The following is a 144,179-nucleotide window of genomic DNA, read 5'->3' as shown; positions in this document are numbered from 1 at the left end:
GAAGACACTTTCAGCCAAAAGGGAGCAGGGGATCCTAGTCACATTTGCTAGGGGTAAGAGAGTGCTTGGGGCTACCTGCAGGGCAGAGAACAGACCAGGAGAGATTAAGCGCACCTCTCCTTACATTATACCACCTTGGAAGAACTGAAAGCAGAGAGATCCCCAGTGCCAGCTCTGAAGGCAGCTGCACAAAGAACCTGAGGCTTGGAACAGTGCTCTCTTCACCACAGTTACAGAGACCAACTTTAATAGTGAACAGAAGGAGCTCAGAAAAACCTGGAAAGACTTACACAAACTAAAGCAGAGTGAAGTAAGCAGAACCAGGAGAACTTTGTACACAATGACAGCAATACTATATCATAAAAAAACTGTGAATAACAGCTATTTTCATCAATTAATGATCTAAATTTAACCCAAAAGACTCATGAATTTGTTAAAATACTCTCTAAAGAGGGGAAAAACTGAATCTAAATTTAGACCAAATGAATTTTTTTCACTTTCTCAATTTTTTTTCAATTTAATTTTCCTTCCACAAAAGAATTAATATGGAAAAATGTTTCATATAATTGCACATATAAAGTCTATGAGATTGCTTACCATCCTAAGGGGGTGGAGGAATGGTGGGAGGGAGGGACAGAGGAAGAAAATTAAAGATTCGATATTCTTTGGAAAATGTTGGAAACTTTTTACATGTAACTGGGGGAGGAAATTAATTTTTTTAAAAGCAAATCACTTATGAGGAGTAACAAACTGAAAGGAGAAAGAAAGAACAGAATCAAAAAAGGGGGAAATAAGATGGAAGGCAATACACAGTTAATAATCATAACTGTGAATGAGAATGAAATGAACCTAACCACAAAATGAAAGCAAATAACAGAGTGAATTAAAAACCAGAATTCTACCATATTTTGTTTACAAGAAACATATCTAAAGCAGGGAGGCACACATAGAGTAAAGGTAAAGAAATAGAGCAGAATTTATTATACTTTAGCAGAATAAAATAAAGCAGTGGAAGCAATCATGATCTCAGACAAAACTAAAGCAAAAATAGACAGTATGCAAATGACTGTGTAGAAAACATTATATAGAGTAGGAGGAAGATAATCTCAGAAGGGAGGTATTAGGAAAGGGGGAGAAGGGTGCAAGAAAGACATTCTGCAGAAGATTCAGTGTGAGATAAGTGAAGAAGACAGAAGAAGAAGGCTCTATAGCAATCCTATTAATGATGTGCACACCAAATTAGCAGATGACATAAATCTGAGAAAAATGGCTATCACACTGGATGACAGTCAGGATCCAAAAAGATCTTGAAAGACCAGAGGTCTATTGTTATTGACAGGATCTAATACTCTAGGAATAAATCACCTTAATAAGTATTAATAATTATAGGTAACATTCATTTGGCACTTTAAGATTTGAAAAGCACTTCACAAATATTATCTTCTTTAATCTTCACAACCACACTGAAAGGTAAATGCAGTCATTGTCTCCATTTTACATAAGAAGAAATGGAGGCAGCTAGTGATTTGTCTGGGTTCACACAGCTAGTAAGTGTCTGAAGTGGGATTTAAACTCAGGTCTGACTTCAATGAAGATTCTGCCAAGAAAACTCCAAAAGTGTCACAAAGAATCGGGCATGACTGAAAAATAACTAAACAACTTCCTGACTCCAGGCACCACACAGTATCCATTTCACCAAAATATAGGAGAGGGGAAGCTTGATTATATGCAGGATGTCTAAAAAGGAAATCTGGAAGTTTCAGTGGACTGCAAGTTCAATATGATAGGACAATGTGACATGGAACCAAAAAAAAAAAAACTTCTGTTGTATGAAAATAAGTATAACTTCCAAGGAGAAGATGAGTAACTTGGTTCTCTTCCTTAGTCGGAGAGTATCTGGAGAATGGGTTCAGCTCCACACCTTGAAGACATTGATAAGATGGAGAGATCCCAGAAGCAAGTAATCTTGATGGTGAGGGTCGGAGTTCCCTCTTTTATCCTTCTTTCATCAATTTTTTGACCCTGTGGGAGTCTAGAGAAGAATTCTCCTTTCAGATGCTCCAAATCTGCTTATTGGGAAAACCTTATTAATCAACAGTAATTGTTGAAAGTGATTTGCACCTGGGAAAAATGTTTGCTCTTCCTCAGAGAAGTCAATGATGCCCCATGCACACAGTGTCACTTCTCCTGCACCTGACTTTATAATTACTCTTCTGTGGGGACATGATTTCAGAGTAGACCATAGCTATAACTAAAGCTTGGTTCTCCCTAAACGCCCCTAACTCACACACACACAAATACACACAGATGCTGGTTCCTAAAACTCTGCTCATCTCTACCAAGGAGGCAAAAACAAAGCTGGTAAGTGACTTTTTATATCTCAGAGTCAAAGACAAGAGAGGGGAGAGAGAAGTCCTTCTAGGAGATGGAGGGAGAATCAAAAAAAGCTAGATCCTTTTTTTATGCAAGGAATACCAATAGGACCCTGGTGAGGGAAAAAAAATCTATAAATAAATCTATAAATAGAATAAAGATCTATAAATCTATAAATATAAATAGCTGGATGGTTCCATGGAAAAATCTATAAATAAAAATATAAATAGAGAGCAGAGAATGAAGAAGGAAAGAGTTCCTCTAATTCTGATCATTACTGGGAAATGTCATATTAGATAAAAGCCACATTTGGGGGGAAATGTGGAAAATCTAATAGGTCCAGAATTAGATGACCAGAATGGTGAATAAATTCAGATCACATGGTGACCATGCCACAGTGGAGCAGGAAAAACAAATGGGTGTGTTTAGACTGGAGAAGACACCCATGGATGAGAATTAGGGCGGGGAGAGAAGAATTAATATCTCTCTTTGAGTATTTATATGGTTTGGGGAGAATATGCTCATGGACATGATTCCTTCACATACACTCCAAGAGTCTTCATGAAATTAAAATCTTATCTCTTTGATAATAGTGCATTTTGGCAGTTTATATCCAATGACTCCATCTCTCACAGGTCTCATTAAAATCAGGACTATAACTTTATTATGAGAATAGAACTAAATTGCACATTAATCACATTGGGGAAATTTTAGCACCGGATCACAGAAAATGATTGTTCATCAAAGGAGAACTATCTCAATCATATAAATATGCATTAAAAATGCCATGTAAATTTGGGGTAATATGCAGGTGAATGATACGTTATAACACTGGCATGTGATGGATAATTTATGATACTCATAGCCAAGCAAGTCATAGGAGTATATGGACAGAAAAACAGCAGTTCTAGGGGCAGCTGGATGGTTCCATGGATTGAAAAATCAGGCTCTGGGCCAGGAGGCCCTAGGTTCAAATCAGACCTCAGACACTTCCTAGCTGGGTGACCCTGGGCAAGTCACTTAACCCCCATTGCCTAACCCTTACCACTCTTCTGCCTTGAAAAAGAAAGGAAAGGAAGAGAGAGAGAGAGAGAGAGAGAGAGAGAGAGAGAGAGAGAGAGAGAATGAAAGACAGCAGTTCCATCAGGGATAGAATCCGAAACAGCCTTCCTCATCCTCACAATCTCACAGAGAAGCATATTCAGAGACCGAGCTGTGGGACAGCCCTCTGCTCAAAGGCACAGGAGCCATCATGGACCTGGTTTTCTATAGGGTTTTCAGATGGAGAGCCAGCTGTGGAAACTGTTGTATAGCCCAGCAAAGCGATGAGGTCAGACAACATAAACTAGAAGCAAGTAGGTATAGAGAGCCAGCTCTATATTTTGGGGGTCCTGAGTGGCGTTTAGTGGCATCGGATTGAAAAGACCAGAAATAGAAAACTGAGAACAGCCAGAAATAGAAAACTGAGAACAGCCAGACTAGTGGTTAGCCCATAGCAGCTCCAACTGCTATGGAGTTTTTGAGTTTATTATATACTGGTTTCAAACAAAGAACACAAAGAAAGAATCACAGCTGTGAAGGGGTCACAAATCATACAAAAACCCATTAAAGTCTAAAAAGTAGAGAGATAGATCCAGGGTCAAAGGCCAAATTCCAACCATCAATTAGTAGGGGGTTAATTCTGGGAGCAGGAATATATTTCATAGAGATTTTTACTAATTGAGTCTGTACTCTTAATTTACAGGATTGTACCTGGTCAGATAAAGTGTTGCCTAGCTTTGTCTGTCTCTAGCCTTATCTAAGTAATATATCTTTTTGGAGTTCAGGCTTCTTAATTATCAGGGAGAGAAATGGTTAACTCAGTCGCTGCTGGTCTGCTAAGGACTCAAAGCTTTCCAATAAGAATATTAAGAAAAGGTGGGGATCTGAAAATGAGTCAAAAGAGGAGTCTCAGATTTTTACCTTAGATGGCCCATTCTGTCTGAATCCTGACATGCAGTGCAGAAAAAATCATACACACAGTTTTACTTGCTGATGATTTTGTAATAGGATCCAGATAAAATATCCTTTACAGACTCTGTTTCTCTAAATGACTTCCAATAGCCTCCTGGAGGGGTCAAGTTGATTAACCAACCTGCTGGTACCAGAGCTTTTCAGGGTTCAGGTGACCAGGACCAAACACAAAGACTGCCTCAGCCTGGATTGGTCATGTAGGGAATCCAGGCCTATTTTGACCCTATTTCTCCAATCGGCCTTCTACAAGTAGGCATCTCTAAGTAATAAATCCAAAGTCCTACTCAGGATGAGAAATGTGGAATTATACTTATTCCATATTAGTAAACTTGCTCCAGAATTTGAACAGCCAGTCCCAACTAGAATTCTGCCTAGTTTAAAGCTTAATTGTATCAGAATTTTTTTTTATCAGAAGTCAGGCCTAGGAGAGTGGGGACAAAATCCCCCCTCATGTAGACTCTGGAATTTAGCTTTATCAGTTTTTAATAATGGAAATACATCCACCAATATCAGTAAGAGAAAATTCATATATAGAAGGGAAACAAATAGGTCTAAAATTAACTAGAAAGCATCTACTTTCACAATGCTAGGACATAAAATTCTAGGACAAGAATGAAGGCATACAAGTACTTCCAAGAAGATAGCACAGAGGCATAAAACTGTCCTTAGCAAGCTGCTTACTAATTTATAAAATATATGCTGACCCACTAATGGTGCTAGAATAACTACGTGGCACAGTGGATAGAATTCTGGACCTGGAGGCAAGAAGACTCATCTTCTTGAATTCAAATCCAGCCTCAAAAACTTATTATTTGGATAAGAATTCACTATTCAACAAAAATTGTTGGGAAATTTGGAAAATGGCAGAGACTGGGATTAAACCAGCATCTCACAACGTCTATCAAGATAAAGTCCATATAGTTATATGGTCTAAATACAAAGAATGATACCATAAGCAAATTAGAGAAGCATAGAATGTCAGATGTGTAGATAATGGAAGAATTCAGGACCAAACAAGAGAGAGAGAGAGCATATAAAATGTAAAATGGATGATTTTGACTATATTAAATTTTAAAGGTAATATATTACCTTTTAATATAATATAAACAAAAAAATATAAGAGATTAGAGGAAAGCAGAAAGATGGGAAAATTTTTGGAGCAAGTATCTCTGATAAAGGACTAATTTCCCAAATATATAGAGAATTAAGTCAAATTTATAAAAATAAGTCATATTCCAGGGGGCAGCTAGGTAGCTCAGTGGATTGAGAGCCAGGCCTAGAGATGGGAGGTCCTAGGTTCAAATCCGGCCTCAGACACTTCCCAGCTGTGTGACCCTGGGCAAGTCACTTGACCCCCATTGCCCACCCTTACCACTCTTCTGCCTTGGAACCAATACATAGTATTGACTCCAAGATGGAAGGTAAGGGTCTAAAAAAAAAATAAGTCATATTCCAATTGACAAATGGCCAAAGGATATGAACAAGCCATGTCCAGATGAAGAAATCAAAGCCATCTATAGTCATATGAAAAATGCTCTAAATCATTCTTGATTAGAAAAATGAACATTAAGACGACTCTGAGGAACAACTTCACACCTATCCAAAAGGCTAATATGACAGAAAAGGAAAATGATACATGTTGGAGGGGATGCAGGAAAATCAGGACACTAATGCATTAGTGGTGGAGTTGTGATCTGATCCAACCATTCTAGAGGAAAATTTGGAACTATGCTCAAAAGATTCTAAAACTGTACCCTCTGGTCCATCAATATAATTTCTAAGTCTGTATCCCAAAGAGATGAAAAAAACGGGGGGAAAGGACCTATTTGTACAAAAATATTTATTGCAACTCTTTTTGTGCTAGCAAAAAATGTAAAATTGAGTTGTCCATCAACTGGGGAATGGCTAAATGAGTTGTGGTATGGTAGTGATGGAATACTATTGGGCTATAAGAAATAACAAGAAGAATGATTTCAGAAAAATCTGAAAAGACTCACATGAACTGATGCAAACTGAAGTAAGTAGAACCAGAAGAATATTGTACACAGTGGCAGCAATATTTCTAGATGAACAACTGTGAACAACATAGTTATTCTCAGCAATGCAGTAATCCAAGGCAATCCCAGAGACTCAGGATGGAAAATGCCATCTGCCCTCCAAAAAAAGAGTCTGAACACAAACTAAAACATACTATATTTCATTTTCCTTCTTCTTTCCCACAAAATGACTAATATTTTACTTGATTAAGCATATAGAATCTATATCAGATTGCTTATCATCTCAAAGGAGGAGGACAGGGATGGGGTAAGAGAGGGAGGGTCAGAAGAAAGGAGAGAATTAAAACTCAAAGTTTTTTTCATGAATATTTTTAAATTGTTTTTACATATAATAAGAGGGAAATAAAATATTATTTTTTAAGTTAGGAGAATATTGCAATATGGAAATAGGAAGTTTGGCCAAAGGACAAACTGAAGATGACATTAAAGTTAGGAACCTGAGTCACTAGAAGGATGGTGATGCCCTTGCAAAATAAGGGAAGATTCAGTGAAAGAAGAAAGATAATTTATTTTATTTTAGACATCAAATTTGAAGTGGTTTTGGCAATATGATAGATATAGTCATAGAAGTTAGATCTCAAAATAATGAAATCCTAGAAATTTTCCCAATAAATATAAAAGTAAAATATGGGTACCCCCTTTTCTTGTTCTTATTTGACATAGCCCTAGAAATGTAAGAATAATGAAATAAAGCAAAAATGCATAGTCATAGGCAGAGGAGACAAAACTTCCTAATATACTGATGACACAATGGTTTATTTAGATTATCCTAGGCAAGTGTTTGGGCAAGTAAAGGATGCACAGAAGCAGGTAGGTGGTTCAGTGGCTAGAAAGTCAAGCCTAAAGATGGAAGTCCTGTGCAAAAAAATAGCAAAGAAATTAATTGAGGCAATGGTTTCAGTGAAATTTCAGGCTACAATATAAATCCACAAAAATGAACATTTCCAAATAATAATAATTGGCAAGAGGCAATAATAGAAAGAGAAATCCCATTCAAAATACCAACAAAACAGAAAAATATTTGAGTTAGCCCATCAAAATTAATTCAACACTCTATAGGTTTAATTTTACAAAATATTCCTTAAAGAATAATTTAAATTGCACTAAGGGAATAGTCAATGCTCATTGGCATGCCATATAAAAATTTAAAAAAGGACCATACTACCAGTGTTAATTTATAGACAATGCTATACCAATCAAAGTACTAAAGAAATACTTTACAGAACTTGATGAAATAAATTTGGAGATGTAAAATATGATGGAAAAAATTATATCTTACAGACCTTAAATTACGTTATAAAATAGCAATCATCCAAACTATGTGGTACTGGTTAAGAAACAGAAAAACTTCTTCAATGGAGGAGCCTAGACAAGGAAGAATCAGAATTATCTGATAAACCTGAAAATGCAAATTACCTGAGAAAAAATTCCTTGTTTGAAAAGAATTGCTGGAAAAACTAGAAAGCAAGCTGATAAAAATTGGGTTTAAATCAACATCTTACATCCTATTCCACAACAAATTCAAAATGGCCAGAATGTTAAAAATCACACCACAAGAAAATTACAAGCAGATGTTATATTTACAGCTATGGGTTGGTGATGAATTCTGAGGCAAAAAAAGATTTATAAGAATTTACAGATGATAGCCTAGATAATTTGGATTCATGAAATTGAAAATCTTTTTGCCAAAATAAAATTAACCCATCTAGAAAAAGAAGTGAAGTAGTTGACTAGGAAAAATTCTTTGTATAAAATATATCTGATAAGAGTTTATTCTACAAATATGTCTAGATAACAAAGAGAACTCTAAAAGGAAAAACCATTACCCAATAGAAAAGTAGTTAAAACAAACAGAAACTCAAAAAAAAATGTTATTGTTGTTGTTTATTCATTTCAGCTGTGTCCAATTCTTTGTGATCCCATTTGGGATTTTCTTGGTATAGATACTGGATTGGTTTGCCATTTCCTTGTCCAGCTCGTTTTACAAATGAGGAAACTGAGGCAAACAAGTTAAGCAACTTGCCCATCATCACATAGTAAGTTTCTGAAGCCAGACCAGACCTGGCATTCTTTCTACTCAATGGCAATGTGATGTATAGTTAGAAATACCTTGAACCCATAAAACTACATTACCCAAAATTCCTTTCTATATTACCCAGAATTCTTTCCCTTTGTGTATATTTGCATCTTCACATAATTGTATAAGTTCTGAGGCTCCACCTCTCTCTTTCTCTCTTCTCTCCCGATGGGGCTGGGTTAGCATCTTTTTAGTTAGCTTTTTTACTTTAGTTATTATTAATAAACTTTTAAAAATATGATGCTTAGTTCTTGTATATTTATTTTAATCTTCACAGTGACTTACTATGACTAGGCATTTACAACCAGATGTTTACTATAACCAGAACATTGTTCTTGTTCCTGGAGATGCCAAGGTTTGTAGAGGGGTGTCATATTTAAGGCTGCAATGATTTTCCTACTCTTAACATTGTGTGACTTTAAAATATGGAAGACATGATCAACTGCTAAACTAAGTTAAACTCTGCAGCCAACTTATGAAACTGGTTCATTGTTCTTTACCTTTTTTTTTTGGATACCCCTTATCTTTTTTTTCTGGATACCCCTTATCTCCACAAGTGATCACTGGTCTAAGTGGAAGGCTAGATAGTAGGAAGGGAATTGGTAGCTAATTCGATTTTCCGCCAATGAGATCACCAGGAATTGATGAAGGGGACTCTATGACCAACGTTGGAGGAAGGCTTTTTGTGGCTAACTTGAGTAAAAGCAAATCCTAGAATTGAATGGGCTCTTGTTCCTATCTAGACTCCTATAACCATCTTAGATTACCTACTCCTGTTACCCCAAATGAGCTGATGAATGGACTGATGGGACTGATAAATGAGTGTTTGGGCAAGTAAAGGATGCATAGAAGCAGGTACGTGGTTCAGTGGCTAGAAAGCCAAGCCTAAAGATGGGAGTCCTGTGCAAAAAAAAATCTGGCCTCAAACACTTGCTAGCTTCATGATCCTGGGCAAGTCACTCAACCCCAGTTGCCTAGCCCTTACTCCTCTTCTTCCTTGGAACCAATACTTAGTATCAATTGTAAGAAAAGAGGTAAAAGTTGTTTAAAAAAAAGAAAAGGGAAAAAAGGATGGGTATCTCCCCTCAATAGTAATATCCATCAACACAGCAATAGAAAGGAAATGGTAAAAGGAATAAAAAATGGTAAAAGGAAAAGGGAAAGGTTGGTTGGAATCCTTCCCATGAACAAGATTCCAGCATTGTTACAGTCCTACTGTCTTTCTCTTTCTCTCCAGATGACTCTGGCTCAAATCTTCTCTTCAAGACTCAGAAAATGTTTCCAAGTAATATATGTCTTGGGATTATTTTCCTCTCTGAGACTGGAATTGGGATCTTGGCAAATATCTTCCTCTTGTCTCTTCATATTTTAAAAGTTCTTGCTAATCACAAGATGAAGCCCATAAATCTGATTTTTACCCAGTTGATCTTGGCCAATGTCACCATGCTTGCTAGTAAGGGTATCCCACAAACATTGTTGGTTTGGGGGTGGAACAATTTCCTAGATGAAGTTGGGTGTAAAATTGTGTTTTCCCTTTGCAAAGTGAGTCAAGGGCTTTCTATTTCTTTTACCTGCCTCCTTTGTACCTTCCAAGCAATCACCATTAGTCCCAATGACTGTAGGTGGGCAGAGTACAAAGTCCGAGCCTCAGAGTATATTGCTCCCATTTGTCTCTTATTTTGGAGCCTCAATCTTTTGATAGAAATTCCTGTTCCAGTAACTGTGAGAAGCCAAAGGATCAGCACCAACATTACACATAGGGTGAATATAATGTCTTGTTCTTTTGGAAGGTTTCTGAAGATTTATTTGATCATGACCACTCTCAGAAATGTGCTCTTTGTAGGACTCATGGTCTGGACCAGTGGCTACATGGTACTTCTTCTGTATAGACACCACCAGCTGGTTCAGGACATCCGTAGCACCAGCCTCTCTCCCAGAGCCTCCCCAGAGGTCAGAGCAACCAAAAACATCCTGGTGCTTGTAATCTTCTTTGTCTGCTGTTATTTGTTTAACTCCATGTTTGTGCTTTGTTTCAGTTATGGAGGTCAAAGAAGTGTCTGGCTGCTGCCCACTTCTGCTTTTCTGTCTCTCTCTTTTCCAGCTCTTAGCCCCTTTGTGTTGATTCCCCAAGACCATAAGCCTTGCTGTGTTTTCTGGACAAGGAAACAAAACAATCATCCCTACTGACTTCAGGTGGAACCATTCAATCATTCATTTCTCTGTGACTTCCTACAGCAAATTTCTCCCTTTATCTACCTGTTCCTGTGGAGGCTTTATTTTATTTTTTGGTTGGTTGGTTGGCTGGTTGTTTGGTTGGGAAAAGGGGATTAGAACATTTAGTTATTATTTCAGTTTTTATTTTTAATAATATTTTAATTTTTCTCCAATTATATGTAAAAACAATTTTAACATTTTTTTTTAATTTTGTGTTCCAAATTCTCTTCCTCCTCCTCACCTTCACTCCCTTCCCCACTCCCTGAGATGGTAAGCAATCTGATGTAGATTTGACATGTGCAATCATGGAAAACATTTTTCCATATTAGTCACTTTGTGGAAGAGATCTTGAACCAGAAAAAAAAAAAGAAAGTGAAATACAGTATGTTTCAATAAGCATTCAAAATCCATCAGTTCTTTCTCTAAAAGTGGACAGCACTTTTCATCAAGGATTTTTGGGTTTCTTTTGGATTACCGTATTACTGAGAATAACTAAGTAATTCACAGTTGTCCATCAAACAATATTGTTGTTAACATGTAAAATGTTTTTCTGATTCTGCTCACTTTAGTTTTCATCAGTTCATGTGAGTCCATATTTTTCTGAAGTTATCCGCTCATTATTTCTTATAACACAATAATATTCCATTATAATCATATACCACAACTTGTTCAGCCATTCCCCAAATTGATGGGCATCCCTTTAGTTCCCGATTCATATCTTCAACAAAAAGAACTGCTACAAATATTTTTGTACAAAAATGTTCTTTTCCCCTTTTTTAACTCTTTAGATAAAGACCTAGTAGTAATATTGCTGGATCAAAGGGTAAACATAGTTTTAGAACCCTTTAGGAAGGAACAGTTCTGAACTCCCCTTCAAAAGAGTTGGATCAAATCATAACTCTAGTGCATTAGTGTCCCATTTTTCCCACATCCTTTCTAACATTTTATCATTTTCCTTTTCTGTCATATTGGCCAATTTGATAGCTGTGAGGTGGTGCTTCAGAGTTGTTTTAATTTGTATTCCTCTAATTGAGAGTGATATAAAGTATTTTTTCATATAGCTCTACATAGTTTTCATTTCTTCATCTGAGAACTACCTGTTCAGATCCTTTGATCATTATCAATTGGAGAATGACTTATATTTTTATAAATTTGACTAAGTTTTCTATATATTTGAAAAATTAGACCTTTATCAGTGACACTCATAAAAAATTTCCCAGCTTACTGCTTTCCTTCTAAAATTGATTGCATTAGTTTTGTTTGTACAAAAATTTTTTAATTTAATATAATCAAAATTATCCATTTTATATCCTTCAATGCTGTCTGTCTCTTATTTGGTCATGACTTTATTGTATATAGGAAGCCTTTTCAACTTTTTACTCTGGCTCTAAATTAGTAATCTGGAGCCCTAAAGAGAGCTATGTATTATTATACATTCAACATTCTGGGAGTAACCCTGGGATGGGGGAAGAGGGAGAATGGTCACTAGAGTTTCTAGTACTTTTCCTCACCAGTTCCCACTAGTATGGTCTCTGTTGATAATCAGCCAGTGGCTTAAATTACCTTATAAAAAAGGCATTTACTAAGCTGGTATAACAAGAGCAGTTTTTATAGAAACAATCCTCATAAATGAAATCATACTTCTCTTCCCCTTTAAAAAAAAACAATGTCCCTGAGTGGAAAAGTGTGCATATAGGAATATGATAGTGAGAAACACATATAGAGAATCCATATGGCCAAAGAAGTAACTCAAGGATCTTCACTATAGAAATCTTTTTTCTCCATGAAATCCTTAGAAATTTCCCCTTTGGTATAGCTCTGATGCAAATCCTGCCATCAACCAGTGCTTCTCCAAAGTCATGATTATCTCTATGATGTTTTTAGATTAAAGATTTGTTCATTTTATTTTGGTTGATTCATTCATTTAATTGAGATATCTGAGTCCTCTGTCATTAGTCAAGGTTGGGGTGGATATCCATTCTCTCTCTCTCTCTCTCTCTCTCTCTCTCACACACACACACACACACACACACACACACACACACACACACACACACANTCTCTCTCTCACACACACACACACACACACACACACACACACACACACACACACACAAAACCACTAACAACCACAAAGATTATTGTAAGCCTCACCAAAGGGGCAGCACTTTAGTTGAGCCTTGAAGAATGAAAAGGATTGTAAAAGTATTCGATAATGAAATAGGTCATTCCAAATATAGCAGCATTTGGTGCTAAGACAAAGAAGAGAGAAACAGAATATCTTTTTTCTGAGTTTTTCTTTATAATTTTTCTCATTTAACAAACATTTATCATCTTTCCCTGAAACCTTCCACTCCCACCACTGGAAAAAAAGAAAAAAGAAAAGAAAAAAATGCATTGTCAAGCAAAATAAATTCTTACAATGGTCACATGCAAAAACATTTGTCTATTACCAGCTTTTTATAAGTTGGGTAGCATTCTCCATCATTTGTCCTCTGGAGTCATGGTTGATTATTGAGTTCTTCAGAGTCTTTAAGTCTAAGTTGTTTGTCTTTACAGTATTGTTCTTATAGTATAAATCATTCTCCTGTTCTCCTTACTGCACTCTGTGATACTTCACACAAGTCTTCCCAGGTTTCTCTGAAAACATTCTCTTTGACATATCTAAAGGCACTATAGTTTTCCATTATAGTAATATAGTATCATTTGTTTAGTCACTCTTCAATTTATGGGCACCCCATAATTTCCAGTTCTTTTCAATATCAAAAAGTTGCTATGAATATTTTTGTGCATAAAGGACCTTTTCCTCTTTCTTTTATCTCTTTAGGGTACATATAGTTCTAGTAGAGGTGTCTCTGGGTAAAAGAACATACACATAGTAGTAAATTTGTAATTTGTTGATATAGTCCAAATTGCTTTCCAGAATGGCTGGACCAAATCACAGCTCTACCAAAATATACCTCTTTTCCCATAGTCTATCCAACATTTGTTGTTGGGTTTTTTTTTTGTCAAATTTGCCAACCTGATGTATGTGGGATGAAACCTCAGAATTTCTTTAATTTTTAGTTATCTAATGAATCAGTGATTTGGAGTATTATCCCCATCTAATAATTACCTATTTATATATTTTGACTATCAACTTGGGAGAAATGGAATGTATTCAGTGAACAGCTAGTTTTACAATTGCCCTGGAGAGTAAATTTGATGAAGAGGATGTCACTGAATGTTATGGAGCAGGAATATTATTTAGGAATGATATTTTTGAAATTGTGTGGAGAATGAATTGGTTAAGGAAGAGGATATGAGCAGGAAAATCCTGCTCATAAAAAAAAAAAAAAAAAAAAAAAAAAGCTGTGGGTCTGATTCACAAAAAGAGCTGAATAGTCCAAAGCTCTGACTGAAGGAGTTAGGTCCCCACCCTGATAGCATGAGTTTCTATATCCTTACAATTCATGGCAGATGGCAGTAGAGAGCTGAAGTAGACCTGAGGGTTGAGTCCAGTGAATACAGCAACAAGGACCACAACATAGCAACACACAGCTTGAAGATATCATCAATCCATGACATCAGCAGCTCTAGGTGGAGAATAAGAAGTAGCTGTGACAGAAGACAGAGTTTAGTTCAACAGAAACACAAACCTAGGAGCATGAGTTGGCCTAACTTCATAGATTCCTGAGTAATAAAAAGTTTTCTATGTGTTTCGCTTTCCAATACATGTATCTGACCACAAGCATTTTTTTATTCTCATGCAAAATGCACTTTCATATTGGTCATTGTTGTGAGAGCACACTCATACATTGCCAAAACTCCAAAATAAAATCACAAATAGACTAATGTGAAAGAAAGTATGCATCCATCTGACTCCAATAGATCTTTCTCCAGAGAAGTATTTCCTATGTGCATGCATTCTACATGACTCTTCACTAGCCACAAATGCATGAAGGGAGTATTAAGAAATTATCTTATAACTCCACAACAAGATGGGGAGTTTTGTGGAAGCCACAGATGACATGTAAAGACCAGCAGACAACACGAAAGAAGGTTTAGAAATTCAGAAATGCATAAAATATATGTATAGTATTGTATAATATCAACACATTTTATCTTTTAATACCATAAATGTACACAATTTCTTTTTTAAACTTAAGTAAAAAGTTTGCAAAAAAAAAAAATGAAAGCCAGCAGATGACACATAAAGGCTAGAAATGGAGAAGCATCTTAAAAAGTTTAGTAACTCATAAATACATATAAGATACTATAAATACTCCATAAATAAAAAAGAAAAATTCAGACTTCTCTGATACAAAGGAAGGGCCAAAAATATCATGTAGATATTCCAGATTGAAGGAGTCATGTTCCTAACTCCCATGATGTAGAAGGGATACCTATAATTAAATAATATGTAAAAATTAATATAATGTATAAAAGTATAATAATTAGGTCAGCCAGGTGGTGACGGTGCCTTGGAATCAGGAAGATTCATCTTCTTGAGTTCAAATCCAGCCTCAGCCATTTACTAGCTGTATGATGCTGGGCAAATCACATAATCCTATTTGCCTCAGTTTCCTCATCTTTAGAAATGAGCTAGAGAAGGAAATGGCAAGCCACTATAGTATCTATGCCAAGAAAACCCAAAACTGGGGTCATGAATAGTTGGACATGACTGAAACAATATAATAATTATATGAAATTATGTGAAATATTACATATATATGTAAAGGCAAGCCATTTAGCAACTCAAAAATAGGAGCAGGCAAGACTCCAAGCAACTATGTAGTGAGACTATTCTCTCCCATCCCCACCGTGAACCACGTAATAAAACAACAAAAGAGAATCAGGCGAGAACAGTATCATGGAAACCTAAAGAGTAAAGAGGATCAAGAAGAGGATAATTGACAGTGTCAAAGGCTGCAAAGGGGTCAAGAATGCACATTGAGAAAAGGCTATTAGATTTGGCAATTAAGAGATCACTGGTAACTTTAGAAAGAGCAATTTCAGTTAAATAATGAAATTGAAAGCCAGACAGTAGAATTAAGAAGAGAATGAGAGGAAAGGAAGTGAAAGCGTCCTATTTAAGTAGTTTAGCCACAAAAGGAAGGAGACATAGGGAGCAATAGCTAGTATGAGAACATGGTCCAGGCCAGTAGGTACAAAGTGTTTCTCCTACACAGACACCACCACTAAGTCCCAAACATTCATAACACTAGTTTCTTGCCAGGAGCCCAGGCTGAGATCAGAACCATGTTAACCAACTTGGTGATTTCTAAGCATCTTGGAGCCTCCTTCTCTTAACCCCATCCTTACTCTTTATGGTCTTTATTTAGAACAAAAGGCCCACTAGGTACTGCTAACCTATGCTGTTCTGACTCTATTCTCCAACTCTCAGTCTTTAGTGTTGAATATCCAAGGACCCAAGCCCACCAGTTCTATTCTCTGGGCAAAGAGACATTCCCAACCTGACTTCCACTGTTACATCTCCTCTTCTCAGCATCTATCCCTGCAACTAAAGGGATTTTAGAAGGCAAATTCCTTGAAAACAGTTTGTTTCACTTTTGTATTTTAATCCCCAGGACCTAACACAGAACCTGACAGAAAGTAGGAATTTATTAAATGATACCTAATTGATTAATTGCTGCAGAGAGAATAAAATAAATTACTTCTTTAAAATATCACATAGACTATACTAAAAAATAAATTTCAAATGATGTTAGTATAAACAAAAAAAGTTAATGCAATGTTGTATCTATTTTCATTATAAAGAGGTAGAAAGCATATTCAATGAACAGAAGAAATTGTTGGAAAAAAATTAAAATAAAATATCACATAGACCTGAAATCCCCCTAATGTACAACCATACTTTACCTCTGGGTTTTTTTCTCTTTTCTTTCTGTCTTTCTTATCCCATTAAATTTAATAGAAAAAAAAATGTAATGCTTACACTTGGATGCAAAATCAAATTCACAGATAAGAACTAGGGGAGGCAAGGTTAGGCAATAATTGTTTTTTAAATTATTTAAAGATTTTTATGGACTATTAGCTCACGGAGTCACAAGTTTAGGGCAGCTAGGGGATCAGTGATTAGAAAGCCAAACCTGGAGACAGGAGGTCTTGGGTTCAAATTTGGCGTCAGATCCTTCCTAGATGTATGACTTTGGGTAAGTTACTTGACCCCTATTCCCTACCCCTTACCACTCTTCTATCTTAGAACAAATACCCTTGGTTCTAAAATAGAAGGTAAGAAATTGTAGAGATTAAAATTAATGTACAATATACTCCAAGTATTATATTTAATGAGATTTATTAATAAAAACTAACATTAAAAAGCTAAAGCAAAAAGCCAAATAATTCAGCCGTGCTCAGGAAGAAGAGAAGGAAAAGAGAGGCGGAGCTTCAGGACTTATACAAATGTGACCACACAAACGTGGACAAAGGGAAAAGCACTCTAGGCAATGCAGAAAGGAATTTTGGGTAATTAGTTTTAGGGGTTCAAGATACTTCTAACTATACATCCCCACCCTGTGATCCTTTAGAAGACCAGTCTCCCCAAAGGGATCATTTAAACATAATCAACTTAAAACTTTAAAGATTTTTAACTAAAAATTTAACAAAAACAATATTGAAGTTTCTAAAGGGAAATTACAATAATTTGGGGGTAAAGGGAAATAAAAGAGAAAAAAGAACAAAACCTACATTGCTACATTGACAAAAAGTCAATTTGGGGACGATCCCCTTTGGCATAAGAGTTTACAGTCAAAACAAATGCATTCAACCCCCCACAGTTCAATTCACACATCCCAAAATTCACTGTGGATCTTCTGGTGCAGCATGTGGTCTCTGCAGGCATCTTTATGGCACTTTCTCTAAACAGGTTTGTCTTCTGGATTATGGGAGGTAGCAAGTTTCTTATCCTAAAATTGCCTAAATTAAAATCAAAGTTCACAACAATAACATAACCCCCCTGAGGTGGATAATAAAAAACACAGGAATCACTCAGGGATGCATGGCTGAGTTAAAAAGTATATGAATCAATTTGACAAAAGAAAATCAAAAACATCAAAAAGTCCAAAAAAAGAGAAAAAATAACTCATGGATGATATATAAAATATCAAAATCTTATGTCTAAAAAAATCTAGTAAAGGAAAAATAAAACTATAACAGGTCCTTGAATTAGGGCCCAATTAAAGTGATTTATATAATTATGTACTTACCCAATCAGTAGCCAGGACTACAGAAAGTTTGCCACTCTATGAAAGGCAGAAAAGGGCCTAGATTATAGGAGCCATGATGACAGCCAAAGTCAGGTACTTATTAGGGCTCAGAGGAAGTCCTACCTCTAACATATGTCAAAATAGCTGCAACTTCAAACCCCAAACAAATTCAAATCCTCTTGTCTTGGCTCAAAATTTCATCAATCCCATTGAATTGGTTGGTCTCTTTGACCTTGTGCTCGATAGTGTTATAGGCAAATTTATAAACCAAGATTTCAGACATTTAGTGTAGATAGCAGCCAGGCTTGTCAGGCAAGGCTGGAGTGTTCCAATGATGGAATGGTGAAAAGGAAGGAAGTCTTTCCTGAGTGACTCTGGTATGGCTGAGGCAGTTAGATGCTGGTTTTAACTGTCTTTAGTGAAGAGCCTAGGAAAGTGGATTTGTCTCTTACAAGAAATCATCTATCCTGTGAGGAAGTTTAGGTTTGAGCATTGATCTCAGCTCTGAAAGGTGGACTTCAGGCTGGTTCAGCTCCCGGTCTTCATCTATTTGTGGATTAATTTGCTGTGGACTTGTGTTTCTGGAAAACCTTAGAATATCGCCAGTTGAGAAGGACCCAGTTGTGAGACATCCATATCCCCTTCTAGCCAGCCACACTGGACCTGACAGCCTGTGTTAGTACAGAGTAGATTTTGACTCACCTTTCCAGTCCCTGGAGTCTGTCCTTAGATACCTAGTTTTAGTGTGACCTCTGCCTACATCTCTTAACTTTAAACTCATTATTAAACTGTGTTTTATAACTTCCTTTTGTTCCTTCTCCACAATCCAGAGAGCCCACTATAGTTTAATAGGGATCCCTGGCAGAGTTGGTTTGGAGGACAATTGGTCTCAACTGTCACCACTCATTCCCCAAGTCCTGTGTTTGTGGCAATGGGTGAGATTTCCCAGTGTGTTATTGTGGGTCAGGCAGTTAACCCACAGCCATCGAGGCTGTGAGGTTAGCACGGCTACTCACAAGCTCTGACAATCCGGCACAGCAGGTTGTCAGGAGGATGGAAATTCCACACTCAGTTTACCCTATCTGACTCTTTTTACAGTGACATTCACTTGCATTGAAATTATTGCAATCAATATCCTTATCCAGCTCCAAGGAGACACAGAAAAACAATACAGGTTCATGGCAAGAATAATCACAGCCATAGACTACCCACTATCCAAAAATAAACCCCTGTACAACCCCCTAGAGTATAGAAATTTCCACTAGAATCAGCCCAGCAGAAAACCAGCAGATAGTGAGTTAATACAAGTTTCTAAAGTTCCCAGCAAGAAAATACCTCGCCTGGGTTTGCTTCCAAAGTCCTACAGACCAAAGAAACAGTGAAACACAAAGAAATTAAGGTAATGACAAATTATCACAGAATCGCCCTACCAGAACTGTATTCTTAGAGATCCTATAATAGAAAGAATACCATGGGAACAAAACTTGGACCAGACTGATATTATTGTATCTTATTGGATGTAATTAACTACCATAACTATCTCCTTGATTGATGATGGGAATGAATATTATAACATAACTATATACATAATATAATCAGTTAAAATATAATTAACTATTATGCTTAGCTAGGAACTGATGTACTTGTACCTTACAGATGGCTGAAAATAATAAGTTCCAACAAGCCAGGCCATAATGAATAATTCTTGACAAGTTTGCTTCTTTGTTTAGCCACAGTAAGATAATTAGTAAATGTCAATCTTGTGATGTTTCAAAAGTTAATATGTGATTTTGAATGTATGGGAAGAAAAAAACCTGTATGAGATCATAAAGAAAAGAGAGTATAAAAATTAAAATCAGCAGATGGCACTAGAAGGAACAGCCTCTGCAATTTGACTTGCACTCTGGCTTGTTTTCATTTCATTCTTCCCCATGCCATCCTACCTCCAGAGACCCAACCAAACAAAGAGCAGGCTCTTCGCAACCCTTCATTCCTCCTTCATTATCTTCTCCCTCTACTAATCCCCAGTCTTTATTTACCTACTATAATAGGCACTATGCAGGTTAGCTCTGTGCTTCTAGGGCACTATGCAGTGGCTCACTTTGTCTTCCATTCTCCTAGGATCAGACAGAATCATTCAGCAAAGTCCCTTAAATTTTAAACAATCAATGGCATTATTTCTATTTAAGTTTAAAGCTTTTTGGGTATGCATTAGTATAAGAACAAATATATTTTAAACACATATTACTGCAAAATTAAAAAAAGATTAATATTGATTATATGTACTTCAAATACAAAAATGAGAAAAAAATAAAACTCAAATACTATATTGCAAATATAAGGAAAAAACAATAATAAAAATGTTTTAAAAATCAAAAATATATAGCTTACAATCAGTGACACACTGTGTCAGTCAAGGAGAGGTAGAATACAAAGGTTCCTCACCAAAAATGAGATCCATCTCCTTTTTTAAACTTGGCCATGATCCACTGTGTGAATGCAAATGATTTTCACAAAGTAAGAGTTTTGTAAAAAGAACAGTAGTATAGTAGATAATGTATATTCAAAGAAAGTACCAAAATCCCCAAAATTCACAATAGCCCAGTTAATGACAATAGCAAACAAACCACTATAATATAGGATTCATATGAGTTGCTGTGTGACATTTAAAAACCTGTGAACTGATGGATACTTGTCACAAATTCCACAGGGGTGTAGCAAATCTTTCAATCTTAGCAAAGATATTTTTAACAAAGTCTACTACTGTCATTTCAAAATTTGGCAGAAGAGCCTAGAAAAAATACAAATCTCTGTCCTGTTGATAAAATCCTTTTTGGGGTCTAAAACATCACCAAGAAACCTAGATTGTTCTGGCGGAAGAGTAGAATAAGCTGAAGAATTAAAACTCTCAAAGTTATCCAGAAGCTACTTGCTACCTAGAGAATGCTCCCTCTTGGGAGCCTTCTAGGGGTACCATGTCCTAGGAACACTTTCCCAGCTCCTCTAGTAGGAAACTGTTATATGTCTCATCCATTACATTTTTGTAAATGCAGAGGTGGGGAATACAACAGTGCCATTGCACTTCACTTCAGTTACAAAATGGACCCCTTAAAAACAATTGAGATATTTAGCTCATTACATTCTCCAAAGGTTATATACAGGTTGTAACCAGTTTTGATGTAATCTATCCATCATCATGTATGTGACAATTAACAAAGGCAAAAAAGAATAAAAGGCTGTATAAGCAACATGTGACCTCGATAGATCAGGTGGACTTATGGGCTTTTACAACTTAAAAAAAATTTTGTGTAAGATGTTCATGGGCTTTCACAATGATATGTTCTTCAATATAATCATAGGGCAAAGGTACAGATAAAAAAATCATGTAACAGAAAGATATTGATTAGATTAATACAGATAAACTTTAAAAAAATTTTTAAACCTTAAAGCAATCGGCAATATACAATAAGCATGACAGGGACATAGGTAGTGAGTTCAAAATCCTTTTTTCCAATCGCAATAGACTTGTTCACTATTAAGGAGGGGAGAAGCTGAAAATGGTCCCCTCCCCCATATAAGTCAATCATTCAGGTTTCTTTTGTCACCCATCTGAACTTTCTCATATACCCACTGGTCAGAATCTCCATTCTGCATATTGAGAGTATTTAAGTCTTTCAAAACTTTGTCAAAATATTTCAGTTTTCTCTCTATTTTAAGCAGTCTAACACTGCATACTCTTGAGGAGAAGTAAGCAGAATGGGAAATAGTCAATTAAAATACAAGCTGCCAGTAAAAAAATCAAACAGAGCCAATATATACTAGTTAGCTCTATAAACTACAGGGTTTCAAGCATGTTTCACAATAGCATTTTTCCTGAAAAAGACACTAAATGTAGTTTGTTTACAGAGTAAACAGAAAAAGAAAACAAAATTTTGTGGGAGAACAATAGGATATTTGCATATGAAGGACTGGCTTCTGTTGGTCAGGAAAAGGAAGAGACAAAAAAATCCCCAAAATTTCTACGTCAAACCCACTGATTTTTGGCTTTCTGCCCTCCCTGTGAAAAAAATTCTTCCAGTCAGGAGTCTTCATTAGGAGCCCAAAGTCAGCTTTAAAAAAAAAAAATCTGATTGCAAAGTAGAAGGGGGTGGGGCTAAATAGTGTGGGTTTGCTTTTTCCACACCACACTGTTTTCCCCTTGCTGAAAATTGCTAGGATAGGCTGGAAAATCCATGTGGGGTGGGGGAAGGGATTGAAAGGATTGGGGGTCTCACCCTCTGCAGCAGAGCAGCTCTTAGACTTCCCAGAACACCTCAGTGATAGGCAGAGCAGGAAAGGATCAATGACGTGAACAGCAGGTGGGTGGGGCAGCAGTGAGGCTGAAAACAGGCAGCTGGGCTGGCATGGCCAGTGGAAAAAAACAACAGGAGCACAGGGCGTGGGGAGGGAAGAGGCAACCCCAGCTCTCTGACTCTCGTGCTAGGTGGGCAGAGTCCACAGACTCCTGCCAAACTTACTGTCTTTTTGATAGACTATTTTAAAAATAGTTGAGAGTTCTGTCCCTTCGTGATCACCATAAATGTAGAGATTAAAATTAATGTACAATATACTCCAAGTATTATATTTAATAAGATTTATTAATAATAACTAACATAAAAAAGCTAAAGCAAAAAGCCAACTAACTCAGCCACACTTGTGAAGAAGAAAAGGAAGACAGAGGCAGAGCTTCAGAACTTATACCACACATATGTGGACAAAGGGAAAAGCATTCTAGGTAATACAGAAAGGAATTTTGGGTAATGTAGTTTTAGGGGTTCTAAATATTACTAACTATAAAGGATTTTTTTAAGTCACAAGGTTAATATATAAGCCACAAGAAATTAATGCAACTGTAGTGAAAGTATATTTGAGCACAATCCATAGACACTTCTGTAGAAATGACACAACAATAAGAGCCTCGCACTTTGAGATGAAAAAAAAAATCCTTTATTGGTTACTGAGCAGAAAGAGTCTTAGATTCAGTAGATAATAATAATACCAACTATTATATAAAACACATTAAGGTTTGCAAGGCACTTTATAAATATCTCATTTTATCATCAATAATCCTGGGGAATAGATGTTATTATTATTATTATCCTCATTTTTATAGATGAGGAAACAGAGGCTGAGTGAGGTTAGGTTAATTGCCCAGTGTCACACAACTAATAAATGTCTCAGGTAAATTTGAACTCAGATCTTCTCAACTTCAAATTCAGGGCTCTAGCCTATAAGAAACTTATTTGAGGCAGATAGACAAACACAGAGTAAAAGTAAGGGGATGGAGCAGAATCTATTGGGTTTCAACTGAATTTTTTTTTTAAAAGAAAGCATAGCAATTATGATCTCAGAAAAGGTTAAAGCAAAAATAGATCTTATTGGAAAATGAGGGGATGCCCTTTGATTGGAAAATGTCTGAACAAATTATGATAACTGTTGGTGATGAAATACTATTGTGCTATAAAGAATAATGAACTGGAGGAATTCCATGTGAACTGGAATGATCTCCAAGAATTGATGCAGAGTGAAAGGAGCAGAGCCAGGAACTTATACACAGAGATGGATACATTGTGGCATAATCGAATGTAATGGTCTTCTCTACTAGCAGTAATGCAATAATCCAGGACAATTCTGAGGGACTTCTGAGAAAGAACTATTCATATCCAGAGAAAGAACTGTCAAAGTAGAAACACAGAAGAAAAACAACTGCTTGATCACATGGGTCAATGGGAACATGACTGGGGATATAGACTCTAAGCAATCACCCTAATGCAAATATTAATAATATAGAAATAGGTCTTGATCAATGACATATGTACAACCCAGTGGAATTACTAATTGGCTTTTGGGGGGGAGGAAGGGAAAGAACATCAATCGTGTAGCCATGGTAAAATAGCCTTAATTAATTAACTAATTTAAAATGTTCAAATTTAAAAAATAGATCTGATTAAAAGAGAAAAGGAAGGTAATAACATCTTGATAATAGACAATGAAGAAACATCAGTACTCAACATATATACACCAAATGGTATAGCCTCCAAATTTTTAAAGGAGAAACTAACAGAGTTTAAGGATGAAATAGATAGTAAAACTATACTAGTGGGAGACGTCAACCTTCCTTTATAAGAACTAGCTACATTTACAAAAAAAAAAAAGGAAGTAAAGGAAATAAATGAAATTTTAGAAAAGTTAGATTTAATAGATATCTGGAGAAAAATGAATAAGGATAAAAAGGAATATACCTTCTTTTCAACAGCACATGGTACATATACAAAAAATATACTTAGGCATAAAAACTTCACAACCAAATGCAGGAAAGCAGAAATAATAAATGAAAGCTTTTCAGATCATAATGCAATAAAAATTATAATCAGTAAGGGTTCATGAAAAGACAAATTAAAATTAATTGGAAACCAAATAATCTAATTCTTCAAAAGGGGTGGATTAAAAAACAAATCATAGAAAAAACTGATTTCAGTCAAGAGAATGATGATAAGGAGGCAGCATATCAAAATGTATGGGATACAGCCAAAGCAGTACTTTGGCAGAAATTCAGCACTCTATACCTGGCTGCCTCTAGGTATCAATCACCAAGTATGTATTAAGCACCCACTAGGGGGTGTATGAGGTGTTCAGGGAAGACTAGCACCACTGTGTGAGGGTGTGAAAAGCTCTTTTTCAGGCTACTTTTATCTTCCTTCATTGGCCACGTGCCATCTAGCTCTTACCTGTGATTCCAAGAAGCTGTAGCATGCTCAGCAGCCACACCCTGGTAAACCATCTCAGTAGATGGGTTAAACTAGATTGAGGGTAGCCAAGAGGTCCCAAATCCATCAGTGTGTTGGGGGTAGTCTACTCCAGGCATTGTAAAGTGTAAGGATTACAATTTCATGGTTTGGCTAAAATATATGAAGTTTATAATTAATAGTGGTGGTTGCCAATTCAAAGTATTATTGCTCAAAGTCGAAATGACTTTAATAGCTTTTATTTACAAAAGAGGTGGAAAGAGTGAACACAGAGAAATACAAAAGGGTAGAGAAGACATTAACCTATATGACTAAATATTACTCTAGTGCTTCGACTTGTTGACCTTCAACAGGAATTAAACTCTCTCCAGAAGACAGGAAGGGAAAGTCTGCTATCCACTCATCCAAGTTCCCTCCAAGAGGCAGGTCAAGACAATGACTTGAGGTGAAGGTGATTCTTGAGGTCAACTTTCTTCCTTGAGCCAACCTTCTTCCTGAAGCTGACTTCCCTCTTGAAGTCCAACTCTTTCTTGAAGCCAACTTCCTTCTTGGAGTCAACTTTCTTCACTAGCCCTAGAAATTCAGGGCCTTTTATAAAGGGTTCTTGTCTCTTCCCCTTTTCCACAATCACAGCTTCCAAATTGCCTAGCACTGCCAAGGGGGCAGTGTTTGTGGGAACCAGTTCTCACCTTCTAGAGGGTAGAATACTCATCAAAAAGGTTCACAGATTCATGTCTGATTGAGTTTCTGAGGGTGTGAATTCTCTAAATGTAGCTCCTCCACCTAGTTCAAGCTTTTGTTGATTCATTCAAAAGGCAGACAAAGGAGAGTTAATCCTGTCTTCACAATCTAGTGAAGTACTAAGTAGGCGTACTTAAGTTATTATTAATCAAAGTGTTAGCTCCAACTAGGCAAAGAAAATAAAGGATTCCCTTTCACAAAAGTAAACTCAAAGGGAAAAAAGAATTCCCTTTTACAGAAGACTTCTCCCAGCAGAAGGGGCAAATGAGAACAATTTGTTCCAGTGGCCATGAAGGTAGTAGAAGCTTGCTCTGTGGAGTACTTAGAGTTTTATTGGATATCAAAGAAGCTAAGATCATCCACTGCATCCCAAACCCGAAGCTGTCTTGACTTTTGTCTTGCTGCTAGACTTTGATGGTTCTAGAAGAGAAGAGAGAATAAGGTCACCAACTTTGTGCAACTCTGCCTCACTTAAATCCAATCTATGAAAATGTAAAAAGACTGATCCCTTAGTCTTCCAGACTTGCCATATTTCTCTCCAATTCATTGTTGTATCACCTCTATTTAGGAGAGAAATGAAAGAGAAATGAAACAGGCTGATGTCAAGTACTCTTTGAGTACAAAGTACAACAACCATCCATGTCCTAGGCACTGTGCTTAGTGCTGGGTCCCTTGGTCAGAGCTGACTGTCAGAAGTATTTACTTGCATTGAAGAAGATAATCAAAAACTGACAGATGGATTCAACCCCTAACTAGGCTTTCCAGAAACCATAAACAGGGAAGGAATTTTTTAAGCCCTTACCTTCTATCTCAGTACTAAAAAGAATGAATGCTACCTACCCACAAGGAGCTTTCATTCTAAGAGGAGAGACAGCAAGTGTCTATATAAATAAATCAATATTTATATAAAATGAATAAGCAAAAATAGGTCCAAAGTAATTCAATACAAGGCAGTACTGGAGTTAGATCACTAGTAAATGGCCAGGGGTAGGAGAAAGGCTTTATACAGAAGATGGTATATGAGATATATCTTATAGGAAAAGATAGCTTCTCTAAGGTAGAAATAAGGAAGGAGTACATTCCAACATATGGAAATGCCAGTGCATTGAAGAAGATAATCACCAACTGAGAGATTAATTCAACATCTAACTAGGATTGCCGGAAAATATAGACATGGAGGGATTTTTTTTTTAACTTTACCCTCTGTCTTTGTATCAACTCTATGACAGGATGGCAGCAAGAGCTAGGCTAGGCAATCAAGGTTAAATGACTTGCCTGGGGTCACACAGGAGAGGAAGTGTCTGAGGACAGCTTTGAAACCAGGTCCTCCCTACTCCAAGTCTGGAGCTCTATCCACTCTATCTACCTACTCTTCATAGAGGAATTTATTTGGACAGTTTGAATTGAGTGGGGGAGGGGGAATAGAGAGAGAGAGAGAGATTGGGACAGAGGGAAGGAGAGAGGGGGGAGGAAGAAAGAGACAGAGAGAGACAGGGAGGGAGAGAGAAAGAGAAAGATAGGAAAGAAGAGGGAGAGATTGGGAGGGAGGGAGAGAAGGAGGAAGAAAGAGAGAGACAGGCAAGGAGAGAAAAAGAGAAAGAGAGAGGGAGGGAGAGGGAGAGATTGGGAGGGAAGGAGAGAGGGGAGAAGAAAGAGAGACAGAGAGAGAAGGAAGGAGAAAGAGAGAGGGAGAGTGGGGAGGAAGAGAAGAAGGGAGGGAGAGACTGGGAGGGATGGAGAGAGAAACTCTCCTTTGAATCTAGGAGTTATTAAAGTTGATAGATAATCATGGCTTCATTGGGGCAGCTAGGTGGTGCAGCGGATAGAACATCAGTCTTGGAATAAGAAAGATTTATCTTTATGAGTTCAAATCCAGTCTTAGACACTTACTAGCTATGTGACTCTGGGCAAGTCACTCAACCCTGTTTGTCTCAATTTCCTCATCTGTGAAATGAGCTGAAGAAGAAAATGGCAAATAACTCCTGTACTTTGCCAAGAAAACCCCAAGTTGGGGTCACAAGGAGTCACTGAAAAACAACATGGTTGAATTTAGAGATGCAAAAGTTCCAGAAATGGGAGTGTGAGACTTTCTGCCGTCATCATTCCTCACATGGAAAATTGTATTTAATTCCAGGCACTAGGTTTGAGAAGGACATTGATAAACTGGAGGGTGGGGGGTGAGCCTAAAGTAGGATAATCTGGGAGAAGGGGAGGCCTAGAGTACCGAAAGCAGGAAAGTGAAGGGGCATGAGTCCATGTCATATGCTTATCAATTAAATATTGGACTATTCACATTAAGCCTGAAGAAAAGAAGATTCAAGGAGGGCATATTAGCTGTCTTGAATTACTTGAAGGGCTGTTATATGGAAGAAGAGTTAGACTTGTTCTATTTGACCCCAGAAATCAGAACCAGGAAATTTTAGTTTTGATGTCAGGAAAATCTCCTAATGATTAGAGCTGCCAAAATATGAATGGAGTGCTTCAAGAAAGAATGAGTTTCCACCTCCTTAAAAGCTCCAAACACTCCAAACAGAAGGCAGGCTACTATTTATTAGGTATGTTATACTGGTGAATCCTTTCACTTATGACTTGAACAATATGGTTCTTGAGAAAACATTTAACAACTCAATTCTATGATTATATGAAGACTAAGAGTACCCTATCTATGTTATGAATCTTCCACTCCTTTAGAAACATTCTCAGCATGGGCTTGATATATGACCATTTAATTTAAAATACAGAGAGAGGGCAATAGCACCAATGTATCTATTCAATATTAGTAATATTTAATTTCTTCTTTCTTAGATGAAAAATAATTCTAATATATTTTCTTCTCACACCCTACTTTTCTTGCACAATCCTACTTTAGTAACTACAGGTCTAGCCCAATCCCCTCATTGTGAACTTACTTAATTACCTTACTTAACACTTACCAAGGTCCTTTTCCTATATACTACACCTCCCTTTTAGACTTAATCTCTTCCAATGGGAATGAAAAGATAAGCTTGACATGCACTTCAAGTCAAATCCAAATTTTATTCCCTTTAGAATCATTTAGCTACTCTGGATATTGGTTTCCCTCTTCATAAATGACAAAATTGGAATAGATGACCTCTAGGACACTGTCCACTTATACCTGATGACTAGATTATCTCCCTGTCCCACTTAAAACCCTGCCATTTGGGAACCAAGCCTAGAGATGGGAGGTCGTAGGTTCAGATCTGGCCTCAGACACTTCCTAGTTGAGTGACCCTGGGCAAGTCACTTAACCTCTATTGTCTAGCCCTTATCACACAGTATTGATTCTAAAGCAAAAGATAAGGTTTTTTTTTTTTAATTTGCCAGAATTCTTGATCAAGTAATGAAGAACAGGATTGGGTCTCCTGGCCTGGGTCTTTCTGCCTAGATGGCATGGAAACTGAATTTTCTCTCAAAGGGATTTTCCCTATGAACAGGATTCTTCATCTGCCTTTCTCCTTGAGAATGAGGATTTTAGCTGTTTGCCTACAACCTCTTCTCCACAAGAAGGAGTATTTCTCAGGGCTTGAAGGGTCAGAGGCAGCCCCATCACAGAGCACCAGTGAGGGAACCCAGAGCCCAGAGCAATTCCATGGACCTAGGATCTAGTACCAACACCAGCCTGGCCTCAGATTTCCCTTTTTCATCTTCCTTGTATGACCTCATCTGAGCCTCTGAGGGATTACCAAAGTTTTCCTTCCAGCTGCTCCTCTCTGTTTATCTGGAAATTCTTATTCATCGCTGATAATTGCTAAGTATACCTGTAAAAGAGTTGGCTTGACAGTAAGTAACTCCCCATACAAAAAGTGTCACTATACAAGACATAATCACCCACCTCGAGGGGCCATGAGTTCTGGGAATCCCATCCCTGTAATTATAGTTAGGCGTCTTCTCCCCACCTCTGCCAACCTGCTATATGCAATTTATTCTGATTACTGGTGGCCCAGCCCCAACCAGGCACCCAGAGACCAGTCTGGGTAATGGCTCTGTGTTGCACCTAGGAGAGTGCTTTGATATAAAGTTTGTAACCAATGTTCATTCAACTCAATTCACTTGAATTTCCTCTAGCTGGGTGGTTCTTCCATCCCTCTCATTTTCTTCCTGCCTCTAGTTTTACCCCACATCCAATCCAGCCTCAGCACATCTCCAAAAATACTCCTCTTGAGGCTCAAGTCTCATCTGGTGACTGCCTTTCTGCTCTGTGCTGTCCCTATTACATATGCTCCATAGATTACATCCTCCATCACCATTAGACTGTAAACTCCTTGAGAGGTGATTGTTTTAATTTTCATCCTTGTCCCCAAAGTGCTTAGCCACATAGTATCTTGCACATAAAAAAAAAAGTTTTTGAATTGACTTGAGGTAATTGGACTCGGCTATCTCTGATGAGTCTTTACAAATCTTATTGACAGCAAAAGTCTCAGGCAGGGGTGTTATAAGGCTCAAATGAGATAATGAATATAAAGCATTTTGCAAACTTAAAGCGCTATATAAATTCCTGATGTTTTTGTTCTCATTATTCTATACACCAAGCCATTAGTCTGATGTTGACTTCATTTCCTGAGTCTTCTACTGCACTGCTGCTAAATTCAAGAAATGTTTTTATTTACTATATATACTTACCAGCTATGATGACCTTGGGTTAGTCATTTAACTTGTGTTCCTCAGTTTTATCATCTGTAAAATGGAGATAATAATAGCACCTGTTTCGCATGGTGGTTTGAGGAATTAAATTGAGATAATATTTGTAAAGTACTTTAGCATAGTGTCTAGCACAGAATAAGCACTATATAAATGGTTAGCTATTATCATTATTAACAACAATAATAGAATAATATAAGAATAAGTCAGTAAACAATCTTCTAGCGAGGAGGAAGAATGTATAGCATACATACTTTTAATTTTAATCTACATTATTAACACTTTATCATTTTCTTAAGTCTAGGCAATCAACAAACAATAAATCAAGCCCTGACTTACAGGAAATGATAACTTCTGTGGTGTAAATGTTCACACTAAAAATTCAGTCCTCTGATTCATGATCTTTTGTGAGCTGGAAGCCATTGGTTCTCATACACCCCTGGTTTTAAACCACAGTTGCCCCCTTAGATTATCCTTTCCCATGAATTGTTCTTCAAACAGGAAGAGAATGGAAGGTCTCAACTTTACATCAATTAAAATATATTAAATACATATTATGTGTGCCTAAGCATTGCACTATGATCTGAAAAAGATATAAAAATGATTATAAAATGTATATAATAACAACACACCAAGACACTGGTATACCCTGTATTGTTATAAGCTGTGACCTTTTCTTCTTCCTATCCCCCTTCCTCTCCCTCTCCTCCTCCTCTTCTTTCTCCTCCCCTTCTTCCCTTCCTCTTCCTCCCCCTTCTTCTTCTCCTTTTTCTCCTCTTCCTCTTCCTCCCATTCTCCTCTTCCTCCTCTTCCTTCTCCTCTTCCTGCTCCTCCTCCTTCTCTTCTTCTTCCTCCCCTTCTTTTCCTCTTCCTCTTTCTCCCCCTCCTCTCCATCTTTCTTCCCCTTCTCCTCCTCCTTCTTTTCCTTCTCCTTCTTCTTCTCAATAAAGCTGATCTATCTCATCATGCTTATTGGTAAAGGAGTCTTACAAATATGCCAGGTTTTGAGGTTAATTAACTTTCTGGATGATATTGTATTTATATTTGTTTTCTTCCTTCACAGAAGGAGTTCTTCTCCCTTCAAGTGAGGAGAATTCAAAGCCAAAGACAGAGTGCAAAATTTCTTCTCTTATCTCTTCTGCTTGGACCTCAATCTGCTATTGGAAAATGCTATACTAATATCTGTGAGAAATGCTGGGTTTTGTACTGCAGGAAGTATTATAGTGGTCCATGTGATCACTACCACTCATAGAAATGTGTTCTGTACAAGTCTAATGTTCAGGTCTAGTGACTACACAGTCCTTCTGTAGAAACTCCACCAGAAAGTGTAGAATATCCTCAGCACAAGCCTCTCAGCCAACCCCTCTTCTAAGGTCAGTTACTCAAACCATCCTATTGCTAATGAGCACCTTTTTCTCTTTTCCCTCAACCAAATTGTCATTTTTTGTATCATATGTCTTTATAAAAAAGGCTCTTCCAATAATGTCTTTCTCCACCCTTTTGTCTCCACAATATCCAATCCTCAGACATTTGTGTTAATTCTCAGCTGGTCCAGGCCCAACTGTATACTGCATGCAAGGAAACATTCCCATTCCCACACATGCTTCAAAAGGAACTTTTGGGATATCAGTTCAGCATTTCTCTCTCCTCCATAACTTTTCTTGTCACAGAGAGGAAGAACTATAAACCATTAAAGATTTACTGTTCCCAAAAACAAAACCCAGTCTTTCATTGCCTTTTTTAACCCTTACCTTATGCCTTAGTATCAGTTCTAAGAGAAAAGGGCAAGGTCTAGCCAAACATGGTTAAATGACTTGTCCAGAGTCACACAGCTAGGAAGGGTCAAAGGCCAGATTTGAACCCAGGTCATCCATCTAACTTCCCCTTTCATTGTCTTTTGAAAGCTAAGAAATGGGTTCTATTTGGCATAGAAAGAAGTAGCTATGTGGTAAAATAGAAACCAACCTCTCATCACAAAGGATTCTGTTTCCAAAGTGACTTAATACTCTGCATCATCCTCTAGGGATGCTCTGTTTAGAAAGCCTCTTATCTGAAAAAAAAAAAAAAAAAAAAAAAAAGCATGTATCAATTAACCAGTTATTTCGGCTAGCTCAACTATCTGCTAGGGATAGATTGGAGCCCATAGAGAGTAATAGTTAAAATAAAACTCTCACTTGCATAGAGCCATTCAGGTCTTTCAGCCTCCTACAGTCCTCAGCTGAGATGATATCTTCAAGGCAACATGCCATTCTGTCCTCATCTACTGGAGGTGCTATGATTAGTAAGCCTCTCCTAGAGAAGGACTCCAGTCATCCAACAGGGGCTATAAAGCCCTCTATCCCCCACCTAGGCTGCTCCCAGAAGGTAGAAGAGGCCTAAGATAAGATATGCTCTAAAGTGTGCAAATCATGGAAGTTCAAATAGAAACTCAACTTATTTCCTCTCTCCTTGAGTCCCTTAGTTCTAACAATTTAAGTATTTAATTGAAAGAAATTTTTATGAAATGTCTGGCTAAGTAAGATGTCTAAATCAAGATAGGTAGCCCAGATCCCATAAACTTACTCCAGGGGGGGAGGGGGAGAACTAAAAATAATGCCAGGGCAAATGAATTTCAAGAAATTTAACATGAAACTCCATTAAGTGACATCACCCACCCCAGAACTTCACACACACACACACACACACACACACACACACACACACACACACACACCAGCCAGAATAAGCAGCAGAAAAGAGAAATCACCAGAAAACCAGATCTACAAAGAAAAACAAAATGGAAGTCTCCCAGTGCAAAAAAAGACATAATCCAGAGCCTACAAAGCTCTGTATTTGGAGGCAAAAAGAATGGAAGACTCCGAGATGGTCATAAATCCACATAGTGGACTTCAGAAGGAAACAAAGGTGATTAGTTAGTCTGGAACAACCTAGGTCAAAATACTTTGGAGTCAATTGCTCTCTGTAAAGAGATGCTACAGAGGACCCTAAAAATCCATTATTTTGAATCTCAAATATGGGTAGAGGCATAAAATTTACCAGCATTCTAAGCCTAGATATAAACAAGAAGATGAAAGTAAGCACTAAAAACTAGGCAACCTAGGCTGAATTTGTTCTTTCTCAGATATAAATGTTCCACTAAGGATTACTTTGGCTGCATCCCAAAATGTGTCATGTTGTCTTATTGTTATCATTATCTTTAATGAAATTATCTATTGTTTCTATGGTTTGATCTTTGACTCATCCTTTCTTCAAGCTTAAGTTATTTAGTCTCCAATTAGTCTTTAATTGTTTCTTTAGTAGCTCTTTATTGAATATAATTTTATTGCCTTAAAGTCCATAAAAATCTTTAATATTTATGTATTTTCGCATTTGTTTGTGAGCTTTATATGACTTAACATATGTTTAATTTCCATAAAAACACAGAGCTTAGAAATTTATATACTCTTTTCTATTCCTATTTGTTAAATACCAAGTCTTTGCTATGTAACTTTTCTAAAATTCTCAAGTCTTTAACTTTTTTCCTTGTTTATATTTTGGTTAGACTGAGAAGTCTGAGAAAAGATACATTGAAGTCCCCTACTATGTTTCCCCTGAAATTTGTTTAACTTTTCCCTCAAATGTTTTTACATGCTTGTTATTAAGCATATGTTTAGTATTGATATTATTTCTTATTCCTTTCAATGAAATGTAATTTCTCTGTTTATCTCTTTTAATCAAGTCTGGTTTGCTATTGTCTTGTCTAAAATAATGTTTGCTACTCCTACTGATTTTAATTTTTCATGTTCTTCAATCATTTTTCAGTAGTGTCTGATTCTTCATGGCCCCATTTGAGACTTTCTCAGCAAGGATATTGAAGTGGTTTCCCATTTTCTTCTCCAGCTTATTTTATAGATTAGGAAACTGAGGCAAACAGGGGTAAATGGCTTGCCCGGGTTCATAGCACCTAGCATTTGAAGCCAGATTTGAACTCAGGAAGGTGAATCTTCCTGGCTTTAGGCCTGATATTCTATCCATTGTGATACCTACCTGCTTCATTTTTTTTAATTTAGCTGAAGCATAATACAATTTACTGCAACCTCTTATTTAATTTAGTTTAAGTTTTTGTTTTTTTTTTTAATAGGCAATGGGGGTCAAGTGACTTGCCCAAGGTCACACAGCTGGGAAGTGTCTGAGGCCAGATTTGAACCTAGGACCTCCCATCTCTAGGCCTGGCTCTCAATCCACTGAGCTACCCAGCTGCCCCCTAGTTTAAGTTTTTATGTGAAAATGTTTCTTATAAAGAATATGTTTTTGGATTCTGCTTTCTAATTCATTCTATCTTCTTCCATTTTGTGGTGAGTAAATTTATCTCCTTTATCATTTCGGTTATGATTGTTAATTGTGTATATTTCCTTCCATCCTATTCTCTTGACCCTTTGCTTCTTTTTTAACCCTGTCCCTTCTCTCTTTACAAAAAAAAAAAAAAAAAAAAAAAAAAAAAAGTGGTACAAAACTGAGGAGTCATTAGGAACATAAAATGGTAAATGTGACCAAACAATCATAAAGAACTACATAAGGAAAAACTGTATATTCTAATATGGGGAGATGATATATGGGTCCTTACAAAAGCCTATCATTATCAGGGATCATAGAGAAAGTTTAATAAAACAATGGTCCTGTATGGTTTTGATCTTAAAAAAAGGAAGGAAAGGAAGGGGAAAAGAATACACTAGAAGGATGAGAAAGAGAGAGGAAAGGTGGAAGATTATACTCCATTTTTCTGGATAAATTATTCTTGCTTGTAAACCTTTTTGCCTTTTGAAATATCACATTTCATGCTGTTGAACCACTATCCTTTTAGTGTTGGCTACTAAATCATGCATTATCCTAACTATGGCCCTTTGGTACTCAAATTATTTCTTTCTGGATACTTGGCAGTATTTTTCATTGACCTGGAAGCTCTGTATTTTGGCTCTAATGTTCCCATGAGTTTTCATTCTGAGGTTTCTTTTAGGAGGCGACCAATGGATTCTTTCTATTTCAATCAATTAACCATTAAATGTTTATTTGCCTCCTACATATGCCAAGCATATGCTAAGTGTTGGGGAGATAAAATGAAACAAAAAACAGTACTTGCACATAAAGAGTTTGTAATCTAATAAGGGATACAATAAACAAGCAAATAAGTATAAATAATCCATATATAGGATAAACAGGAAATAATTAATAGAGGGAAGGCACAAGAATTTGGGCATCTAAGTGGTGCAGTGGATCGAGCCCAGATCTGGGATCAGGAAGACATGAGCTCAAATACAGCCTCAGACATTTACTAGCTGTGACCCTGGGCAAATCATTTAACCCTGTTTGCCTCAGTTTCCTCAACTGTAAAACAAGCTGGAGAAGGAAATGCCAAATCATTCCATTATAATTATATAATGGCATTATAATGCCAAGAAAACTCCATTGGAATCATGAAGCATAGACCTGATTGAAAACAATTGAACAACAACAATAATGAGAAAAGCTTCCTGTATCTGGCAGGATTTTAGCTAGGACATGAAAGAAGTCAGGGAATTCATGAAGTAGAGGTAATGAGAGAAAGAATTTTAGGTATGGAAGATAGAAAAAATTCCCAGAGCTAAGAGATGGAGTATCTTATTAATGGATGAGCAAACAGGCCAGTGTCACTGAATCAAGGAACAGGAAGGAAAGGGAATGAGGTATAAAAAGATTTGATTATAGTCCTTCATACTTGAAGAAAACCAAAATGACAACATGATGTCGGGAACAATTTTCAGTGTGACCAACTTTAGCTGATCAGACTAATATGAGCCTAGAAGGCTCTACCACAGGTCAGGCAAAAATAGCCAGGATGAACATTTGAGATGGAGGTGTCTAAATTTGCAACTTCTCATGCTTATTATGAGCTACCACAATCCTGCTTTGCTCATAGAGCACAGATTCTTCTTTGATGCAGGCGTACCATGGCACAATTGACACCAGAGTTCTTCAGAGAGACCTTGAGAATGTCCTTGTAGCATTTCTTCTGATCTCCATGTGAGTGTTTGCCTTGAGTGAGTTCTCTGTAAGAGTCTTTTAGGCAAATGTAGGTTTGGCATTTGAGCAACATGGCCAGCCCGTTGGAATTGTGTTCTCTGTGGTAGAGTCTGAATGCTTAGCAGTTCAGCTCAAGAAAGGACCTTGGTGTCTAATACCTTACCCTGCCAAGTGATCTTTAGAATCTTTCTAAGACAATTCAAATGGAAGCATTTCAATTTCCTGCCTTCAGGCTGGTATACTGTCTAGGTCCTACAGGCATAGAACAATGAGGTCAGCACAAGGGCCTCTGTAGACCTTCAGTTTGGAAGGAAACCTAATACTTCCCTCCCACACTTTCCTTCAGAAGCTCCCAAACACTGAGCTAGTTCTTGCAATGCGTGCATCAGCCTCATCATCCATGTAGGCATCCCCAGAAAGTATACTGCCAACGTAAATGAACTTATCCACACCATTCAAAATTTCTCCATTTGCTGTAACCACTGGATCCATATTTGGAAGAAGCAGTGATGGCTGGTGGAGAACCTCTATTTTCTTGGTGTTAATTATAAGGCCAAAATCAGCACATCAGCAGAAAATCGATCCATATTCCACTGCGTCTCAGTCTCAGAGGCTACAGTGAATGCACGATCATCTGCAAGCAGAAAGTCATATACCAATTCTCCCTCCCCTTTAGTCTTGGTTTGTAGCCTTTTCAAGTAAAATAATTTACCTCCAGTAAAGTAGCCTCCCTGCACACCATTTTCTTCCTATTGAAGGCATCTGACAATATCACTGAAAAGATTAACACACAGCCAGATTTCACTCCATTAGTGACTGGGAAAGCTCAAGAGCATAATCCGTTATCCAGAAGTTGTACAGGGATGCCATCAAATAAATGGTATAACAGCGATGGGCAAACTACAACCTGAGGGCCACATACAGCCCCCTGAAATGTTCTATCCAGCCAGGTGACATTATTCCTAATCTGACAAATACAATGAGTAGGATACAATACAATGAAACTTCGAAAGAGTTGCCTTAGCAGACTGACAGATGAGATTTCCTTTCCTTTGGCCCCCTCTTTAAAAAGTTTGCCCATCACTGGACTATAACAGTATTGATGAACTTCTCTGAACATCCAAATTTTGCCATGATCTCCTACAAGCCCTCACAACTGCCAGTATCAAAGGCTTGATCATCATATTGACAGAATGTCATGTACAGACCCTTCTGTTCTATTCTTGGCATTTCTCCTAGGCAGCAAAGACCCTATCAACCAATCCTCAGGTCTATCTGAAGCTGCACTGGTTCTTGGGTGAATCACTATCTCATAAGTGAAAGATGAGCCTTCTCTGGCTTCTCTGGCAAAAATCTTGCCAGCAATGACTAAGAGAGAAGAATGTTTATCCTAGAAACAATAGGGAGCTATAAAAATGCTTTGAGCCAGGGAGTTTCATAATCAGACCTTTAGGAATATCATTTTAACAGCTACATTGGATGATTAATTGGAAAGGAGAGAGCCCCGAGGCAGGAAATCTATTGGAACTCAGTAATCAGAGTCTGAACTAAGGTGATGACTAAGTGAGTAGAGATAAGGACAGGAATGTGATCAAACTACTTTCCTATCTTTTTTTAACCCCTTATCTCCTATCTGATATTAAGTATCAATTCTAAGGCAGAAGAGTGGGAATTGGGGTTAAGTGACTTGCCCAACACACAGCTAGGAAGTGTCTGAGGCCATGTTTGAACCCAGGACTTCCCATTTCTAGGCCTGGATCTCCATCCACTGAGCCACCTAGCTGCTTCTTTTCTCATGATTTTTTTTACAGATTTTATGTTAATTTTATCCTTTAGAATAATAACATGTTTCTACCCTCAAAGAAATAAAATATTCTATTTTATCCCAAACCTACCAACACAACTGAGTTGGTTTGATTTTTATTTTGTCTTTGTACTAAAATTGAGTTGTAAGATATATCTGGCAATTAGAATTAACGATGCTGAAATATAAGTGGATTTTTTCTTTTCAATAATTAATTGATCTTTGAACTACTGTGATATAACATGCATACACACACCCTAGATAGATAGATAGATAGATAGATAGATAGATAATATATATTCCAAATCAACTTACTTTATGCAATAAAATTAAACTTTTTGGCTTCTTGAAAAATAATAAAAATCTGGGTGTAGGAAAAGAATATGCAAACATGGAGGAATAGGTGAGGAAGGTGAGCTTCATATAAACCTCTCTCTGAACTAGATAAAGGATGGTTAAAGAAAAAGTAGAAAATGGCAGAGAAAGGGAATAGTCATAAAAATAACAAACTTCAACTTTGGGAAATGAATCTGAAGAATTAATAAGAGGGGGAAAGAAAAACAAAGACCTGGAAATTAATTGGATGGCCAATAATTGGGTGAATGACAGAACAAGTTATGGTGTATCCATACAATGGAAAATTATTGTATCAGAAGAAACAGTCAAACATGATTTCAGAGAATACTAAAAATATCTGTGTAATGGTTATGGAATAAAGTGTACAGAAACAGAACAATAAGAATAATGTTGTAATGAAAAATGATATTGAAAGACTTAAACTTGATCACTGAGAGATGACTTCAATGACTGCAGAGGACCTGTGATGAAGCATGTTATCCATCTCCTGAAAGAGGAATGATGGACTCAAGGTACAGAGACAAACATTTTCAGTCATGTCTAATACATGAATTTTTTTGCTTACCTATACTTATTTGTTGCAATGTTTTATTTTTCTTTTTTAATTAGGAGAGATGTTGGAGGAATACTAATGATTGTGATGATAAAAAAATTTTAAAAGGAAAAAGGAAAATTGAAACATTTTAATTCACAAAAGAGAACACAAGGAAATTCAAGAAGACAAATTTGAATTTAATATGTCAAATTTATTACTTTTTTAAAGCATTCTGCATGAAACTGAGATTAATCATTTTATATACAATCCTCTTTCTATTTTCTACTATGTCCTTGGAAATGTTCTTTTTATGTATATATTAGATTTATTATAGTTATAATTATGCTGTTATAATCATCATATAATATATTGTATTGTTATATTAAATGTCATATAGATATAATACATAATTTATTATTATAATAAAATAATTTCATTACATAATTTACATCATGATAAATTTTTAAATATTAATATATATGACAAAAAAGAAAAGGAAACATTTTCTCACTCCAAGTAAAAAGCAGCCTGGGATTAGGGAGTAGAAAATGAGGTTGAGAAGCAAAAAGAGCTCAGAGTCTAACCCAAGGTCTTTTACTGGCTTCAGTTATCTGGTGGTTGTGTGACCCAACTTGGAGAAGAAGAAAAAAGAGCTGAAATATAGTCAAAAGTTGTTGCTACAAATTGATCATCTTTGCCCACTATATAATAGCTGCAATTCAATAAAATTTCATTAGATGGCAGCAGAGAGCAACAGAAAAAACTGACCAACCACAGACCAACAAGGAAGATAAGACTGGACCACTTACTGAAAAGCTGCATTTACTCCAAGAACTTCACCACGTCATCTGATGACATCAACAGGCAGAGAAGATTAGGGTCCGGGAAAGAGTAGGACTGACCTAGACAGGAACGAAATTTTAAAAAAGGAAGCAGGGAAAAGATACCTCAGCAAAAACCCATTTATTTGGTTGTGGTGATGATGATGATGATGATGATGATGATGATGATGATGATGATGATGATGATGATGATGATGATGATGATGATGATAGTAGCATCTATATAGTAGTTTAAGGCTTACAAAGCACTTTATAGTCATTATTCCATTTGGTTCTCAGAATGGCCTTTGAGGAAGATGTCATTATTGTTCTAAATTTACAGATGAGGAAACAGAAGGCTAGGGAGGAGGTGAAATGACTTGCCCAGGGTCACATAGCTAGTGATTGCCTGATGCAGATTCTGAATTTATACCTTCCTCACTCCAAGCTCAGCACTATCCATCACACCACTTACCTGACCCAAGTTCAGATGATGGCCTTAAGGAATAGTCAAGAATGAATCAAATCCATTTTCCTAGTAGACAATGTGAAACAGTGACAAGATGACCAGGTAAGGAGGCAGAAATTTGTTGATCAGTCATCTTCCAGTCATATCTGACTTTTCATGACTCCATTCGGTGTTTTCTTGGCAAAAAGATACTGGAATGGTTTGCCGTTTCCTTCTCCAGCTCACTTGATGGAAGAGCTGAGGCCAACAGGATTAAGTGACTTGCCCAGGATCCCACAGCTAATAAGTGTCTAGACTAGATGTGAATTAAGGAAAAAAGAGTCTTTCTGACTCTAAGCCTCTCCTCCTCTCTCCATTACACCACCTAAGGCCCAAAGTCAAAGAACATGTGCTCAGATTCAAGTCCTGCCATATTCCAGGTAACCTTTGACAAGTCACTTCTCTAGACCTTCTAGCACCTCTGTTGTGAGTGTACCCAGCCCTTTTCAAGGCTGTTCATCCACCTTTCACCCAATTCCCTTGTGGCTCCATGAAGAGGTCAAGAAAAGTGAAGCACAGAGAGTAATGCTAAAGGAGTAAGCAGAAAAGTCAAGATTTATTTTAAACCCTTACCCTCTATCTTAGTAACTACTCTAAAACAAAAAAGCAAGAGCTAGGCAAATGGGGTTAAGTGACTTGCTCAGAGTTACAGTCAGGAAGTATCAGAGACCAAATTTGAACCCAGGTCCTCTCATCTAAAGACCTGATGCTCTATCCACTAGGCCACCCAGCTGCCATTTCAAATTGATCTTTGATGTACCTAACTTGCAGACCCACCATGTCACAACCCTCCTCCAATAGCTCTTTATTTCTTTTCTTTTTTTTTTTTTAACCCTTGTACTTCGGTGTATTGTCTCATAGGTGGAAGATTGGTAAGGGTGGGCAATGGGGGTCAAGTGACTTGCCCAGGGTCACACAGCTGGGAAGTGGCTGAGGCCGGGTTTGAACCTAGGGCTTCCTGTCTCTAGGCCTGACTCTAACTCCACTGAGCTACCCAGCTGCCCAATAGCTCTTTATTTCTGCAGGATCAATAATAGAGCTTTTAAAGCTCTTTACAACCTAGACCCTTTCTACCTTTCCAGTTTGCTTTCCTCTTCTTCACCTAATCTGCAGTCCATCTATACTGGCTTTATTGCTGTTCCTTCCAAAGGACACTCCATCTTCCAATTTCATGCCTTTTCCCCTGCTGTCCCCCATCCCTAGAATGCTCTCCTTCCTCACCTCTTATGTCCTGGTTTCTCTGACTCCCTTCAAGTCTCAGCTTAAGCCCATATCCTTTAAGAGGCCTTTCCCATTCTACCCTCAGTGCTTAGTGCCTTCTCTTTGAGACTACTTCCAATTTATCCAATGTATATCTTGTTTGTACATAGTTGATTACTTGTCTCCTCCATTAAAATATAAGCTCCTTGGGGGCAAAGACTGACTTTCTTTGTACAGTGCCTCACACTGCACATGTTTAATAAATGCTTGGAATTGTATTAATAGCAGTTACAATAAACACTAGTATATTATTGCAAAAACCCCTAATTGAGATTCATAATCCTACCATATCTTCAATATAAGAAAAATCAAATAAATGAAGAATATCTGTTGTCTAAACAATCTAGAATCTAAATTATGATCTATTGTCTATAATACCTTGTCTAACAAATTGTATGGACAATAATAACAAATAATAATAAAAAGTTAGAGAGAGATAGGGTTCATCCTCAGTATCTGGAATATCTGAAATAAATAGATAGATTAACTAGTGCTAAACCCTTAGGATACAAATACAAGCAAGCTAGACAGTTCCTACCCCAAGGAGCAAATTTGCCTACCCAAGAAGAAAGATTAATAGCTATACAAGAAAAACAAAAACAAACAGAAATAATGTATGGAAGCATTTACAATAAAGCCTCTTTTTCTTAAAGTATATGTTTTTAAATTATGTTATAACAGTCAATAGCCTATAAACATTTATTTAAGCTATGTCCCTACAGTTTCCAGGAAGCCTTTGGTCTCTACTAAATCTTCTCTATCTCCCTCTGAATAGAAGGCTTAATCAATACCCAGGAGTCAATATCCTTATCTAACTAATGTCATTCCTTTCATTCTTATCAAAGACCTAAAGTTTAGGAAAGAATCCTAATTCCCTGCACTTGGAGTGGTAACTAAAATAAGAATGGGAACATCTTTGGGCTAATCCAATTTAAAAATTCCCCTCTGCCTGGATTGAAAGGGAAATCCAGCCAGGGATTAGTTAAAGAGTAATTGGATTTTTGGAAAGTATTTTTCTCCAAGGGTGTAGCAATAGTAACAGTTCTATAATTGTTATTTAGTAAATCAAAAGCCTTAACCTAGGCTTTGTACATTTCTCTTGCAGTGAAATTTTTATCTTTTGAATGGTTACTATTAAATGAAGGACATTTTTTAGATGAGAGACAATTCCAATTAGTAGAGGAAACTTTGTTAATTAGGCTAGCCCTCAAAGCAATAATGTTTATACAAAGATAAACTGTCTCTGAAAGACTTTGGCTAAAAATGCAGAGTAGAGAGTTTTCCAAAGGTGGTAACAAAAAGAGACTTCAAAAACTACCCTATCGGAATGTGATAAATAAAATAAAAAGATAAGCATCAAAGAAATCACTTAATAATAATTTGAAATAACTAAACAAATAAGAAAACTAAATAGGAAATATATATTCTTTTCAAATATGCATAAAAATAGATCACATATTTTCTTATAGAGAAGCCTTATATACATTCAAGAAGGCAGAAATTATACATAATGTATTTTCAGCCCACAGTGCAAGAAAATTAGAAAAACTAACCTAACAAAAAAGTAGAAAATTAAAAGAAAACTGAAAAACAATCTACTACACACAATTGGGATGCAGTAGCATGGCAGTGGAAGATGAAATAAATTTGGAGTCATAGGCTGTAGGTTCAAATCCCAGTTCTGCCACTAAATGACCTGGATTATTTGGGACAAAGAGTTTCACTTTTCAGGGCCTGGTTTCATCTGTAAAGTAAAAAGATTAGATTGGATAATTTCTAAGATCCCTTCCACTTTTCTCTAGTTTTGGGACACCAATATTTGCTACATGAATCAGTGGAAGAGAATGACTTGGTGACTATGGTTCCTAGGAAAAAATAGGGATTTAGTCACTGTTTATATCCCTCAAAACTACACAAACTGATTTTTAGATCCTTTTTTTTTTTTTCATTTTTTCCAGGTTGTACATGGATACAATTTTTAATATTCATTTTCTGACATTTTACAATCCATGCTTTCTCCCTTCCTCCAACCCCTCCCCAAGAAGGTAGATAACATGATATAGGTTGCACATATATTATTATAAAATACGTATTTCCCTGTTCATCATGTTGTAAAACAAGATACATCTTGTTTACATTAAAGAAAAACTCACGGAGGAAATAAAATGAAGAATGGTTGTGTTTCAATTGGCATTCAAACTCCATTGAATCTTAAAGAAGAACCTTGGAAGTTTAGAGAAGAATAAGCTACTATAGTACAGCATTAACACTACCTGGGCAGATATTAACCAGCCCTCAGCTGCTGTGTGTGCTACCTAATGAAGTCAAACAATGGATTGTGGAAGAAACATAGTGACCCAATGTTGATCCTGGACATCAGAACCTTGTTCTGACTTGTTAGGAATTGCTCAGTGCAATGCTGGGATTCTGAAACATGAAAACAGATTGGAGGTATAATAACAAGCAGGATAAGGATATGTGACCAGTAGATTACTTCATTGTCTAAAAGAAGTTTTCGAAAGGCACTCCTGCACTGATGATCCAGTCAGAAATGCCAGGGAAGCAAGGGCAGTTCTGTATGCTCCAGGTCCCAAGATTTCAGGAATTGTTACACACCATCAGCATTGGATGGTAGCCCAAGGATCATCTAATCAGAGAGGGAAAGGGAAAGGGGAGAGAGTATACCTCTGAAGTTAAATTACTGGACTTTAGTTCTAAAGTCCTTCAGTTCAATCAAGTTAAGGACCAGAGAAGGAAAATTATGCAAATGGAATCAGAAACAGGAACACATGCCACATTGGGGCACAATAGACAGGTCACTCACCTACCTTAGAATCAAATACCACCTCTGATGTTTGCTACCTATGTGACTTTGGACAAAACACTTACCCTCCTTGGACCTCAGTTTTCTCGTATGTAAAATGAAGGAGTTGGACAAGATAGTATTTTAAGTCCCTTCCAGTTCTAGGGCTATGATAATTCTATGATCCCCATTTTTCAGAGGCAGTAGGATGTGGTGAGTAGAGAGCACACCACCTGAGAGTCAGAAAGACTTGAGTTCAAACTCTATCTCAGACGGGGCAGCTAGGTGGAAGGGGCTTGAGTGTCAGGTCTAGAATCAGGAAGACTTCTCTTCTAGAGTTCAAATCTGACCTCAAACACTTAATAGTAGTGTGACCTTGGCTAAGTCATTTAACCCTGTTTGTCAAAAAACAAACAAACTCTATCTCAAAAACTTATTAGCTGTGTGGCCAATGAATAGGTCATTTAATATCTCTGTGCCTTCTCCGTAAAATGAAGATGGAAGATACAGTGACCTCAAAGGTCCTTTCTAGGTTTAAAACTATGATCCTGTGCTTGCTTTGTTCCCTCAAACACACTGTGTGCTGCATTTCAACCAACTTGGTCATTGGAAAAAGGAATCTCCTAACCACCCAGAAAGAGCAAATACCTCCACCCCATCCTCAAAACTTTCCCCATTAAAATAGCCTCGGGATTTGCACTCCATCATCCCCAATTCTTGCCAATTGATGAAGGTGGCCCATGTCAAATACATAGTAAATGACAGTACAGTTTCTTGTCTAGTGGACCCCGGAGATGACAGCAAACTGCTCAGTATCCAAGACTTCCTAGACCTTTAGTTCTCAGACAACACGAGTCAGTGTTTTAGGTATTAATAAGCAAATATTCCCCACTCAGTTACTGAATCTCATTCTGTTACTATGATATCTTTTTTCCAACCAGCATGCCATTTGGCTCAATCCCTTCTCCACTGCCAATTTATTTGGAATAGACCCTGTTATAAACTGAAATGTACCATCTCTTTTCTTCTAACTTTCCAGGCAGAGTTTTTCTTCATTCTGCAGCAGAAAATAAATACATCATCTTGGCAACTCTGTTAGGATGACCATCTTTACTTTCAGCAGCTACAGAAGTTGATTCCTAAACAAAAGGCACCCTATCTGTAGCCCTAGCAGGAAAAAGAATATGTTCATAGGAAAAACAAGTTCAGTTTCATTGAATTCTGAAAAGCCTTTACCTCAAGTCCCTTAGCACTTTCTATACCCAGAGGGGGAGAAAGGCAGTAGATGAATTATTTCTGCCCTTCTAAAACAAGATCTTACAATTCCAATGACCAGGACCTAAAAAGTCCCTATATTACTTGTTGCAAAGCCTGTGTTGTATTTGGGAAGCTGCAAGAAACAGGGGTCTGAAGCTATCAAATCTCTCTGACCTTTTGGTCTATGGAGGGACACACACACACACACACACACAGCCTTGACTGAAGGGAGGGGCAGGATCTTGTCAAAGTACTCCTTCACTTCCCCCCTCCCAGTAGGCAGTTAGAAAGTCAGTTACAATATGGATATGGTGGGCAATCTGATTAGCTATCTTCTGGGACCAGACAGTAGGTTAGGAAAAACCAAAACTCCTAAAGATGATAACTTTCTCTAAATTATTTCCCCACAGGATTGAATAGGAGAGAATAGGAGAAGCTTGATGTCTTTGAAGCTCACAGGCACAGAAGAAAGGTCTTACTTCTGCACTACAAGCAGGAGGAACTCAGCTTGAGGAGGTTGTGAGTATATCCCAAATATGTAACTAGGCACTGCTCCCAATTGATAAACGGTTTAATAATAGGAGGGAATGGGAAGGAAAGGACATGGAATAAGGATTGATAAGGTCTGGGAAACCCTCAAACTGATATGTCCAAGCAGCCCCTCTCCCAAAGGGGAAAGGTAACTTGAATAGCTGATCTGCTCTCTAAGCCTATAAATAATCTTCTCCTATATCTAAATAACTAAACAGAGGTAAACTGTGATGCTGTTGAAAGTCAAACCAAGGGAAAGCAGTTGGCAGTTAGGAACTAAAATGGCTTTGCTCAGATTCAAGCCTCAAGCTCCAAGAGCAACCCAGGACCCAAGACCCAGCAAGCAGAGTGACCTGCTTACTCTAATCCCAGGGCACCAACTGCCTTTAACTGCCCCCTCTCTCATAGTTCTCCAAGGGCCCTATGGAATTCTGAGCTGTAACCTGAACCCCTCTCTGCAGGTTGAATCCCTCTCTGCAATATGAATCTCACACCGATTGGTTTGTCCAAGATCTGAGGGTTATAAATTCTTTGTTTTCTCCTGTTTTCTCAGTTGTACCAAACTTGCTACCATCTTATCATGTAAACACACTTTCATCTTAAGCTTTTTCCTTCTTCACCTTCTCCAACGATCCTTTCCAGGACAGAGGAACTAGTCCTCGTAGGGAGTTAGAATACTCCTTGCTCCCCATTGCCATTTCCGGGTTCTCCCCCTACTATCATTTCTTAGTGACTTCCCCTACTTTAAGGTTCATTCAATCCATATTTATCATTCAGTCAGGATTCTGGAAGTTTTCATCTACTAAACTTCAGGACATTTCCTGCTTCCTCAATGATTTCAATGCCTGGCTCACAGACTTTTCTCCCCAATACCTACACTCATGCTAGGGAACTTCAACATATTGATACTCCCTCAGATAGATAGATGGTACGGTAGATAAAGTATCAAACCTGCAGTCAAGACTCATCTTCCTGAGTTCAAATCTGGCCTTAGACACTTACTAGCTGTGTGCCCTGGCTAAGTCACTTAACCCTGTTTGCCACAATTTCCTCATCTGTAAAACAAGCTAGAAAAAGGAAATGGCAAACTACTCTGGTATCTTTGCCAAGAAAACCTCAAATGGGGTTGTGAAGAGTCAGACACTACTGAAAATAACTGAATAGCAACAACAAACATTCAAACTTCAATTTAATCATTTCCTATTACCTACTCCTCTACTCCACCTCAGCTATAAATACATAGGAATAAGCATACCTTGGATTTTGATATCAGCAGCAATTATCAATCCACTTCCCTGTATATGAACTCTAAAACTGCTGTATCTGATCATTATCTATTGTCATACCATCCTTCCTTCTACCTTATAGCCCTCCTAAGCCTGTTCTTCATTCTCACCATAATCTCCAATGCCTCCACTTCTCAAATCTTTCACAGGCCATCAACCCTGCATTTAATTACACTCTCATCCCTCCCCTATCTTGACTCCTTAGTGAAGCAATATAAACTCTTACATTTCCCCCTTCTCTTGAGTCCCCTGTTCCCTAATTTTATCACCCATCTTACTCTGTCAAGCCCCAGTCTTGGATGACTCCCACTATCCACTACCTTCCCTCCAACTCATATGCAGCTATATAAAGCCATAGAAAATCACAAAAGTTTGTGACATAATCTTAACTGGGCCCTCACTGCAGCAAGGCAATCCTTTTATACTCTGCTTATTAACTCATTATACCCAAAGAGTTATAAAACTGTGTCTACCTTTCGACACAGTTTTATAACTCTTTGGGCAAAATTCCTGATTGTTTTCCAAAATGGTTTATCCAAAATAGTGTATTAGTGTCCCTATTTTTTTATATCCTTTCCAATATTTGTCATTTTATCTTTTTATCAAATTATCCAAGTTGATAGTTGTGAAATTGATATCTCAGAATTGTTTTGATTCTTTACATTTCTCTAATAAACAATGATTTAGAGCATTTTTTCATATAGCTATATATATATAGCTTTGGATTCTTTATCTAAAAACTCTCTGTTCATGCATTTTGGCCATTTATCTATTGGGGAATAGCTCATGATCTTATAAATTTGATATATATTTTAGATATAAAGAGAAACTTTATGTTTTAAAAATTAATTTACTGCTTTCCTTCTAATCTTGGCTACATTCGTTTTATTTGTACAAAGCCTTTTTAACTTAATGTATTCAAATTTATCAATTTCATATCCAGATCATGCCTACCAACTACAGGTGTCCCTCAGACACAGACATGTGCCCTCTAATTTGTTTTTCTTGGTGATCTCACCAGTTCCTATGGTCTCAATTATTATCTCAATGCAAATGACTCAGATTTACTTGTCCAGCCTTAACCTCTCTCTCAATTTCTAGTCTTATTTTTCCAACTGCTTCTCAGATATCTGGAACTGGAGGTCCCACGGGTATCTTAAATAATTCCTTATGTCCAAAACTGAATTCATTTTCACCACTTTCCCAGTCACCCACACTTATAACCTCAGTGTCATTTTTTACTCCTCACTCATTCACCACCACCCCCCCATATTCTTACACTACGGGCTATTAAATTTGCCCTTTCCTTCGCAACCTTTCATACTGTTTCCCGGTGCCCTCTTTGCTTCAATAACTATGTGATTAGTGCAGTTTCAAACTTTACTAGCACCTCTGCATTCTTATTGCCTGAGAAACATAAGTAAGTTTAACTGGTCATTTTTGTGGATCAAGTCAACATTGTATTCTTAGTTCAGAATATATTTAAAGACCTAGAAAGTGATATCTATTTGGGAAAATTAGAACGAGACATTGACCTTAGACTGATTCAGGTCCAAGTGAATCTAGATGAATTACACATATCATTTTCTGTACTAGGCAACCATCCAAGTTCACTCCTCTCCATATTAAGGAGTAATATTGTGTATAAGCCAAGGTATTCAAATGAAACAACTCCTTCTCTGAGATCCAGACTTTCTTGAATGATTAGCTATAGGCCATATGTGATGACTTCATTCATCAATATTGGTCTGGCAGTTTAAACAGTGATTGAGAAGTCTCTTTCATCCTGTCATAGAGTTATGCTTAGCAGCTTTCAGGTTGAGAGTGCCACCACTCAAAATGGACCTTCCATCCCTATAGTCTCATTAAGGGAATCTGGGCTTCAATTTAAAGACTCCCACTCAGGTCCTGGGACTGGGAATGTATGTGGGATTAGGTAATTCACTGTGATTCATAGGAAAACAAGTCCTCAAGAGCCTGACCAATTAAGTTCTTTGCCTCTGGAAAAACATCAGATAATCTGTATGGAACGAGAAATAAGCAAACTTTCTAGCATTCGCAACCATTCCATTTGAAGTGTGTCAAAAATAAATAAGGTCTGCAAGGAATTACAAGAACCCTATCTGGACAGAATATATTTTGGGCCAATGATAGTCATACTAGAGAAATCAGTAGTAGAACTCTAAATGTCTTTTTCATAAAAGCTGTGATCAAGGAAAGTCAGATTACCTACTGGTCTGTTAACTCTTCTGTTTAGGTTTTAAAGCTTTTCACAACCTGGCCCTCATCTTTCTTTCCAGCTTTATTGGACAGTGTTCTCCCATACTCCACTATCCATCTAAACTGCCTCTTCTCGATCACCTATGACTGTCCACCTCCCAATTCGGTGCCTTTGCCCATGTATGTACTTTCTCCTCCCCTCAGCCTCATAGAATCCCTCTCTTTCTTTAAGATACAAGCCATGCATCAACTTTTACACTAAGCTTTTCTGGATACCCACAAAGGCTGGATATCCTATCTCCAGCTACCTTGTTTAATCCACTTGTTACTCATTTTCTTTATATTTGAGAGCAGGGAGGGGGAGTTGTATGTATGTGTATCCTAGTCATCTCAACCTTTAGGAAGCAAGTTTCTTACAATTGAGGACTGTTGTTTGTTTTTTTTCCCTATGTGTACAGGGGAAAGAAACATTTAATAAAATGATGTTGTTATTGATTGTTGTGCCATATCCAGTGTAGGAAAGTAAAATGCAAAAAAATTCATATTTAAATTAAACAAACTAAAGCAATGTATCTTGCTGGCTATTACATACAGTCCAAACAATGAAAATAACTAGTATAAAATAAGAATCTAGTATAACAGAGTTACCTTTTTGTTTGTTTGTTTGTTTAAATACTTTCCTTCTGTCTTAGAATGAATATTGTGTATTGGTTCCAAGGCAGAAGAGTGGTAAGGGCTAGGCAATTGGGGTTAAGTGACTTGCCCAGGGTCACACAGGTAGGAAGTGTCTGAGGCCAGATTTGAAGCTAGGACCTCCTGTCTCTAGACCTGGCTCTCCATCCACTGAGCCACCCAGCTGCCCCCAAAAGGTTATCTTTTAAGCAAACCTCTCCTTGTGGAAAAGACTGGCCTGCTGTGGGAAAGTCATGATGACATGTCATAAGTGCCTTGGAGCCTTGGAAAAGGCACTTTGATTGGCTGCAATTGCAAAACCATTTTACTTTTTTTTTACAGGATACTTTTTAAAAGCCTTAGTTGGTCTCAGTCATTCGTTTTCTTTGGTTGCTTTCTCTCTCTCTCAGTGGATCTCTGCTCTTGGTTTGACTCCTTCACCTGCAACATCTAGTGAGAGACAATGTTATAAAGAAAGAGGCCTTGAACCCTTTTTCCTGCAAGGCTAACATGTAACCTCATGAAATTGGGTCTAAGTCTTTAGCTTACCTCAGTGTTTACTTTTTTCTTTTTTTTTTTTTTTCCAGAAGATTCATCTGGAGACTCAACCTCATGAGTTCTGAAAGGTCAGGAGAAGAAGGCTCTAGGAAGCTGAGAGTCTGGAAATCAGACTTTGTAAAAGGTTCTGTGGTCAACTATGGCCCAAGAAATGACTTTCAAGGTTGACTTTTGGGTTATTCAACCTTTCCAAAACTGATGCCACCTTTGGAGATGAATTTGGTGGGACTGTACCAAGTCTGAGCCCTGCTCTGCAGAGACCTAAAGGAATTAGAGAGAGATGTTTATACTTTTGTTGTTGTTATGTCTGCAAAGTAAATATGCCTTTGTAAAACTAATTGATTTTAAATTGGTTAAATGGATCCGTGGTGCTAGTCACTGCTGACAGTGGGGAAAACAAAATCTTATGGGACTGGAGTTGATAGCTACTAGAAGAAAGACACCTCAATCCCAGGGTGCCCCAAGAACCCTTGGGGGGAGATGTAGTTGACTTCATTCTAGGAGAGTGAGCCAAGAGTTTTTACTCTTTATACTAGAATTAATGATCATAGAAGGATTGTAGAACAAAAAAAGAGAGAGAGAAATGTGGAAGCTAATTGTTTAAGACATCTGTTGTGTTTTTTTAACAGTATTGGAAAAATCATGTTACATAGCAATTTGAACTTTATAATATACTTTCAAATGAAGATATAATATTAATCTGTGTCCTTTATTAAGAGAAAAGGTAAAATAAAATAATTTTTAAAGTAGACAACTCATTCTAAAATGTTTCTCCTATTACTCTATTAATATGTTCCTTAGGAAAACAGAATTCATTTTTTGTTATAAATTATAATAAATATGCCATCTAAGAGAAACTAATTCTCACATTAGCTATGTCCAAAAATCTGTATCTCATTCAGGTTTTTTTCCCTTACTCTCATCCCTCCCCTCATCCCCAAGAAAGTAGGTAATATTATATAGGGTGTAGGTGTATTATCATATGATGATATTTCCCTATTCATCATGTTGTGAAACGAGAAACATATTACTTACACCAGAGAAAAATTCATGGAGGAAATCAAATGAAGAATGGTGTGTTTCAATTCTCACTTGAACTCCATCTATTCCTTCTATGGCAGTGAATAACCTTTTCTGTCATGAGTCTCTTGAAGTTGTCTGCATCCTTGCCTTGTTGAAAATAGTTGAGTTATTCACAGTTGATCATCATGCATTATTGTTGTTACTGTTTACAATGTTCTCCTGGTTCTACTCACTTCACTTTGTATCACTTCATTTAAGTCTTTCTGGGGTTTTTTGCGATTACCTTGTTTGTCATTTCTTATGGCACGATAGTATTCCATTGCAATCATAGACACAATATGTTTTTAAAACTCAGGATTAATATTGCAACAACTCCTTTGTTCCACTATCACTGGGTTTTCTTTATTTATTACGTACCAAATTAAAAGATCTGTTGGTTAACTCCAAATTATCTCGTATATATCGTGCTCATTTATAGTTATTTGCATGTTTTCTCCCCCACTGTACTGTAAATTCCTTCAGAACAAGATATTTTTACCTTTCTTTGCATCCTTAAAACTTAGCAATGTATCTGGCATGTAGCAGGTGCTTAATAAATGATTGCTGACTAACTAATTGACTAAAAAGAGAAATTGAGTTTTCTGAGAAGACAGATTTTTTTCCCCAAGACTGTGTCCATCTCACTATTTTTCCTTTTGATAAATAATTCAGAAATTCTATCTGAAAATTGTTTTTGTTTTTCATTTCTGGGGACCTCATTCATCTTCTTTTCCCCACAATTACTTTAAAATGTGAGTTGACTATTGCTTTATTGTGGGCAGCTAGTGGCGCAGTGGCACGCCTGGAGTCAGAAAGACTCATCTTCCCGAGTTCAAATCTATACTAGCTATGTGATCCTGGGCAAATCACTTAATCCTGTTTGCCTCAGTTTCCTCATATATCAAATGAGATGGAGAAGGAAATGGCAAACTATTGAAATATCTTTGCCAAGAAAAACCCAAATGGGGTCACAAAGAGCTGAACTCAATTAAAAAACAACTGACAACAACAATAATTGCTTGATCAAAGCATTTTTCTGATTAGCAGGAAGAATTCTGTTCATCAGAATCTCTATCCAAGGAAACAACTCAAAGATAAGATAAAAATATGTCTCTGAATTACTTAAGTTAAAATGAAGAGTATAATTTTTTCTCCTATAAGCCCTAGAAAAAGAACAAAATAGTCTGAAGGAAAGTGAAAATGGAAGATTTTAAAAGTACAGAATAAATAGAGTAAGAAAGAGCAATTCCCTCTCAAATATTTATCTGGTAATCAACATACCTGGAAATACAAAGTACCTAGTTAAGAACTATAAAACCAGGGGGCAGCTGGGTAGATCAGTGGATGGAGAGCCAGACCTAGAGATGGGGGGGGCGAGGGGGGGAGTCCTAGGTTCAAATTTGACCTCAGACACTTCCCAGCTGTGTGACCCTGGGCAAGTCACTTGACCCCCATTGCCTACCCTTACCACTCTTCTGCCTCGGAGCCAATACACAGTAGACAGAAGGTAGGGGTTTAAAAAAAATAAGAACTATAAAACCATAAAGATAAAATAAAGACCTAATGGGTGGAGGGGTATTCAATGTTGATTCAATGTTGAATTAATATGGTAAAAATGACAGTACAAACACCAAATTAGTTTATATATTCAATTTGATACCAGCCAAAATACCAAGGAACTTCTTTCTAGAACTAAACAAAATCACGATGAAACTCATGTATAATAACTATTTCTAATGTCCCTCTGAAAGTGCTAGTGTGGAAAGAAATTAGTGAGACAGGTGGAAGAAAGGGTGATCTGACTGACTGAAGGCATACAGACTCCCCCCCCCCCCCCCCCGTATCCTTGAGGTTCCATAGCCTTTCCCACTGACAACTTTCCAACAGTGAATTTTGGGACACAGAAAAGAGAAGGAAAGAGAAATCCTCACACTGTACAGTATGGCTATACCATTGAGGCCACTGTGGTTTGGACTGATATTTTGAGGCATGGCAACCATAGCAACACTGACTGAACCTCTACCTATTTCTAACAGTACAGGGAAGGACCTAAAATGAATTCTAGGGTGGGACAGGCAGCTGGAAGACTATATCAGCTAATGAAACAAAGAAAGGAAAAATTCCTTCCAGATACTTCCTTTTTACGTTGAGGTTCCACACTTCTGAAAAGAGGTTCAAATTTATCATTCAGGTTCTCAATTCTTTTGTCAACCAGGAAAATCAAGCTGTCTGTGGGAGATTTTTCCTCTTAAAGAAATGGTCAAGGGACAACTAAGCTCAATACTCCATAGAACAACTCTTAAAAATGAATAATATGGAAATGGGTTAGAATGATAATGTGTATATATATGTGTGTGTGTGTGTCTGTGTGTGTGTGTGTGTGTAATCCAGTGGGATTGCTTGTCAATTCCAAGAGGGGGGAGGAATGATGGGAGGGAGAAAATATGAATCATGGAACCATAGAAAAAGATTTTTTAAATAAAAAATAAAAGAACAACTCTTAATGCACATCACTCATTTTCTTTGCACAAAAAAGTACAAGGACAGGAGCAGCAAAGTGGCTCTGTGGATTGAGAGCCAGGCCTAGACATGGGAGGTCCTAGATTTAAATCTGACCTCAGATACTTCCTACTTGTGTGACCCTGGGCAAGTCACTTGATTCCCATTGTCCAGCCCTTACTGCTCTTCTGTCTTAGAACCAATGCACAGTATTGTATCTAAGATGGAAGGTAATGGTTAAAAAAAAAAAGGTATGGAGCTAAAGGGTGAATTCACTGTGAAATGATATGAAACATAGATTTTCATTTGGTTGAAGGGAATTTCAGAGCAGAGGCAATAGATTTCTTATTTAAATAATTTGGGAGCATTTTCTAGGACAGCATTGGTGAAGATGTGACACCTGTGCAGAGCCAGCACCCAAGGAGCTGCTCCATTCCCCCTCTTCCCAGCACCTGAGGTCATTTTTTTGCATGTCCTGCCCCTCTGTCCAGCCACCCAAAGCAAGCACTTCCTCCCTCAGTTCTCTCCCATAATGTTGGGGCTTACAGACTGCTTGAATTTGCCTTCTGGGCACTCAAACTCAGAAAAGGCTCACCAAGACTGTTAAGTCATCTTCCTAGATCTATTTAAAACATGGAGCCAGCCACACTGCCCCACATGCCCAGGAGCATTCTTGGTGTTGGGAGAAGGAGCAGCCTAAGAACAAGTAGACTGAGAACCTTTCGATGAGCAGTAGGAGATACTGTGTCCTTTGGGGAAATCAAGACATGCACTTCAAATACGGAGTGTCTTTGGTCATTGCCACTAGCCACGTAGACTAGGTGAGTACTATCTAGTGGCCAAAATGTAGGCTACATTCCTCTATGGTTTAATTAGGTGACAGTGTACTTCCCTGTAAATTGCAGAAAGCTGGGGAATGAAGCCAATGAGGTCTACGTCACCTATTCTATGAAGAAAAACAAGCAAGCAAGGATATCAAAGGGAGCATTGATAAGAAAAGCTAAGGAAGTGGTCTTTTAATCCTAGATTTTCCAACACACTAGGGGACAGCTAGGTAGCACAAGGGATAGAGAGCCAGGCATGGAGACTAGAGGTCCAAATCTGGGTTCAAATCTGATCTTAGATTTATCCTAGCTAAATGGCCCTAAACCAGTCATTTAATCCCAATTGCCTAAACCTTGTTGTCCTTCTGTCTTAGAATTGATACTAAAGGATTAAAAAAAGTAAACCATCCTAGGAAACTGTTATCACTCAAATCACCTGGTGATAGGGAAATGGGTAAGTGGAATAGAATTGATATGAGAGAGGTCCAAACAATTATATAGAAAATATTAGTGCTTAAAAAATCTGTAGAAAATAAAAAATAGTGGAAAGGATTCATTATTTAAGAAATATATCAAATCAGTTGGAAATACAATGGCAAAAATATTCAAGCTCATACTTCTGAATACCTCCCAGTGACCATGCCACCTCCCCCTACTCTGGTGATGGCAAACCTATGGCATACGTGTTAGCACTGACAGATGTAGCCATTTTCAATGACACACGGCTGCATGCGGTCAGTCACATACAGAGAAGTCTGGGGCCACATGCTGAGGATGAAACATTTGCTGTGGTGTAGTGTAGATACTCTGTGCTCTATAGATGACAATATGAAACATACTGGCTCAATTACCTGGACCAAGTCTCTAGAACCCAGGCAGGCAACATCCTCAGGCTCCATATTGAAAAAGAGTAAGTGATCTGTATTGGTAGCTAAAGTTTCTTCACAGGAAGTTCTCTATGCCCAGGCCCAGCCCTTTCCTTCTACCCTGCCACAACTACCTCCAATAACACTATTGTTGAAAATCTTGGAACATATAGAGAGCTCCATCCCCCCCCTCCACACATATTTCTCATTTGATTCCTTGCTTTTCATCCTCCTTCAGGCTCATTGTGTATTTTCCCCATTTATGAGGCTGATTTTGTGAAATGACGTGCCTCAATGTGCCTCGGGGGCAGCAAAGTGGTTCCGTGGTAAAGAACCTTTAGAAAGAAGGTCCTGGGATAAAAGTTGGCCTCAAAAACTTCCTAATTGTGTGACCCTAGGCAAGTCACTTAACCCCCACTACCTAGCTCTTACTGCTCTTCTGCCTGGGAATCACTATACAAGTATTGATTCTAAGATGCAAGTAAGGGTTTAAAAAAAAATAGGAAGAAAGAAAGAATGTGCCATAAGTTTATGAGGAGAGTGAGGCTTATTGCAAATCTTGTTACCAATATGGAAGCTGACTCAAAGCCCCTCTTTTTGAAATATGGATAAAGTATTTTTAAATTATGCTAGTCAGCCTTTGAACTTATCTGAAAGAGAAAAATCTGTTCAGTGTTGATTTAACTATCAATTAGGAAAACAATGTCTTGTTTCACTCTCTTCAGAAAGACCAAGGAGGACTCCTCCCAGAAGTAATTAGGGTAGTGACCAGACTAGGGCGGGAGACCCTGGGTTAGTGACCTTTTGAGCTTGGTGTGTCATACTTCGCCAAAAAAAGAGCATAACTCCAGTAGTATGTCTCTTTGAGAAAAAAAAATAGCATAACTCGGCACGCGGCCCCATATTTCTCTATGCGGCCACATGAGGTCTCATGTCATTGAAAATGGCTATGTGTGTCAGTGTTGACACACATTTCATAGGGTTGCCATCAGGGCAGTGGGCTGATCCACTTGAACCAGATTATAGCAAAAGAGCAGCCTAAGAGAAGAAAGAAGTCTCCGATTACTGCAGTTAATAGAAATATATCTTGGGTTCACCTTTGACCAGCTATAAAGGCAAATCCTTAAAAGGAGTGGTTAAAGAGGGTGTTGAAAGAGGAAAAAGACACCTAGGGGGGTGCTAGTTAATTGACTATTGTTCAATTTGCTAAGCAAAAAATTAACTGAGCTTTATGTACTCGAGAGTTATGTGTTTTATCTCATTGTGGAATTGTGTGTATTGTCTGTTTTGAAATGCTACTAGTATAGCTACAAAAGGGCTTGATTTATAGGGATTTTCAGAGATGGGATGGCTCTGTTTCTGCTCTCTCTCCTCTCTCTTTCTCTGAATTGTTTAAATTCAAAAAAATCTAAATCAATAAAACTTGTTTCCAGAAGGCTTGTGCTTAAAACATAAAATACAGACTTTTCTACCACAATCTGCTATTCTGAACTAAGTGTGTCTTCTGGCCAGCTAGAGAAAAATTAAACACATGAATCTGGGCTTGTAAACTGTTGTTTGGAGTGGATGAGGACCCACAGAGTACCTCCAACCTGAGGTAGCTCTTCTTTGAGTGGTATGTATGAGGGGATATGAGGCCCTAAAGTAACAAAGAGAGCCAATCTCCTAATTGTACTCTAAAGCCTCAGAGGTCTCAATACTCCATTTCCAACACACCTTCCTTCTCCCAGTAAGGTCAATTGTCTCTCCTTTCCCATGACTTCCCTCCTGGTCTGGGGGTGGGTGAGCAGGATATAAGAAAGACCACTCAGTCAAGGTATCTTCACCCTCATAGTCCTTACCAGTAAACTAAAGAGGTCACAGATCACTTAGCTCTGAATTCTACAGTCAATCCTATCATATTATGAAGTGATAATCCTGAAGGAAGAAGCAATGCTGAATTCTCATTTTATCAAACACAAATAAACAAACAAAACCCTTCCCTTCGGTCTTAGAATCAATTGTATTGGTTCCAAGGCAGAAGAGCATTTAGGGCTAGGCAATAGGGGTTAAGAATTAATAATAGGTGGTTTATAAGCATCAAATAAGGCTTTAAAACTGTAAAACCATTTTTTCCTCTCATTTTTTCTTTTGGGGATAAAGCTAGGAAAATTTCTCTTAAAAATCTCTTTGGACTCAGTAGACACCTGCTTTAGTTTTGTTTAAGAAGTGTCTGAGGTCACATTTGAATCCAGGACCTCCCATCTCTAAACCTGTCTCTCAATCCACTGAGCCACCCAGCTGCCCCCAGAATTCTCATTTTAAAATGAAAAGGGGAGGCCTCAGAACGGGGGAATTAGAAGGGATTTTAGAGACCTTAAAGGTTCCAATCCCTTATGCAGATGGGGAAACAGTTTCAAAGAGTCCCAGTGACTCAACCTAGATCACTCAGGAGACTAAAAGTTCCTGAAGACCATTCCAGGGCTCTTTCCAGTGCACTATGTGGCCTTTGATTGGTTCATCTAGATGACGCGAAATTTTATGCAAACAGAGAAATGGCTCACCTAATAACAGTTATTCACCATGACGAATTTGCCTCCCACCGCACCCTCTACCGCCCAAAGTAAACAAACAAATAAATAAAAGCCCCCGGGAGAATTGGCGCGTTTCTGGTTCAGACCTCGTTCTGGAGCTTGGAAAAAGGAGTTGAGAAAAGTGGGGAGGAAAGATGGGAAAGGAAGGGAGTGGATAAAGCGGGCTGGCCTGGGTCTTCGGGGTTCTGTCCTCAAGGACAGAAGCAGAGATTTACAAGCCACCTGCCCGACCAGCTGCTTTTCTTAGCGGGCAGAAAGAAACTTTACCTGGGCTAAACTCTGGGCAGGGAGGAGTTAAAATCAGGTGCTCCAAAGTGAAAGCAGTTGTGCAAAAGCAGCCCCTCCCTCCCTAGCTAACTCACACGCCCCCACTGCCACTCCTCGGGAGCCGATTCTGCCTAGACCTGACCCATCTTAGTGAAGGAGACGCGGCAGGGAAGGGCAGCTGCTAGGAACCTCCTAGTTTCCCACTCTCTCCCCGCCGCTGATGCCCATTCTCCTCCCACCTGCCCGGACGTCGTCTCCCCAAACAGGTAAGAACTTTTTTTTCCGGCACCCACACTCCAAACACATACTGAGGCGCACGCACCGCCCCCCTCCCCACACCCGCAACAAGCCTTTCCTTCCATCCCTTTCTTGCAGCCCAGCCCCCCTCCCCTAGTCCCACCCAAAGATCTTGGGAGATGGGCCCTACCTGAGCCCGAAGCTCCCCACCGTGCCCTCCTCACACGGGCACACAGTGACTCAGGAGCCCCTCGTACTTCCATTTCTCCAACCCCCTCTCCCAAAGAGGAAACAGAGACTCCTGGTCTGCATCTGACTTGGTTTCATAAGGGATCAGTTTGCCAGCCCTTCCCTGGTCTGGCAGCATGCCGGGAGCTACGGCCTGAGGAACAAGAGGCTTCACCCCCTCCATGCTGCTGCTAGTTGACACCTTGGAAGGGTTCCAGGTGGACAGAGGGCAATGGCTACTGGATCTATGGAGGGACGAAGGGAGGCTGACCTTATCTCCTCCAAGGAGTCTCCTGGAATCTTCCAAGTGACTCGGGCTCCAAACAGCTACTTGATTCTAAGGGAAGAGGAAGGACAAGACTAAGGTAACAAGGAGGGCAGGAGTGAAGGACAGGCAGGACCTGTCGTCTTCCCCGCCCTGAAGTGTCCCAGTTTAGGAATATGATAGTTGGAGAGACTAGAGCTAGCATGGGAGATAGAGATTGATAGGAGGTCATTGCTGTGGTGACCTTTTTCTGTCTCAATATCTGTACAGAAAATGTCTTATTTGGCTTGAAGGCAAAATGAGGGATAGATACTCTGCCATTCCCCAAAGAGAGCCAGGACTAATGGGGAATCCTAGCCCCCAAGGGGGAACACACTACGTCCTCAGGGGCTAAGTCTCAAAACTAGTGCTGTTGTGTGACCCTGGGCAAGTCACTTAACCCCCACTGCCTAGCCCTTACCACTCTTCTGCCTTGGAACCAGTACACAATATTGATTCTAAGACGGAAAGTAAAGGTCTAAAACAAACAAATAAATAACTAAAACTTATGCTGAAAAGGAGCAAGGGGTTCTGGATTGATTTTTCATCTGGCCTCTGCCTCAACTGTTAGGAGAATAGTTAAGACAAAGTGGTTCTTGGGGCAGCTCCCTTGGGGAAAAGCAGCTGATCACAATCACAAGCTGGCTTTGTGAGGTGCAACCTGACCACAGTCAAAACCAAAACCATGGTCAACAGAGACTGAACCGGCTGTCGGAGAGGCAGGGCCATGGAGGCTCAGGAAAGCACCTCCTTTCTGTTCTAAGGTGACTGGATTCCAGAATCCAGGGGCCAGTGATGGGGACACAAGGCTAAGGATAGAGACATAGTCAAGACCTAACTCTACCCAGCACCAAGGATGGAGATTCAGGCATTCCTCTGGGCAGAGGTGTGCCCAGGCTAGTCTCTATCTCTGTATCACCTCCAAGATCCCACATTCCATCAGTTACTTTGATCTACCCAGAAGGGAGGAAGAAAACAACCATTTAATCTCTTCTGATCCTCTCAACAATCCTTGAGACATAGATGTTATTATTATCCTCATTTTTTAATTGAGGAAATTGAGGCAGAAGAGATTAAGTGACTTGCCCAGGGTCACTCATCTAATCAGTGTCTGAGATTACACTTTAGCTCAGGTCTTAAGACCGAAGGCCCAGCATTCTTCTCATACTGTGTCACCTAGTTGTCAGAAACCATCTATTCTAAGATTCCTATGACCCTCTAGAGACCTAGCTTGAGCCACCTGTGAAAGAATGAGGTCTCCTTGGCCTCTTGTTCTAAGATAAAGCCTTAACCTCCCTTTTCTAGCCCTGGCATCTGAATTCCAATTTGAGGGACACTTTCCTCGTTCTTCTTCCCTTTTTTTCCCCCTAAACCCTTACCTTCTGTGTTAATATCAATTCTAAGACAGAAGAGCAACAAGGGCTAGGCAATTGGAGTTAAATGACTATCACAGAGTCACACAATTATGAAAGGTCTGAGACTAGATTTGAAGCCGAGTCCTCCCTATTCCATGCCTAGCGCTCTATCCACTTGACTACCTAGCTGTCTCCGCTTTTCTTCTCTTTCCTCTTTCTGTTTCTGAACACCATACCTCAGGGTCCCCTGAACCCCTGTCTCAGTGGATTTCCCCCTCTTGGCCCAGTCCCAAAGAGTCTCCTTTTCCCTTCTTGGGCTCAATACCAAAAGTCCCTCTCATCTTCATAGGGCTTCCTGATTTCGAAAGCACTTTCCCATCCCTCCTAAAATAATCCTAGGAGGTAGCCAGAACAAGGACTAACAGCCACATTTTATGTTGGAAAAAACTGAGACCCAAAGATGCAATCACAGGAACATAGGATGTAAGAGCTGAAAGAGACCTTGAAGAGATCATCTAATCCAACACTTTCATTTTATAGATATGGAACATAATAAAATAAATTGCCCGTGGTTATATGTCAATGGCAGATCTAAGGCCAGAGCCCAAGTCTCTTGACTCCAAGGCCAGACCCATTAGTTGCTTTGGATGGCTCTTGAGGTCTTTTCCAACTCCCCAATTTTGATAGTATCAGATCCCAGAGAAACACAGGATTTCAGAGTAGAAAGGACTGATTGTAGAGATCAACTATTCCAGCCTGAGCAGGAATCTACTCATTGATTCACCTGGGCTCAGCTCCAACCCTAGAAGGTATTCCCCTCACCCACCCACCCACCCCCCAAAAAAGAGGCAGGGTCCTCAGTGAGAAGACTTGAAAGGGAAGCGATCTTGGTGGGGGAGGGATGAAGGAGAAGAGAGCTTTGTTCTGCTAGACATTAAACATGACTCTAGCAAAGTATTTAAGCAAACAGCAAGACTAGCATATTCAAAACACGAAGCTATTAGTGACTCCATGGAGGAAGAGGTTTGTGGGCTATTTTCAGGGGCCTGATCCCCCAACCTTCTCCCCATCCTCCATCTCCCAACCTATTCCCATAGCTTATAGAATCCCCGCCAGCTCAGATCCAGCAGACCAGTATGGGTGGCCTTCGGAGGGAAGTAGTGGCCTTGCATACTTCCTGGTGGCAGAGGTGTGGAGGAAAGTCCATGGGGAGGGCTTTGGTTCCAGCAGTGTGTTTGGTTAAGGAGGAGCCAGACTTTGGAATGGGCCTGGGCTGGCCTAGCAGCCCCTATGCTACAGGATAGGGCCTTCTTCTTGCTCCCAGGGAAGAAGGCTATTGTTGCCTGTGACCACAGCAACATGACGTCTGAGAAAGTAATCCTAGGTACAAACAACTCAAAGGCCATCTGGGGCCATAGTGTTCCTGCAGGGACCACTACAGGCCCTGGCCGGATCAGACCCTCCTGGACTATAATGCTCAGTTAATTTAGTTTAGAGATGAAAAAGGCCTCTGAGTGTTAGTGTAATCCTCCTCCTTGGGACCAATCGGTGGAAGGGAAGGGGAAAAAAACAACCATTTATTAAGCACCTACTATGTGCTAGGCACTGTGCTAAGCACCTTACCAATATTAACTCATTTGATCATCACAACCCTAAGAGGTAGATGATATTATTATCACCATTTTACAGGTGGGGAAACTGAAGCAAACAGAGGTTAAGTGACCTGCCCAAAGTCATACATACATATATACATACAGCCAGCAAATTTTTGAGGCTGATTTTGAACTCAGGTCTTCCCAACTATAGACTTAGAACTCTATTACTGGCACCATTTAGCTACCAATGCATCATAGATAGAGAAACATATTTCCATTCAATAAAAGAAAGAATGCAAAACAGTGTCTCGGGGTGGTTGGAAAGTTGCTCACAGACAGAACCTGAGTTCATGTTCTATATGTGATCCAGACTGATCTTGTGACCCTGAGCAAGTCATGTAAACTCTCAATATCCCCAGGCAACTTTCTAAAGACCTTAAGTTGCAGACAAGGAGCTGGCTTGAATTGATAGAGGGTTTTCCTCATCTGGGAGTTTTCTATACCTGTGGAATCAGTCTAGTCCCTAACCTGACAGAGAATGAGAAAGACAGACAGACAGAGACAGAGAGAGAAAGACAGAGACAGAGAGAAAGGGAGAGAGTCAGAGAGACAAAGGGAGAGAGACAGAGACAGAGACAAAGGGAGAGAGACAGAGACAGAGAGAGGTCATTTATCATTTATTAAGTTCTTGCTATGTGCCAGGCACTGTGCCAAGTGTTGGAGATATATATCTGCATATACATTTTTTTAAAAGTCAGTACTTGATGGATTTTTGTTTTCTTAGCTATAGGCACTCCCTCCTCAAGTACAGATGGCAGCCCCTTCATATCACTCTGAGATTAAAACAGAGAACTCAAAGAGAATGATCCTCAGGTCCATGGGCACAGCCAATCTCCAGGCCAATACTACAAGCTGTTTCACCTTCCAATTAGAGCTGTCCAATAACTCAGGGGGTAGTGAATTCCCCATCACTAGAATTCAAGCAAAGACTTAATACTGACAAAGAAATTCTTTGGGGAGAGGGGCCCTATTTGATTTTTTTTTTAACCCTTACCTTCCATCTTAGAATCAATATTATGTGTTGGTTCCAAGGCAGAAGAGTGGCAAGGACTAGGCGATAGGAGTTAAGTGACTTGCCCAGGGTCACACAGCTAGGAAATGTCTGAGACCAGATTTGAACCCAGGACCTCTAGGTCTGGCTCTCCATCCACTGAGCCACCGAGCTGCCCCTGCCTTTTTGACTTTAGATGTTCCTTCCAACCTTAGAGTTTTCTGATTCTAGCCTCTGAAGAAAGTGGATGGGCAGGAGAATTTTGGGGCCAGGCTCACTGGGCATTTTTCCTTACTTACTAGGACTGTAAAGAGTGGAGTTTAACGAAAGGTATTGTGTGGTGAAAACAACAATGGCTTTGCAGTCACAAGACCCAGGTTCACATCTTGAGCTTTGCTACTAACTTGGTGTCCTTAAGCAAATCATTTTCCTTCATTGGCCCTGTTTCTCCATCTCCAAAGTAAAGAGGTTAGATTGGTTGATCTCTACAATCCTTTCCAGCTGGAAATCCAGTGATCCTATGGCCAACCCCAGGACTCTGGAGCCCTGCTGGCCCTAAAGGCCCAGCCTCTCAGATTCCTTCTTGGGTTCCTGGATTCCTGTCAAACCCGTTTGGCTGTGAGATAAGAGCTGGGGAGCCCGCCCTGAGGAGGCAGTCTCTGGCCTGGCTGTTCCTGGGCTAGCTGGGTCAGCTAGGGGTGAATAAACCTTCTTTTTCCCAACTTCCTCCTGGGCTCCTGCCTCCCATTGCCCTCTGTACCAATAACCCTGGGGGCAGGAAGCCTTTTGGATTCTAGCCCCTGGTTCTTCCTGATGCTCACCATCCCCCAAAAGGCCCTGATCCTATGGGCAAGCCAGCCTTGCCCTCTGCTGGCCATCTGGTCTCATCCATGGAGACAACTCACTAACCCTAATTCCATCCTCCTCTGACCAGGAAGTGCCCAGTCAGACTCAGGAGTGATGCCATATCATGGGAAAGAGGTAAAAAAGAGAAGGGATAGAGCTCCAGCCCTCGGAGAAAGGAGCTGTTTGGGCAAGTCACATCCCTTCTCTGAGCCTCCATTTCTTCTCTTAAATGAGAGGACCAGCTAGCCTAGATGGTCTTCTGGGCTAGGATCACACCGTAATTAAAAATGGTACACGTTATCATTGTTTATAATTCCTCAAGCTTCTAGAACACCCAAAGGTTTACAGAATACTTTCCCCACAAAAGTCAGTCAACAAACATTTATTATTTACCCATTGTGAGCTTGGTGGTGCTACAATAAGACCAAGGATGCAAAGATGGGTCAAAGACCCAATCCCGCTCTCTAGGAGCTCCCAATCCTGTGAGAAGAGAAGTGCGTGTCTTTTCTTTGGACTGGAATGAGTGATGTCATTGGCAGAGGGGAAATCCCCAATAAGAAAGTCCCTCTGCCATTGTGGAGTCACAGCTGCTGACTCGGTAGCTTCTTGTCTGAGAAAGTTGCCTAGGATGCTGAGATGTTATTAAATGATAACGCCCAGAGTCATACAACTGGTATGTGTCAGGGAAGAGATTTAAATCTAGGTCTTCCTGACTTAAGCTCCTCCTAGTGCAAATCCCTACTTTACAAATGAGGAAATTGAGGCTGAAAGAGGGAGAATGGCCTGATTCTATGGCTTAGTAGCAGAAGCATTCTATGGCAGTCATTTCAGTTGTAAGATCAAAACTAGTATCCAATAACTCCAAGTATTATATTTTTTAAGATTTATTAATAATCACCTGAAGTAAAAGAAATAAAAGACAAAAAGTAAAAGCAGTAAAGAGGAGTTTTCCCAGCTGTGTTCGAGTGAAAAGAGAGAGAGAGAAGCACGGGGTCACACACAAACTTTATCTCCAAAACATAAGGACGTAACATGAGAACAAAAGTGGGATGCTGGGAATTGGAGTCCTGGGGAGCAGATTCTAATTACACAGAGGTTGTCTTTCCCATTAGACTGGGAGATTAGTTCTTGAGGGCAAAGACTGTCTTTTGCTTTTCTTTGTATCTTTGTTGCTTAGCAAAGTGCTTGATACCCAATGGAACTGGAAAGCAGAGGGGTGGAAGGGGCAAGGGGGAAGATTCTAAGACAGAACAAGGTTCTGACATTGGAATGGACCTGGAAGAGGACTAAGGAGCCCATCTTGGCAGAAACCATTGGGGTATTCCTAGGGGAGTGGGGAAGGAGACTGTATATTGGGGACCGGATATGGACGGCTTTGGAATTCCTCTTGAAGATAATGGGAACAATGAAAACTCTGAGAGTTCACAGAGGCTGTGACCAAAGTTGAGTTTTCAGAAGATGACTGAAGGAAAACAAAATGGAGGCTATTGAGGAGAAACTTGGTACAAGCAAGATTACATGAGGCCTAGACAGTTTTGGGGAGGTAGAGAGGAGAGGGTAGAAGTGGGGGACATTGTAGAGGAAGAATCATGGAATGGCATAGGTGGAAAGCACCTTAAAACAGCAAATGGAATATCATTGCTAGAAGAATTCTTAGATGACATCTTAGTCAGGGATTCTTAATCTCATTTGTGTCACAGACCCCCTTCTCAGGATCATTTTTTTTTCTCTATACTAATTTTTTTATTAATTCCCACAGAATATTAAAAAGCCACCCAGATGAGATCATTGTTTACTGAAATTACTCAAATTGTTTTGAGTAATTTACTCATTTACTCAAAAAATTTACTTAAAAATTTTTTTCAAATTATTTTCATTAATCATGCACACAGGAAAACCAAATGGATAAAAAATGAATGTTGCTGGAACAGCTAGGTGGTTCTGATAGAGAGACAGGCTCAGAGCTGGGAGGTCCTGGACAGAATCACTTTTTTTTTAATTGGAGGGGCAGCTAGGTAGCTCAGTGGAGGCAGTAGAATGAGAGGCAGGTCTGGAGACAGGAAGTTCTAGGTTCAAATCTGACCTCAGACACTTCCAAGTTGTGTGACCCTGGGCTAGTCACTTAACCCTCATGGCCTAGCCCTTACTACTCTTTTGCCCTGGAACCAATACACAGTAGCGATCCTAAGATGGAAGGTAAGGATTTAAAAAATAATTAAAGGAAATGTTAAATTTCAGTTCGATATTAGTGAAAATGAAAATGTAATTTTTTCTCTAGCCAAGTTCATGAATTCTCTGAAACTTTCCATGGACCCCAGGTTAAAAACATCTGAGTTGATCAAATCCTCTTATTTGATAGAGGAATAGCTAGAAAAGTAACCAGATGGAACATTTACTAAGTTCCAGGTACTGTGCTAAGTGCTAAAGGGACAAATATAAGCCCCCCCAAAAAACCCCCAGTTTCACCTTCAAAGAGCTTACATTTTAAGGAAGTAAAGATGACATATGCAGGGATGCTGGAAAGTTGAGGGATGTGGATAAAGCAACTGACGATGAGTCAGAGAACTCTGAAGAATGAGTCAAGGATGGAAATGAGAGTGACTGGGATTTCTCAAGAAATGGTGGATGAGGGCAGGGAATCACCAGTCTGGAGAGTAGGCCCCAGGGTGGAGGTTTCAGGATGAAAATGTAACTGGTAAAGTAGAGAAACTGAGGCCCAGAGAAGCCAAAGAACATTCCCAAGGTTGAGTCAGTGGCAGAGCTGTTATTGGATGTTGGAAGTATTAAAAGAAAACATTTGGTCCCTTCTAGATACCCTTTCTCTTGCCATGTTGATCCATTGTGCCCATTCCTGCCCCATCCCAGGCCCTCTAAGAAAAAGGGGGAAGCTTATACGGATTGGGAGACTGGAAAAGGTTCTCATTTGGTTTGGTCTGATCCGGAATCAAGAGTTTATTATCTCTACTGCTGGCCATCTTTCAGAGAATTAGAGCTATAGCAGGCAAGAGTTAAGTTAAACACTTGGCATAACTTTCTTGACCAGGAGAGCCTTGGAACAGGAGATTGAGGCAGAAGGGACCTTTCTTTCTGTAGAGATTAAAATTAATATTCAAAAACTAAGGTATTATGTTTAATAAAGTTTTATTAATAATAAACAAACATAAAAAAAAAATAGAGTGAAAAAGTACTAAACTCACTTGACCTGCGCTGGTGGAGAAGAGAGGAAGAGGGGAGGAACTGCAAAACTTATAAAACAATGATGTGACCCTGCAAACATGGAGGTGCAGGAGAGATTAAAGGGAATTTTGGGAAATACTAAGGGACTTGTGGGGGATGAAGTCCAAGGTTCAAAATCTCCATTTATACATTTCCTAGACTGAGGCTAGAAAATATTTTTTAATTATATTTTTATTTTTATTTTGAATATTTTCCTATAGTTACATGTTTCATGTTCTTTCCCTCTCCCCCAAACTCCCCTAGCCCCCCTTAGCCGACACACAATTCCACTGGGTTTTACATGTATCATTGATTAAGACCTAATACCATATTATTGATAGTTGGACTAGAGTTATCGTTTAGTGTCTTCATCCCCAATAATATCCCCATCAGCCCATTGAGGCTAGAAAATATGCAGTGGGCCATAGAAAGTTCCACAGTGGGCCATAGAAAGTTCCACTGAGATGCTGCAGAAGAGGCATAAAGACCTCAGGAGACAACACTCACACCTTCTATCCCACCATCGCTCTAGGTCTGGTTCCAGAACCGTCGGGCTAAATGGCGGCGTCAGGAAAAGCTAGAGGCCAGCTCAGCAGCAGCAGTAGCAGCCGCCGCCACCAAGCTTCCAGAGGCCCCCGTGTTGGCCTTTGCTCGGCCTCCCCCGACTGCCTCTCTTCCCCTGGACCCTTGGCTGACCTCCGGCCCCCCAGCCATGCATGCCCTCCCGGGCTTCCTGGGACCAAGGCCTGGCCTACAACCTACCTATGGGCCTCATGCCTTCCTCCACACTTCCTCGGGACCCCCTCCCTTTGGAGAGGCCTTTGGTCCCCTGGCAGAAGCCGGGGACGCCCATGCTCGGAGTTCCAGCATTGTCTCTCTTTGTTTTCGGGCCAAGGAGCACGTGCAGACACTCGACAGGACCTGGCAACCTCTCTGACCCTATTCCAGCTGCCCCTTCCTTGCCTCAGACAAGGACAGGGGGGCTCTTCCAGGATCTTTTCTGCGCTACTCGCTCCTCCTCCAGCTCCAATTTGGAGCCTTTCAGGGCTCCCTGGTGAACAAATGTTTGACGAGGGCTTTGACGGTGTGAAAGATGGATTAACTGAGGACCAGAAAGCTCAAGCAACTTGACAAAGGGGACTCAGCGAGAGAGTGGTGGGGCCAGAGTCTAAGAATCCAGGCTCATCCAAGGGACAGGCTTGTAAATGTTTAATAATCGCCTCATAAAGAAAAAAAAAAGGATGCCCCTCATGCTGTTAAATTTAATCTGCATTATTGATATTTTCTCCATTACTTTCTAAGACTAGACAATCAACAAAACAAGACATCAAGACTTGACTTGTAGGGTCGGCCTGTTGACAAGGTGTAAGAACTCACGCCAAAAATCTAGCAACTGGCTGTAGCTAGAGAAGAGCCAGCGCCGGTGGAACGTCTCTGGTTCCTGGGAGGTGAATGAGAAGGGAGGATGGAGGTGTTGGCCATTTGTTGGTTCTTCCCCATCTCTGCTTGCTGAATGGGAGGGGAATGGGGTGCCCTGTGGCTGGTGATGCTGCCTCCCCAGGAGAGTACGTATGTCAGAGTGATGACACGGCTTCCTGTTGGGGAACTCACTTTGGGGGGAGGAGGCCCCAGAATGTCAAAACTGGGCTGATCTTCCCCTAGCAGGAGAGGGATTTGAATTTTGGTCCTGATTCTAACTTTAGTGTTCTTCCCATTATTCCACCCTTCCTTGCCACACAGAATGTCAAAGCTGGAAAGGATTTCAGAGTCCAATTCGCCCCTTCTTCCCCATCAGTTTCTATCGGTTTGTTGTTGATGTTTAATTATTCCGGTTGTGTCCGACTCTTTGTGATCCCATTTGGGGTTTTTCTTGGCAAATATCTTGGAGTGGTTTGCATTTCCTTCTCCAGCTCATTTTACAGATGAGGAAACTGAGGCAAACAGGGTTCAGTGACTCGTCCAGGGTCTGAGCCAGATTTGAACTCAGAAAAAGGTGTCTTCCTGACTTCAGGGCTGGTATTCTATCCATTGTGCTTCCTAGCTGGCTCCCTTCTCCCCAAATCGATTTACAGCTGTGGGAAAACAGAGTCAAGTAGGGAAGGGACTCATCCAGGGTCAGAGGCATCGCCAGGGCTCAAGTCTTCTAGCTCTAGACTAGGTCTCCTTTCATTTCTGGGAACAGCACTAAGGAGAAAAGATTGTTTTTTTTTTCCCTCCTCCCCACAAACCATGGCCCTCTGTAACCCTGAACTTCCCATCCTAGAAGCTCTAGGGGTGCATGGGAGAATGAGGAATCCTAGACCAGGGACCAAAAGGAAAATGGAAAGGTTGCAGATGGCAGAGTGTTGGGAAGGGGAGCTGGGGCAGAACAAGGTACTTGGTGCCTCGTAGCCACCAATGACACTTAGGTGATGTAGGCTCAAAGGGAGTGAGTGATTTGCCTTAATGCTGTGTATCGATTAGGAACAAGCATAGAAAGGCAGTCTGGGACAATGGAATGTGTGCCAGATTTGTCTAGCAGAGATCTGGATGAGAATCCCACTTCCTATTCTGGCCATGGGATCCTGGGCAAAATATTTAACCTCTTGGAGCATTAATTCTTCATCTAGAAAATGGGCACAATGGTAATCCTTGTAGGACCTACCAAAAAGTGAGGCTGTGAGGTTCAAACTAGGTAACACATATCAAGGGACCTGCAAACCTTAGAGTGCTATATTAGCAATACAAATGGAATCTAGGCATTCTGGCTTCTAGTCCAAAACCCATCACTCCTGCTGCCACACCAACTGTCCAAGTTGAAAGATCTGAGGTGGCCCCAATTAGGTCCTTAATGGCTAATTAGGTAAAACACAGATGTCATGCTTCCCTGGGATGGCTCCGGGGACAATGAAGTCAACGAGGTGGAAGGAACTTGGCTTGATCTGTGTCCTGGTGTTGCCATGTTGCCTGCCCCTTCGGCTGGCACTACAGGGTTACCCTTGGCTGTTGCAGACTCTGAGATTCTCTGATCAGAGGACATTACAGTATCCACTCATCCTTTTTTTTTTTTTTTTTTTTAACCCTTACCATCTGTCTTAGAATCAATTCTAAGACAGAAGAGTGGCAAGGGCTAGGCAACTGGAGTTAAGTGGTTTGCCAAGGGTCACACAGCTAGGAAGTATGTGAAGCCAGATTTGAACCCAGGACCTCCTGACTTTAGGCCTGGCACTCAATCCATTGGGCTCCCTAGCTGCCCCTGGTCCGCTTGCTCTCCACTACCAGAAAGACCAGGGATCCTACCCTTTGTATCGGGATTGAGTTGGAGTTCAATGCAGGGACTAATTATGATTAGAGTCTTTTACATTTTGAACCACTCATTCCGAAGTCCCAACTTAGAGTCTTGCTTGGGTGCCCTCATATCCATGTCCACAGAGGAACCCCAACTTGTAGTCACTCTTCACTCCCACCGTGTACTTATATTTCAAGAGCTGGGCCATTGCTTTTGCCATTGCTCACATCCAGACGTTCATACCCTAGTTGTTCTGCACATGGGGATGGGGGTATATGTAGAGATGGTACTTTATGGGCATTCGGATCGGAAGAAAGGAAGAGGAAGGAGGGGCAATGACGTGAATATGACTTAAATTGTGCCATCTCTCTGGCTAGTTACCAGATAGTTAATCAAATTGCTTGTTTCATTTTTACTTTTGGTGGAATTCATACATCTATCCATAGTGTTGTCCCGCCCCCCCCACTTCTTCCTCACATCCCTTCTTCTCCCCATCTCACTGAGAGATGCAGTGGCTCAAAAAATCTCTAGCCCCGGGTGCTCAATAGTTGGGGAGGTAAGCCTAGGAGTAGGGGAGCTTCTGCAGTTTATTACGATTAATTCATGAGTGGCCCAGGAGCTCCACTGATCTCAAAGCTCCTTACTGGAAGTCAGCACACAGTACGTGGACCTGGGGCTGAAGAGGCATCTAGAATGGTTTCACACAAGGCTGGAGTGGAAGCCACCATCTTTGTCCTCAGTGACTGTCGTGCTCCTGGGCAAGGCAGGAGCTCGAACCTTGGCGTCGGAGGGCCTGAGCTCTAGCTCTGGTTTTCCCTGGTTCAGTATGACCTAGGAGCCATCACACTTCCCAGGCTGGTGTGGGCGCCTCAGCTTGTCCTTGGGTGTCCGTGTTTGATGTGGTTTCCTAGTCTCTTAGGATTTACAGCCAGAAAGGCCGAGCTCCTCGGGTCAAGTTCTAGCTTTGCCACATTCATTTTTCCTATCGTATGTGTATGAGTGTGTGAGTGTGTCGTGTGTAGGGTGAACGGCAAGAAGTACTCTTTAATTATGTGCCAGGCATTGGGGATATAGAGACAAAAACGCCCCCCTTCTAGGAGCTTACATCCTATTGGGGGAAACAACACATAAAATTATTGTTCTGCAAATACAAATACATGCGAAGTAATTTTAGGGGACACAGTTCTCTCCAGGCTCCTCCTTGCCAACTACATTGCCCCCACCAGGATTTCTTTCTCTCTCAGCCTTTCTTTCTAATTCCTCTTTATATATTGGCATTACACATTAGACTGTAAGCTCCTCGAGAGCAGGGACTGTCTTGCTTACTTATATTTGTTTCCAGAGTACCTAATAAATACTTAATAATCTCTAGTTCTCTCTCTTTCTCCATCTCTATCTGTGTCTGTCTGTCTATCTCTCTTTCTCCTATCGATATGCTGTGTTCCAAAGTCCCTCCACGCTTTAACATTCCGTGACTCATCCTCTCCAATAGAGTGGGGATAGATCTTGGGTAAGAGAAGCTTCTGACGCTGCTACCAGTCATGGGTCAAAGATCCTTTTCCAGCTGCAGTCGCCCACAGGGGAGGGTGTGTGCTCCTTGGTGAACTGGAGCTACAGGATCCTTTGTGTGAAAAAGGCAGAATACTCTGACGAGTGAGAAAGGTCCTGAGCAAAAATCCTCTCCTGGGATGGATGCAGAGTGAAAGGAGCAGAACCAGGAGAAGCTTATACACAGAGACAGATATGCTGAGACACAAATGAATGTAATGGACTTCTCTACTAGCAGCAATGCAATGACCCAGGACAATTCTGAGGGACTTATGAGAAAGAAGCTGTCCACATCCAGAGGAAGAACTGTGGGAGCGGAAGCGCAGAAGAAAAACAACTGCTTGATCACATGGTTCAATGGGGATATGATTGGGGATGTAGACTCCAAGATCACCCTAGTGCAAATATCAATAATATGGAAATAGATCTTGAACAACGACACATGTAAAACCTAGTGGAATTGCTCATTGGCTATGGGAGTGGGGAGGGAGAAGGGGAAGGAAAGAATATGAATCATGTAACCATGGAAACATCTTCTAAATTAATTAATTAAATGAAAAATTAATTTAATTTCTAATTTAAAATAATTTAATTAATAATGAAATTAAAAATTAATTAAATTTTTAAAATCCTCTCCTGGGTAGCAGTGGGCAGCTTGTCTAGTTGATATCCAGGGAACATCTATTGTATCCCCTGTGGCAGCTGGATATCCTCCTGGGCAGGGTTGTTTGTGTTTAGCCCATGGTCTTCTTCACTACATAACCAAGGTTCAAATCTGGGGCCCATATTGGATCGGGATATAAAATGCTCCAAATCTCCTCTTTCATCTGGTTCCCTCCAGACAAGCTCCCTAACTCATTTGGGTGGGTGCCCAGAGCCCTACGAAGGCTTCCAGGGGACCCCCCCCCCCCGTCATGCTTCTGGAGGTGAAGAACTCGGGTCTAGGAGCTTTGGCTCAGATTTGTCCTGCTGCTGTCACTATTTTGCTGTGTTAATTTGGTTAATTCTCATCTCTCTAGGAGCATTTCTTCAAATCTATCATGAGGTTGGGATAGATTAGCTTTCAGATTTGTTTTGTTTTGCTTACCTGCCTATTTGTAACAATGATCTTGTGTTTCTTTCTTTCTTTTTTCCAGTGGAGGAGGGAGGGGAAAATTTAAATGCTTGATGATTGAAACAAATAAAATTTCATTTTAAAAAATTGGGGGGGGGGGCAGCTGGGTGGCTCAGTGGATTGAGAGCCAGGCCTAGAGACGGGAGGTCCTAGGTTCAAATCTGGCCTCAGACATTTCCCAGCTGTGTGACCCTGGGCAAGTCACTTAACCCCCATTGCCGACCCTTACCGCTCTTCTGCATTGGAGCCAATACACAGTATTGACTCTAAGATGGAAGTTAAGGGTTAAAAAAAAAACCCTTAAAAAAACAAAACAAAAAAACCCCCTTACTTTCTGTCTTAGAATCAATACTGGTTGTATCGGTTCCAAGGCAGAAGAGCAGTAAGAACTTGCTCAGGGTCACACAGCCAGGAAGTATCTGGGGCCAGATTTGAACTTGGGACTTCCTGTAATGCATACTCTTGTAGAAAGTTCTTACCCAATAGTCTCCTCCTGTAAGAGTCCTTTCCCCGAATCCTTCCCTGGTAACAAGTTTATTCTGCAAGATTGTGCAATAGTAGTTAAAACACAAAGCAAGCTCTGGAGTCTGTAAAATAATTCAATCTATAAAATAAAAAAAGGAGGAATGTCTATTCCTCAACTTGCAGGCCTGAGGTAAAGAAAACATTTTATAAACCCTTAAGTGCGATAGCAGTTTTGACCAGCTATTCTCAGAGGTCCCTTCTTTTTAAAATTGTCTCCGTGTTATTAAGGAGGCAATGTGGAGTAGTGGAAAGCATGAAAGATTTCGAGTCAGAGGATGTGAACTGCTTCTGTTCTTCTTATCCCCAGTCGTCTTATTATTCCCATCAGTTCTCTGCCTCTGCCATTTTGTTTATTTTTTTTTCATAGTCAAGAAAAAAAAATTCCTGCATTTTCTATGTACAATATATATCGCCTTTCTGTCTAGGGGTGGGTATCTGGCTCCATCGAGGGTCCTCCGGTATCCCGGGGGGGTTATTGTGTTGGTCAGAGTCCTTAAGGCCTTCAAAGGTTTTGGGATTTATAATGTTGCAGAAATTGTTCTTCTGGTTCTGCTCTCTTCAGTTCATGTCTTCCAAGGTTTTTAAGAAAGCATCTCCAGGGGACAGCTGGGTAGCTCAGTGGATTGAGAGCCAGGCCTAGAGACAGGAGGTCCTAGGTTCAAACCCGGTCTCAGCCACTTCCCAGCTGTGTGACCCTGGGCAAGTCACTTGACCCCCATTGCCCACCCTTACCAATCTTCCACCTATGAGACAATACACCGAAGTACAAGGGTTTAAAAAAAAAAAAAAAGAAAGCATCTCCTTCCTATTTCTTACAGCACAATAGTATTCCATGATACTAATATAACCATTTGTTTAGCCATTTCCCATTTGATGGGTGCTCCCTGAGTTTTCAGTTCTGTCACCCCAAAAAGAGCTGCTATAAATGTTTTTGTTTATGAGTCCTTTTCCTTTTTCTTTGCTGTCTTTGGGGTTTGGGCCTAGAAGTGGTATTAGTGGGTCAAAAGGTAAATCTGCTCTATGGAATCAGTGGATCTCTAGTGAGCTAGAAGGGACTTTTGAGGCCGTCTAGTTCATTCCAGCCCTGAGAAAAAAGTCCCATATTTACCATCCTGTGGAAGCAAGGCCTTCTCTCTTCTCTTTTAGAAATATTAAATTATATATTAAGAAATATGGATGTATTAAATATTACAAATATTTAGAAATAATTTTAAAATTATCTTATACAGTGGAGTCAGGAAGACTTGAGCTCAAATTGAACCACTGGCAGAATGACCCTGGGCACATGATCGCTTCATCTGTCTGTCTCAGTTTTCTCAATTATAGCATTTAGCCAAGTACCTGGCACATGGAACACACTTAATAAATGCTTGTTCTCTTCCCTTTTGGACAAATCTGAAAGAGAAACTCACGTCAATCTTTCTATCTTTAACTCCCAGTTTCAAAAGTTTCTCTCTGCTCCACGCAGGACTCTTCCTGAACTAATGAGGGCAGTGACAAGGGAAGAGTTCCCTTGACTGATCAAACTGAAAATCATAACTTTCTTGAGAGATGGAATTGCCTTTTAGCTTCTTAGTATCTCTAGCAATTAACAGTCTGCAGCACACAGTAGGTGCTTGAGATGCTTGCTGGGAGTAGCTAGTTAGCACAGTGGAAAAAGTGCTAGTTGGGACTTGGGAGGACTTGGGTTCCATCTGTATGATCCTGGGCAAGTCACTTAACCCCAGTTGCCTAGTATCTTTGAACCTCTTGCCATAGAACTGAAGGTTTTTTTTTTTTTTATCCATTATTTCCATCTTAGAATCAATACCAAGTATTAGATCTAAGGCAGAAGAGTGGTAAAGGTTAGGCAATGGAGGAAAGTGAGAAAGTGAGAAAAAAAATTTTTTTTGTCGAATTCTTAAAAATTAAATGAAAAAAAAAATCCTAAATCAGGACTTCAAAATGATTTGTGTTAGACGTCCACAACACTGGGATGTTTTCCCATTTGGACAATTCTCTAAGCAGAAAAATGCTTAATCATAATTTAATAAAATTTATTTCTGGTAAGCTTGTGCCTAAAATGTGGAGCATAGTCTGATTTCTCTTCCATAAAACTTAAAAAGAGGCATCCTCCCACTGTTGTTAAAAAATTTCCAGTGATATGGGGAAAACATACATGATGCAGGTCAGTCCACTTTTAGAGTGCTGTTATTCAGTCATGTCCAACTCTTTGTGATCCCGTGGCCCATAGCTATCCATGGGGTCTTCTTGGCAGGGATTCCAGAATAGCTTGCCACTTCTTTCTCCAGGGGATCCTTTTTTTCAGGCAATCAGAGGTTAAGTGTCCTGCCCAGGGTCACACAGCAAGGAAGTGTCTGAAACAGGATTTGAACTCCAGTCTTCCTAACTCCAGGTTCAGCACTCTATCCACTGAGCCACTTAGCTGCCTCTTGTATCTACTTTTGGATTCTTTTAATTATTAGGAAGTTTTTCCTTTAAAAAAACCTCTATCTGCTTCTCTGCAATTTCCTCCAATTATCCTTGTCTTTGCTCTCTGGAGCAAAGCAAAACAAAAATTATCTCAAATCCAAATCCTTTAAATACTAGAAGATGGTGATTATGTCTCACCAAATCTTGTCAGCAGGCTAAAGCATCCCCAGTGCCTTCAACCAGCTGGTTGCCATCCTGCTCACAACTGTTTATCATTGCCCTTCCTGAACGTGGTGTCCAGATTTGCAGACATGAGTGCTCCAAATGGGATCTGATCCATGCGGTTCAATGATCACTTCCTGTGGTTTGGACATAACATCTCGCTTACGAAACATAAGATCATGCTAGCTAGCTAACAGCAATGCAATGATCCAGGACAATCCTGAGGGACTTATGAGAAAGAACTGTGGGAGCAGAAATGCAGAAGAAAACATACAATTTACCACTTGTTTATATGGGTATAGGATTTGGGGTTTGGGTTTTAAAGGATGACTCTATTACAAAAATGAATACTATGGAAACAGACTCTGAGTGATAATACATGTATAACACACTGGAATTGCTTGTCAACTCCAGGAGGGGGGAGGGAAGAAGGGGAGGAGACAATATGAATTATGGAAAAAATTTAAAAGTAAAAAATTTAATTAAAAAAAAAAAGATCGGGTTATCTAGCCTTTTATAGGAAAAAAAAAAACACAAACAAAAACCCAAAGGAGTGAGTGGGAGGAAAGTACCTTGAATGGTCTTAAGTCTCCCCTGAGAAAGTTGTCTCTTTGAGTACCATTAGGGATGATGACTGGCTTAACAAATACTTGGTTGATTAATGGAGTGGGCCTTGGGAGTGGGGACAGAGGTGTATAAAACTGGCTAAGGTTGGAAGGGGTTGGTTCATTGTGTGGCATGGGGAGGTAGGGAGCACTAGCACTTCTGGTGGGAGGTCCTGCGGAGCTCTTTTCAGAGCTGCGTATCCACCTTTGGGGTCCACCCTTTACTCCAACTCTCACTGGTGGCTCCAAGAAGCAGTACATGCTCATTGGCCACGCCCTAGCTGAAAACACCTCAGTAAGACGGGCCATACCAAATTGAGGGTCAGTGTAACGGGCGGATGAGAACAACTTGTTCCAGTGGCCATGAAGTCGGTGCGTAGTTTGGTCAGGCATCGGAGGCCAAGGCCATCCACTGCCTCCTGGGCCATTCCCACTCATCCCGACTCGTCTTGCCACTGGACTTCAATAACTGGACGAGAGTGGGATCAATGACTCTGGGAAACTCTGCCTCGCTTAAACCCAATTCACAGATTGGACACCTCTTGCTGTTATTGGTCTTCTTTAAAAAACGAAGGACAAACTATGACGCGCTACGCACTGTGCTAAGTTTTTCATCTAGTTTATCACGACAGGCTTCTTTCAAGCTTCACCTCACAGCCTGTCTTCTACAAGAGACCTTTCCAAGGCCCTCCCCTCCCCTGCAGTGATGCCCTCTGAGATGACTTCAGAGTACATGCAGATTTACAGTGTATGTACCTTGTAGGTACACAGTTACTTATATGTTGTCTTCCCCATTACAATGTGAGTTCCTGGAGAACAGGAACTATTTTTTTCTTTTAATGCCCAGCATTTATCAGTGTCTACTACCAGAGTGTAAGCGCTTAATAAATACTTATTGACCCAGCACTAGGGACATAAAGGCAAAAGGGGCAGCTAGTGGCTAAGTGGATAGAGAGCAAGGCCTAAAGATGGAAGGAAGGTCCTGGGTTCAAATCCGACCTCAGACACTTCCTAGCTGTGTAATCTTGGGGCAGTCACTTAACCCAGATTGCCTAGCCCTTACCGCTCTTCAGCAGCGGAATCAATACCTGGTATCTATTCTAAGACAGAAGACAAGGGTTTAAAAAACAAAAACACGGGAAGACAAAAACTTGGTTCCAACCTGATGAGTCAATTAGGGAAGCTTGGGCACAGGAGACACGCTTGTCCTTATCTCCTGGCGGGGACAAAAGGAAGCTGGAGGCAGCAACAGCCTTTCTTCCATCTCTGGCACTGTCCTTAAAGGCATGGCTCATGAATGCTGGCCTGGCCCGGACACCCATTCCCGTGGGTTCTCTAGGAACCAGAACAAGCATCTCCAGCAGGACAGTCTTAGGAATGCTGGTCCCTCTACCTCACCTGCCACCCTTCATGGATTCAACTGCATCCACTTAGCCTAGCGAGGAGGGCAGGAGGAAGAAAGGAGAGCTGGGAAGTTCAGACAGACTGTCTTCCCTTGCACTAGCTCAGGCCAAAGACTGTCCCAGGCCAGCATCACCCGAGCCGGTGAAAGGGGCTGAGAGGGACTTCAGAGCTAGACCCCCCCGGTCCGGGATGCCTGGGAGCCTGGCACAAAGTGTCATCACATGCTAGGAAATCCTGCACCTGGAGAGACATAATGTAATGGACAGAGACCTCAGTAGACCTGGCCCTGGTACAGCCCTCAGAAGCCACTGTGTGACTGCCAAACCACTGAACTTGTTTCCTTTGGTGTAGAATGGGGATAATAATCCCTGCTCTGCTAACTCACAGGACTGTTGGGAAGATTAATTACAGTAAGGTGACAGGTCTTTGAGAGGTTTAAACCTCGCCACATGTCAGTTAAGTTTTAGCATCACTAAAGCCCAGCCACGTGCTTTCCCCAGGAAAATGCCACGCACCCCAGGAGCAGAAGATTTTTTTAAAAAACCTCTTATCTTCTGTTTTAGTATCAATTTTAAGGCAGAACTGCTACAAGAGCTAGGCAGTTGGGGTTAAGTGACTTGCCCAGGGTCACACAGCTAGGAAGTGTAGGAAGTATTTGATTTGAATTCAGGTCCTCTAGAATCCTGGCCTGGTGTTCAGTCCACTGTGCTACCTAGTTGCCCCTGTAAGACTCTTAAAGTAATTACAGGAGACTCCAGGGAAATCTAAGTGGGTTGGTTCATTGAGAGGGTAGGAGAATGGGGTCTTTGGGGAAGCAGAGGCAGAGGGAAGGGTGGGGGGAGCTGTTTTACTGTTTGACTAGTGACTATCCCTGTGGGTTCTCTAGGAATTATAACAAAGACCTGCAGGAGGGATTATCTCTACACTCCCAAACACCAAGGTCAGAAGAGAGTACACGGTGTGAGCAGGTGTCATTCTGCTCCCAAAGAAACTCCTGGGAGTGCTTTATTCACCTGCCTTGCTCCTGCCAGCTAGCCTCATAATAGTAGAGGCTGCTGGATATGTCAGAACGTAAGAGAGGTGGGCTTGAAGAATCATGGTCCAAGGAAAAAAGGGACGGAATTATTCCCTCTACTTCTTGCTTCTTTTCCAGAAAAATGCAAAGTTCTTGAGAGAAAAACCTTTCTCTGTGGCTTCCTCCTCCCATGCTGTCTTGGGAAGAGGTCCTGGTCAGTGAGGACCCGAGATGATTACCCAGGGGACTTCCCATCACAGCATGTCTAGAGAAACAGGGATGACGCCGCCTTCGCAGTCCTTTGTCACAGTTTCTTGTTCTTGTGCAACCTGTTGTGCCTCCACATGTTCTGTTTGCGAAGGAGCCGCCAGTACTCATGGCTTTCAGGGTCCAGCTCCTCCAGTGTCTTGGGTGGTCCCAGGTTCATCTCGAAGAGCCTGAAGAAGAGAGGGGAGTCATTACCCCGATCAACCACCTTTCATGGCTCCTTTTGATCTAGAGCAGAAAAGGTTGAAGCCCCAATCTAAGAATGGATTTAAAAATACAATAAAGCTTTATCTAAAAATATAAAAAACACCCTTAGCTTATGCCCTTACAAGAAAGAGGTGGGGACTATATTTGGCCTTAGGACTATCATTTGCTATATCCCTGGTTTATAGAATAAAGACCAAATTCCCGAGTCAAGTATTTGAGGCCTTTCAGTCTCTATTCCTGAAGCCCTACACTATCCCAATCAGGCCAGCATCCTTTCTATTCCTTATATTGGCCAGGACAATATCTGCTTTTCCCCCCATCTAATTCCTTTGAGATCCAATTCAAGTCCTACCTACTACAGGAAGCTTTAAATCCAATTTTTCACAAGCAATCATTAAGCACCTTACAAAACACTCTACCATATGTTAGGAGTGCTGCCCCCCTCCCCTCCAGTCCCTGCCCTTAAGTGTGGTTTCTATTAGGAGATACAACATATAAACAAATGAGGGGCCCCCAGGTAATTGGAGAAGGGAGAAAACATAAATGAGTGGAATGAGGCAAAGCCTGATAGACCACACTTCCCTTTTCCCTTAGGAAATACCTCCATTCTTCCAGTCATCCAGGTTTGTAATCACAGAATCATACTTTGTTTCCTCTCCTCTACCTTCTATATGCAACTGGTTGCTAAGTCTGGCCCATTCTGCCTCCACATCTCTCACTCACATAGCCCTCATCCTGGTTCAGGGCTTCATCACCTCTTGGCCAGACTATTTCAAAAGCTGTCTTTTGAAACAGACAACTGTTTTTCTCTTCCCTAATCCACCTTCCACAGTTACCAAAATAATCTCTCTAAAGAAGTATGACTATGTCAGGCCCCTCCTCAACAAATATGAATGGCTTCCAATTGCTTCTACAGTAAAATACAAACTCTTCAGTTTGCCATTTAAAGCCTTTTCCAAACTAGCCTAGTTCTAGCCTACCTTTTCTAGGCTTATTGGACATCACTACACTTGACTCACTTTATATTCTAGCCAAATTTGTTTTATGATGTGACTTGAATTTGGCATTCTATTTCTCATCTCTATATCTGCCTAGGCCCGTGATGGTGAACCTTCTAGGGGGGAGGGTGATGTGAGAAATGTCCTCAGGTGCCTATCAAGAGGGAAAGGAGAGCAGCCCAGCTCCGCATCCCTCTGGCTTTCTGGTAACCAACTTGGTCAAACTCTGCTGGGGTGATGGCATGTGTCCCCTCTGGCAGAGTGCCATAGGTTTACCACCACAGGCCTAGGCTATCTGTGCCCTGAGGCTGCAATGTATCTATCTTCATCTTTTAGAATTCCTAGCTTTCTTCAAGGCTTAGCTCTGGAACTACCTCTTACATAAATCCTTTCCTTTTTGAACTGGATTGGAAATAAGCCTTGACAGAAATAATTTCTTTTTCAATTCAATAAGCATTTATTCAGCATCTACTACATGATTCGAAGAGGTAAGGAAAGTACAAATATCCTTTCTACATTGCTATTTCAATATGTTGAGAGTTGGCATAAGAGATCAAATGGGAATTTTTGGGGAGTTTTGTAGGAGAAGATGACACATGAGGGCTAGCAGATGACCCGACACAGAAAAAGTAAGAAACTCAGAAATACATAAAATATATGTATAGTATTATGCAATATAAACATATTTTAATCTCTGAATACCATAAACATACACAATTCTTTTAAAAAGTTAAGATAAGTAAAAAAGTTAAAGTTTGGGAAAAGAATGCAAAAGCCAAAAAATTTTTTATGTACATTTTCCACATCTTGGTCTAGCCCCACAAACTAGAGGGGATGCTGGGGGTACATTGCGAGAACAGGGAAAGAGACTATAGAAACTTCGGAGATAGAAGACTGAATTTAGGGAATAGCACTCCATGTAAAGTGACCTTCTCTCCTTGGAGATCCTATAGCTTCCAGGTACCAAGCAATATACATATGTCTGAGGCTTTTAATTGGAGAAGGAGGTGAGGAAGGAGGAACCTAAGGGGTTCACTTCAACTCACCAGTCAGGATATTCTGAGTCAGGCTTCAGGGCCACTTCAGGCCCCTGTTTGTAGATGTTGACCCCCATGGCATGTGTGGTAAGCAGGACTGGGTCCTTACATACATCTGGGTCCTTCAGGGCTTCTGCAGATACAGCTTTGCCTTTGCCTCCTTTTATAACTGTGAAGAGAACAACTCAGCTGAGCACTGTGCCAGGGCATCTCAAGGGAGAAGGTAATAAGCATTTATTAATTGATGATGACACTGTACTAAGGCTGGAAAGATTAGTTCCCTCCTATATTCATTTAGCAAGTATGAGGTATATGATAATGATAGCTAACAATTAGATAGCTCTTACAATGTACTAGGTAAAATGCTAAGGGCTTTATGATTATTATTCTATTTGACCCTCATGACCATCCCTGGAGGTAGGAGCTATTATTATCCCCATTTTACAGTTGAGAGAACAGAGGCAAACAAGGGTTAAATGATTTGCCCAGGGTCACACAGCTACTAAATGTCTGAGGCTATAAAGAACTCAGGTCTTCCTGACTCCAAGCCTGGGGCTCTATATACACCACCTACCTGTACGTAGGTAACTCATTAACCTTCTCCAGGCTTCTGAAAATTGGACCATATGATCTGTAAAACCAATTCAGGTTCTGACAATTTATGTGTCCTAAGGTTCCTTCCTGCTCAAATATTCTATATTTTAAGGTTCCTTGTAGCTCTAACACAATGATTCACTGAAGTCTGGCCTAAGATTAGTTTTCAGTGGTAGAAAGAGCAATGGATTTGGGAAGTAGAACATCTGAGTTTAAATCCTTGTTCCCTTACTTAACTTAAAGGTTAAATGACCCTGGGTGAGTCATTTCACTGTTTATGAAATCAACTTCCTTTGTAAAATGAGATAATTGGTCTGTCTATAAGTCCCTTTTGACTGAAAATCCTTTGAAAACCAGATGCTTAGGGGAGGAAACTTCTTTTTTTCTTTCTCATCTTCTGTTTTGCATATTCAGGGCCTAGCACCCAGCAGGTGCTTAACAAATGCTTTCTGACTGAAGGGAGGGGACAAGCATTTATTAAGGTTCTATTGTATGTTAGGCACTGCTAAACGTAGTACAAAATTTATTTCAAATGATCCATTTGCCTTCCTTAGGCAGGTTGACCCCAAATGTTCTTTTCCGAACAGTCAAAGCCCCTATCCTGGGGAAGGGAGGTAGAAGAGGGAAGAATGGGCGTGGCTGAATACTGCCCAGCCCGGCCTGCTCCGAGCTTAGTCCCTCCTAACTCGGCTCCTCATTAATAGATAGGCAGGCAGGCACACAGCATCCAGGGCAGTGGCCAAGACCGACAACAAGCGCCTGCGCACTGAGCTGAGAACCGGCATCCTCCGCGTGTCCCGGCTCGACTCGGTCCCACGACCCACGTCGGTGCAAAGTCGACGCTGATCCTCGATCCTGTTATTGCCCTGTTCGGGCCAACTTACCCGGCTTCTTAGCGTATCCTCGAAAAGAAAGGCCACAAGAGGTGGTAGGACCTCGTAGCGAAAAGCCCCACAAGCCGCCCCATCTCCGGAAAGCTCCGAAGACGAGCCTGGCGGCCATGTCTTGCTCAGGTCGCTGACACTATTTCGTCATAAGGAAATGCCCATAACTAAGGCGGCCGCACAGCATTTTGGGAACTGTAGTCCTCGTGAAGAAATTTGAGTAGTTTCTAGTTTACAGAGTTGGAAGGGGCTTCAGGGAAGTGTAATCCTTACCTCTACATTAAAAAAATTTTTTTAGCTCTAAGTGCGACAAACATTTTCATCGGCTCCTGAGTAAAGTTCACACTTCTGTTTGGCGTTCAAAGCCTTCCAGAGTCTTACTCCCACCTTTATTTTTCTTTCCTTTCGCCCCTGTCCAAGGAAACTGTCTTATTCCAAATCTTCCTCCTTATTTTAATTCATGCAATGCCTTCTGCCTAGAATGCATTTCCCTCTCTCTTTGCCTCTTGATCACAAGATTTAGAAACAGAAAGGGCTTTAGAAATTTAGCCTTAGATCTTTTATTTTTGCAGATGAGCAAAATGAGACCTGGGGAGCTTAAGTGATTGCTGAAGTCTTTCCTATCCTTTAAACCCGATTTAAGTGGCACTTCCTCCAGGAAGTCTTACCTAGTTAAATACCTTATTACATACCTCCAGTGACACAAATAAAAAACCTTTATTAAGCTCTCATTTCAAGTATTATCTTTGTACTCCAAAACGTAAATAGTTTTGTATTATAGCTATCCACCAGAGGGCGGTCCTCTGAAAATCAGGAACACTTGGGATTAAGTCCTATCTGACACATAGGGCTAAGGAGACGTCACTTGGATACTCAGTGCCAGGAAAAGCCTATAAATTTATAATTTGAAGAGATGGTGGCCTGATGGATCGTTTCCACCCCTAGAGCTCTCTACGTTAATAAAGTCAACATCAGTCTGCCCTTGCCCTTCCTCCCCAAGATATCTGTATATGGAGATGTATGATTAAGCAGGTGGTGGGCACAGTGCATAGAGGACTGGACCTCAGTTCAAATGAAGCTTCAGACACTTTATGAGCTGTATAACCCTGGGCAAATCACTTATCTCTCTTCCTCACCTTCTTCCTCTACAAAAACCGGATAACCATAGCACCTGCCTACGAGGATTGTTCTGAGGATCAAATGAGGATAAATGCTAATTATTAGTTATTGAAGAATAAAAAGATAAAAATATGACATGGATTTAGGGCAATTCAAATATGACATTTGAACAAGCAGTTAACACTAGAAAAATACAAGTTTTTGTCTTTTGTTCCAAGTTTTAAAAGCCATCTTTCTGGTCGATTGCTATAATATAAAATAATATTTAAGTATTGCCGGAAAGCATAGCATTTTTCGTATAACTGCTTAATAAAGGCTTTTCATTCATGTGACTTCAGAGGTATTTAACAGAGTACTTAACAGTACTTAAAAGGCTGGTACTTAACAAGTACCAAAACTTCTGTATGGTCTGCTGAATTAGGAGGCAAAGTATCTGGGTTCCAGCTTCATCTCTGTAGTTAATTGTAGTTATTCCTGTGTGTGGTGGAAAGAACCCTGGATGAAGTGGAAAGAATCGCTATATAAAGAAGGTCGGCTTATTCCACCCGGACTTTCTCCCATTCCCGAAGGAGAGCTCCACCTCGCCACGCCACCTAACTTCTCAGGAACTACATTTCCCAAGATGCTCTTGAGAAGGCGCAGACGCAGTGTGGTGGTGGGGAACCTGGCCCGGCCGGGATTGATCTGGGAGCGGCTGCGGTGGCGGTATCGGTGACCCTGAGGAGGGGCCCAGCGCGCTGGAGTCGGAACGAAGCCGGGGTCGCCCGGGAACCCCGGCCTTATGAGAACGCGAGGCTGCTTAAAAGTAGTTGTTGGGGCAGAATGCGGTGCGGTCAGGCCCGGGACCCCAATCAGGTTTGGGAATTAGGGCAAGGGTGGCAGGGAAAGGGGTGGGGGCAACAGGGATCTGGGCTTGTGGCGAAAGAGGGGAGCCTGTGGGGGCAGGACCCGGGAGAATTGAAGAGGAAAGTGGAGGGGAAGAGCGGTAAAAACTGATTTCAGTTCTCTTCTCCGATACTAACAGTTTGACCCCGCTTTGAACTACTACTGAGCCTCAGTTTCTTCATATGTAAAATGAGGGCAGGTAGGGGGTGCAAATGGTTAGATCGATGGACCTGGAGGCAGGAAGACCTGAGTTCAGATTCGACCTCAGACACGGAACAGCTGTGTGACCCTGGGCAAGTCACTTAACCCTATTTACCTTAGTCTCCTCATCTGTAAAATGAGCTGGAGAAGGAAATGGTAAACCACTTCAAAATCTCTGCTAAGGAAGCCCCAGATGGGTCATGAAGCATCAGGCCCGACACAACAACAAAGTGGGAACAATAATTCTACTACTTGTAACACCTGCTTCTTGGGATAGTTAGGAGACTCAAATGAGATGAGGTGGGCAAGGTGCTTTGCAATCCTAAAGAACTATATAAATACCAGTTACTACTAGTGGGCCAGGCTTTTTTTTTTTTTTTTCTTCTTCTTCTTCTTCTTAATAGCAGTTTGAAGTCTGCAAGGCACTTTACAAATGTTATTTCACCAGATCTTCACAACACTGGGAGGTAGGTGCTACTGTTATCCTCATTTTCCAGGTGAGGAAACAGAGGTGATTTGCCCAGGTTCTTATAGCTTAATTTCTGAAGCTGGATTTGAACTCCTGACTCCCAGGTCCAGAACTCCATCCACCTAACCGCCTTATTATTTCTTTTGTCACTCACTGTTACTTCTATTATTAATCCATCCTTCCTGTTTTACAGAGGGGTCAGCTGAAGCCTGGAGACTTAACGTTTGTGAGGTCACCTAGTGACAGAACCCAGGACTCAACTTGCCCTGCTTCTTGGACATGCTAGTGTGGAAGCATGGATTTTGCTCTGTCTTCCTCAGAGCCTCCAGTCATGGACCTGGAGGAGTCAGAGGCCTCTGTTCCTCTCTCCTCTTCGAGTTCCCCACCCTCAGTTGCTGCTCCTTTAGGACCTCCTTGCCGTTGGGATCCAGCAGTCCCTGAGGCAGCTTCAGCTAATGACTTGGAGAGGCCTGAACTTAAGGGTTTGGGGGGTCTGAACCAGATGGACCTAGATGAAGACCCCAGTGGACAGGAAATTCAGGACCTGGTGAACCAGTTCCAGGCCCTGCCTTCAGACTTGCCAGAAGCACCTTCCCAGGATGGGCACCCCTGCCCCCTTCACATTGCCACTGGCCACGGTTTGGCCACTCCTGAAGCCCCAGAAAATCATGGACTTTTGTCATCGGAAGTCAGACATGAGGACCTGCTGAGTCTCCTTTGTGGTGAGGGAGAAGCACCTCTGACCCACACTCTTCCCGCAGGTCTTAAAGACCCTGAAGACCCTGTCCCCTGCCTTCTTCAGCCGCCAAAGGACTGTGCTGAGAAGGCAGAAGAGGGATCTGTGGATGGAGAATGTAGTTCTAGTAGCTCCCCAGAGCCCTGGCTGGGACCTGCCCCTCTGCCCCATTCTGAGGAGCCATCTACTGGTGCTAGCACTACCCAGGTAAATAGGACTTCCTTATCTCCCTCAGCATGACCTCAAAATCACACCAAGAGATCTAGTTGTTAAGCTCCCTTCTCTTTCATGTCTCCTTCCAGACCCCAGAAGCCTTAGCATCCTACCCTACCTTCCAAGAAGGTGAGTGTCGTCCTCTTGCTTCTCCATTTTACCAATCTGGAATCTGGGGAGTGGGGGAAGAGTATCAGAGGGGAAGGACAAATACCTATCCTTGCTTCTGAGATGGCCAGGCCAGAAGGTACTCTGCACACCTGGAAGGGAATGGAGAGTTCTAGACTGGGAGTTCTAGACCAGTGATGGGCAAACTATGGCCCTCGGGCCAGATACAGCCCCCTGAAATGTTCTATCCGGCCCTGGAATGTTATTCCTAATCTGATGAATACCATGAGTAGGATACAATACAATGAAACTTTGAAAGAGTTGCCTTAGAAATAGACTGACAGATGAGCATTTCCTTCCCCCCATCACTGGTCTAGAGTGTAGAGCAGTGGTTCCCAAACTTTTTTGGCCTACCGCCCCCTTTCCAGAAAAAATATTACTTAGTGCCCTGGAAATTAATTTTAAAAAATTTTTAATAGCAATTAATAGGAAAGGTAAATGCACCTGTGGCCATCACCACCTCTCCTGGATTGCTGCAGCACCCACCAGGGGGCGGTGGCACCCACTTTGGGAATCACTGGTCTAGACCATTCAAAGTAGGCTTTTGTGAGGCTATTTGTACTCCCAGAGCCCATCACATTTCTTTTCTAATTGAGTATTGCAAACTCCTTTGAACTTCTTGAGTAATGTGGAGGGCAAACTACTTGCTGGCATCTGGAATCACAGGTGGTATCGGTTGTAGTTTTAGACTTTGGAGGGGTAGGGTGACTGATTTGGGATCTCATAAGTTTCATGGCTCTGTGGCATCCCAGAGCCTCCTGAAGAGAGAGCTGGGAGCCAAAAGAGGGGGCCTCAAGTACTCACCCACCTGATGCTTGTCCCTCCCTTTCCTGTGTCTCAGTGGCAGGGCCCTGTGACCCAGAAGACCTGCTGGATGGTGTCATTTTTGGAGCCAAGTATCTGGGCTCCACCCAGCTTGTTTCAGAGCGGAACCCATCTCCTAGTTCCCGAATGGCCCAGGCTCAAGAGGCTGTGGACCAGATCAAGGTAAGGCCAGCAGCAGGAAGGATGGGAAAGGAGAACAGGAGTGGTGTGATCCGTGAGTTTGTCACCATTACCTTTTACCCTTTGGAGCAAAGGTATGGAGATAAGGGACTGAGGGCTGGAAGAACCTGGAGCTTAGCCTTTGACCCTCTCTTCAGTCTGAATCTACTTCCATGCCTTAAGATTGTACACATCTTTGGGGAAGATTATGGAGCAAATCTGGGGCCTATTAGAGCTCTGCCCCTAAAATGAATCCATAGGTCAAGTATCACACAGTGAATTACCTGGTTTCATCTCCCCCCATTACTGCCTGATGAGAGTGGAGTTACCTGTCCCAGTCACCCTTCCTTCTCCCCTCCCATTTTATAGATAAAGGCCCTGAGACTTGGGGAGGTTACATGGCTTACCTAAACTCAAACATGTAGTAAGTGGGATAACTGGGATTCCATTAATGCAAATCCAATGCTCTTTCTCTCTGCCTCTAACTTGGTTTATGCCAGAGGCCAGGGACATTGGTCTCATTGAGAGAATAGAGAGTTTGGCCGTAGCTGTAGCCAGGGCTGCCTGGCTCCCGTAGAAAGGAGAGAAGCTGGGATGAAGGAGGGCTCCGAGTTCTCTTTGGGCCTGTGGCCCCCACTGTTGTCCTTACCTGCAGGCTCCTGAGGGAGAGACCCAGCCCATGACCGAAGTTGACCTCTTCATCTCTACAAAGAGGATCAAAGTCTTGACAGCTGACTCCCAGGTACTGGCCCAGACCCAATCAGGAAGGGAGAAATGGATGTGACAAGACACACAATATATTTGAGAGCTGATGAGGAGCTTTTGGCCAAACGGTAGCAGGGGAGGGTGAGCCTAGACAGGGAGAGTGGGGCCAGGTCATGGAGGGCTTTTGAATACTGGGTGGAAAGGCTTGGCCTTGAGCCTGGCAAGTCACTTCAACGCTCTGGGGTGCTTTCCTTTTCTGTAAAAGCAAGAGATGAGACTAGAAGGACCCCTAAGGTCTCCTCCACTTCCAGCTCTTTGAACCTGTGGTTCTGTAGGCAATGGGGAGCCATTGTAGTTTCTTGAACAGTGAGTGATTGAAAATGATGGGTTGGGTTGGGCCGGGCTGGCTATCAAAGGAAGAAATGGAAAAAGAGGTCATAACTTGCTTCCATAGCACTTTAAAGTCTACAAAGTCCTTTCTTTACAACAGCCTTGTATAGTACATGTGTCATCTTGTTGTTTAGATTGAGGCAGCTAGCAGTGGATAGTGCTTTGGGCTTGAAATTAGGAAGAAAACCTGAGTTCAAATCTGGTCTCAGACATTAACTTAACTGTGTGACTCTGATCAAGTCATTTAACCATGCTGTGTGCCTCAGTTTACCCACCTATAAAATGAGATAATAGCACCTCTCTCCCAGGCTTGTTGGGAGGTCCCCAAAACATAATGAAGTGATATAGAACTGCTAGCTGTGATTGTTATTAATGGAGGAGGATGCTATGACTTGGTGGTTAAGGGACTTGACCCATGGTCATATAGCTATTTGGTGTCCTAATCAGGGATCTTTCCTGCTGCCCTCGAGACATCTTGAGAAAGCAGTGAGGTGCCCTCACCCTGCTCTGAGTCTCTTCTTTCTGGTCTTGGCCCATACCAGGAGGCTATGATGGATCACTCTCTGCAGACCATCTCTTACATTGCTGACATTGGCAATGTAGTGGTGCTGATGGCCCGAAGGCGTCTGACCCGGCAGCCTGGCTCCCAGGAACGGCGTCTCTACAAGATGATCTGCCATGTTTTTCATTCAGCAGATGTGAGCTGCCTGGTGGAGGGGGGCAGGGATAGACACCAGACTCTCTGAGGGTTTCACAGGTTTGGTGTGGGGCTAGACCTACCCCATTTACTTTTCTCAAAGCCCCAGGCCAGGCCCTTGGCCTTAGGGGTCTGGGTCAGGATCTCCAGGAAGTATGTGGAGAAATGATTCTGAGGATCCAATGGCTGGGAAATGCCATGAGATAGAAGCTTAAAAAGAGGGGTAGGTTGTTAGTACTCTTTGTGCCCCACAGGCCCAGCTGATTGCCCAGGCCATTGGACAGGCCTTTGGTGTGGCGTATGGTCAGTTCCTTCGGGCCAGTGGCATTGATCCTAGCCAGTTGAGTGCCCAAGAAGACTGTAGGAGGCTGAATGAAGGGGACCTGCACAATGGGGACCTGGCCCACTTCTCAAATCAGGAGAACTGCAGAGATGTGAGTGAAAGTGAAGCTTTCTCTTCCCCAGCCAAGCCTCCCCCAGCCCTTTTCTTCCACTACCTGCTCTCCCAAGATTTCCTTTTTTTGGTTCTTAGATCTTCCACTCCTAGGTCTTTGGACCCCCTAAGTCTCCTCTGACCTATTGTTGCTCTTGATTTCATCTTCCTTCGATGACCTTTAAACTCCCCAATATATCATGCTGCTCTCGGGCCATCTTGAGAAAACAGCGAGATGCCCCCACCCTCCGTGAACTTCACATTGCTTCATCTGTGGAATAGGAGGAAAGAGGAGGCCTTGGTCAGTTCAAATGGTTTATGTTCTAGAATCTAAGGTTATTTTTATCTTAAATATCTGAGTTTTAAAATAGCAATGTTGTTCAGCTGTTGCAGTTGTGTCCAACTCTCTGTGATCTCATTTGGAGTTTTCTTGGCAGAGATACTGGAGTGGTTTACCATTTCCTTCTCCAGCTCATTTAACAAATGAGAAAATTGAGGCAAACAATTAAGTGACTTTCCCAGGGTCACACAGCAAGGAAGTGCCATGGCAGGATTAGAATTCAAGAAGATGACTCTTCTTGACTCCAGGCCAGGAACTCTGCCCACAGTACTGCCTAGCTGCCTGGCCAAAGTAACAGTAGCTGGCATTTATATAGAACTTACTCCACCCATTATCCCATTCCATCACCTACTGTCCAAGTATTGCCATCTCCATTTTAAAGATAAAGTAACTGAAGAGACTTACCCAAGGTTAGATAGCCCAATTCAAAATGGGCAAAATTGGAATTCACAATAGGAGTTTTTGAGACTAAATCCAATGATCTGATCTGTCCATAGTACCATAGTGGCTTCTAGAAAACTATTTCATTTTCTTCTCCCCCTCTAACTTCCTCCCTTTCCCCAGTTAAGGCAGGATGGCATGTTGGCAGGAGTCCTGGATTTGAAGTCGGGAGACATATGTTCCTATCTCTACTTGACTGCCTTTGTAATCTAGAGCATGCCCATTAATTTCTTGGAGCTTTAATTTTTGCTGCTATAAAATTTGGGGTGGGGGTGGACTAGATATGGCAATCCCTTCTGGCTCTAAATGTGTGCTCTGTGGCATTATTGTAGGAATAGAAATATGTGATAAAGTGATTATTTAGGCCTATGTTGGCAAACCTATGGCATGTGTGCTGGACAGGGCTGCTCTCCTCCCCTCTCCACATGTGTCTGAGTACATTTCTCCCATCCCCCATCCCTCTGCCCAGCAGCCCAGTGGGAGCACTTCCTCCCTCCCCTGTCTGGAGTAAGGTGGGTGGCTCACATGTGGTGTGAGGGTTGCAGTTTTGGCACTCAGTCTCTAAAAGGTTTGCCATCACTAACCTAGGTTATAAAGGTTGAAATGCAGAAGGAAAGGCTTTCTCCTCTCTTAAACTCATTCAGTCTCTTTTTCCTCCTCTCTGCTCCTGGGTCAGGGATCATGGGGAGGGAAAGAGGGAGGCACAGCTCTGTGCCTGACATCTTCTCTCCCCAACATCCCTTTCCTGACAGGTGTGTATTGAGAAACAGCGGGGAGAGGGTCTGGGAGTGGCTCTGGTAGAGTCTGGCTGGGGTTCCCTGCTGCCCACGGCTGTCATCGCCAACCTGCTGCACGGAGGTCCAGCTGAGCGCTCTGGGCTGTTGAGCATTGGAGACCGGCTCACCGCAGTCAATGGCACCAGCCTGGTGGGGCTGCCCCTGGCCTCATGCCAGGCCATTGTCCGAGTAAGAGTCCCTGGGAGCTTGAGTTGAGGGGTGGGTCTACCCTAGATTTTAAGTATAGAGGATAGAAGTTAAGTTCACGTCCCACTGGGAACCTCAGGTGGAGGGCTGGAAGGGATCTTAGAAATTTAGTCCAACTCCCCCAGTTTTCAGCTGGGTAAAGCCCAGAGAGAGCAGGTGACTAGCCCCATCACGTGGTAAAGCCAGGTTAGAAACCAGATCTCTGGAGGATTTAGTGCTCTTCCGCTTCTAGCTCACTGCTCTCAGGGTCTGACCCTGGTCCCTGCTCTCTCCTCAACAGGAACTAAAGTCTCAGACTTCAGTGACTCTGAGTATCGTTCACTGTCCACCTGTCACCACGGCCATCATCCGCCGACCTCATGCTCGAGAGCAGCTGGGCTTCTGTGTGGAGAATGGCATTGTGAGTTTGGGGCTCGGGTCTCGGATTGCTTGTGATGTGGGGGTGTCTGAGAAAGGTCCTGAGAGGACCAAGACAGGTTGCAGGCTCACACCAGGTGTACTGGCAGGTGCAGTTTGCAAGTGTCTTGGGGCCAGGGGTTCAGTAGCTTGCTGGCTGGGAAAGGCAGGCTCTTGGCCAGTGGTTAGGGCCCCATAACAGCTGTGCCACGGTCTCATCCCTCAGATCTGCAGCCTGATGCGTGGAGGCATCGCAGAGCGTGGGGGCGTCAGAGTTGGACACCGAATCATTGAGATCAATGGGCAGAGTGTGGTGGCTACACCCCATGAAAAGATTATCCAGCTGCTCACCCAGGCCCACCATGAGGTAGGTACCCTTCTCTTACTGCTCCCCATTTCTCCCTCAGGCTGGCTAATTGGGGTGGGGGAGGTTGGGTGAAGTTTTCTTTTGTTTTACACATCCTAGCCTTGAGTCCTCTCTCCTACCAGGTCCATATTAAGATGATGCCAGCCTCTACCTACCGCCTCCTCACTGGCCAGGAGCAGCCCATCTATCTGTGACCTGGGAGGGGGGCCCAGTATGGCCCCCCAGAATTTTCCCCCCAGTATCTCTACCCTCTGGACTTGGGAAGAAATGTTCCCCAAACTCTGCTTCTATTGGAGATCCTCGTGGCCAAGACTTCTCTTCTCCTGGGCTCTGCCCACTGTGCTAAGGCCAGTGTCTGTGCCTTACACTCTCGCAGGCCATCTTGGGCCTCATATGGTCAGGGCTGGAGCTGCTACAATCCTGGGCACCAGGGACCTCTTCCCCTCCCTGGCCTGGCACGGGTTCTGTTCATCTACCTCCTTCCTTCGCCCACCAAAGAGAGATGCCACTTTTCTGAAGGCAGTGGGGACAGGGGGGAGGCCACCAAAACAGCCATCATCCGCAGGATTTTTATTTTTAACCTATCATTTTGGCTGGTAAAATTAAACTCTAGTGAAAAGAGACCAAGTGCAGTGGTGGACAAAGCATTGGGTTTGGAGTGAGGCCATGAGTTCCAATCCTGACTCTGCTACCTTTCCCTGGGAACATCACCGATCTCCTTTTTAGAGCTGATGCCATTGCAGCCCAGATGAGCTCGGATACTCCCGTGTTGGCTTTTCTTTGACTCATCATGTTGGGGCTGGGGCTGGGGCTGGGGAAGGCACAGAGAAGCTGAATGGTTTGATCTAGTCCAGGCCTAACTGGGTTTGAAGCTAGGAGGTCCCTGAACAATGCCTCAGCATGACCAGGCTAAAGGTTACTCTTTTATAAACTGCGAGGAGCTTAAGAGCCTTTCATCCAACCTCTTCATTTTACAGATATGGAAACTGAGGACTAAGGATTTTAAATCACTTGCTCATGGCCATGAGGAACCCCATCAGACCAGGGCTGTGTTATCTAGATTTCTCTTGTGACTCTTCCTTCACCATTCCCACACTTTGACAGTCTGGTGAAGCCTGCCTGAGGGCTCCTCAGAAGGGTATTTTTAAATGAACAAAATAAAAGACAGAATTACAAAGGAAACCAATTCTTTTGAAATACAGTTACCAAATACATTCATAGACACCCAGGTTTCTGTAAAAACCCTTGCTCTAAGCTCAAGACCTGGGTTAAATCCAGACCCTGACACAAGCCGAATGACCCTTCCCCTCCATCTTGGAGTCTTAGTTTCCCCACTCATAGGACTAATAGTTTCATTAGGTGATCTCTGTGGTCCGGTTCGGGTCCTGGGATAGTGGGAACTGAGACACCCTGTTCTGCTGGGACAGTCGGGGGCAGGACTGCGCTGGAGGGGCTCATTTGACAACTCTGTCCAGAGATGGGCAATGGACAGGATGAGCTAGTATTCTTCCCAAACCTGCAGCACCAAAGGAGGGAGGGGAGTTGTAATAAAAATTCAACTTGCTTTATTATAAAAAGGCAGGTCCAGGAATGGGGAAGTAGAAGCCAGAGTGAGTTTCCCTCCTTGAAGCTGATAGAGTAAGACAGGTGAGGCAGATTCCCTGAGGTGACCTTGAGGTTGGGCTGGCCATCCAGCTGCAGGGTCACAGGTCAGTGGCAGGACCCCAGTCGTAGCCGTCATCATCGTCTGACTCGTAGTTCCGGGCTCGGGTGAACTTTTTTCTCAAGGCTTCCCGCTCATAGGTTCTGGGGAGGGCAGGAAATAGGAGATCTATGTGACCATAGGCAAGCCCCCTAAAGTCTGGGTCTAAAATTTCTAAGCTATAGGATTCTAAGAATGAAGAGAAGTCTGGAAAATCCAATTTCACCTGGAGGGGTTTCTATATTAGTGGGGAGACCAGTATGATGGAGTAGAAAGAGCACTGGGTTTTGAAGTACAAGTGCTACCCATGACTCGTGACTCTGGGCAAGTCAATTCCCTTTTTTAGACTTATTTCCTCACCTGTAGAAAAAGAAGTCCCATTTTGGCCTTAAATTCATCCTGCCCCTGTAATGAGATACTGCCCAGGGGCCCCTTAACATTGACTTCCCCTCCCTTCTGCCCATGTGCAAGAAATGTTCTTACCTCATACTGTCTTGTCTCCATTGGCCCTGAGCAGGTGGGTCTCTGGCCTGTAGGGAATCACTTGAGGTTAATAGGTTTACAGAGAGGAGGTTGTGTTGGCCATGTGGGAGCACATGAGCAGGGAAGCAGGAGAACATTCCCGCCCCCCCCTTGTCTGCGTTTTATGTTTAGACTAAACACTGTCAAAACTGATGAAAAATAACAATGCTTTCTGACTAAAGAAGGAAAGGGCCAAGAAGAGGTCAGAAAGGGACAGAGGTAGACACAGTTGAAAGGACTAGAATGTTAGGACAGGGAGGGATCTTGGAAACATCCTGTAAAGGAAAAGTAGCTTGGTTAAGGATACATGTATGAAGAGAACAGAGAAAGAGATGAGATAGATGTGGAAGGAGGGGCAGTGAGAGGGGAAAACTTGACCTTTTTGGAAGGAGGGAGAATGATGGGGAATCACGACTTGTGGAGAACATCACCATTACCTCTGGACCTTTACAGCTCAAGATAAAATTTTATCGCCCTTGTATCTGTTAGGTGTAAATGGAAATATTCTGCTCAAGGGCTGCCCCCACACTGAAGGGGTTCTGGCAAAGACTTGGTATAGAGGGAGCTTTGGCTTACCTTGGCTCTTGGGTACGTTGAAGCTGCCATTGCCTCTTCCCTCAGATTCTCTGCCTCATCGGCTTCTACCGGTTCTGATGAACGAGCTAATGCTGGCTCTGTGGGCTCTTCATCCATGTCATTATCTGTGTAAAAGCCACCTTCTCCATCTGTTTCCTCGTAGTCACTGTTAACACGACTATCACAGCTGAGATAGGCATTGCTGCCCCCAAAATCCTGACGGGGCAGGTCCAGGTTCTCCTCCGAGGAGTTGTCCAGCTGGAGGAGGAAATGATGTAGGAGACAGACACAGATGGGCTAATAACCCTGGCGACCCCACATTTAGCAGAAACTGGCACAGTCCAGGAAACAAGTCCCTGGTGATTCTTAATATTGGGCTTAGGAAAGGAATCATCAAATCTCCAGCTCTTTCCAACTGATTCATCATGTTAGATTACTAATGTGAAGATGGGATTGACTCTCCTCTTGCTTACTTTTAAATTTAATCAACCAAAAACTTTATTTAAATTTAAATTTAAAAATAAAATTTAAAAGCAAGGAAGATTATACCCTGCTTTTTGGCTGCTGACCAGTCTTCTCATATATGCATACCATGAGAGAGTGGTGACAAGGAAGGTGGGCACCAACCACTGTCAAAGGGCTTTGATGCCTGCCTGGCTTTTAGGGGCACATAGTAGCTTAACTTTATTAAATAAAATCAATAGGAGTAGTAAAGAAAGGGAAAGGTAGGTAAGAGATAGAGAGATACTTAGCTTTCTAATCTATTGGTTGCCATGATGGGCTTATGGCTAAACTCCAACAAGAGTTCCTTCAGTTCTCTATGCTCCAGCCAGAAAGACCCCAAAGACCACTTGATCTCCATTTATAAGCTCTTTTCTCCACCCACTAGTTCTCACACATCACATTTCAGGAACCAATCATAGTTTCTTAATTTGCCTGGGCCACCCAGGAGGGCAGTGCCTGTGGAATCAGTTTCCTGTCTTGTTCGTTGGTTCCTTGGTTCTTTAACTCACTTTCTCTGAAGGCTTATCTATACCCGAATTTACTCAATGGTCTTTGACCTTGAGATTACTGAGAGATGATGTTAAAAAAAGCAACCTAATGGAGAGAGAAATTTGCTTCCAACAGCACTATGGGGCAGTACCACACATAGCTGAGGCGTTTCAAGGTGTATGGTATCCCAGTGGGCTTGGATTATTATTGCTATCATCAAAGTAATTTTCCCTCCCTTCCCTGACTCTTAGGACATGTAAAGAGGGAAGGCTCTTGCTGAGTAAGTTTACCTGGTCTTCGGCGGTCCAGATGGGCCGGGATTGCTGGGCTTTGATGATATCTTTTAACTCCTGGTACCAGGCATTGTTGGTCCCATTAAGATGAATGATAGCTAAAGAGAAGGCGAGTATTAGAGGTAAATGAGAATTAGAACTCTCTTCAGGATAAATCTGTGGAATCGATCATTTAGGTCTTATACTGACGGGGTCAGTATGAGAATGGTAGCTAAAGCGATAGTAAACGATTGGCCCTAAGTACACCTATTATCTCATTTAATCTTCCTGAGCCCCTATAAGAGCTGGGCCTGGATCCCTTGGTATTCCTAAATCAGGGCTTCATAATGGAGAAAGATTTGGAGGCAGCAGAGGCTTCGCCCTCATCATGCGTCAGGAAAAAATAGCTAAGTCACTTAATCTCCCCAGGCCTCCGTTTTCTTATCTGTATAAGGGGAACACTACCATACTCATTTTACAGGTTGAGAAACAGACCCAGAGAGAAATGTCAAACAGCTAATCAGTGGCAGAGTCAGAAAGAGACCTGTAGAGATTAAAATTAATATACAACATCTCCAAGTATAATATTTATAAAGTTTATTAATACTAACTTGAAGCAAAGGAAGAAAAAAAAAACTAAGAGAGAGCTCACCCAGCCCGCATGTGGGAAAAAGGAGAGCAAGAGGGAGGAGATTACAGAGCTATATAACAAAAACATAAAGACACACTTAAATGAAAAGGGGAAAGGAATTTTGGGAGATGGAGTCTAAAGGTACAAAATTTCTAATTAATACAGACGTCAAGGTCTCCTGGTTTCTAGGCCAGGGCGCTTTGCACTATCTCACCCTTGCTCTACTATACCTACCCCCACCCACTTTGAACTTCTCCCAAAGCACTAAATGAAAGATGAAGAAGTCCTCTTGCATCCTCATTTTGTTTTTTCTGTTATATCCTATTCCTCCCGCTATCTAATAATAGCCATTTGCTATCTTATGGGATCATCACAACTCTGCAGTGGGTGCTATTATCAGAATCATTTTTGTAGGTGAGGAAACAGAGACAGACAAGAGGTTGAGTGACTTGCCCAGGGTCACAAAGCTAATAAGAAAATCCTGGGGATTTGAACTCAGTTCTTTCTAAGTCCACTACTATCTACAGAGCCACTTCGTTTGGTCTAACCTGTAAACAGATGGCTGTGGTACTTCCTCAGCTTGGTGGCCTGGGCATAGAGGCGGCGAGAACTCTTCCTGGAGGTGGGCACCAACCACTGTCGAAGGGCTTTGACCCCTGCCCGGCTTTCAGGGGCACAGAACACCACTATGGGGTAGTACTGCACGTAGTTGAGGCGTTCCACGGCGGAGGGTGTCACATCCAGGAGAGTGTGTTTGTCCTGGGCCAGGGAAAGAGATAGAGGCAGTAGAGGCTTAAGGTTAGACCCTGGCCATGACCCGAGAGCCCGACTTCAATGTTCTCCTCTGGAAAATGGGGACGCTGGACCAGATGTTCCTCATTGTACCTTCTAAATTCTCTCTTCTGTCTTCAGATTCATCCTGGCACTAACATTCTATGCTCTAATGTCCCTCTTAATTGATAAGTGCCACCCTGGATCCTAAGGTTTATCTTCTTCTCTTTGTCCCCCTTCCTGCCTCCACTCTGCTCTTCATCCTTCAGCTCTTGGCCTGGACTCACCTTCTCAGCAATCACTCGCACAGTGTCCAGCTTGACCACCTTTGAGGGGCCCTCGCTTCTTGTGACACTCTCTAGAAATGAAGGAAACTCCTTCAGTAAGAGTCAGGCAGGATGGCAATCCTTTCCTCCCCCTCCCTCTGTGTACCAGCCAAGATGGAATAGTCCCTTTGAGGGGTTCTCCTGGGGCTGTGAGAAACTTGGTTGGGACATTCCTGAAAACACAGGATCATTGAGATTTCTTATCCGAACTGTCAATGGCTCCCTATTGCTCTCGAGATTAAATCCTAGGTCTTCAGATACATGATCCGTCTTCAGTTCTTATCTCCAGTTTCATTTCAATCTTGCTTCTGAAATGCCAGATAGATCAGGATCCTCCCTGACCCCAGCACACGCTCTCTGGTCCCTCCAGTCCTACCATCTCCCTAGCCAGCCTCACCCCTGGATCTTTCTGGGAATAGGTGGCAACCACATGCAGTGTGTGGGATCAGAGGGGTCCCAGGACTCTCACCTGCGACTTCAAACTGGTCAGGCAGCTCAGAGCACAGCTTCTGCATGGCCACGTCGGCCACAGGGCCCATGATGACCACAGGGCGTTTGAAGCTGGCTGGGACAGAACAGGTAGGGAATCAGTAGGTATAACTCATTTTTCCTCCATCCGCCTCTTTTGCTCCTATCTCTGATCCAAGATTCCCCAGCTGCTCCTCCACACAGCACGTGTTTGAAGTGCCCCACGCCTTGATCCCGAGAGATAATGAAATGTTCCTGATGATTTTTCTCTCTCCCTCCATTCCCTTTCCTTGTCCATTCTGGCACTAACCTTCCCTCAGCACAACCCGCTCATAGGGTGGATAGTTGCCCTGCTTCGTTAGGGTTGAGAGGTCCTCACGGCTTTGGCGCATATGCTTCTTGGCACCTCTCCGCAGGCCACGAAGCTTCCAGAACTCAGCTCGGGCCCCTGTGTTGGCTGAGGAAGAGAGAGGCCCTAAGCCCATAGCCCGCTGGGCAGCCTCTAGCGATGCCAACTGCTCGGCCCTGGAAAATAAAAGAGGTGGTTAGCCAGGTCACCAAAGGCTCCAGGATTCCTGGAGGCTGAGTCTGGGATCCTCGTTGGCCATTGGTCCTCTTCCTAGCCCTGACCTCAATGGGTGCAGGAGGCAGGGAATTTCCTTCCTCCTTCCCTCCCCACTCCCAAATCCAAGGGAAACACACACTCAGATCTTATAGGGAAAAGGACAGGGTCTCCCTGCTCACATCCTTCTCCCCCTTCCATTTTAGACCCTTGTCCTCTCTATGTGACTGTTTGCCTGGCTCTTTGCTTTTTCCCTTTCCTAAATTTGTGGTTTTCTCCATTTGACCCTTGGTTTAACACAGTGCCCACCTAAAAAGAGCCTTTCAAAAAGACTTGTACAAAAATATTTATAGTCGCACTCTTTGTGGTGGCAAAAAAATTGGAAAATGAGGGGATGCCTTTCGGTTGGGGAATGGCTGAACAAATTGTGATATCTGCTGGTGATGGAATACTATTGTGCTCAAAGGAATAATGAACTGGAGGAGTTCCAGGCGAACTGGAAAGACCTCCAGGAATTGATGCAGAGTGAAAGGAGCAGAACCAGAACATTGTACACAGAGACTGATACACTGTGTTACAATAGAATGTAATGGACTTCTCTGCTAGCAGCAATGCGAGGATCCAGAGCAAGGCTGAGGGACTTAACAGAAAGAAGACTAGCCACGTTCAGAGGAAGAACTGTGGGAGGAGAAACGCAGAAGAAAAAACAACTGCTTGATCACATGGTTTGATGTGGATATGATTGGGGATGCTGACTAAATGATCGCCCTAATGCAAATATTAATAATATGGAAATAGATCTTGATCAAGGACACATGTAAAACCCAGTGGAATTGCTCATTGACTACAGGAGGGGGGGTGTGAGGAGAAGGAAAGAACATGAATCATGTAACCATGGAAAAATATTCTAAATTAATTAAATACATTTTTTTCAAATTAAAAAAAAAAAAGAGCCTTACCTGCTTTGGTTGGGAATAATGCCTCGATCCTGCTCCCTCAGGTCCCGGCCCATGCGGACCGCCAGCCAGCTGCCACCCCTTCCCTTCTCAGGGTAGAGGGTGTCCAGAACATGGAAGACGTCCCCTCGGGTGAAGCCCAGGCCCAAGGGTGGACTTGGCTCCAGTTCAAAATGGGTGCGGATATAGAAGGAGTCACCCACGCTTGACTTGACCATCTTCCTAAAGACTAAGGTTCAAAGGAATTAGGTTAGATAGTATTTGGAGAGTCCTTTAAGTCCTTTGCAGAGCATTGTTACTTCAGTGGAGGGGAGACTGTGTCTAGAGAAAGGAGTGACCCAGCATCCTTTAATGCAGTGACTCAAACTATGTGGGCTCCCTTACCTTCCTTTCCTCACGTGGCCCTTTTTCTAGACTTGAGTGGACCTTTCTCCCCTCCCTCAGGAACTGACTTATCTAGATCAAAAGGTCTTGCCTGATGGGGCAGCTGGGTGGCTCAGCAGATAGAAGGCCAGGTCTGGAAATGGGAGGTCCTGGGTTCAAATCTAACTTCAGACACTTCCTAGCTGTGTGACCCTGGGCAAGTCACTTAATGCTGAGTACCTGGCCTTTACCACTCTTCAGTCTTTGAATCCATACTTGGTATTGGTTCTAAAATAGAAGGTAAAGGTTTTAAAAAAAAGAAAAGTTGAGGAAGGACTGGGAGAGGCATAGGGGAACCAAGTCCCTCTTCTTAGAGACTCAACAGAGGCCGAGTTCAGAGCTTCTGGCCCTCTCATGATGGAAGGATAGTGTCAAACTTCCTTCCTTCCCTTCCTGATCATGGTGGAAGATTAAGGGTAAGACGGCTATGGCACGTCCTCTCTCGATCTGCTGCTGTGTTTAGCCTAGCTTATGGGCATTTTGGCTAACAGGGTGCCCTGCCTTCTGCCCCACCCCCAGCCAGATGTCCCTAAGCTTCCAGCAGGCATGATGGCCCCAACCCCACTTACTATCTTGCTTTCGCTGAGTGACCAGCTCTATTTCCTCTCCTCGTGGCAGCCCCAGCAGGTACTGAACAGCCTCCTCCCTGGTCAGGCTCTGAAATAACTGCTCATTCACCTATGGGGAGCAAATAGGGTGGGAAAGAGGGGAAGATGGGGTTACAATGATTTGGGGGGTGGCAGAGGGATGGGGACAATCCTCACCTGCAGGCAGGGTCATGGTAGGCTTGGTAAGTAGGTAACAAAGTAGATAGATAGATTTGGAGTCAGGAAGACCAGGGTTCAAATCTTATCTCAGATATTCACTAGTTATGCGATCCTGGACAAAATCACTTAAATTCTCAATCTAAGTTTTCTCCTCTATAAAATGGGGGGTCGTAATTGCACCTACCTCCCAGGGTTTTTAAAAAATTCATTTAATTTTAATTTTTTTTATTCTTAAACACTCTCATTTAATTAATTTAGAATATTTTTCCATGGTTATGATTCATGATCTTTCTTTCCCCTCCTCCCACCCCACTCCCATAGCCAACGCGCTATTCCACTGGGTTTTAAGTATTTTAATTAATTTTAAATCAACTCTTAAGACAGAAGAATGGCAAGGGCTAAGCAAATGGAATTAAGTGACTTGCTCAGGGTCACACAGCTAGGCTCTCAGGGGTTTTGTGAGGCTCAAATGAGATGCCACAGGAAGATAGTAAGAGAGTGCCCAGCTGCCCTGGTGACCGGGGCAGGTCACTAGGTCAGGTGAACTGTGGTTCATCCCAAGGTGCTGGAAGACCTGCTGGATGAGATCTGAGACTTTACCTTTTAGAATCAACCAACCGGAGGCCAGTGGACTTGACTTCATTCTTTTGGCAAAATCATTGAATATATTATTAAAAGGAAGGAAACAAGCATTTATTGAGCACCTAGTATGTCTCTGGCACTGTGCTAAGCATTTAACACATATTATCTCATTTGATCCTCATAATAGCCCTGGGAGCTATTATTATCCCCATTTTATAGATGAGCAAACTGGGGCAGATAGAGGGTAAAAGTGACTTGCCTAGGGTCAGACCACTAGGAAGTATCTGAAGTCAAGTTTGAACCCAGTTTTTCTTGACCCCAGGCCCAGTGCTCTATTCACTGAGCCACCTAGCTAATTAGTCCTGAATGCCAAGAATAGAAAAGGGATAATGACAGAACCAATGTGGCTCCAACAACACCAAGTTATGTCAGACCAACCTCCGTTCTCTGGTCAGGACTAATTAACCAATCAAAAAACATTTATTGGGGCAGCTAAACATCTCAGTAGATGGGGAGCTAGGCCTAGAAATGGGAGGTCCTGGGTTCAAATCTGAACTCAGATTCTACGCTAGATGTAGGGCAAGTCATTTAACTCCCATCACCAAACCCTTACCGCTCTTCTGTCTTGGAACCAATACTCAGTACCAATTCTAAGATAGAACGAAAGGCTTTTAAAAATGAATAATTAAAACAAAAATAAACACTTATTAAGCATTTACTATATTCCAGGCACTGTATTAAGTTCTGGGGATACAAAAAGAGGCAAAAGACAGTCCCTACCCTCAAGAAGTTTACAATCTAATGGAATAGACAATGAGCAAACTAATATATGCAAACAAGCTACATACAAGATAAATAGGAAATTATTAAGGGGGAAAGCACTAGAATTAAGGGAAGTTAGGAAAGGCTTCCTGTAGAAGATGGAATTTTAGGTAGGTTTCTAGAACAGTTAACCAGGAAAATACTAAAATGTTTAGATTGTTTTTTTTAACCCCTACCTTCTGTCTTAGCATCTATATAAGTGTCAGTTCCAAGGAAGAAGACCAGTAAGGGCTAGGCAATGGGGGTTAAGTGACTTGGCCAGGGTCACACAGCTAGGAAGAATGTGGAGTCACATTTGAACCCAGGACTTCCCATCTCTAGCCCTGGCTCTCAATTCACCAAGCAACCTAGCTGCCCCCTGGATGTTTAGATTTTTGGTAAAGCATTTGGAAAAGTCCCTCATTTTATTCCTGAAGAAAAGATGGAGATCTATGGGCTGGATAATAATAAAGCTTGATTAGGAACTAGCTGAGTGACTGGACCCAAAGAACAGGCCTTACTGGTTCCATGCCAACTTGGAAGTGGGTTTTCAGGAGATCATCATGGATCTGATAACATTTTTATCAATGATTTGCTCGAAGGTATGAATGGAAAAGTTTATCAGCTTTGCAGATGACACAAACTAGATAGGTTACTTAACACTTTTTCATGATAGAGTCAGGGTCCCTAAAAGATCTTGACAGGTCAAATCTTATAAAAAGAAAAAAAGTAAGGATTTTTCTGAACATTTGGGCAAAACAAAACAATTTCACAATTACCAGAGGGAGAAAGATATGGCTAGAAAGAAATTCATATGTAAAAGATCTTGAGGATCTTAGTGGATTGCAAGTTCAATGTGAATCAATGGCATGCTATGGAAGCCAAGAAAGTTTTTTCCCCAAAACATAATTCTAGGGCAATATCACAGGTGCCCTGCAGGAGTTCCTGTAATGTTGTGTCCAGTTTGGGACATATCACATTTGAGGTGGAATATGGATAGGCTGGAGAGTTAAGGGGAGGGGTAATAACAGGATAATAAGAGGCATCTACTTCATGCCAAATGAGGATAAGCTGAAGATATGAGCATTTGGACAACCTAGAGAAAACTGGGAATTGGGGGGAAGAGGTGAAAACATGAGTTTTCTTTAAATATTGGGTGGGGGGGCAGCTGGGTAGCTCAGTGGATTGAGAATCAAGCCTGGAGATGGGAGGTCCTGGGTTCAGGTCTGGCCTCAGACACTTCCCAGCTGTGTGACCCTGGGCAAGTCACTTGACCCCTATTGCCCACCCTTACCACTCTTCCACCTATGAGCCAATACACAGAAGTTAAGGGTTTAAAAAAAAAAAAGAAAAGAAAAAAATATTAGGTCAGATATCTCATAGAAAATGGATTAGTTTTTTTTTTTTTCTGGTTGGTCCTAAAGAGCAGAAATACTTGCAACAGGTAGAAGTTAGAACTAGATACTGGCTTGATGTTCTTGGGGACAGCTAAGTGACTCTGGGGATTGAGAGCCAAGCCTAAAGACAAGAGGTCCCAGGTTCAAATCTGGCCTCAGACACTTCCTAGCTGTGTGATCCTGGGTAAATAAATCACTTAACCTCCACTGCCTAGCCTTTACTGCTCTCCTGCTAATACACAGTAAATGATTCTAAGATGAAAGGTAAGGGTTTAAAAAAAAAGAGGAGAATGACTTCTTAATTATAAGAATCCCTAAGTGGAATGAATGGCTTCTGCCTCCAGATAATTCTAGCAGGGGAACAGAGTCTACTGGGCTGCAACAGAGGCAAAGAAGGCAGGAGTGGCAATTGTGATCATAAAGCTAAAATAAAAATAGAGTTGATTAAAAGAAATAAGGAAGGGAATTACATCTTGATTAAAGGCAGCATAAATAATGAAGAAATATCACTATTTAACATATATGCACCAAATGGTATAGCATCCAGATTTTTAAAGGAGAAATTAAAGGAGCTTAAGGGGAAAACAGATAGTAAAACCATATTAGTGAGGGACCTCAACCTTCCCTTATCAGAACTAGATAAATCAAACCAAAAAATAAATTAGAAAGAAGTGAGGGAAGTGAATGAAATATTGGAAAAATTAAAGCTAATAGATATCTGGAGAAAACTGAATAGGGATAAAAAGGAATATAACTTCTTTTCAATAGCACATGGGACATATACAAAGACTGACCATGTACTGGGGCATAAAAACATTGCAAACAAGTATAGAAAAGCAGAAATAATAAATGCTATTTTTCAGATCATAATGCGATAAAAACTAATAATAAAATGGGATAAATTAATAAGGGCTCATCGAGAGGTAAATTAAAAATTTGGAAACATAATAATCTAATTCTTCAGAACTGATGGGTCAAAGAACGGATAATTCTAGCAGAGAATGGGTTTCCTTCTTAATGAAGGGCTTTAAACAAAGGCATGATGGGTGTGCTATAGAGTGGATTCTTATTCAAGGATGGGTTATAATAGATGGCCTCTGATATGCCTTTCAAGTTTGAAATTTTAATTTCTGTATGGTTACCTCTGGGGGGAAAAGGGGATGGAGCATTGCTTTCCCTCCAAACCAAAATAACTGAATTAGTACAGGCCAAGCTATTAGACAACCTTTGATCCAACCATACCACTGCTGGGTTTATACCCCAAAGAGATAATAAGGAAAAAGACTTGTGCAAAAATATTTATAACCACACTCTTTGTGGTGGCAAAAAATTGGAAAATGAGGGAATGCCCTTTGCTTGGGGAATGGCTGAACAAATTGTGGTATCTGTTGGTGATAGAATACTATTGTGCTCAAAGGAATAATGAACTGGAGGAATTCCATGTGAACTGGAAAGACTGATGCAGAGTAAAAGGAGCAGAACCAGGAGAACCTTATACACAGAGACTGATACATGATGGTACAATTGAATGTAATGGACTTCTCTACTAGCAACAATGCAATGACCCAGGACAATTCTGAGGGACTCATGAGAAAGAAGCTATCCACATCCAGAGAAAGAACTGTGGGAGTAGAAACACGGAAGAAAAACACCTGCTTGATCACATGGGTTGATGGAATATGACTGGGGATGTAGACTCTAAATGACCACCCTAGTGCAAATATCAACAATATGGAAATAGGTCTTGATCAATGACACATGTAAAACCCAGTGGAATTGTGTGCTGGCTATGGGAGGGGGGTGGGAAGAGGGGAAGGAAAGAACATAAATCATGTAACCATGGGAAAATATTCTAAATTAATTCATTAAAAAAAAACCATTAGTCAAAAATGCTCAATAATCCAGCACCATACTTTGGTCTGGTCCAACACAGGGTTTCTACCAAGCCATCACCAGGTTCTGAATGGACCGATCTTCTCTCATGGACCAGGGTTTTTTCTCATCTCCCATCACCCCATCCTTCCTTAGGCCCATACTAGCCCAACTACCTGTAGGATCTGGTCTCCTTCCTGAATTCCTTGTCCATCTGCTGGGCTCCCTTCCTGTACGCCTGATACGAAGATGCCGACGTCATTGCCTCCAGCTAGTCGGAGCCCGATGCTGGCACCCTTGGTGAAGCGGACCACCCGAGTGTCTGGGCTATACCTGGCACCATGTGGGGGGGTGAGGGTGGGGAGGTGAGGGATTTGAGATAAAGGCTTGCCAGGCTCTCAAAAAGAGGCTTGTGCTGTGAGTTAAGAGAGTTGGGCTCTAGTTCTGACTCCAACAGTGAATCCATGAGTGATCCTTGAGTAAATCCTTTCCCTTCATGGGGCCCCAATTTCTTCATCTGTAAATTGAGAGGGGGCTGAGAGTTTGGACACTATCTTCTAAAATTATTTTTGACTCTCATATTCTATATCCTACAGGCCCTTTTGGCTCGGATAAGGAATGAAATGTTAGAACTTGTGATACTTTTAACAATTTATGCTCTCCTTTCTGAGCCTGTTCCCTCATTTATGAAATGAGGGGATTGGGGGATAGGATGGTCTCTAAAGGCCTTCGCAGGTCATACATGGATTCCCTGGTCCCCAAGAATAGGTGGCCCAGAGTGCTTTTCAGCTAGAGCAATAGTGGCAAAGTAGGGGTGTGAATATTTATGTGTGAAGGAGGTATAGCAAGGACCTGAGGCCTGGATACTTACCCATCATCCTCTCTTTGGCCAGTGGGGACACGATAGATGTCATAGCTGCTTTTTCTCAGATCCTCCTGAGTACCTGAAGGGGAAGAACCAGGCCCTCCACTCTATTCTGCCACCAGTTCCCTAATTCCCTCCTTCTTTCATAGAATGCTATCCTTTTCCTTTCTCCTCCTCCTATCCAAGTTCTCTGCATCCCCCCAGGCCCAGCTCAGGCCCTACTACCTCCAGACATGCTCTGAGCAATGCAATTCCTAGGGCTTTCTCTAATTTCTTCTGAGCTCTTTATGGATATTAAGGTCTGTGCCACACAATCTCTCTGGACAGGTTTAGACCAAGCTAGTTGGACTAGCTTGCCCTTGAAATCAGGTCAATGAAAGCCCAGACATCTGCTGCTCTCTTTACACAGACAAGGACCACCAGGGCCTTATGAAAACCATACAGCTGCCCTCTCACTCACCTGATTCCCAAAGGGGTTCTGGTTCCACTGATTCCTCCCTGAGGCAAACAGAAGATAAGAGTAAGATGGTTTAGGGCCAGCTTCAAGGAATCCCCCAGGTATGTGAGAAGAGGGGTGGGGGGACAGGAAAAGAGTTGAGGCTAGCAGTGACCCAGAGAGATAATTTCTGAACAGACCACTTTGAATGATAAGGAAATATTTTCCCCCTCACTACCTCTCTTATGGAAATCCTCCTGGAAATTGCTGGCCCCCAACCTTCTAGCAGGTTTCCCTTTTGGTTTTTTCCTTCTCAGTATCCTTCCCTAGGGACCTACTGTTTTTTAGAACCCATGGGAAGGGCACAGGAATTTGTCCCATATTGCTAGGGGGTCCAGAGTTTCTAAGCAGAGAATTTATTATATATTCATGATGATAGAGAACCCCAGATGAGAGACCCATTCACATACATATATTCTTATACTGTGGCTGCTTTACGGCCTCTTTGGCTGTCTTATAGCTGGGGACTGGGGATGGTGGTGTCTTGTGAACTCTAGGAACTAGGCTAATGTTTCCCTCAATAATAGTCACTGTTAGGGGTCACTAGAAGCAGACTATCCCTCCCAGGACAATGGACTATGTTGAGGATATTGGAAACAGACAAATGCCAAAGCATTAGAAACAGATCAAGGTGGTCTCAGATACTCCCTAGCTCTGGGAAAAGTCACTTAGCCTCAGTTGCCTAGTCCTTACCCTCTTCTACTTTAGAACTGATGATATCAATTCTAGGACAAAAAATAAGGGTTAAAAAAAGAGAAAGAAACAGATCAAAGGATGAGTGTGTGGTAGGTGTGACACTTACGGAGGAGACTCGGTCCAGCTGGCATCAGAAACTCGCCGCTTGCCACCAGGTGGTGGGGGCACATGGGATGGGGGTGCTTGAGAGGGTTCAGAGCCAATGGCAGAGATGTCTATAATTGCAAAAGTTCAGTATCACAAGTAATCTTTCCTTGTCTGGTTTCCCCAAGCTCCCTGTCTTCAAAAACGACAACTCCTGAAAGGGGTTAATTCCACTGTACCAAGAGGGTGGAGAGCCCACAAAGAGATCATCTTCTTAATAGATTTGTGACTAAATTTGATTTAATTTAATTCGCTTTAAAGATATCTACTTTGTACAACATAGCACTCCTGTGCCCAGAGCTAGAGCAAAGATACAAAGTTCACATAAAAATTGGTCCATCCCTTTATGTTTGTTTTCTAGCAGAGGGATGAGACACAAACACAGAAGAACATTGTATCATATCCTACATGATCAGGAGGGCAAACACTGCTATCTACATGAGGGATTGGACAAAGGAGATCATTGCTAGCTGTGGATATCAGAGAAAACTTCCCAAAGGAGACAGCACTTGAGTTAGGCTTCCAATAGGTTGGGGATGGAGAGGGGGCACCATCAGGATGGTTCCAAGAATCTGGTATCACATTAGTAAAGGAAGAGAAGCAGAACAAGTACAGGGAACCCACGGACCTATACAGGGTAACCTAGTTTAGATAGAATGCCGATTATAGTGTGAGATAAGGCTGGAAGAGTAGGTGGTGCCAGATGGAGGTGGGCTGAGGAAGCCAGGCAGAAGAGTCTGAACTTTATTTGGGAACAACCAGGAAGCCATTAAAGGATTTCGAGGGGGGGGAAAGTGATATCATGAGACTTCTGCAGAAGGAAGATTAATCTGACAGTGAATGACGGAGTGCTGTTATAGAGAGGGGAGAAAGAAAGGGGTGGGGAAAGGAACATGCATTTATTAAACATCTACTATATGCCAGGCACTGTGCTAAGTGCTTTACACAAATTATCCCATTTGATTCTCACAGTAACCTTAGGAGGTAGGTCCTATGATCCTCATTTTATAGTTTAGTCAGTAAGTCAATAAGTATTTAGTATCTACTATGTGCCAGGCACTATGCTAAATTCTGGGGATGGAAACTAAGGCTATCAGAGATTACACGACTTGCCTGGGGTCATACAGACAATAAATGTAAGAGGTAGAACTTGAACCCAAGAGTTCCTGGCTTTGAGGCTAGTTCTTTAACCACTAGTCCACACTGTATCTTAATCTTCAGCCCTGACTTCTTTCTAGCTGTAAGACCAATCTCCATCTGCCTACAGGACTTCTCTACCAGCATGAACCACCAGGGCCTTAAACCTAAAGGGAAAGAGAGCTGGATTTGGAGTTACTCATTCACTGCATGCTCTACATAATGTTCTAAGCAGATAAATCACAAAGAAAATGCTAATTCACATTATTAGGAGGTTCCTATAGCAATGAAATCACAGGCCCAGTCTATCTTTTGTAGATAACAGCAGTTGGAAAGTATGGAGTGATAGAGAGTGTCAGAGGAGAAAGCACATTGAGAGGAGGAATGAGGGCAGAGTTTTTGGGGAACACAGCCTTGCTAGGCTGGGGATTAGGGGGAATCACTGAAGGAGGCAAAGAAGAGGTGGTTAGAGAGGTAGGAGAATGTAGAGTGTGGTGGTGTCCTGGGATGCCAAGTGAGTAGAGACGTTGAAGAGAAGGGAAAGCTGGTTGGGACTGAGAATGTATCTGGGGATTGAAGAAAAGCTGGTCCAGAGAACATGTTCCTCCCCACTCCTTACCATCCAGGTCAGAACTCTCACTGTCACTGTTGACTGCTGGGGGTATATTCACCAGGAACTGCCGATGATCTCTGAGCACCAGTAGAGTCAGCATCCCCTCCGACCTCTCAATCAACCGTCGGGTGTCATTCAGGGACAGGTTCTGGCTTGACACTCCATTTATCTGAAAGGTACAACCAGTTTGGGGGAGGGGGGAGGATTGGGGAGAGGGAGAAGGTTAAGACCCTTCAGATATGGAGGACACTAGAAAGTGACAATCTCCTGGGAGAATTCTGGAAAGAGATCCTGGGAGATAGGGGGTGGCTTTCTTGGCCAGATGTGAAATAGATTTAAGGCGTTCTAGCCATAGGGTACAGACCCATGGGGGAGAGGAGGGTAGAGGGGAAAGGGAAGAGTGAAGGCAGGTGAAGAGGGGGCAAACCTCCCCCCCTCCAGTTCCTACCCAGGTGGTGGTTCTAATTCACCCTTTCCAGGGCTCACCTTAAGGACAAGATCACCCTCCATCAGGCCTCTGCTTTTGGAGGCTAGACCTGAGTCTGCAATGTGCTTGATGAAAATCTGACTGCCAAGCTTCACACCAAACTCTGCAAAGGTGGAGGATTAAAATGAGACAGAATCCAATTGGTGGTGAAGGATAGGGTGCAGGGTGATACTATGGGAAATAGGCTGTCCAGGAAGGGGAAAAGGACTGAAGATAACCACCCTCTGAATGGAGATGGGGATAGGGAAGAATCACATCTATGGATGTGGCTGGGAGTTTGGGTCCCAGGATCTGGGATCCCTCTAGTCTGAAGCCCCATCCCAGATATCTGAAAAACTGGAGAGGCCAGACAGGTCTTTAATGCACACTCAAGCATGAAGAGGTCTGATCCTACATACTTGCTAATAATGGGGAAGTTGACATCAGGGTGTTGTGAAGGAATTGAGGAAATTAAGACAGCAAGTGGTTAATTGTGGGAATTGAATGAATCACACTGACTCCCAGTCTTGTGGAGTGACTTGTTTTTGTGATTCAGTTCTGGAACTAGCTCAGTTCTCTTTCTATTCTGGGCCTAGTCCAAATTCTGTCTTGTAAGAAAAATGGATTCAATTGTGGGAATTGGGAGAAAATCTTATTGCTTTATTTAAACCTAGTCCTGCATGGCTTGGAAACTGGACCACTTGTATCTGCTATTTAGAGACCCTTAACCAAGGACCTAGGCTCTGCGGATCAGAAACAGTTAGATCCTAAGGTCGATATGTTTTCTCATAATTGTATATCTCAAGCAACCCATATGTCTTATCTGAAAACTGGCCTCATATTGACTGATCAGTTATTGTTTCCATGTTCCTTTGATTGGGAGAACTGGGACCTCTTTTTCTGAATTCAGGGAATTGTACCTGTTCTCCATCTTTCGAATAGAAATCAGATTTCCTAATGTATTATTTCCTTTTAATCAATCAATTCTTGGGAAAATGAAATAAATACTTCATTTGATATAAAATTAATAAAATTGTTTTTAGTGTACATATATGATAATATTGTCTTCAATATATATGCATGCCTGCCTCTCCCTGTACTGGGGTCAAGCCCTAAACTGAGGAAGGTCCTGATGGGGTAGGCAGCTGGCATGCACCGCTTAATAAAACAATAGGCTCAGATCACCTCTTTGTTTCCTGTCATTTCATTTTTTTGCTCGTTAGAATTTTGGCAGTCAGGTCCAGTCAAGTCTGACCCTGATTGACAGCCTTCCAGAAGAACTCCCAAGGGATCTCTGGTTAATTTTTAACTGAGGCAATTTTTTTTTTTTTTTTTTTGTGGAAGACTAACATCTGGAGGGTAAACTTTTGGTTTCAATTCCTACTTCTGAGCTAAGGTAAGGATTAGGGACCCCCCTCCCCATTTTTTCTCATTAAAATTTGCTAAGTTTGCTCCAGAATGAGGTGGTTTAGAGTAAGCATGCCTCCTGGAGTTTGGAGCTTTTGGCCTTTGCAAGTGGGGTGTTTTAGGTTTGGCCTTGGATTTGGGGTGCCCCCGGGTGTTTTAGGTTAAATTAATTTTTGATCCAGTTTTTAAATTTGGAGCTCTGGTTTTTTCCCCTGGAACTAGAGTGACCCCAATAAGTAGGGAATGTTGGAGTTTTTCCTTGGAGATGGTTGAACTAGGGTAGTTTAGGTTTGCCTCTGGAGTTGGGATATTTAAGGGTTTTCAGAAGCCGCAACAAAAGATGGGTTCCAACAATAGTAAGATACCTGCAGATTCCCTCTTGGATAGTTTGAGACCAGGGGATGTTCCTGATAGTTACAGGAATGAGTAAATAGCATGTTATTGAGTTGTATAACATCTGATGGTAGTTTTCCCAGGCAGCTCTAAGTAATGGGTTCTGCCCACCTCTCCCTAGAAGGGGATTCTTCTTTATATCCTGTCCAAGTTTCTGTCTTATTGTTTTGTCTGTTTTTTGTAAAATGTAGGATTTTTAAAAAAGGAAAATGCAGTCAGTCTGGAAAACTGCTAAAAGACTGCAGTGAAAGAGTTTGGTAGGCTGGGAAAGATTAATGAAGTTTCATACTTGAGGCAGCTGTCCCAATAAGGAGGACTAATTCCTATTTTAGACTTTAACTCTAAGATTAGGTTATAAGATTAAAAAAGAAAAGAAAAGAGAAAAACCTTTTAAGATATTTGCTGTCATTGCAACACTGACCAGTCACTTCAGAATTACAGGGATAGTCATAGTGAAGTTTTAGGGATACACTTTAGAATTTGTTTTAAAGAAAAATAAGAATTAAATTCTGTAAAAGTTTTAAAAGTAAATAACATTTAGATCCAAGTGAAGGGTAAAAAAAAAATGCATTTTGGAGTTTAAATTTACCTGGTACTTTACCCTTCCTTGATCGTGAAAAAAAAGAAAAAGAAAGAAAAGAATGCTACCCCTTCTGACTCCCTCAGAGCAGAGACCTTCCTTTTCTGACCCTGTTAACCCCTCGTCTCAAGATCAGGTTGCCAAATAAAGGTGTTGGGGGGAAAAAAACGCCAGAAAATGGAGGGAAACGAGTTACATTCCAGTCGTAGAAATTTATCAGCTGTGTGTTCTTAAGCAAATCATTTTATCTCTCTTTGCCTGTTTTTTGGATCTGTAAAGAGGAAAATTATACAGGTACCTACCCACCTCCCAGGATTATTATCCTGGGCCAAATGATATATGATTGTGAACTGTGAACACAGTGACTGGCATATGGTAAGCACTATATAAATGCTACTATTATTATTATTCAACTGATCATAATTGTTCTATACTTGATAACTCTAGACCAGGTTTTAGATGTGATTGGTAAAACACTAAAGGTGATAAGATTAATGATTTCTAGCTAGGGTAACTGGGAAATGCATTCGGCTGAGATGATGTCATCTGACTGGAATAAGTTTTGTTCTATGTCTTAAATACTTGGTATTGTTTATGTTATTGGATTTCTCAACTCCCTTATATTGTGAAATCAGAGAAACCACTGTATCAGAAATGCTATTACAAAGATTTTTTTAAAAATCTGGATACTGAGAGATTATGAATTAAGCTGTTAAAAGAATGTGATAAAAATGGATTGAAAACCATTAAATATGTGATAGGATCTATTTTGTTTTAAAACAGATAATAAGTGTTTACATATATATTATATGTGTGTGTGTTTGCCACAAATGTTTTCCAAGGAAAAATTTTGACTACCATTCAGAAAAATTATGAAAATGTATATGGGTGATTTAAAGATATAACTTCAATACATTAGTATGTCAGTTATTGATGTATGTCTGAAATCCCAGAATATGGTTAGTTTTAATTTACAAGTAAAGGATAAATGAAATTGAACTATTAGAGAAATACAAAGTTAATAATATTCAAGTCCCAAGTTGTGATGAGTGAAATTTTGCTATTTGAGGTAAAAACTCTTGGGACTTTAATTTTCTCTTGTTTTGAGTTGGTTTTTTTTTTTAAACCCTTACTTTCTGCCTTATTAATAACTCTAAGACAGAAGGGCAAAGGTTAGGTAAACAGGGTTAGGTGACTTGCTCTGTTTTCAGTTTTGATCAGAAGAATATTGTCTGAATTGTCATGAAGCCAATAACAGAAAAATGGCATGTGCTATAGTCTGTGAAATGTTATAGAGATGACTGCTGGAAAGTTTTGGGAATGATCTTAGCATGGCCTAAGGTAGGATCCTCCTAACTCAGTATCCTTATTGTGCTATTTCCTTTCTGAACAGAAAATTTCTTCAGCTGGTTAATCCTGAGCCTTTCTCAATAATACAGGACTGGCTGTCATGCCTGGAATCAAATAAAGGTAAAGGTGTTTTCCCTCAGTTGTGACACTGTTATAATTATGTTCCTTCTTTTGCTTTTATAGTAAATTTCAATAATCAGGGCAGGTGAACAGTGTTAGTTCTGTAAGTATAATATTATACTAATTAATTAATTAATTAATAGGGTACTATCATAGGATGCAAGTTTGGAAAATCTTATAATTTTTTCTTTCTTAAAAAATAAACCTTTCCTTCTGCTTTAGTATTCATTCTAAGACAGAAGAGCAGTAAGGGCTAGGCAATTGGGGGTTAAGTGACTTGCCCAGGGGCAAAAATCCTACAATTTTAATCTATCTTTGTGGTCAAATGATAGAGATGATTCCCAAAAGGGAATTAAAGCAATATGACAAAGATGCAATGATAAATTTGGGAAAGCAACAGGATTTGATTGTTTCCCCTAAGAAATATATGTGTGTGTACATTATATATTATATGTAACATATATAATATATATATTATGTGTGTGTAATATATAATATATATATAATGTACACACACATATTATAATGATTTATATATTTATATATATATAATGGCTTCCAAATGTATTTAGCAAGGAAATTCACTTTGTGTATATTTTAATAATACATTCTAAAGACTAGATTAAGAATGTTACATATAAAGTTGTATCAATAATTATAAAGAAAATGAAATTATTGCCCATTTTAAAAGTATTTTTCTCATAATTTTAAAAGACAGAAGAGTTTGTTTTACAGTTAAAACCTTCATAAAGTTTTTTTCTTTAAGATTCTTTTATCAAGTACAAGATTTTAGTAAAAATAGAAATAGCAAGTAGTATATAAAAATGAAGTTATCTTAAATTTTAGGTTTGGAAAAACAAATTTAAAGAGATTGTACTAAGTTGTATTAAGTCTTATTCCTGAGAGGTTTTAATCTAGGAATTTTTGCAAGTGCTGTGGAACCAGAGAAGCAATACTCCTTTCAAAGCTGTCCTGACACTGAAGCCAATTCTAGAAGATATCCAAGGACCAGCCAACTTCAAAGGGACATCTGGGACTCAAAGTGTGTTGATGACTCTGCCCAAAGGGCTTTAAAAGACTGTCTGCCCTTTGATCCAGCCATACCACTGCTGGGTTTATATCCCAAAAAGATCATAGGAAAAAAGATACAAAAATATTTATAAACACATGGGCTGATGGAGTTATTATTGGGGATGTAGACACTAAATGATAACTCTAGTCCAACTATCAGGAATATGGAATTAGGTCTTGATCAATGATACATGTAAAACCCAGTAGAATTGTGTGTCGGCTAAGGGGGGTTAGGGGAGTTTGGGGGAGAGGGAAAGAACTTGAAATATGTAACTATGGGAAAATATTCAAAATAAAAATTAAAAAATAAAAAAATACTAGCATCCTCCTTATGAAAAAAAATTTATAGCTGCACTCTTTGTGGTGGCAAAAAATTGGAAAATGAGGGGGTATCCATCGATTGGGGAATGACGGAACAAATTGTGGTATCTGTTGGTGATGGAATATTGTGCTCAAAGAAATAACCAACTGGAAGAATTCCATGTGAACTGGAACAACTCCAGGAATTGATGCAGAGTGAAAGGAACAGAACCAGGAGAACATTGTACACAGAGACTGATACACTGTGGTACAATCGAATGTAATAGACTTCTCTACTAGCAGCAATGCAAGGATCCAGGACAATTCTGAGGGACTTATGAGAAAGAACGCTATTCACATTCAGAGGAAGAACTGTGGGAGTAGAAACACAGAAGAAAAGAAAATGCTTGAATACATGGCTTGATGGGGATATGATTGGGGATGTAGACTCTAAGCAATCATCCTAGTGCAAATATTAATAATATGAAAATAGGTCTTGATCAATGATACATATAAAACCCAGTGGAATTGTGCCTTGGCTATGGGAGGGAGGAGGAAAAGAATATGAAGTATGTAACCATGGAAAAATAGCCAAAATTAATTAAATAAAAGTTTTCAAGTAAAAAATTACAAAAAAAACAAAATGTGTTGATGAGATGGATATTCAGAGAGGGTTATTAGAATACAAAGAGACTTGATGTTAATATATCGAACTGCTCTAGTCTTATTTTATGGTACTTATGATTATAAGTTTTCATGGTTACCTTGAAGACATGTAAATTTCCCTTCTAAAAATTAGTCCATCATGAGACCTCTAACTAGTTTCGTCTGTAGCCTAAATAATTCTGATTATGATTATATGAAAAAACTTTATAGATTATAGATAAGTGAACCATGTGGGAGTAGGTACCCCTCCCCCCAAATCAAAAGGGAGAAAACTGTGAGAGAATCAAGAGGATTAAGACAGCAGGTGGTTAATTGTGGGAACTGAGTGAATCATACTGACTCCATCTTGCAACTTAATTCTGGAGTTAGCTCGGTTCCCTTTCTATTCAATTATAGGTCTAGTCCAAATTTTGTCTTGTGAGAAAAGTTTATTCAGCTGTGAGTTGGGGAGAAAAATTTATTTCATCCTTTGAACCTAGCCCTGCATGGCTGTACCTGTACCTGTACCTGCTGTTTAGAGAACCTTAACTAAGAATCTAGGTTATATTGACCAGAAATGCAGTCAGATCCTAAGACTGAAGAAAGGAGTTTTCTCTTAATTGTACATTTCAAGCAACCCATAGGTCATTTCTGAAAACTGGCCCCCACTTGATCAATCAGGTATTGTTTTCCATGTTCCTTTGATTATAGCAGATATTTGGGAGGAATGAGATTCCCCTTTATCTGAATTCAGGGAATTGTACTTGTTCACCCCAACTCCCAAATTAGAAAATCCCTAATCTTTCATGCAATTAGAAATCAGATTACCTAACATTATATTGTTTCCTTTTAACTGAATGACCTTATTGTTTTTAGTGTATAAAAGTCCATCTCCTCCTATATTAGCGGTCTAGCTCTAAACTGAGGAAGGGGTTTGATCTAGATTTGTTAGGGAATGGGCTTTAGGCATTATCTAATAAATCAATATGCTTAGAAGATCAATCCTGTTTCCTCAGTCATGTCCATCTTCTATTGTTATAGTGTTTCTTTTCTTTTCTTTTCTTTTTAAACCCTTAGCTTCCATCTTATTGGTTCTAAGGCATAAAAGTGGTAAGGGCTAGGCAATGAGGGTTAAGTGACTTGCCCAGGAAGTGTGTGATGCCAGACTTGAACCCAGGACCTCCCGTCTCTGGGCCTGATTCTCAATCCACTGAGCCACCTAGCTGCCCCTGTGTTTCTAAAGAATAGAGACAACTCATGGGAGAGGTGGAAAAGATCTCAAAGATCATCACTATGCTATAGTGGAGCACTGCTTCTGATGGCACAAGGTCTGGATTCAAATTCTTTGCTATTCATTCCCTGTATGAGCTTGGGCAAGCCATTTACCATCCCTGTGCCTCACTTTTCTCCTTTTCAAAATGAAGGGTTGGCCCAGATGACTGTTATATCCTTTACCACTTTACTCTAACACTTTCATTTTACCAAACAAAGCACACAAGAGTTGGAAGGTATTGTAGAGATTATCTAATAACTTAATGTTTTGCCAGTGATGAAACTGAGAGTATTTTCTTTCCACTATCTTTGATGTTCTGTCTCTGTTTTAGATAGGGGTCCCAGGTCAATCCTGAACCCCTTTCATACAGGATAGGTTAAGGGCTAACTATCAGAACCATCCTTCACTTGCTTTTGCTCCATCAAAGTCAGACTAGTCTAGTATGGGAACTTTGGTGGCATTAAGTGAGAAGGGCAGGGGAAGCCGATGACTTATGGGAAGGCAGGTAGCTATTTCTCCGTGTCCCCAGTCTAGACACGTGGCCTCACTGAGATCAAAGTCACTATGGGGAAGGCAACTGCACCTGCCTTTCACAGGGACACTCCCCTGGCACCCAGAGTGATAATAACAACTCACATTTCTCTGTTGCTTTAAGGTTTATAAAGATGTTTCCTCAAAACAAGGTTGTACAAATATTAGACCCATTTTACAAAGAAATTGGAGATTAAAAGATAAGTGATTTGTAGACACTGGCTGTGTGATCTTGGGTAAGTTACTTAACCCATATCAGCCTCAGTTTCCTTAACTAAAAACCTGGGAATAATAATAGCACCCATCTCATAGGATTGTTGTGAGAATCAAATGAGATAACATGGGTTGATATAAAATTGACCTAATCTTATTATTATTTCAGATCGCAATTAAATGGCAAAGCTAGGATTCAAATCTAGATTTTCCAACTGTAAGGCCAGGGCTCATTGGCTTGAGAGGGTGGTCAGCTGGGCATTAATCATCACAGCATTTATACCAATGTTATGATGTGGGCACTCACAAGCCAGAATCTATTCTAAAGTCCCCAGAGAGGACTGACGTCAGATGTCATCACAGTGCCTTAGTCCATTTTCAGATCTACCCATAAATTCAGAATCTTCCTCACCCTCGCTTTCTTTCCTCTTCACCAATACTGACTCCACTGGCTTCATCAATACGTCATGCCTGGGTAGTCTCTTAAAGCCAGACACCAGGGCCAGACCATTGGCTCCATCTGGATGATCCAGCCTTCTCTCCCGACTTTGACCTCTACGGCTGCCAGCTCGACTCCGTCGCCGAGAGCGCTCGGTCCAGCTGTGGCCTGAGCTGCGTTCACTGGAAGAGTCGCCCTCATAGCCTCGGTTTTGGTCTAATTCCTCCTCATCTTGGTGGCCTCGGGGTGGCCCCTGGTTCTGTGGACTGGGGCCCAGACTTGAAGTGGGATAGCTGGTCTTGGTGGTAGGTAGCTGAATTTTCCGAGGTCTTTTTATGGTCTAGTTTGGATGGACGATAGAGAAAGAAAAGTAGACAGAAACTTGACCCACTTGGGTCTCAAACCCATAATCCCACCTTTGCCCCTTAAGCATTGGTCTCTGACTACTGGACAATTTAGTCAAAAACCACAATTTGCTTGTTTTGGGATGGACCATGCAGCCCAAAGTAACTCAGACCAGCAACTTAGAGGTCTGATATGGTACCTTGCATGCCCACCCACCATCCCTGTCCCTATCGTCCTCCCACCTAGGACTGGGGATAACTCACAACATTGGCAAATTTGGTGCAAGACTTGAGGGTCTGTATGGCAAAGGTTGAAGACACGTTCTCCATGGAAACCCCATTCACCATAACAATATGGTCTCCGGTCCTGGCAGAGGAGGGCAACATAGGTTTGAAGCATAGCCACTGGCAAGACAGTTGCTGTTTTTTTCAAGATCTTGTCTAGGGAGTTTTAGAGGTGAGGGATCTAGGGGCAGTTGGAGAAGAGACCTTTCTTTCTCAGTGAATTTCAATCACATTTCCTCTCCTTCTATTTCTGCCTCAGTTTCTTTTTATCCCCAACTTCTTTCTTTTTTTTCCTTCAGGCCCTCTTTCTTAATTGCTCCTTCATTCAGCCCTTCTCTGTCTTCTTTCTTCTCTGGGTCCTTCTCTTCTCTGTTTCTCTCCTCCTTTCTGCCTCAGCCCTCTCTCCTTCTCTTGCTTTCTTCATTACACTCTCTCTATGATCTCAATCATTTCCCTCCCAAGGGTTGGTTTACCAGTTCTGGGCCAGGTTAGCAGGGCAAGGCAGTGCCATGGGTCGGCTGCTTTGATGGCTTTAATGGCCCCAGTTACAGTGAGTGGTGTTAAATGATACCCCAGGCTCTCCCAGGGGCCCTCTTGGTAGCTGAGAAGGGAGGGAAAGACAGGAGGGGAATCTGAGCCTGCTAATTCCCCTAGGATAGTCCTATGTTCACTGTGATTGAGAGAAGACCTTGCTGCCTAAAAAAATAAAATATTTTAGGGACTCTTGCTTCAAATGCATCTACAGATCCTTCTTGTTTCCAGAAGTGTTGACTGAACTGAAAAAATGCCAGGGAAAGAAGCTGGGTGGGGCCTTAGGACACAGAATATTGAAGCTAGGAGCATTGGAGCATAGATTGTTAGCATGCAGAGGGGCTACAGGGCATAGAAGGTTTGAGGTGGGAGGGAGCTTGGAACATGGAACATGATCTAGTCCAATTCTCTTATTTTGCAAATGAGGGAACAGATGTCTAGAGAGAGGTGCATGAGGTGACACAGGGAATCAATGTTAGAGTCAACCCTAGAACCCAGAATTCCTGACTCCAATTCAAGGGTTCTTTTCACTGAACTAACATCATGTCCTCTCAATGACAACAGACTAGGTTATCCTCCACTCCAGCTACTCACTGCAGCCTGCCCACAGCTGGCCCCCCTGGCACCACATCTGATATCACCACTGATCCATCGTTGCTGACACCACTGGGTCGGTCCCGGCCTCCTGAAATGGCAATTCCAAAGCCCCTTCGAGGATCCTAAAAGGCACAAGAAAGTTCATAAGAATCATGGGATGTTTAGAGGTGAAAAGGACCTTAGGTAGGGGCCCCCTCACTTTATAGACATTTAACCAAGGCCCACAGAAGGGAAGTAATTTGCCCAAGGTCACAAAGCAAGTATAGAACCAGGGCTAAAGTCCAAATTTCCTAATTCCAGGGCCAGTATCCTTCAAGGTTAAGCTCAAGTTCTGGTTCCTCTGTTCTTCTGAGCCCTCACAGGGCTGTCCATGCTGCTCACTAGGCTTTGACTTGATCACAAAGTAGGAGTTCCCCAGGGTGTGTAACTGGAAATCTTGTACCTTTGAACTACATTACCCAGGAGCCCACTGACTTCCTGTCATTACGTGCTGACATAGACAGGAGATAAATTCGATGGATTTCCGTCTCTAGTGCTTTTTCCTTCCTGTGAGGGCAGCTGTGAACATGGGACTTTTGAACAGGTAGATTAGCTTGGGCATGTGGTTTTATTTTGTTACCTTTTTATTCCTTTATTCCTAGTTATTATTAATAAATCTTTAAAAATATAACATTTGAAGTTATTATATATTAATTTTAATTTTTACAATGGGCAGGGTCCAGGAATCCGGTGGAACCCAGGTGAACCCAGAAAAGTCTGGTGGTGAATTGTTTAGGAAATGGAACAGAAAGCCACTGGCCATCCACATCGCTCACCCTACAGAGTGTGGTTGTGTGCTGCTCCCAGATGGTCATCTCCTCCATGTCCAACACCTGGGGTAACAAGAGACAAAGGGACTCATGTGAGGACACCAAGGCCCAGGGCTATTCCAGGGAAAACCAGTCCAACTCAGGTCTCAGTTTTGGCTGGAAAAGTTCTTCAAGCTAGGAGGACCTAGGAAGGTAGGAAGGGGCCAAAAGAGAAGAGGAAGGGTTTGATAATTTTTGGAACTTCAGCGATCCAGACATGGACCTCTGTTAACTCTGTCCCTTGTAATCAGACCTCTAGGCCTAGTTGCTTTTAACTCAGCCCACTATAGCCAGCAATATCCAGGATCTCTGTTTACCATCAAACCCAGATTGGGATATGGACATCTTCTACGTTTTGTCCACAGAATGACAATGAAATCAGCTTGTTTTTGAGATCAGGAGTTCAGCTTCAATTGTTACTGAGAAGAGTATGACAGTCTACCATTCAGTGGCTAGCAAGTTCTTTTTTTCTTCCTTTCAGAAGCCTGTATGATTTCTGAGCCTTAGGCTGCCTAAGTAGATGCTTCCTTCTCTTATTCCCTCAAACTCAAACATGTCAGACCTACTTTTCCTATTCCCTATCCTACTCTGCTCTCTGGAATCTGTTTTATTGTTAACAAACTGCGCTTCATGGTAGACCTCTTCATCTCAGGTTCCTTTCAGTTCTCTGCCATCATGGGAAACCTGGTTTCCCCCAGTAAACAATACATCCCTGGCTGCCTTCTCCAGTGCTGAAGGTACACCTTATCTCATGCTCCTGGACATACTGTGTCAGGAGCAGAGGGAAGCAGGCTCTTTGCTATTTTTCAGACCTTCTTTCTTCCTGTCATTCAGCAACCTCTTCATGGAGGTTAATTTTGCCCTTTTATCATATCATCTTATTCAGTTCCTGGTGGCAATACCCTCAGGAAATTCTCCTTCTTTCAGTCTCCTCCTTGCCCTACTCCTGGCTTTTTGGACTTCAAAAGGAGGCCTTCTTCACTGCTGGCTTATACTGGAACTTCTCTTGGTGTCTGGGATCTCCTTGCCCTGGCTCTAACTACCCTGCCTCGCCTGCAGCATGCTCCCCCTGGAATATTCCTCTGCAAGAACTCCCTGCTCTTCCTTCTGCTATGGCAGGGGTCAGCAACCTTTTTGGCCATGAGAGTCATAAACGTCACATTTTTAAAAATGTAATTTCGCGAGAGCTGTACAGTGCTCACAGTGCGCGCTCCTGTAACAGCGCCTGAAAAAAAAAGTTGTCGACCCCTGTGCTATGGGAACCTTCTTCTGCCACCTCCTTTTTCCAGTTTCTTTTTGTGTGCTGTCTTCCTGCACTGGAATATAAGATCCTTGAGGGCAGGGGCTGTTTTGTTTTTGATACTATACCCTCAGCACTTAACCCAGTGCTTGGTATTGTGTTATTGGAATTTGGGGCTCTTTGGGGTTCATTGAGTCTTAATATTCAGGTCCATGATATAAACTTCCTGTGGACATTTAGGGGACTTGAAAACTACATTTCCCATGATTCAATGGGCTTCCTTCTTATGTGCTGACATGAGCCAATGTAAAGCAAAGTTTAAATAGAGAGGATTTGATTGGGATGCTTTTTTTCATACGAAGCAGCCAGGTGGGCAGAAGGTAATGGCGGGCGATTTGAATTAGATCTTATCAGGCATGTGGCTATAACTATCAAAATGACTTTAAATAAAACCCAAATATTTCTAAATATATACATCTATATCAATATTATTCGTAACAGTTATGGCAACCACGAAGGGATGTAATTCTCAATTTTCCTGATAACCTACCAAGCCATGCAACTCTGAGAACATTTAAAACCCTCTCCAGTTATGGACCTACTCTTGCCATTTGGAAGTTTTTGGTTTCACTATGTATGTAACAGTACATAGTAAGGACTTACTGAATGAATGCTCACTGATTGTTCAAGACCACCAATCATAAAGAGGTAGATGGAGCCTTTAAAAGACATTTAGTCCAAGCCTCTCTTTTTACAAAGGAGAAAATAGCCCCAAAGAAGCTGAGACATCCCCTCCTCCCCCAGCTCAGCTCTGAACACTAAGTAGATATTTAATAAATTAAATGGTAATTGAATTGAATTAGCCCAGGAGGCAATGTGATCTTATGGAAAAAGCACTAATGTTAAAGGAAAGTGACATTGGCAAGAGGCAGCTAGGTGCCACAGTGGATAGGATATCAGATCTCGAATGAAGAGGACCTCATATTCAGCTTCCTAGTTGTGTGACCCTGGGCAACTCACTTAACCACATATGCCCAGATCTTGCCCTTCTGCCTTACAGTCGTTACTAAGACAAAAAGTAAGTGAAGAAGGAAAGAAGAAAGGGAGGGAGAGAGGGAAAAGAAAAGAAAAGCGACACTGGATTTCTTGATCTTTTTGAAATAAGATGCTCCATCCCACAACTCTCTGCCTTTGTTCTAGCCATCCCCCAGGCCCAGAAGGCTCTCCTTCCTCATTTCTACCTCTTGGCTTTCTTGGCATCTTTAAAGTTCCTGCTACAAGAAGTCTTTCCCCCTTATTGCTAGTGTCTTTTTTTTTTTTTTTAAACTCTTACCTTTCCTCTTAGACCTAATACTGTGTATTGGTTCTAAGGCAGAAGAGTGGTATGGGCTAGGCAATGGGGGTTAAGTAATTGCCCAGGGTCACATAGCTAGGAAATGCCTGAGATCAAATTTGAACCCAGGACTTCCCATCTCAGGGTCTGGCTTTCAATCCACTGAGCCACCCAGCTGCCCCAATGCTAGTGTCTTGCCTCAATTTGTCATCTCTATGTTCTGTTTATATGTAAATGTTTACATGTTGTCTCTCCCATTAGATCAAACTCCTTGAGGGGCAGAGACTGTCTTTTTCAGTGCTTAGTACAGGATCCAGCACTTAGGAAGCACTTAATAAATATTTATTGGCTGATCAAAAGAAGATGCCTCTCAAATCCTTCCCTGCCTTCTTGCTAATTTCTGTGGCTACAAAGAAAGAGGAAAAATCCTTCCCATTGATTGGAAATGTAATGGAATATTACTGTGCTGTAAGAAACAATGATAAACATGATGAATACAAGGAAACACGGAAAGACTTCTAAGAACTCATGTGGCAAAGGAAGCAGAGCCAAGAATGACTACTACGGTGCAAATGGAATGGAAAGACTAGCAACAAGTAAAAGTGAATGTCAAAGAATTTCAAAACACAAGCAAGGCCAAGGAAAAACTATGAGGAGACTCCTCCTCTCACATCTTTGTAGAGGTTTGAGGTCCCTTGGGTGTGGAACATTACATGTAAAGGATGTGTGATCTTGAGCAAGTCATTGAACTTTTCAGGGCCCTCAGATAATTCACTAGAGACTATAAGGGACAGAGCAAGCAGATACTGATCTATAGTTGTAAAAGGAGTCTAATCAACAAAAGTTCCCTACAACAAATAGGAGGAGGAAAGGTGCACTAGAAAGTATTCAGCAAAATGCTTTGAGGTTCATTGAGGAAGGTTGACAAGACTTGTCTTGCTTCTAGAATGAGGTTGTATGAAAGTTGAGTTTAATGGGATGGGTAGAGAGTTCAGGTGAGGATAGGGCACAGGGAATGCTGAAACAGAAGGTACAGAGCCTGTGATGTTTGTGGCAGCACTGATGCATTACCAGGGGGATGCAGTACATATAGATATGCCTAACTTGTTAGCTAGGGATTTGCTGGAGTCTCTCTATGGCCAAGAAGGAGAAATATGAACTACATAATAGTACAATTATTTCATGGTAAATGGAAGAAAAGTCTGTTGTGGCGCTCTCCATGGATCTGTGCTTGGTTTTACGCTGTTTAACATTTTAATCAATGGTCATACTTCTTAGATATGCAAATAACACAAAACTTAAAGGGATAGCTAAGAGATTCTAAAAATTAGAATAATGGATTGAATCTCTTAAAGAGAAATGCAATATTGACAAATTTCATGGACAAGTACAGGAAGAAATATGGCCAGACAATATTCTATAGGGAAAAGATCTGTGAGTCTTAGTGGACTACAAAGCTAATAGGAATAAGCTGGGTGATCCTGGCTGCCAGAAAAGTTATTTTGATCTCAGGCTACATGAGGGAAGACACAAGTGTTTAGGATTAGAGAGATAATGGTCTTATATTAATTGCCTGCCTAAAGCTACAATTAAAATAGTGCCAGTTCTGGTTGTCACTTTAAGAAGGGGTGAAAATGGGCTCATGTCTAGAAGGAGAGCGAGGGACATGGAAGGGCTGACTAAAAATCCATGGAAAGATAGATGGATTTTTTTCAAGTTGGCCCCAGAGGATATAGCTGGGAACAAACAGGAAAAACAGCAGAGGTGAAAATCTTGGCTCCATACAAGGAAAAATGTTCTCAACCCCAGAGCTGTCCCAAAGTAGTATGGGCTGCCTTAGTGGGGGGGAGGGAGGGAGTGCATTTTCTCTCCTTTGAGGACGATGAGAAAAGGCTGGATGATCAATTGTCATGAATGCTCTGGAGATTCCCATTCAAGGACCCATAGAAAGTCTCTGAAATCCTTTCTACAAGAACTCAGAGAAGGAATCAGAGGGCAGAGACAGGAGTCAAAAGGCTGTGAAGTTGGAAAACAACTGAAGTCAAAAGCTTGGCTTCCTTGTCTCTTTTCTTTTTGGTTTGCTTTTTAACTTTCCTCACCCCAGGGAAAGCTGTAAGGTCTCCATCAAATAGCCTATTTTTAGCCAGGCCAGAAGCAGGAGGGAAGGCAAGTGGGCAGTGAACACAATGGGGTGAGGCTTGGAAAGAGCTGGTGAGCAGCCACTCCTGACTGATACAGAAACTGATTAGAACCCACCTGTGAAAAGAGAACTCACCTTAGTCACGAAAGGGCAGCTGGTTATGAAAGGAAAAACAAAACACAAGTTTAAGCTGGGGCAACAAGACTCACTGGGGCTTAGGGACTTGTGATTTTACTTTTCTGGACCCTGGGTTTCCCACCGGAGGCTCTTTGGGCTGCCATATTGTATTCCTGTCTCAGAGAACATAATTCACCAAAGCACCTGTCTTTTTTTTTTCTTCTAGAACTGAAATCTAACCATTTCACCATCTTGCACGTGGGAAGAGGATTTTTTGGAACCCAAGTGCAGGAGTTTACATTTATTCCTTTCAAAGAGCTGCTATCTTCCTCATTTACAAGATCATGTTAGAGCTAGAAGAGGCCTTGCAGATAACTTAATCTCATCTCCTCCTTTGACCTGGGTAGAAGTTAAGGCACAAAAGAGAAGAAACCATTTGCCTCATGTCACTCAGTGATAACACCAAGTCTAGAAACTCAAGACTGTTCCCAGGAAAGGACTTAGAAGATCACATATCTGGCAGAAATATTAGGGGTTATCTTGTTTAAGCTCCTTTGGGGAAAGGATTTGGGTTTCTCTGAGTGAGGAAAAAAGACTAAACAGTGAAGGACATTAGGGCAGGTCTTTGGAGAAAAGCCTCAATTTATGACTGTTTCTTGCTCTCAGAGGTATTTAGTACAACCTCCTACAAACTGGTCATTCATTCCACAGACTTTAACTAAGCACCTACTATGTGGCAGGCACAGACCTAGGAAAGCAATGACAAACAAACAAAAATAATAATCAATCAGTCCCTGTCCTTAAGGAGTTTATATCCATTTGGGATGGGATAAAATATACACAGATAAGGAAATACAAAATATACACAAAGTAGTTTCAGGTGGGGGAGGGAAGTTACCAGTAGAGGGGGTGGATGGGGTGCGGGGAAGGATAGGATTTGAGGGGGGGCCTCAAATAGGAGATAGGACTTAAGCTGAGACTTAAAGGAAGCTGGGATTTCCAAGTGAAGGTAAAGAAAGAGTGTATACCAGGCATGGGTGATCACCTGTACAAAAGCAGAGATGGAAGATAGAATGTCATTTATGGGGATCAGTAAACAGGCTGGTCTGGCTAGAATGGAATCGCCTCATTTGCTGTCTTTTACATGAGGCCCTTCCCAGTTCGTCCAGTTGTTTAGTGCCTCCTTCCCCAGCTCCCTTCCTCCATAACCTTGGAAGCGGTTTATAGATATTTAGATATATACACATTTGTCTCCCTCCATAAAACATAAACTCCTAGAGGGCGGGGATTGTTCTGACCTTGTCTTTTATCTCTAGTATCTGGCATATGGTTGGGGCTCACTAAATACTTGTGGATTTATCGCATGAAGAAGAGCCACATACAATAAGGTTGGAAGTTGGAAGTGAAAGACTTTACTTTAAAAGCCAAACAGAGGAGTTGATATTTTATTCTAGAGTACAATGGGAGGCTCTTGGAGCTCCTTGAACTAAGGAATAACCCCTGTATTTTTTGAGTATCACTGATTGCTATGTGGAGACAAGGGAGCAGGGAGCAATAGTTTGAGAGGGGATGGTTTGGGAACACTTTAATTCCTTCTCGACACCCCCTTTCATTCAGAACCTCTTTTAAGACCAGACCTCTTCCTTCCTAGGGAATTATAGGGAACATCCCATGAGAGACTCTGACTATGAATGTAGCTCATCACTTTTGCCACTTTTAGTCTAGAGATGCCTGGGTGATCAAGGAGACTTGAATGGTTTGTCCAGGATTACAGAATCAGTATGTGCGTCTTGGGGAGCCTTAAACCTCAGCCTCCCAGTTCTCTATCTACCATGTCAGCCTACCTCTCTGCTTTCTTCATTAGATTTTTTCTTCCATCTTAGAAGATGAGGTGGATCTCTTCTTAACAAAAACTCATGTTTCACCTCACCTCCCACCCCCCAAACCAGGATTGTGCTGGTAAATGTTTAACTGGGCTCTCCAGAAAAAAAGCAAACAATAATATACACAGGATCTACTTTTAAGTTTAATCTGCAATATTAACATTTTTCCTATTACTTTCTTCTCTAGACAATCAACAAAACATTAAAGTCCTGATTTATAACCTTTGAAATTTTGGCAGTATAAATGCTCACACTGAAAATTGAACAATGGGCTCTTGCTGTGAATTGTCTCTAGTCAACTCAAGTCCCTGTCCTGTCCCCCTTCCCCCAAATCTCATCACTTCGATCTCTTCTAGGAGTTTGTTCTATTCATGGATAATCTCCTTTGTCCCACAGAACCCTTCAATCACTCCCTCTAGGTTGGTTCCTTTCTCTCTGCCTACAGACATGCACCTCCCCCCTCAAACAAACCCCAAATGTTTTCCTTACATCCTTTCCTCTCCACCTCAGCACCTCAGAACTCCCTTTCTTCCTGAAGATTCAGCTCAGGCACCAGAGTCTGCAGGAATTCTCCCCAGATCCCCCTTTCATTCTTTTACTACCTAAAGTCTGGAGTCCTTAATTGCCTCCACTTTCTTACCCCTGCCTCACTCTCCAACTCTGAAGTCTACCTTTTACTCTGTAGGACTTAAAACTTGGAGATATTGATATTAATTTAAATCTTACAACTCCAACTACTGAAACTTCTCTCCTCCATCACCAAAATTTCTTAACTGACAGACTCAAAGCCCTTATCCTATTTCATCTGTAGTATTAAGACTATGCTAAAAGGAAAAGGACCTGCTTGTACAAAAGTATCTATAGCAGCAAAAAGATTGTAGTGGCAAGAACTGGAAACTGAGGCGACATCAGTCAATTGGGGAATAGCTAAGCAAATTGTGGGTCATGTTGGTGATGACATACTATCGTGTTGTAGGAAAGGATAAGCAAGGGGGCAGCTGGATAGCTCAGTGGATTGAGAGCCAGGCCTAGAAATGGGAGGTCCTAGGTTCCAATCTGGGCTCAGACACTTCCTAGCTGGGTGACCCTGGGCAAGTCACTTAACCCCCATTACCTACCCTTACCACTCTTCTGCCTTGGAGCCAATAAATAATATTGATTCTAAGATGGAAGGTAAGGTATTAAATTAAAAAAAAAAAAGAAAAAAGAAAGGATAAGCAAGATGATTTCAGAGAAAGCTGGAAGGATCTGCAGGAACTGATGCAGATCTAAATAAGCAGAACTGGGAGAACATTATACACAATGACAGCAATATTGGACAATGATTATCTGTGAAAACTTGGCTACCCTCAGCAATGCAATGATCTGGGACAATCCTGAAAGACTTAAGGTGGGGAATGTGCTCCACCTCCAGTGCATTTGTATTTATAGTTTTATTTTGTGGTTTTGGTTATGTATGAATATTCTCTTACAACAATGGCCAACATGGAGTATGTTTTGCATGACAATAAAAAAAAGACTATACTGACTAGCTTTCCCTCCAAATGTCTTTGTTTTCAGAGACAGGCAGCCCTCTCTTTGTTCTCACCTCCAGCTAGTCTTCCCTTGGTTCCTCTTTTGCCTTCTTGTCCTGGCCTCTACACATGTTTGTGGGAGGAAGGGTAGGATTTCCTCAAATGACTTTCTGTTTTTCCCTCCGTGCTCTCACTCCCTTCGTTAGCTCACCCAGTTCTTTGGTTTCAATGATCACCTCGATGTAGATGATTCCCAGATCAGGTATTTTCCCACCTGCTCTTTTCGAGTTCCAATCCTGCATTTCCAAAGATCCAGTGGGGCACCTCCCATGGGAAAATCAAAACTTAACATATTTTAAACAAACTACATTTCTACTCCCCAGCCCCCAGCTTCTCTCTATTTTATTGACGCTACTAGTCTCTCTCTCCCTCAGTCCCCAATATCTAAACATTTGCCATATTCAATGACTAATACTCCCTCTTTCCTCTCCAGTCCCATTGCTACTGCATGCACTAGCTCAAGCTCCTCATCACTTCTGTAGCCTTGCCCTCCTTCCTGTCGCTCCTGCATGAAATGCCAGCACTATCTTCTTAATGCACAAGTGGTTTATAGCATAGCATGTTGAACTTAGACTCGGGAAGTCCATGGTTCATATCTTGCCTCTGACACTTTCCTAGCTGTGAGAGCCCGAACAAGTTATTTAACCACTCTTGGCCTGAGTTTCCTCTTTTGTATGATGGAGATAATAATAGCACCTACTTCACTGGGTTGCTGAGACATCTTCAGCTCAAGACTTTTCTAAAACTGAACTCTTATCTCTTCCTTTATATCGTTTTCCTCTTCCAGATTCCCTCTTTCTGTCAAAGACTCCATCATTGTTCTGGTCTTTTAAGGTTTATCACTTTTGGCATTATCCTGGACTCTTAATTCTCCCTCAACCCATATATTCGATCACTTGTTAAAGGTTGCCATTTCTAGGATCCTAACATCTCATAATTTGATACCTTCTCTCTACCCAGCTATCATTTTAGTTCAGGCCCTCATCACCTCTCCTCCAGATAATGACAACAGCTTCCTAATTGGTCTTTCTAATTCATTTTTTCCTCCTTTTTAATCCATCATACACACTGGTGCCAAAGTAATTTTCCTCAAGCCCAGATCTGACCATGTTAACTCCCTTACTCATCCAAGCTTAGTGGCTTCCTCTTGCCTCGAGGACAAAATATAAATGGCTCTGTTTAGCTTCTAAAGCCCTGTATAACTTGATCTCAACCTGTTTCAGCCTCATTGGACATCACTGCCCCTCTCACTTCCATAAAGCCAAACTGGTCTTCTCTGTTTCTCACTAATGAAAATACATTTCCTATCTCCTTACCTTTGTACTATCTGACCTCTGAACCTAGCCATTCACTTTCCTCTCAACTCCTGTTCAAAAAATCTCTCTTTTCCTTAAGATTCAGCTCAGAAACTATCATCTGCATGGATCCTTTTCTGATTCCAACCGCTAGTGACTTCTTTCCCAAACTACCATTACTTTGTATAGATTGTATGTATCCATTTTTATGTGTACAGCAAATTCTGCTAAAATGCCTGTCTTGGAAATGTGGATTTGTTTTTGCAATTGATACATTAGGCAACAATTTGAGCATCACTTGAATTTTGAGTTTACTTATGTAATTTTGGGGCAGCTAGGTGACACAGTGGATAGAGCGCCTGCCTTGGAGTCAGGAAAACCCGAGTTCAAATCTAGCCTTAGATGTGTGATCCTGGGCAAATCATTTAACCTTGTTTGCCTCAGTTTCCTTATCTGTCAAATGAGCTAGAGAAGGAAATGGCAAATCATTCTAGTATCTCTGTCCAAGAAAACCCCAAATGGGATTGCAAAAAGTCAGACATGACTAAAAAAAAAAAAAAAAAGAAAAGTGCAATTTTATCCTCAAAAGACAAGAGGGACATCAAGAGGGCAATAAGCCACATCTATCTCCAGCTGGTGTTATGATTTTCTATCTGATTTTGAATAACCCTCATTCCATACCATTTCACAATGACTCACAAGCCCAATTCCACAGACTTCAGTTCTTTTCAAGGTAAAGTGCCATGTTTAGACTTTGCAAGACCTAGCTTGTAGAAACTGGGGATAGAGAATGCCCCTAAAATCATTTAACTTTTATAAAACTGTGCTAACATTTTAATTGGGTACTTCTCTCTCTTTCACCTTTCGTCTTATTAAGTACCAGTTCCAAGGCAGAAAAGCATGAAGGGATAGATAAATGGGATCAAATGACTTGCCCAGGGTCACATAGCTAGGAAGTGGGTTCCTATGTTTTTAAAAAATGCGTCACCAGCTGACCAAGGGCTCCAGCTAAATTGCCCATACTTCACAGCTTCCTGGGCAGGCTCCCAAAGTGCCTGGTTTGGGCTAAGGACCTAAGGGGTACATTCTCCTGGGCATGCTGCCAGCTGTGGAGTTTGTATGTTTCCTCTTGCCTTTGCTTTCCCAGTTGGGGACTCTGTCCCTGTGGCCTGAATTCAGGACCCTGTGGTGGGACAGTTTTGGCACGTGACTGACTTACATCTAGACTGGTGATGGCAAACCTATGACATGTGTCAGCACTGACGTGCATAGTCATTTTTGATGACATGCAGCTGCATACAGAGAAGTATGGGGCCGCATGCTGAGGATGAAACATTTGCTGTAGTGTAGTGTAGACACTGTGCACTATAGATGACAACTCTACCTATACTAATTTACCTATTTTGGTTTTTAAAATACAGTTATATATTATAATTATACATTTTTTGTTATTTAAACTATAAATATCGTAAAATTATGGTTTTTTTCTTGAAGTGACATACCACCTGAGTTACACTCATTTTTGGGGCAAATTTTGACACACTGACCTCAAAAGCTTGCCCATCACTGATCTAGACCCTACCTACCACATCACTGAAGACCATACAAAAGTATGCTCATCATTCCACGGGACAAATGTTTCCAATCCTGGTCCTTTGGGAGATTTTTTATTTTTTATGATTCTCCATACCAACTCATTTTTATCAGCACTTCATTTCATTTCTTTTTTTTTTTTAAGCCCTTAACTTCTGTGTATTGGCTCCTTGGTGGAAGATTGGTAAGGGTGGGCAATGGGGGTCAAGTGACTTGCCCAGGGTCACACAGCTGGGAAGTGTCTGAGGCCAGATTTGAACCTAGGACCTCCCCTCTCTAGGCCTGACTCTCCATCCACTGAGCTACCCAGCTGCCCCTCAGCACTTCATTTCATTAAGAGTTCTGAACAAGCATCTTTCATGATATGGACTGGGGATAGCCCTCCTCATGTTCCAGTTAAGGAATTCTCCATGGATGTAGTCTTAAATGTCATTGGCAATATGACAACCACCATCCAAAACCTCTTTCCCAATTTCCAGGTTTTCCCTGCTTTGGGAAATCATGACTACTGCCTATATCTAGCAGCAAAGTATATGATGCTGTAGCCAACTTCTGGAAACCATGGTTAATTGAGGGAGCCATCCATACTTTGAGGAAAGGTGGCTTTTATTCACAGACTGTTCCATCTCATCTGAACCCTCAGTCTCTCAGGATCATCGGTCTAAACACAACCATGTACTATAGCCCCAATACTGTCGCTCTCAACCAGAATGACCCAGCAAATCAGTTTGAGTGGCTGGAGAACACAATGAATGGCTTTCAGCAAAATAAAGAAAAGGTATCAGTGGGATATCTACGGTACTCAAGAAATACAACTGCTATGAGAGAATATTACAATGAGAAACCGATTGGTATTTTCCACAAGTACAGTGATATTATTGCAGGACAATTTTATGGACACACTTGCAGGGATAGCATTATGGTCCTTTCAGAGAGCAAAGGAAATCCATTCAGTTCCTTGTTTGTGGCTTCTGCTGGGACACCAGTGAAAAATGTTCAAGAAAAAACTTGCCAGCAACCCTGGAATCAGACTATTTCAGTATGATCTTAATGATTATCGATTGCTGGACACTTGGTGGTATTATTTAGACCTCACAGAGGCTAATATGAAAGAAGAACCCAGTTGGAAGTTAAGAGGATATCCTAACGAAGGCTTATGGGATTGAAGACTTGCAACCAAAAAATTTAGATGGGTTAGCTAAGCAATTTACAGTCTTAGATAGTAAAGAGCTCTTAACATATTATAAGCATTTCTTTGTGAGTTATGACAGTGATATCATGTGTAGTGGAGATTGTAAGACCTATTAGATTTGTGCAATTATGAATCTTGACCAGGAATCATATGCAAACTGCCTCAAGCAATATGGCCTTTGTCTGATTAAATGATTAAATCTCATTGCTTTATTTATGAAATTTATAAATTACTGTTAGCTAAATGGAGATCTTTTCCTCTTAATTATGTTTGTTTAACATTCCGATTTTTCAATATTTTTAAACAGCCTTTATGACTTTGGGGTGTGAATTCTCTCATTCCCTTCGCTTTGTTATTATTTCCAGACTAGGAGAACTTGTCATTTACACAGCAAAGCAAATGATCACTACCCAAGTTGAAGCCACAGGACCTATTTTCAGTGTCCTTCAATACGAGCTTTATAAATAATCTTATCATAGAAAAAATATTTGAAAAACTGGATAATGCAAGATTTGCTTGCACTAGCCTGCAAAATGTGAAATGTGAAACTCGTTCTCATCTTTCCATACGATTGGCTTTGGCCACTGAATCTATTTGTGCTAGTTTCTGTATCTGCAACTGAAAACTATGATATCTGGGGATGTAATCCAATTCCTCTTATCCTATATGGGAAACAGAGCTATATGGAGCACTTTTTGTCTCTGCAGATTAGAGGAAAAGAATTTCATCCATGCTTCTTCCACTTCCCACTGCACCAACCCTATGAATGTTAGAATTTGGGGGAAAGAAAGACTTTTGAAAGGATCGTATTAGGATCTTAACCGGGATCTTATAAGAGAAGAGGAAAATGTGTTCTTATTGTGGGTGGGAATTTATAATTGCCTTTTTGTCTATATTCTCTTAACTAGACCACAAGTTACTTCCTCATTTAATATCCTCTTCTCCTGCTAAGTAGAATTATACTTTAAAGGGAATGAGGATAGGGAAGACCAAGCCAGTAACTTTATACCAACCAAAGAGAAGAATTATGTTCAAGCATCTTTAAAGTCTTGTCTTGATGGGTTAAGAAATTTTGTAAATACAAGATGTTTTTATAGTAAACAAAATTATTGCAATTTTATAGGGCTGGGAAAATCAAAGTCCTATGCTAGATGAATGAATATGGAAAGCACTATACCTACTAATCATTAGGTGATATGTTTTTGTTTTGCTTGGGTTTTAAAGTTTTTTAAAATGAGAATGCTGAAAAAATATTTTGTATGCATACTATGGGAAAATAATTTGATATGCACCTTCAGCTATAAAAAGTAGCATTCAGGCTTTGTGCAATATTTCTTTTATTACTGAATGTTTTTATTTCTCATAGGAAAACTGGAACATGCAATTTAAGTAAATTGTCGTGGAAAATTGAGGGCCATTTTGTTCAGTACTTGGATAATTTTTGCATTCTCCAGAAGTATTTGGCAACTATAATTATAATGCCTATTTTTGTTGTCATTTTAGGTTGTGTTGAAATATACAATAAATTATAATACATTCATAATTTTAAAATGTGTCACTATGAAAATGTTTGAGTGTTGTGTCCTAACCCCACTTCCCCCATAAATCCTGTGGTTTTTACTGAGTGATTTTGCTGGCAGCAGCTCTATCCTTACACCAGAATTGGAGGTACTTGTCTTCTCCACTGGAATGTAAACTCATTGTGAGAATTGTTTCATTCTTCATACTCCTGTGTTTAGGCCAGTTCCTGACACACTGTAGGTGCATAACAAATGCCTGTTGCCTGAAGATATCTGTAAAGAGTTCTGCTAATCTTAAACTACTATACTGTTCAATCCACAAGCATTTAAGCATCCACTAGTCAGTCTGCAAGGCTACAAAGTCTCCTGGGATAGAAAGGGAAAAGACAGTCCCTCTGCTCTCCAGAAGCTCAGTCTAAACTTAAAATCAAAGTCCTATGCTAGATACAATGAATATGGAAAACACTATACTTACTAACCATTAGGTAATATGTTTTTGTTCTGCTTGGGTTTTAAAAGATTTACAAATTTTAAAAGTTTACAAATTTACAACATACCTGGAAGAGTTAACAGATAAAGACAAAACAAAATTAAAAAAAAAAAAAAAAGAAACAATTTCTGCTCTCCAGACATTTATATTCTAAAATCTGAGCTGTTATTATCGTGTCAATTGACTACACACAAAAAAATCTTTGGGGGTTCCCTGTTTACTACCAAATTAATTTCATGTTCTGTGGCCTGGCATGGAAGGCCTCCTGCAGCCTACAAACTAACTCTGTGAACACGCTATACCCCTGCTCAACGGGGCTTGCTGTTCCTTGATCTCGGTTCTGTTCTCTCCTGGTTCCAGAGCTGTGCCTGGCATTGATTCCTTTTATCTTTGACTAACTGACATTCTTTAAGTACCTGCTTCTTCCACGGTCCCTTCCCTGACATTTCCCTCCCTCTCTCCCTCCACAAGTGCTTGGGTCTCTGCTTCACCCAACTATTTCATCACTTCTGAACTTGTCTCATAGCAGAGCAAAGCATTTAACCTTATTTTTAATGGTTGAATTAAATTCCAAGTTCCTGAAGAACACAGGAGGATAGATTCATTTTTGTAACCATCAGCTTCCAAGAGGGGTTTACAAGTCACACAATAACTATGGAACATCTTGTTGAACCCATCTTCAAGGAAAAGGTGCTTTGGGGAGCCAGAAGGTAGAAGGGGAAAGGGAGGTCTCATAAGTATCAGAATCTCACCCCAGGGAGCCTTATTTTTAAAAGTCACTAGAAGGCTCTGGAGAAAACGGGTGACAGGTGTTTCACTTCTCTCTCACCCCATGTTACCGCCCGGGACTCTAGCCACTGAGCTCCTGGCCCTGCCTCCTTATGCCAGTCTCTGCCTTGACTTGTCCAGGCCTGTTTGCCACCCCCAGGGGATGTCAGCTTGAGTTCCTATTGTGCCAGGCTGGCAGACCTCTCCTGCTTAGTTTCCCTGGCAGGTCCTCACTCTAGCTGGGGAGGGGAAAGAAGGGTACAGTGGGTGACCTCAGGGTTATGGAGACAGGAATGGTAGAGAGAAATAATATATCTGCAAAGCAACGACTGTAGGCTGTGGTTGGCATCAGGAGTGGTGATGAAAGGAACAGGAAGAAGAGCGGTCCTGAGGTTGAGCCTTAATAATTCCAAGGAAGGGAAGGAGGATGATATAAGGGGAAGAAGAAAAAAGTGCAACAGCGGTCAGCTATTGCAATGACAGTGACACCATGGAGAAAAACGGAGGCAAAGATAAAGAAACAATGACAAAGAGAGTATGGTCCAAAACAGACAAAGGGAGACCCAGACACAGGAGAAAGAAACTTGAGATAAAGGGGAAAAAAGAGTTGAGAGAAAGAACTATGGAAGTCAAAATGCAAAGCAAAACATAATGACATCACTTATCACATGTATATATGGGGATGTGATCTGGGGACTAGGCTTTTAAAAAACCACTCTAGAGCAAAAATGAATAATATGGAAATAGGTATCAAGTGACAGCATCTGTACATCCCAGTGGAATTGCTTGTTGGATCTGGGAGTGGGGAGGGAAAGAAAATGAATCATGTCAATATGGAAAATTATTCTAAAAAATAAATTAAAATAATTAAAAATAATTGTTTGTTAAAAGAATAAATGAGAATCACAGAAAAAGAAATTTTTGATAGAATGGGAAAGTACCCTGGATTTGGAATCAATGGAGCTGGGTTCAAATTCTGCCTCAGCTACTTATTTACATGGGTGATCTTGGGTAATTAAGTCACTTATTCTTTCTATGCCTTATTAGTAAAATGAGGAGGTGAGGCTAGATTATAAGCAAGGTTCCTTCAGGCTCTAAGAGGTATGGCAATGGAGAAAGGAATCTGTAAGTGAATAGATATGTAGAAAAATGGAAACCAAGAGATAGTATCAGAAAAATAAAAAATAAAGAGATATGGAGATATTGAGAAAATAAAGAGAGAGAACTTGTATTTGGGAATCTCAAAATATCTCAATAAGGAGAGTCATGAAAATCTAGTTTACTGTGGAGAAAAAAGAATCTTAAAGAAGTTAAGGGATTTTGCCATGGATCTATAGCTAGTAAGTTAATTACATAAAACCAGTAAGATGGCCTCAGAAGTTTCCTGGCTGTGTGACCCTGGGCAAGTCACTTAACTCTAACTGACAAGCCCTTACTGCTTGGAACTGATATTTACTATTGATAATTAGACAAAAGGTAAGAGGTTGTTGTTTTTCATTTTCATTTTTTTAATTTAAACCCTTACCTTTCTTCTTGGGGTCAATACTGTGTATTGGTTCCAAGGCAGAAGAGTGGTAAGGGTAGGCAATGGAGACTTGTCAAGTGACTTGCCCAGGGTCACACAGCTGGGAAGTGTCTGAAGTCACATTTGAACCTAGAACCTCCAGTCTGTAGGCCTGGCTCTCAATCCACTGAGCTACTCAGCTGCCCCCTAGGTTGTTGTTTTTTAAAAGAGGAGGAAGGCTTTAAGAGCATCTGAGATACAAATCTAGGACCCAACTTAGAAACTGATGCTCTTCTCAATTTACCAAAATACAGTACCAGGGTTCAAAGGGCCCCAAGGCAGATTGCCAGAGCCAAACCCCTCAATTTACAAATGAGGTAACTGAAATTTAGGAAAGGGAAGCGATGTGTCCAACACATATTGGCTGAAGAGGTAGGACTAGAACCTAGGACTCTGGACCTCAACAATTTTTTCAATTGTGTTTGACTCTGTGACTCCATTTGGCATTTTCTTCACAAGAATACTGGAGTGGTTTGCCATTTTCTCCTCTAGCTCATTTTACAGATGAAGAAACTCAGGCAAACATCAGTGACTTGCCCAAGGTTGACTAGGCTAGTAAGTATCTGAAGCTAGATTTGAGAACAGGTCTTTCTGACTCTAGGTGGTCACTCTCTCCATTGTGTCACTTAGCTGCTTATCCTTGTGTAAAGTAGGTTTGTGCTGGTTTGTTTATTCTCAAGGAGACTTTGGAACTTCTGAAGTGATTTCATGGAAACTGAACCTTGAATGCAGTGGCTTGAAAACAATCAGTTCGGCTAGGGGAAAGAAATATTTTCTCTGTCCCTCCCTCCCCCCAAGATGTTGGGTACCCATAGATCTCATGTTCAGTTCCACATCCCACTTAGGAAGTAACTACTTGGACTTTCCCAGGGATGTAGAACAGTAGCTGGTAGTTAAGCTGTTAAAAGGTTCTCTCCTTTTGGCCTCTTCAGAGATCTTTCAGATAGAAAGTAGTAGGAGTTCTGGGGACACACTCCCTGATCCCTAAAGAACTATAATCACTGGCTCAGAAAATGACAATGCCAGAGAGGGAGAGATTGTGAAAAGATTGGCACACATTTATTATTGGGGGAGGCTGGGAATTGGTACAATCACTCAAAAAAGCAATTTCCAATCATTCAAAGAGCAGAAGGCCTGAAACCTAGAGATTCCACTGCTAAGCATATATGCTCCAAATTAGTGATAAAAAGAAATATTCCATATACACCCAAATGTGTAATTACAGCAGCACCTTTTGCAGGAGAAAGAACTGGAAATAAATCATTTGGAGATTAGCTAGACAAATTCGTAGAACATGCATATAATAGAATATTCCTGGACTGTAAGAAATGACAACCATCATGAACAGTGAGAAACACAGAAAGATTTGTATGAACTGATGCAAAGTAAAGTAAGTAGAAGCGCTAATAATATATACAATGAGGACAATAATGTAACCCCCAACCACAAAACAAGTCTGGCCCCAGAGAAGAGGTGTGAAAAGACTTTTTGGGAGGTCCATGGGAGGACTACCACATGTCAACATTTTTCAGTGTTAACTTTGCTGTTTTTCCTTTTCTTACTCAAAAAAAAAAAAAAATCTTTGTTAAAGACTATCCCTCTCTGGAAGGGGGAGGGACACCACCGAAGGGAAGTAGACGTGAAAACAAACCAATAAAAATCTATTTTTGAAAAAAATCACTTCTCCCTAAGTCTGAATTTCCTCATAATCAGGGATAATAAAATTACTCACATTCCAATAGAGATTTCTTCACACAACAGCAGGGGAAAAGAGTAATGTGACTAGGAATGTAAAAGCCTCACAGAACCTGTTATTGTCTTAGAGAGGGTGTATGTGACTTGCCCAAGGTCATAAAATGAATTAATTGGCTAGCCTGGGCTTCAGGCCTCTAGCCACTCAGGCTGGGCTCTTTCCTTTAGCACCAGCTTGCTTTCTTGGATATTTCCTGAAAGTCTAGTCTCTCTTTCCTAGATATTCCTGGAAGCCCAAAATCTTTTTCCCAAGCGCCCCAACCCACAGCTCTTTCCTTTTCCTCCTTTCCTCCCTCCTCCCCCATTGAAATTCAAGATTAGAATGCTGCAGCCAGGGGAGTGGGAGGCTAGAAAATCGAAAGGGGCAGGACAACAAAGATTAGAGCTTTCCCCTAGGTGAGCCTCAAGCAAACCAGGGTCTGATTTTAGGATTTAAGAGCTTTGAAAGGGATCTGGGAGAACTCAACCTCCTCATTTTACATAAAAGGAAACTGAGGCTCTGGGAAAGATATGGCGTCGGGGGAGGCAGGAGATCTACAGGGGGTATTGGATTGGGAAAAGGGCCAAGAAAGGACAAGTTCTTAAACGTATCCACCAGCTCAGCCACAATTATGTGTCCTCAGGCAATTTCCTTCTTCCCATTTTACGGCCTCAGTTTCCCTTATCGTAAAATGGGGCTGGACAACCTCAGCCTTTTCCCGCTCTAACACTCTGGAATTCCTTTTACTGAAGGTGTTTGTGTGTAGTGGGAGAGGAGAGAAAGCTTCTCCAAGAGCTCTCTTCCCCCGCCCCCAACCTAGGCTAAAATAGTTGCTGAGGTCAGATTGTGCACCTCCCCCCCTCCTCTGCCCCAAGGGCTCTCCTCTTTTCCCTTATCTGGGCAGGCACTCACCTGAAATCTCACCGCCATCATCCACCCAGGCGGTCCTTCAGCTTCCCAGCATAGTGGGGAGCTAAGAAGCACTCGAGGATTTCCTTCGGTACCCCGGGAAGCTGCTAACACTGCAGTACTAGGGGAGGACGGGAGTCCAGGGAGGGAAACTAGGAGTGGGGAGTCAAATTTTCGTCCCAGTCTCGGGCTTAGCTACACCTGCTCTTCTTCCTCCTCCGCCCCTGGCCAGGCTTACCTTGCCCCGCCCCCTGTAGGAGCCCGGGACACGCCTTCAAGATGGCCAGGGCCCTTCCCCAGCCCCAGGGCCGGCTCTAACTTTGGCACCTGGACTCCGGGCAGACGGAAATTCCAGACCAGGTTTTTCCCTTTGCTGCTGCTGGCCAGGGGCCAGGGGAGGGGGTGGGGTAGAGGAGCCTGGAGAAAGGGTGAGGGCTGGGCAACTTCCAGACCCACCTGGGATTCCGCCTCCCCCGGGAACAATCTCCCACTAGCCAGGTCTCCCTGGCCCGAGGTGAGACCGGAGCTCTGAGGGATGGGTCATGGCCCGGATGCTTGACCGGGAGTGGAGAGGGGATGGTTCACCTTCCGGAGTCTTACTGGACCGTCACCAGAGCCTGGGAATCCCAGTTTTGAGTTCCATTCGGCTCTGTCTAGAAGATGTATGATGTGTGACGTCGAGGGAGTCCAGGCTATGTTTTGAATGGCTAGTTTTCCGACAATCTAGTCAACCCTTTCATCTTACAAATGGGGAAATTGAGGTCTAGGGCGAAGGCTCCTTGTGCTGGCTATGAACCAACATTATTATCCCTGCCTTGCTGCTTCTTACAAACATCCTTTAAAAATGTCACTTTGACCTCTTATCTCCCCATCTCATCTTTCTCTTAATTCCTCAACCCTTTGTGTTCTGCCTTCTAACATCATTCAACTGAAAAGTGCTCTCCAGGACTCTAGTCAACAAGCATTTATTCCTTGTTGTTCAGCCGTGTTGGTTTCTTCATGACGGCATCTCTTTTGATTTGTTTTTGTTTGTTTCTTTTTGGCAGAGATACCTAAGTGGTTTGCCATTTCCTTCTCCAGCTCATCTTACAGGAGAGGAAACTGAAGCAAACAGGTTTAAGCGACTTGCCCAGGATCACTCAGCTAATAGTGTCCGGGGTCAGATTTGAATTCAGATCTTCCTGACTCCTGGAGGCAGCCAGGTTGCACAGTGGATAGAGCTCCCATACTGGAGCTTTGCCAAGAAAACGCGAAATTTGTAGTCAAGAGTCTGACATGACTGTAAAACGATGGAACAGCTTCCTAAAGCCAGACCAGGTGCTCTGTTTCACCTAACTGCTATATTTATTGGGGAAGATACAAAGGAAAAAAGATAATAGCTCAGGCCCCCAAGCACTAGTACCAAAGGGTGGGTGGTTGAGCGGCAGTGTTAAATCTGGAAACAAGTGGCACTGGAGCAGTTTTGGACTGAGCTAGGCATTCAAAGAGAGAGAGAAAACAAGTTATGTAGAGAAAGAAACCTATATGGTGGAAGTGAGGGTTTGGAGAGCTGAACCTGGAGTCAGGAATACCAGAGTTCAAATCTAGCCTCCAGTCTTTACTAGCTTTGAAAGGCTGGGCAAGGCAAACCTCTCTGCCTCAGTTTCTCATCTGTAAAATGAGGATAATAATAGTATCTACCTCTCAGGCTTGTTATGAGACAATATTTGTGAAGTGCTTTACCAATCTTAAAGTACTTTATAAAACTAGTTATTTTTTTTTTTTTGTAACTTCCTATGCCTTACTGTCTTCCTAACCCTATTTTTGAGAATTCCTATTTCTCCATCCCTTAGGACTTAGCCCATCCTGGGTCCGAATTCCCTGTCTTTCCTTTACCATTTTTTAATTTTTTTTTTTATTTTAAACCCTTCACTTCTATGTATTGACTTATAGGTGGAAGAGTGGTAAGGGTAGGCAATGGGGGTCAAGTGACTTGCCCAGGGTCACACATCCTTTACCATTTTGATCCCATAGTTAACTAGTTCAATCCCCAAAATTTATCTTCTCAGAGATCCTCTGCTTGTTTGTCCTATGACACTTCATGCCTTGACCGTCAGTTAATAAACATTTTATTAAGCACTCACTATGAGTCAGACACTATGTGTTAAGTTCTGGGGATAAAAAAAGAGGCAAAAATCAGCATTTCTATATATTTCCAACACATCACAGCAGCAAGAGGTAGAAAGAGAAACACCATTTAAAATCACCCTAGACAATATAAAATACTTGGGAATCAATCTACCAAAACAAACACAACAATTATACAAAAACAACTACAAAACACTTTCCAAACAAATAAAACTGGATCTCAACAATTGGAAAGCCATTGATTGCTCATGGGTAGGACGAGCTAACATAATAAAAATGACCATTCTACCCAAATTAATTTATCTATTTAGTGCCATACCTATCATACTACCAAAAAACTTCTTTACTGAATTAGGAAAAACTATAACAAACTTCATATGGAATAACAAAAGATCAAGAATATCAAGGGAAA

At 41.2% G+C, this 144,179-nt stretch overlaps 5 protein-coding genes and 1 pseudogene across 5 annotated transcripts; 4 read left to right on the top strand and 2 right to left on the bottom strand.

Annotated features, from left to right (window-relative positions):
• Window positions 1–9,795: 9,795 nt before the first annotated feature.
• On the top strand, window positions 9,796–10,707 carry LOC123232148 (vomeronasal type-1 receptor 1-like). The gene has a single exon (XM_044658516.1). It carries the CDS (start codon window positions 9,796–9,798, stop codon window positions 10,705–10,707), a length of 912 nt encoding a protein of 303 aa, XP_044514451.1.
• A 56,327-nt stretch (window positions 10,708–67,034) lies between these two features.
• Window positions 67,035–68,641, top strand: RAX2 (retina and anterior neural fold homeobox 2). Its single transcript, XM_044685297.1, has 2 exons — window positions 67,035–67,136; window positions 68,231–68,641. The coding sequence occupies exons 1-2, from the start codon at window positions 67,035–67,037 to the stop codon at window positions 68,633–68,635; spliced, it is 507 nt and encodes a 168-aa protein (XP_044541232.1). The 3' UTR covers window positions 68,636–68,641.
• An 11,107-nt stretch (window positions 68,642–79,748) lies between these two features.
• On the bottom strand, window positions 79,749–83,917 carry MRPL54 (mitochondrial ribosomal protein L54). The gene is made up of 3 exons (XM_044658514.1): window positions 83,799–83,917; window positions 82,330–82,489; window positions 79,749–80,248 (listed from the first exon to the last, which is right to left on the bottom strand). Exons 1-3 carry the CDS (start codon window positions 83,914–83,916, stop codon window positions 80,116–80,118), a joined length of 411 nt encoding a protein of 136 aa, XP_044514449.1. The 5' UTR covers window position 83,917; the 3' UTR covers window positions 79,749–80,115.
• Window positions 83,918–85,625: 1,708 nt separating this feature from the next.
• APBA3 (amyloid beta precursor protein binding family A member 3) lies at window positions 85,626–93,944 on the top strand. The gene is made up of 11 exons (XM_044658513.1): window positions 85,626–85,772; window positions 86,666–87,415; window positions 87,511–87,550; window positions 88,431–88,576; window positions 89,229–89,315; window positions 90,211–90,366; window positions 90,620–90,799; window positions 92,332–92,544; window positions 92,843–92,962; window positions 93,185–93,325; window positions 93,448–93,944. Exons 2-11 carry the CDS (start codon window positions 86,768–86,770, stop codon window positions 93,517–93,519), a joined length of 1,803 nt encoding a protein of 600 aa, XP_044514448.1. The 5' UTR covers window positions 85,626–85,772; window positions 86,666–86,767; the 3' UTR covers window positions 93,520–93,944.
• Window positions 93,945–94,637: 693 nt separating this feature from the next.
• Window positions 94,638–122,311, bottom strand: TJP3 (tight junction protein 3). The gene is made up of 20 exons (XM_044671241.1): window positions 122,258–122,311; window positions 121,440–121,564; window positions 120,294–120,396; window positions 119,659–120,025; window positions 111,384–111,487; window positions 110,904–111,066; window positions 109,110–109,218; window positions 108,272–108,309; window positions 107,818–107,890; window positions 107,123–107,279; window positions 102,097–102,205; window positions 101,108–101,333; window positions 99,897–100,111; window positions 99,588–99,683; window positions 99,080–99,150; window positions 98,570–98,780; window positions 97,409–97,509; window positions 96,126–96,383; window positions 95,511–95,557; window positions 94,638–95,131 (listed from the first exon to the last, which is right to left on the bottom strand). The coding sequence occupies exons 1-20, from the start codon at window positions 122,303–122,305 to the stop codon at window positions 95,029–95,031; spliced, it is 2,724 nt and encodes a 907-aa protein (XP_044527176.1). The 5' UTR covers window positions 122,306–122,311; the 3' UTR covers window positions 94,638–95,028.
• An 11,419-nt stretch (window positions 122,312–133,730) lies between these two features.
• Window positions 133,731–134,851, top strand: LOC123256728 (annotated as a pseudogene).
• The last annotated feature ends 9,328 nt before the right edge of the window (window positions 134,852–144,179 follow it).

Source organism: Gracilinanus agilis, chromosome 1 (genome assembly GCF_016433145.1).
Source record: "Gracilinanus agilis isolate LMUSP501 chromosome 1, AgileGrace, whole genome shotgun sequence".
In the NCBI taxonomy this organism is placed as follows: domain Eukaryota; kingdom Metazoa; phylum Chordata; class Mammalia; order Didelphimorphia; family Didelphidae; genus Gracilinanus; species Gracilinanus agilis.
Note: the sequence above shows the minus strand (reverse complement) of the source record. Positions and strands in the feature narration are given on the sequence as shown.

Excerpts from the sequence above, each read along its gene's own strand:
- LOC123232148 (XM_044658516.1), top strand. The coding sequence starts at position 9,796 with ATGTTTCCAAGTAATATATGTCTTGGGATTATTTTCCTCTCTGAGACT.
- RAX2 (XM_044685297.1), top strand. The coding sequence starts at position 67,035 with ATGAGTCAGAGAACTCTGAAGAATGAGTCAAGGATGGAAATGAGAGTG. Across the intron at positions 67,137-68,230 it reads GGGAATCACCAGTCTGGAGA|GTCTGGTTCCAGAACCGTCG; the intron begins GTAGGCCCCAGG and ends CCATCGCTCTAG.
- MRPL54 (XM_044658514.1), bottom strand. The coding sequence starts at position 83,916 with ATGGCCGCCAGGCTCGTCTTCGGAGCTTTCCGGAGATGGGGCGGCTTG. Across the intron at positions 82,490-83,798 it reads AGGATACGCTAAGAAGCCGG|TTATAAAAGGAGGCAAAGGC; the intron begins GTAAGTTGGCCC and ends TTCTCTTCACAG. Across the intron at positions 80,249-82,329 it reads GACTCAGAATATCCTGACTG|GCTCTTCGAGATGAACCTGG; the intron begins GTGAGTTGAAGT and ends TCTCTTCTTCAG.
- APBA3 (XM_044658513.1), top strand. The coding sequence starts at position 86,768 with ATGGATTTTGCTCTGTCTTCCTCAGAGCCTCCAGTCATGGACCTGGAG. Across the intron at positions 90,367-90,619 it reads ATGTTTTTCATTCAGCAGAT|GCCCAGCTGATTGCCCAGGC; the intron begins GTGAGCTGCCTG and ends TGTGCCCCACAG. Across the intron at positions 92,545-92,842 it reads CATGCCAGGCCATTGTCCGA|GAACTAAAGTCTCAGACTTC; the intron begins GTAAGAGTCCCT and ends TCTCCTCAACAG.
- TJP3 (XM_044671241.1), bottom strand. The coding sequence starts at position 122,305 with ATGGAGGAGATGACCATCTGGGAGCAGCACACAACCACACTCTGTAGG. Across the intron at positions 100,112-101,107 it reads ATTATTCCCAACCAAAGCAG|GGCCGAGCAGTTGGCATCGC; the intron begins GTAAGGCTCTTT and ends TTTATTTTCCAG. Across the intron at positions 96,384-97,408 it reads TCTGGACCGCCGAAGACCAG|CTGGACAACTCCTCGGAGGA; the intron begins GTAAACTTACTC and ends TTCCTCCTCCAG.